General features: G+C 43.2%; 7 protein-coding genes and 2 pseudogenes across 12 annotated transcripts; 3 read left to right on the forward strand and 6 right to left on the reverse strand.

The window, feature by feature from the left end:
* Window positions 1-876: 876 nt before the first annotated feature.
* Window positions 877-11,951, reverse strand: CCKBR (cholecystokinin B receptor). The gene is made up of 5 exons (XM_080816787.1): window positions 11,745-11,951; window positions 3,072-3,323; window positions 2,675-2,927; window positions 2,217-2,389; window positions 877-2,013 (listed from the first exon to the last, which is right to left on the reverse strand). Exons 1-5 carry the CDS (start codon window positions 11,893-11,895, stop codon window positions 1,475-1,477), a joined length of 1,368 nt encoding a protein of 455 aa, XP_080672913.1. The 5' UTR covers window positions 11,896-11,951; the 3' UTR covers window positions 877-1,474.
* A 14,143-nt stretch (window positions 11,952-26,094) lies between these two features.
* Window positions 26,095-30,934, reverse strand: CNGA4 (cyclic nucleotide gated channel subunit alpha 4; the record flags this gene model as incomplete). Its single annotated transcript, XM_080817075.1, has 6 exons — window positions 26,095-26,543; window positions 28,267-28,616; window positions 29,369-30,014; window positions 30,314-30,420; window positions 30,631-30,732; window positions 30,873-30,934. 6 exons carry the CDS (start codon window positions 30,932-30,934, stop codon window positions 26,095-26,097), a joined length of 1,716 nt encoding a protein of 571 aa, XP_080673201.1.
* Window positions 30,935-35,717: 4,783 nt separating this feature from the next.
* Window positions 35,718-59,562, forward strand: FHIP1B (FHF complex subunit HOOK interacting protein 1B). 4 transcript variants are annotated; one of them, XM_080817567.1, is made up of 12 exons: window positions 35,718-35,821; window positions 46,210-46,538; window positions 46,671-47,309; window positions 47,677-47,835; window positions 48,016-48,102; window positions 48,310-48,477; window positions 51,992-52,071; window positions 52,264-52,427; window positions 52,867-53,064; window positions 56,087-56,265; window positions 56,423-56,585; window positions 59,040-59,562. In XM_080817567.1, the coding sequence occupies exons 2-12, from the start codon at window positions 46,401-46,403 to the stop codon at window positions 59,399-59,401; spliced, it is 2,337 nt and encodes a 778-aa protein (XP_080673693.1). In that variant the 5' UTR covers window positions 35,718-35,821; window positions 46,210-46,400; the 3' UTR covers window positions 59,402-59,562. The 4 variants fall into 4 exon arrangements, with proteins under 4 accessions (XP_080673693.1, XP_080673692.1, XP_080673690.1 ...); XM_080817566.1 differs by having other exon boundaries at window positions 35,723-35,849; window positions 52,867-53,646; XM_080817564.1 differs by having other exon boundaries at window positions 35,728-35,821; window positions 52,264-52,469; window positions 52,867-53,646.
* Window positions 59,563-59,880: 318 nt separating this feature from the next.
* LOC308351736 (uncharacterized protein C11orf42) lies at window positions 59,881-64,509 on the reverse strand (the record flags this gene model as incomplete). The annotated part of the gene is made up of 3 exons (XM_080817642.1): window positions 59,881-60,011; window positions 60,285-61,083; window positions 64,438-64,509. The coding sequence occupies 3 exons, from the start codon at window positions 64,507-64,509 to the stop codon at window positions 59,881-59,883; spliced, it is 1,002 nt and encodes a 333-aa protein (XP_080673768.1).
* A 4,905-nt stretch (window positions 64,510-69,414) lies between these two features.
* Window positions 69,415-70,377, reverse strand: OR52W1 (olfactory receptor family 52 subfamily W member 1; the record flags this gene model as incomplete). The annotated part of the gene is made up of 1 exon (XM_080817719.1): window positions 69,415-70,377. The coding sequence occupies one exon, from the start codon at window positions 70,375-70,377 to the stop codon at window positions 69,415-69,417; it is 963 nt and encodes a 320-aa protein (XP_080673845.1).
* Window positions 70,378-101,674: 31,297 nt separating this feature from the next.
* OR52B2 (olfactory receptor family 52 subfamily B member 2) lies at window positions 101,675-102,643 on the forward strand (the record flags this gene model as incomplete). The annotated part of the gene is made up of 1 exon (XM_080816305.1): window positions 101,675-102,643. The coding sequence occupies one exon, from the start codon at window positions 101,675-101,677 to the stop codon at window positions 102,641-102,643; it is 969 nt and encodes a 322-aa protein (XP_080672431.1).
* Window positions 102,644-109,737: 7,094 nt separating this feature from the next.
* Window positions 109,738-110,691, forward strand: LOC308350049 (olfactory receptor 52B2-like; annotated as a pseudogene). The gene has a single exon. The product of its transcript is annotated as an olfactory receptor 52B2-like (transcript).
* Window positions 110,692-116,854: 6,163 nt separating this feature from the next.
* LOC308350025 (olfactory receptor 56B34-like) lies at window positions 116,855-117,820 on the reverse strand (the record flags this gene model as incomplete). Its single annotated transcript, XM_080815025.1, has 1 exon — window positions 116,855-117,820. The coding sequence occupies one exon, from the start codon at window positions 117,818-117,820 to the stop codon at window positions 116,855-116,857; it is 966 nt and encodes a 321-aa protein (XP_080671151.1).
* Window positions 117,821-119,636: 1,816 nt separating this feature from the next.
* On the reverse strand, window positions 119,637-120,153 carry LOC308350830 (large ribosomal subunit protein uL11-like; annotated as a pseudogene). Its single transcript has one exon. The product of its transcript is annotated as a large ribosomal subunit protein uL11-like (transcript).
* Between the last annotated feature and the right edge of the window lie 11,217 nt (window positions 120,154-131,370).

Below are 131,370 nucleotides of genomic sequence, written 5' to 3' on the forward strand. Positions count from 1 at the left end.
TTTATAAGCTCCAGGCCTCACAAAACAGGTCTGCCTCCTGATGGTTTCTTTCCCATCTCCAGCTCAGTGTCTACTTCAATAGGATTTTTTCTGTCTTGTTCTAATTCATTGTATGATCTTTAACAGCTTTCTTTCCTGCTCTGAGTCTCAGTTTCCCCACCTGTTGCAAGACAAAGTGTCAAGAAAGCCTCCCAACATATTGTATTTCTGATTATCATGTATGTTCTCTGGTGAGGGCATCTGTTCTTCCCTGTCATTGTGTGTGTGTGTGGAGGGATGCTGCTGCTGTCTCTTGCCTCTTTCTGGGGCTGGATCAGTCTTACAACCAAAAGGGGGCCAGGCTCTGGGATTATCTGCCTCCCTGATTTGTTGCTGGCCAGTAAAGGTGCTTCCACAGGCAGAAGCTTAGCCAGATTCTGATGCAGAGAAGAGTGCATTAAAAAGTCCCACTCTAACCTCTGTACACCTATCATGATCTGAACCCTGGTGTTGCAAACACACATTGAATCAACTGAGGCTTATTATACAGTGTTTCCTCATACCATGTCAATTAAATTTGAGTAAGTATCTATTAATATAGTATCTTCGCAGTGGCACAGCTTAAGGAGAATATGCTAGGATATATATATATCATATATCATGGATATCCTACCGCAACCCCTACGCCCAGCTACTGTGTATGACACTGGCATTTAGGTGAGTCCAGGATGATGACCCAGAGAGAATACCCACATCCCCCTTGAGCCTCAGACCATGGGCTTCTTGGCAGGTGGTCATGCACAGGAGCGAGCAGCAGGAAGAGGGACCTGACAGGGAGGATTCTACAAAACCCTGTGCCCCTCATCTGCCCCCCAGAAAAAGTCCAGAAAGGAAGTTCAGGAGGAAGCCAAGTCATTTTTATTTCTCGAAGAGTTTGGGTGAGGGAAGAGGGGCAGGGCCATAGTGTGGAACTGGAAAGGAATGAAGGGACTTTTCAGTGCAGAACAGCCTGTTGGGTCAGGGAGGTGTGAGATTAGGCTGGGTGGTATTTTCAGTGCTGAAATGGGGAAGAGCACTGTGAGGTCAAACTGGGGGTGGCCTGGAGCATCTCAGGACTTGGTACCGTGCCCGGCTCCGGAGCCTTAAAGAATCAGTGCCATTACTGTGTGTATATGAGAGGCAGGCCAGCCTCCCTGCGTTTCCGCCAAGTACGGATAGTCCATTGCTAGGGATGCTGTGTGTGTGTATGTCTAAGGTCAGTGCCACGTTTCTGTGTGCCAGGCTCAGTCCCATATAAAGAGTGTGCCTAATTTCCTGTGTGGGAGTTTGGTTTGTGTCAGGTAAGCCAACTGTGCATGTGTGTGTGTGTGCAGGCGCACTGGGATTAGTCCATGCTTTTGGGTGTCAGTGGGTGTGTGTCTCTTGTGTGTCTGGATGGGTCCCTGCTTGTAGAAATGGGGGTGTCCCGCCTCAGCCTCCACTCCTCCTCTGCGCCTCAGCCAGGCCCTAGTGTGCTGATGGTGGTGTAGCTCAGTCTGGACAGTGAAGCAATGGAAGGGGTGGGAGGGTCCTCATCGGGAAGAGGCCTGGGGCGAGCGCGTGGAGGCCTAGGGCAGCAGCGGGCACACGTCTCAAGGCAGGCCTGGCGAAAACGACGGTGCATGAAGCAGTAGACCAAGGGGTTGACACAGGCTGAGGCGTAGCTGAGCAAGTGGATGAAAGAGATCGGCGCCCCTGAAAGTGCGCGGTGTGCGCCAGAGCTGTCGAAGGCACGCCACGTGTTGGCGCTGTACAGTGGCAACCAACACAGGAAAAAAAGCACAACAATCACCAGCAACATCCGCACCACGCGCTTCTTAGCCAACAGCTTGGCCTGGTAGGGCCGGGGGCCGTATCCTGGCCCAGGAGTGGGCGCGGTCAGCGCGGACAGCTCCAGGGTCTGCCGGGAGCGCGGAAGCTGCACGTAGCAGCCGTCACCGTCCTCGCCAGCCAGCCCATTCCCCGGCCGGCAACGCCCAGTCGGGTGGGCGGGACCTGGGCACAGAGGACGGTGGTCAGAGCCTCGGGCTGAGCGCTCTCAACCTCCAGCCCCACCCCCACCCCCACCAGACCCCTAGTTCCAGCCTCTTTGCCTAGTCCGGCTCCTTTCTGCTCCACCCTGTATAGGCCTGGCCACTGCCTCCCAAGGCCAGGGCGGGTGGGGTGGGGGTGGGGGTGGGTGGCTGGATTTCACGCACCTGGTCCCGCCCCATTCCGCAGTCCTTCTTGGCTTCGGAGTCGGCTCTGGCTCTCGTTGTCACTGTCTTCATCAAAGCGAAGCCCTAAGTAGAGTTCGCGGGAGATGAGTCCGTAGGCCACAGCCATAACCACACCCGGGACGAAGAACAGAAGCAGGAGCAGCAGTACCGACCTGGAGACAGAGCAGATCACACAGCTATCTGTCCACCTGTAATCAGCGATGGAGGAAGAGCCAGGGATTCTTTCTAGGGCTGGTGAGCAGGTCCCGGGGGGGGGGGTAAGATTTGGGGGTGCTGCTGGGAAGGGCTAGAGAACTGGGGAGAGGCGCCAAATGGGAATAGGGTGGTGGGAGCGGAAAGGTAATTGGAGTATTGGAGGAGGATTCTGGGGACCGGTAGTAAGCAGCTGATGGAGATGGAGAAGGGAATTCCCAGGAACAGGTAATGAGCACCCTCACCAGGTTTGGCGGACACGTGCATTGGGCCAGCGATGCACGCACTGCAGCACACGGGACGCTCCTGCTGGCTGCACCGCGGTGTACACTGGGTAGGGCACCATTAGCAGTCCAGAGAGCATCCATGTGGCTATAATCACACGAGCTGCGTGGGAACGCGTCTGCCACACACGTGCCTGCAGTGGTCGGCAGATGGCACTGTATCGCTCCAGGGCGATGGCCACGAGGCTCAGTGTGGACACACTCACAGACACCCCTAAACAAGGGAAGAGGAAGGGGTCACTTAGGAAACTTGTATCATACACTCAACCAGTGTGATTTTCTCAGCCCCCACAGGGAAAGACCCTTATGTATGGCAAGGACTTTAGGAAAGGGAGGGGCAGGGGGTTGTCTCACCTACCCATGAGGTAGGAAACCGCCTTACAGACGACTGTGCCAAAGATGAACGTGCCCATGAGATTGGGCAGGAGGGTGAAGGGCATGCAAGCCACAGCCAGCAGGAGGTCGCTGACTGCCAGTGAGAGCAGGAAGGCGTTGGTGACAGTCCTCAGGCGGCGGCTCAGTCCCAAGACCACGATGATGAGCACATTTCCTCCAACACTCATCAGAAAGATCACTGCATAAAGGGTGACCCTAATGGCCAGCTCCAATTCTGGGTAGGAAAAGGGAGAAGTGGCAGTAGGGAGTCTGGCTTTCACTCAGCCAGACCCTCCAAGCCCACTTATTCCCCACCTGGGCTACCCAGCTAGATCCCTCTGCCTCCCAGGAACACCTCCTCCCACGCAGTGGGTGGTGAACTTGAATCCTCCAGGCTTCTAACTAACCCCTTGAGGCTTAGTGAAATTGGCTTGACTCCTCCTTGAGAAAGTTTGTCGCTTCTCAAGCTTTGCTCCAAAATCTCCCTTCTCTTTATAGCTCAATTTCTTGGAAGGATTATCTGGATCTCCTCATTCACCCCTCAGTCCATTACAGTCCAGTGCCCCATCTGTCTCCTCCATGACCATTTGGACACTTCTTCCCAAGATCATGAAGATTTAACTGCCAAATCCAAAGGTCTCTTCTCAACTTATTTTACTTGATCTCCCTGTAGTATTTGGCACTGTTGACCACCCACCACCTTTTGAAACACAGGTCAGGTCATGTCCTTATTGTCTAAAAACAAAACAAACAAACAAAAAACACACACAAAAAATCAAACCCTTTCACCAGCTCTGTACTGTCTGCAGTCCTCTGAGAACTGTCCTCTTCCTCCGCTCGTCTCCTCTTGCAAAGCACCCACTCAAGCCACCTGATGACTCAGTTTCTTGAAGGCTTCATGCACACTCATGACTTCCTCCCTCGCTAACATGAATTTCTCAGCCTGGAATGTTCTTTCACCAGCCCCCATCACAAACTCATTTTCTGTATCTGGTAAATTCCTATTCGCTCTTGCCCTTCGAGACTCAGATGAATGGACCCCTCTTCTGTAAGGCCTTTCTAGATGCCTCATTTGGAGTTAATCTCTCCTTCCTCTAACCCATTTGTGTTCCTTATTAGAATGCTTTTTCTTTTCCGCCTTGTATTTTAATTATCTCCAAACATTCATTCCCACTCAACAAACATGTACAGAGGACTCCCTTTATGCTAGGCACTAGGGACAAAGAGATGAACATGACAAATTCCCTGCCATGTGCAAGCCCATGATCTAGAGGGAAACTTGGATATATAGACAGATTTAAGTGCCACACTGTGTGATAAGGAGTGACGCTGAAGAATATACAAAGTGCTGTGGGAGCTCACAGGGGTGACACTAGTGTTGCTGGGCTAGAAAGAGGGCTGACCCCATTCATTTGTGTCATTGTCTATTGGGGGATGGATTCATCACAGCCAAGTAGACCCAAATGAAATTTAATTGAATTAAACTGGACTCAGTCATTCAAACCCATGGCCTCAGCATGAGGGAGACTAGAGCTGGAAGGGAGAGAGGGCAGGGACAGAGCCTTTCAGGTTGTGGGGAAGGAAGGGCCCAGAGGGGTAGCCCCCGTTTCTGCAACCCCGTACATTGACTCTTGCCATAGGCTCTGAATTAAACTGTTCTCATAACAATAACCAACTTACTCAGAAATGGTTTCAGGCATCCAGTGCATGCTGTTTACAAGAGTTCCCTGAACAGAACCCAGCAGTGACATTACTTGCTCAGATCACACAGGTAAGAAAGATGCTGAATTGGAGAGGCAGCCGAGTCTCCAGATCTCTAAAATGCTCTGCCTCCTACTAATTCCTCACCCCTCTGTCATTCATAATGCTGCCTCCTCCCAATCAGATCTCAATCTCAGTGCCTCTTCCTGCCTCTCTGTACTCCAGTGTGGCATTGCTCACTGTATTATGTTTAACTCTCTACCTCCCTCACTGGACTCTGAGCTTCTTGAGGACGGGGGCAGGCCCATCTTGTTCTTCAGCCTACCCTTGACACTTAGAGTAATGTTTTCTGCATATGGGAGGTGTTCACACATGCTGGCTAATGGATTTTGAATGAAACTGTCACTTTCCACACAAATGCACCTGCTTTGTCTTTCTCCATTCATGCTTCACCTCTGTGTCTCTAAAGCTCCAGCATGCCCTCTTCTCTCTGTCTCTGTTTCTCTGGAGACGCATGTCACTCTCTCTGCAAGGAAGGCTTATGTGTAGCAAATCTGAAGGGGGTGTGTGCGTAAATAAAGAACATTTATGAGGGAGAGCTCTGTCAGAGAGATCCTTGGACCCAGAAAAAGAGCTGGTAGTCTATCCCGTACTTTTTGTGTCTCTTCTCAGTCCACTGTTCTTCCCCCAATCCACCCCTTTCCTTACTCTCTCTAGTTCTATCATCTTTCTCAGATCTTTCCCTGGATGTCTCTTTTCAAATAGTTCTTGCTTTTTTATTTTTCTTTCTTTTTCTTCTTCTTAGAATTTGTTTATTTATTTGAGAGAGAGAGAGAGAGAAAGAGAAAGAAAAGGGGGTGAGATAGAAGGAGAGGGAGAGAGAAAATCCTTAAGCAGACTCCCTGCTGAGCAGAGAGCCCAAAGCCCACGCTTCATCCCAGGACCCTGAGATCATGACCTCAGTTGACATCAAGAGCCGGGCGTTTAAATGAATGAGCCACCCAGGCACTCCTTCAGCTCCTAATTCTTGAATCAATAACCACACCTCAAGTTGGTACAGCACTCTAAAGTATAGAAAGCACCTTTCTCATTCATTCATCCAACTGATGTGTCCCATGTGTGTCCTTGAACTTGGTGGAGCAGAAAAATGAGACTATGCCCACCCTTATGAAGGTCCCAATTTGCGTGGGTCTCCAGAAAACTAGAGTCCCAGTAAAATTGCCCAGCACTTTGCGGTTTTGCTGGGCATTCCCAGCTATTACCTTCCAGCCACTGCCATCTCTCCAAGTCTTTGCTGTTGAACAATTAGGAGAAGTGAAAAAGAAATCTTAGAACTAGGAGTCTGAGGAGGGGGAAGGAGGGGTGAAAAGGTAGAGCACAGGATTTTTAGAGCAGTGAAACTATTCTGTATGGTACTATGGTAGCTAGATGTTATTACACATTTGTTAAAACCCATAGAATAGGGGCGCCTGGGTGGCTCAGTGGGTGAAAGCCTCTGCCTTTGGCTCAGATCATGGTCCCAGGGTCCCGGGATTGAGTCCTGCATCGGGCTCTTTGCTCTGCAGGGAGCCTGCTTCCCCCTCTCTCTCTGCCTGCCTCTCTGCCTACTTGTGATCTCTCTCTGTCAAATAAATAAATAAAATCTTTAAAAAAAAAACCCCCATAAAATATATAACAAAAAGAGTGAACCCTAATGTACACTGTGGAATTTAGTTGCCAATATATCAATATTAGTTTATCAAATATAACAAATGTATTGCCTTAATATAAATATTAAAAATAGGGGAAATTGTGTGTGTGTGTGTGTGAGAGAGAGAGAGAGAGAGAGAGAGAACTCCTTGTGCTTTCCATTTAGTTTTCCTGTAAACTTGAAACTACTGTAAAAATAATCTATTAGTAGGATGCCTGGATGGTTCATTCTGTTAAGCATCCAACTCTTGATTTTAGCTTAGGTCTTGATCTCAGCGTGGTGAGTTCAAGCCCTGTGTTGGGCTCCATGCTGAGCATGGAACCTACTTAAACACATACGTGCATAAATAAATAAAAGTCTAATAGTTTTCTCAAAAGTCACCAAAAAAAATTGGAAGGAAGACTTGTGTGTGTATTTCTGTCTGTATTTATGCATCCCTGTGCATTTGTGTAGCGGAATAGGAGTGATCACAGTGGCTTCAACAACTGGCAACTTAAGGTAGAGGTGTAAGAATGGGAGAGGCACCTTAGAGATATCATGCCTATTATCTAATATCAGAGATATGATCTGTGGGCATCATCCTGCTGAGCCAGAGAACTCAGAAGACCGTGACAGTTCATTTCTGCTTCTGGGGTCTAGGGAATCTGCATTTGTTCTGTCCAGATGATGGCAGAGAAGTATAAGCACAAAAATCCAGATAATGTGCCATAAAACAAAAATCAGGACTTAATAAGAAATGACACTGCAGTTACTGATGCCTCAAATCCTGCCTTCCACTGGTATGTTAGCTCTGGTCACCCATGAACACAGACATCAAGGTAATACCCTTGTGTCTGTGGGAGCACGGACAGCATCCAACTGATTGTGGATAATAGCTGGGCATATGGGGTACTCACTGAGGGAGCAGAAATAATGTGGAAGGATGTGCAGTTAATATCAGAGTGAAAATTGGGTAACAGTTTAGTTTTTGAGATAAGGCCTGGGTGGGTGAGCGTAATACCTATTTTTGTGGACAAGGTGTGAGAAGGGTAACAGCTAGGTGTCTGTAGGTAATGCCTCATTGAGAGGGGGATACCTGTAGGGTTAGGTAATATCGGAGCAAGTGTCGTAACATTGGTTCCGATGTTAGTGTCGGTGCTGCTGTGGCGAGCAAGAGCAAGGCCAGCGGTCACGTCTGAGTGAACGAGAGTAGTATCTGCAGATACGTTTGTGGGTAACATCTCGTTTTGTAGATACCAACTTCAGGAAACGTGGATTACATCCAGAGGTCTGAATGTGAATGGGGGAGTATCCAAGTGATGACGGTAGCAGCTGAGTAAGCAGAAGTAATATCCAAGTATGTGTGGGCAATAATTAAGTGCGTAGGGACGTGAGATGTTAACACGTTACGATGTTAGCTGAGATACGAATCTGACCGAGTAGAGTAACTGAGTGCCTGAGCGAACACAGGTAGCATTTGGGTCTTTGTGGATAATATCTGAATGTGTGAGAGTGACGTCTGTGATTTTTATGAGTAGTATCTGGAAAAGGCTGTTTAGGGGACCACGGGCAATATCTATGTGTGGAAGATAAAAGAAAACCAAGTGTGTTTGGTGGATGAGTGACATCTAAATAACGTGGGCAATGTTCAAGTAACTGTGGGTGACATCTCTTTTTCAGTGGGCAGCACCCGAGTGAGCATTAGCACTCAGGTCTGTGTGGGTAACAGGTAAGACTAATGTGGGCGCCTGGGTGGCTTAGTCAGCTGAACGGCTGCCTTCCACTCAGGTCATGGTCCCATGGTCCAGGGATCGAGTCCTGCACCGGGCTCCTTGCTCAGCCAGGAGTCTGCTTCTCCCTCCTCCTCTCCCTCTGTGTGCCTATGCACTCTCTCTCTCTCTAATATATCTCAAAAAAAAAAAAAAAAAGACTAATGTGGGTAAAATCTACATTTCTACTGGTAACACTGGAGTGAGCCTGGCAAACAGGCATCTGTGGGGATAATATCTGAGTGAGAGGCTAATGGTCTTTGTGGGTAACTTCTGACTGCCTGGGCAACAGCCAGCTAACTCTGGATAACAACATCCAGATGAACAAGGCCAATTCTTGCACCTGTGCTCTTAGTCATTTCACGTTGTGCTTTCTCAGGGTCCCCTGCTCTGTTGACTATCCCTGCTCTCTGCTGTACCTTCAGTCTTCCTCTCTCGGCCCATTCTGCATCAACATTTAAAAAGGACTCTCTCCTCTACTGTGCTCGAAGGGGCACACACACACACACACACCCCCAAAGACAACTCCCCCACCCCATACACCATTCCTCAACCCCATGCTATTTCCAGCACTATTCTATTTTTTCTTTGCCTTTCTCTCCCTATCAAACTTCTGGAAAGTTTTGTCTACACGCCCTGGTTCACTTCTCAGAATCCCCTCCCTCATTGTCCCAAACTTCAACCTACTGTAGCCAGACCTTAACACCCATTAAGCCTCCTTGATAGGAGGTCCTTGTTACTGGATCTGAAGGATGCTGTTTCGTCCTTATTCGACTTATATCAGCAGCATTTGACATCACTTATCCCATCTTGCTTGAAGTCTTTTCCTTGTCTTCTTGTTTCTCTGTTGGTTTCGTCATGGGCTCTCCTTCCTTCACTGGTTTTTATGTATCAATCTTCTTCAGGATCCTGCCCTAGGACCCCTTTTCTTTTCATCCTGCACAGTCTTCGTATGACTTTATTTGTTCCCATGCCTTCCATTACCTCCTATATGCAAAGATCTTTCAGGTCTATATTTCCAGCTGGTACCTCTCCCCTAAGTTCCTGACCACCAGATTTGACAGCTCACTGGCCAATTCCACCTGGGTATATCACCAGCATTTAAACTCAGTGGATTCCAAATTGAATTTATAATCTTCTCCTTCAAACCTTGTTTCTGTCCCTTTCTTCTCTTTCTCATGATATAGCACCAACATCCATCCAATTGTCCAAGCCAGAGACCGAGATGTCATCCCTTGACCTCTTCCTCCCTCTCCGTTTCTAATGAATCACCATGTTCTGTTGTTTCCACTTCCAGAAGTGCCTCTCAAATCCACCCACTTCTCTCCATCCCCACTGCGAATACCTTAGTCTAAGCCCACATCGTCTTTCACCAGAGTAATATAATAGCCTTCTAAACTGTCTCCCCAACCCCCACCTTTCATGTCTTCTACTCCAGTCCATCCTCTCTACTATAGAACGAATTCAGGCTGTACTACTGAGCCTTTCAGCAGTTGCCATTGCCCTCAGGATAAAAATCTACTCTCCTGGGGCAACTGGGTGGTTCCATCCCTTACGGGGTTAAGCATCTGTGTTTGGCTCGGGTTATGATTTCAGGGTGCTGGGATCGAGCTCCTGAGTCATGGGGCTCCCTGCCCAGTGGGGAGTCTGCTTCTCCCTCTCTGCCCCTCCACCCAGCTTGTGCTTGCTTTCTCAAATAAATAAATAAAATCTTAGAAAAAAATCCATACTCCTTAGCCAGGTCTGTAAAGCTCTTCGTAAACCCTCTAGGCTGGTCTTAATCCTGAGTGTTACTTTTTCCTCTCTTATGGTGTGTGTTTCAGGCTCTCAGAAACTGACACACTGAAGGGAAGTACCACCGATTTAAACTTTGGGAGCTTAATCATACTGTTCCTCTGCTTAGAATGCTTTTGGCCATTCTGGCCCCTTCATGTATCTGGCTCTCCCTCGTCTTTTTTATTTTTATTCAGTTATTCCTCAGGAGGCCAACTTTGATTCCCACCGCTAAGCTAGGCTAGGCTAGGGCTCCTTTTCTTTGTTCCCACAGCCTTCCTAAGGCACAGTCCCACTTTGTGCTACAATTCCCTGCTTGTCTGTCTCTCCCACTAAACTGTGAGCTCCATGAAATAGGAACTGTTCATTTTGGTACCTAGTACTAACTCTGGTTCAATAAATATTTGTTGAATGAAAGAAACTAAGTGAGACTGTGTAACAACTAGTCTGAGAAAACATACATTATTTTGTGGGGGTAAATACTCAAGTATTTACTCAAATACTCATTTTCCTTTCTTGAACATGGAATAATTTCCTTATGCTCGGCTCTGTTCCATCTCTTGGAATCCCCCTCCTTCCTTTTCTGCCTACTGAACTCCCTACTTCAAGACCCAGGTCCTGGGCTCCCTCGTCTAGGAAGTTCTTGGATTCCATCTCCTATGGGAGCCCACAATTCAGACCCTCTCCTGGGATTTCTCATGCTGCCTATTATTTTCCCAATGGTTTGTCTCGCCTTTGCACTTGACTATGGGCAGATGAGGGTCTGGACTGGGTCTCTTTCATTCCTGAGTCCCCAGCATTTAGCCCAGCTACACCAGTAGGTGTCCAGAAGACATTTAAGGAAAGAAAAGGTGCAGGAAGAGAAAACATATATAGTGAGCTGGGTTATCAAGAAAATGCGGCTGCTGGCCTGTGGGAGGAGGGAAAGTCATTTTGGGGACTGAGTAAGTGGAAGCAGTGGGGGTGGAGGGGGGAGATGGTGGCACAAGGGATAGGAGACAAAGGGCAAAGTCAGGCTCTAAGAGGAAGAAACCTCAGGAGAGGCAGGTTGGAGAAGGGGCTTAGAAGGGACTTGAAAACAGAAAGAGAGAGGGGAGAGTGCCTTGATTAGAATTCCTACCTTGGGAGGCAGGAGGATTTGAGGAGGAGTAAAACGGAGACACGCAGCTCTAGGGAGCAGCCCCCAGTGTCCAGCCTAACTCAGGTTTAGAAGATCTCTTTTGGGAAGGCTGGGGGTTGGGGTGGGGGGACACTGGAGATTATAACTCTAACTTCCCATGTAAGCCTTCCATAGTGCTCCTTCTCTCAACCAGCCCTCTTCTTTTTTCCCAGTCTTGCCTTCTTTTCTTTCTTTCCTTCCCTATTGTGGCTCTGTGAATTGGATTTAAAAGGAAGAGAGACCTGGAGGATAGGCAAGAAGAGGAGGTCCTTGCTTCCTGACCGTCTGTGTCTAGAAGGAGACTCTGTGTTATGTGTTTGGGGGTGACCAGTAGCTCTGGGTGCGGCCCGGAGACCGGGGCGTGAAGGGGCTCTTATCAGGTGGTGTGAAGCTGTGATGAAGTTTTTATGAGTCTTGGGGTGGGGGTTGGGGGGGAGAGGGCAGAAGTGTCGGGGGAGCTGTTTGGGGACTGAGAGGGAGTACTGTGAAGGGATGGTGTAGGCGTTTGAGGAGGCAATGGGGGCCACTATCAGTGTGGGGTGCAGCAAGGAGGAGCTGGTGGAGGGGGTTTAGGGGGGCACCCACCTCGTGTCCCGGCTCCGCGGATGCGAGGGGGCTCGCAGCTGAGGTTGCCCGCACCGCTGCTGTTGAGGAGGGCCCCCCCCGGGCGGCACAGGGAAGCCCCCGGCCCGGTTCCGGACCCCTGCGCGCTCCGATTCAGCTTTAGCAGCTCCATGGCCCTGGCCCAGCCACCGCCTCCCTCCGCTCGGCCGGGAGGGCTCCCGCTGCGGCTCCACCTGCTCCCGCCGCGGTTCGGGCGGAGGCTTCCGCCCCGCCTGGTCCCCGCCCCCAACCTTGGCCCCTGCCCCGCCGCTCCTCCTCCGTTCGCCCCGCCTAGGCTCGCCTCCCTCCCAGGCTAGTCTGCCTCGGTCCCGCCAGGTGACTCTCCGCCCCCCTCCCACGCTCAGGACATCCACACTCCCCCCACCCACCGGTACTGTCCTTCAGGCTCGCCCCCTCCCTACTCTCTCTCTCCGGTCTTCTCCTAGAGATCTCCTTCCCGCCCACTCCCCTTCACCACCGTCCCGGTTCGGAGGAATTCTTGGGAGTGTGTGTGCGCGCGCGCGCGCGCCTGTGTGTGTGTGTGTGTGTGTACGCGCCTGTGTGCGTGTGTTGGCGAGGGTAGCGGTGGGGGTTACGGGTGGATGGAGGGGTGGCAGGGTGGGAGGTGGCGGGGTTGGGGGGAGGAGGGTGAGAGGGTTTGGGTGGGGCGCGGCTGCCGTGGGATCTAGCATTTTTCCCTGGTGGGTCAGGGACCTGGAGGTGGCCTTTTTAACAGAGTGGCATCAGCCGCGGGTTTCTGTACCATGCCGCAGTGGCTCCAGTGACCGCGACACTATCGCTACAGAGTTCCCTGTATCTCCTCGCCAAGGGGCTGGAGCAGCCCCTCATCTGCCCCCACACCCTCCACCTCCCACCTCAGGGCCCAACACCCAGGCTTCCAGCCAAAGCTCCCAAGGAACTCTCCAGAGCGGGCAAGGACGGCGGGGTGGGGAGGCTGGTGGTGGCGGGCAGCATTTATCCTCGGGGAGTCTTGGCGCGCAAAAGGGCTGCGGGGAGGAAGAGTCTGACTTGGGTGTGACGGCAGCCTGGGTAGCAGAGAGAACTGCTTAGAATAAACGGAGGAGGGTTGGGCTGATGGTGGGGTTTGGTTCCAGCGTCTGCCCAGCACTGGCACAAGAGGAAAGGAGGGGGCTGGCTCTCCTGTCTCCAGGCAGCGCCCACCCACACCGACACACTGACGCTCACTGTTTGCTCTTTGTGCAGGTGGAGCAGCCTGTGTGGGGCGTCAGGTTCCCAAGAGAAGGGACCAGAAGGGCGCCGGATCACTGGAGTGCAGCCGGAGCAAAGCGTAAGGGGGCATGCAGTGGACTGAAGTGGTGGGTTCAGTTCCTGGGGCAGGACTTGCTTCCACTTACATTTCAGCCCTGCTGGCTATCCATTCTTCTCTATTCCAAGGAAACTCCAACATGACCTTAAAATTCCACTCTCTGGCCCCCAGCGGTATCTGCTGGAGGTGGGGGCATCAGTCAAAGAGCAGATCAGACTGTGAATGAGGTCTGAGTTTATGGGGAATTCAGAGACCCCTATCCAGTTTGTCTTTGGGAAAGGACCTGTTCCAGCAAGAACTGAGTTTATATGGGCTGGGGCACTGAAGGAGGATTTAAGCCCGAGGTGGGTGGGGATGTTGTCACCTGTCTCCCCCACACCCCCCGCCTGGCACTGCCTGCCTTCCCTGTCAGAGTGCCCTGGACCAGAAGAGCCTGATTTGCTGTTTGTTCAGCTCCAGCACAGGTGGCATCTCAGATAACCTGCTGGACTTTTCCCACATTGGATGATGGTAGGGTTGGGGGACAGGGAAGCAAAGGAAATGTCGGAGAGAGAGAGGAGTGGAAATAGGAGTAGACGGGCATTCACTTATTCAGCAAAGTATGTGCCAGCTGTAGGGCTGTGTATTAGTTGTCTGATACATCCCGTGTCTGAGTAGCTCCCACTCTCCTGGGGGAAAGTGACAGGTAAGCCAACGATTATGTGCATCTGGGATGATACACAAGTCAGAAATTTAGAAATCAGCCTGGCTGCCTTACTCCTTTAGGCACCTTCACCTGGAATAGAGGCTGTGACAAAAGCCCAGACTCCTATCCAAGTACGAGGGATTTATTCTGCAGCTGCCGAGCATCTTTGGGAAGTCAGTCCTCAGCTGCCCAGCCCCTTGGGGAGTTGGCTGAGCCGAGGAATGACTGCTCAGGCAAGATCCGGTTCCCTTCCTGAGGCATCCTGCATCCAGTGACCAGCTCAGCACAGATGCTCAGCCTCCTCACTCTGACAGAGGACAGCTCTGAAAGACCTGCACAGCTCCTCACGGGGTTGACCAAGGCCTTTGTGGGGATGGAATCACTGGCCCGCTTCTGCCTTCACCCCGTCCTTCTTTCCTCCTTGCTCTTACACAGGTGTTGACGCCAGGAGAACTCCTTAGTAAACATCCTCCCCAGTAATCTCTGTCTCAGACTCTGCTTCCTGGGGAACAGAACTGCCTCCCTCCCATAGTCAATCCATCATGAAGCCTGTTGATTTTAGCCACTGAGTGTTCCTCGAATCGGTATGCTTACATCTGCGCCGACATTTCCCACTGTTTCTTGCACTGCTCTCCTAGCTGCTTGTGGTCCACCACCTTTTACTGATGGTCCTTACATCCATCCTCCACCTTAAAGTCAGAGTGATATGTGCAGAACACAAACCTGATTGTGCCACTCTTCAGACCTTTGCTTTGGGGATAGAGAAAACCTTTTCACAGAGTCTCTGAAGCCTGTGTGGTCTGGCACCTACTGATCTCTCTAACCACCTTCTTTCAAGTCCTTGTGCTTCTTGTTCTCTTCCCTGTAGACACACTGGCCTTTCTTTAGTCCATTTTTGTTGTTGTTGTTGTATATTCTGCCAGCTACATGGCTTTTGCACATGGTCTCTGAAAACTTTCCTTCCTTATCTAATTAACTCCTGCTCATCCTTCTCATCTCAGCTCAAGGTATCAGCATTTCTCAGGGACATTTTTCCTGGTTTCCCCTCCTGAGTACCGGGTGGAATTATGAAATGGCACCAAAGGATTCTCAGTCTTGCAGTCTCCTTCCCTAGAGTGTGGGTAGAACCTGTAAATATGATGAGATGCTACCTTCACGATCCTGTTATATGACAAAAGGGATTTTGCCTATGTAATTAATGTTACTAATCAGTTGACCTCAAGATAGATTATTCAACGAGTCCTAATGGAGTCACAAGAATTTACTCTGCTTGGCTGCAGAAAGGAAATCAGAGAGATTTGAAGAAAGGTTTGACACACTGTTGCTGGCTTGAAGAGGACGGGGGCCATGTGGTAAGGAATGCAAGGGCCTGTGGCTGGTTTGAGGAAGGAGCAGGGTGCAGAATGGGTACCTGAGAGTGGGCTCTAGCTGAGAGCAGCTTCTGGCTGACAGCCAGCCAGAAAACAGCAACTTTAGTCTTTTGCCTACATGGAACTAGATTCTACTAACGACAAGAATGAGCTTGGAAGTGGGTATTTCCCTCCCCGAGAACCCAGAACAGAATTTCATCTGGCTGACACTTTGACCTCTGCCTGGTGACATCCTGAGCAGAGGACCCAGCCATACTGTACTAGACTTCTGGCCCACATGCCCACTACCTACTAAGCGGATATTGTTTTAAGCTTCCAAATTCATGGTCATTTGTTGTGGTAGCAATAGAAAATGAACACACCTCTCAGTCACAGGAAGTAGCAAATACAGACCCCTGCAAGCCACGCGAGGAAGTAGAAGTGCTGGAAATTGGTTAAGATTTAGAAAGATTTGGAGTAACCGCTATGGCAGCTGGTGTGGAGAGCAGCTGGAGCATCTTGAGGTATTGGGAGTCCATGACATAACTCAGGTGACTAACTCAGGCTTGAGTTAAAGTCCTGGAGGCAGTGGGGAAGATGGATCCTGGAGCTATTTAGGAGGTAGACAGAATTTAGAGGTTGCTTACATGTGGAGGGTGAGGGAGAAGGATGAGATTAAGTTGAATAAGGTTTCTGGTACTTGGATAGGAACTGTTTGCTGAACACCTACGCTGTTCAAAGCACATTACTTTTAATCCTCACCAAGAACTATACATTTCAGTCCAGTATGACTGGTCACTATTTTAGCTGAAAAAACTGTGGCTCAGAGAGAGAGGGTTTAAGTAACTTGCCCAAAGCCACAAAACTACTGGGTGAAAAAGTTACAATTCAATGCCAGTGATTTTGGAAATGAGAATTCAGGTGCTTATATGATGATGCTTCCAAGAATGAGCAAAAGTTTTACTAAATTTCTCTGATCACCTTTCTCTTCTTTTACACAATAGTTTTCCCAGTGTTTTTGGACTTGTAAAATCTCTCATGTCATCTCCACCACCCCCTCCCCCAGCCGACACCACTCACGCATACCATCCTTCACTCACAATAAATAACCCGGCCTCCCACTTCATAGAGAAAATAGTAACCATCAGACAGCAACTCCTACCAGCGAATCTGTTCCATTTTGGACGTGGTAAGTTTCAGATGCTTATTAGACATCCAAGTAGGAATTCCAGTAGGAGGCTGAATATACAGGTTGCATAGGAAGTAATGCAAGCCATACAATTAATGAGAGTGTGTTAAATAAAAAATGAGGAACCAGGTCAGAAATCTGGATATTTAAAGGCCGGATAGAGAAAGGCCAGCCTGGGAAAGAGACCAAGAGGAGTAGACAGAGAGCTGGGAGGAAAACAAGGGGAGCAAGCCATCATAAAAAAAGAGAGGAAAAACAAAAGAGAAAGGAGAAAGGGGCGGAGAGGGAGAAAGGGAGAGGAGGAGAGAAAGGAGAGAGGGATAGAGAGAGAGAGAAGTTAATTAATTTCTAATGCAAGATTCTTGAGAAGGCAGGGAGGTATGGAATCCAGAGCACGTGTGGAAGGTTCTAGGTTTTGATAGGAGTAGATACTCAATTGTAAGAGGAAGTTAGAAGAGAATAATTATAGATGAAAATAAGTCACGGCTGACCAGCTAGCAACTATTATTTCCTAGACGCCTTGGCAGCTAAGTGTGGCTTAATGACCGTGTTCTGGACGGTGGCTGTGGGTAGAAGTGTTATAGGAGAGGACTGGACTGTTTCTGCCTCCTTGCCCTTTCCTGCAGGTTGAATGTGAATCTGAAGGTAAGCCATCTTCAGTCATTTCACTAGGGATGGCAGGATGATAAGACGGTAGGAGTAGGGTCTTCTACACTCAAGCTGTTTTATTACCCCAGGTTCTCCTATATGAAGAAGAAACGGCTCCTCTTATCCTAGCTACTTGTTTTGTATCTTAATTAACATAGGAGGTATGTAGATTTAATGGGAGCTGCTGTCTTATATTTTCTATGTTCTCTGTGAAGTTGGAGATCTGGTTATCAGTGAGTGGTGTGTGTGTGTGTGTGTGTGTGTGTGTGTGTGTATGTGTGGACACAACCGAAATTTTAGTAGTCAGGATGGTTTAAGAAAACTGTATAAAATGGGAAAGGGGAAGTGGACGCTAGAGAAATGTAGTAAGACAACTAGGAAAGTGTTGAGGACCCACTTAGGAGTTGGTGACCATGAATTTCTAGTGATACTAATTTCTCCAGCAGAGCTCAGAGAGTTGGATGCAAGCACGGAGACTGTTGAATACTCAGCTCATCCAAAGTTGAGGTTTTGCCAGTTGGGTGGAAGTGAAAAACAAAGGGACAAGGGCAAAATAATGGGCCACGAAATCTCAACCGGACACAGAGAAGACAGCTACGAGGTAGGTGACGAAGTCTAAAGTGAGTAATAAGTAGGCTTCTGAAGTGGAGCTGTTAGCAGTGAGAAAGGGAAGAGAGTAGTGCAAAGATCATATGGAGGAGTGTCAAGGATCAGGGGTGTACTGAGAGTGAAGAAGCAGCATTGATGAGCGCAGGGAACCCCAAATCTGTGCACTGAGCTGTGAAAAGAAAAGGAGCCACTCCTTTCTGCAAAGGGTGTACCATCCTTGCAGGCCTACTGGTTTTAGTTAACATGGGAGTTGTGAGAAGGTTCAAAGAAGCTGATGTTGGGAAAGGGGTTACAGAGGGGGAAACTCCTCGGTGAAGTCTCTCCTATGTACTTCCATATCATCTTATACCATGGTGCATTCCATGTTGTTCCTCGCGCTCACACCTTGCTCATACTGTCCCCTGTAACTAAATTCACATGGGTGATGGGGAGATGAGGGCCAGGAGGTGGTGGATATAGATTGTTTCAAGAAGATGGTTTATAAGAGGAAAAAAAACCCAAGGAAGGGGTAGAGTGGAGATGAGGGAATACTATGAGCAGAGGAGGGTAAAAATGAGGTGTTAAGAGAAGGTGGAAGATTGTTTCTCAAAATCAGGAAATTCCATCGATGCCAGGGATTAACTCAGCCTTTAGGGAAAATGGGATTGCTTAGGATCAGGAAACAGGGGACCTTGGATCAAAGCAAGGAGGGAACTGCAAAGTCAGTATGGGTGACCAGAGGAAAGAGACCTTGACCCTAGTCCCGGAACAAGTCAGAAACCTAAGAGGTCAAGGAAGCAAGGGCAGGATGTCCTGGCAGAGGGCCAAGTTCAGTTCTGAGGGAAGTTGCTTTTTTGATTCTAGCCTTGACCTGCCAAGGTTGTCACGTTTTTTTGGTTTCTCTCTCTCACTCTGTGTGTGTGTGTGTGTGTGTGTGTGTGTGTGTGTGTGTGTGTTTGAAAGGGAGTGCTGGCCCACCTCGCTTGACTCTTACATCTAGAATAATTTACCTTTCCCTTGGGGGAAGTCTCAATCACCTAGCTACTGCCACAGCAGCTCAAGTGTGGGCACATGATCCTTCTTTCAATATTCTCTATCACCACTGAGATAAGAGGGGAACGTTTAAACAACACTTCAGTAAATGTTCTGGGGAAACAACTAGAGAAGGGAGAATATAGCGCCTAATGTCCATCAGATAACCCGCTTTATGAGGGACTGCTTCTTCTAGGGGTCTTGCAGCTTTGCCAAATATCAGTGCTTTACCCGGAAGACCCGGAACTCACACACACACACACACACACACACACACACACACACTGCTGGGAAGGTCGTGGATGGGCTCTGCCTCCAGCACCTCTGGCTCTGACCCACATGCACAGCTCGGATCCAGTGTTAGAAGAGGAGCTAGTCACAGTGTAGTCCTTGGGGTCCCCCCTCGCCCACTGGCTCAGCCCCTCCCTCTGGGGCTCACTGGGCTGCCTTCTCTCCACATCTTTCGAGGCCTTCTCTTGTCTGCCTTTCTGTGATGTGCAGCTCTGTTTCTGTGCTGAGCTCCTGCCCACACACTCCCTGCCCACGCTGGAGGCTCTTCTCTTGGAATAAGTAAAGAGGGCACAGGCTCTGAAGACAGACGGGCTGGAGCCAGAGCAGGCAGGGATGCTGGTCAGAGGAAAGCAGCGAGGGAAAGACCCGCTTCCAGAGCGTGGGGCTTGTGCCGGGGAGAGCCGAGCACACACATAGGGGCTGGCTCTCCCTGATGGCTGCATTTGGCTTCAGACCTGGGCTCTCAGGGGTAGGCCAAGAGGGGCCTGGATCTCCCAGGTCAGGGTCTCACTTGAAAGCTAAAAAAGCCACAGGAAGCCTCACTCAGGAAGTCACCAAAGAGAAGGCTTCGAGCTACAAGCCTGCAGGGCCCTCTGGCACCTGTTGGGAGAACAGCAAGGGTGAGGACAACCAGCCAAGATACTGAAACTGGAAAGGCAGTGCCAGACACAGAGAGGGCCCATGCGTGTTCGACCAAGAGCACAAGGAATTTTTCAAGCTGCAGGGGAGGGCAGTCCTGAATGCTCTCGGCTATGCTATCAGGTAGTGCTGCTCCCACCAGGGCTGCCTCAGGCCCTGACTTGGCACAACTTCCTCTGTAACAGCTTTCAGCGTCATCACCAATGGATTTTAGTCTTTGCTAAAAAAAAAATCAAGAGTTTTTACAAGCCAGACCACGGTTCTGTCCCTAAGATTCTATTTCTCCCTGTCCCTAAGATTCTAGTTCTCCCAGCTTTACAAGGCCTGGGCCGGAGGTAGGAGGAGGGGAGGGAATGGAGCCCTGCGCCCTCTGCTGGCCAGACCGGGCATTGCCAGGACAGGCCGGAGGCCCAGGGTTGCTGGGCAAGGCCAGACCACCTGTGCCCCACAGCTTCAAAGGCGCAACTGGGCTAGAGGGGTGGGAAAAACGGGTACAGCTACCATTCATTGCTAAGCAGTTGCTACTTGTCAGGCATTGGCAGGCAGTTTACAGTCATTATCTCATTTACATTTTAATTCTCCAAGCATTTCTTTCAACAACCCTGAAAGATTGTGTAGGAGGCTTGAGAGTCCCCCAGCTAGTAAGTGATATTTCAGAGCTAAAATCTGACTTGGACTGACTCCAAGCTCTTTTCCATCTGTTGTGCTTTTAGGCCAGCCTCATACTTCCCCTGACTTGGGTCTCGACTCTGACCCCAGCTCTAACCTGGCTTAACCATCCTTCTCTGATCTGAGCCTTAAGGCAAACACTAGCTTCAGCCTCAAGCTAGAATCCACCCACCTTGCCTCCTGCTCCTGGCACCTAGTGTTTGCCCTGGATCTTTCCTTGGGTTGGATGGCCCTTCTTCCTATGAATCTGATTTCCTCCCAAGCTTGATACTTAATTTCCATCTGTCTCTTGGGCAAGCAGCCAAACTCCCAGAAAGAAAAAGATGAAGTAGGGAGGCCGAAGAAGCCTCTGTATGTGTGTGTGTGGAGGGTGGTGGTGGTGGATGGGTGTAGCTAACTGGGAACATTGAGGAGGAGTGTATATCTCAAATCTTAGCCAGGCTGAGGTGTCCTGAGGTTAGTGATCTCAGGAGAGACATGGGTGAGGCCCTAGGTCCTGTGAGAGGGAGAAGAGCTAAGCTAGAAGCAGCTGGGCTCTCAGCAGCAGGGCCCTTGGACAGCTCTTGTAGGAGAATTACAGCTCACCCCTGTAGGAATCTAGCAGCTCCTCCAAAGCTTCTGCCCTCCTCCCACAGCTGCGTGGGTGCAGATGGGAGAGCTGCTTCTGGCCGCTCTGCTCCAGGGCACTGGGTGGTCCTTTGTCTTTGGCCGTAGCCCTGAGATCAGGATTTCAGCACATTGGGCAGGCTTGCTGGTGATTCCTGAGCTTTGCTCTGCACTATGGGCTTCTTCCCTGGCCACCTCCGATACTGCTTGCAACAGTCGTTCTTTAGAGAGGTCAGAGCTTGCCTGGCCTCAGCCACAGCTAAGGGGTCCCTTTACTTAACTCCCTGAAAGAAACAGTAAGGCAGACCTAGGTTTTATTCCTTGTGACTTGGGACCCCTGTGGTACTGGGCAAATTATCTAGTCTCCCAGAGCCTTGGTTTCCTCACTTTAAAATGGGGCGGTAGTAGCATCTTTCTCATGTACTTGTGAGGATTGGTTGAGATAATGCATATAACCCAGGACCTGGCATTAAATAGCTCCTCAAGGAGTCATATCTAATATTTTTAGTTGCTCTACAGACTTCAGTTTTTGATTTGGAAAAATCAGCATAATAACAATTGAAGCTTCCTAACGTTGTTATAGAGGATAATGAGGTAATGTATGAGATAGCAGTTATGAATGATTCTGTAACAGTATGTAAAAAAAAAAAAAAACATGGGACATTCCCTTGGTTCCCTAAATCAGACAATTGTCATAGAAGCTTTTAACTGCCCACATTACCAAAAATTTAATCTCATTTTGTGTTTGCTGGCTTTCTTTCACTCTTTTTCCCCACAATTTAGCGTCTTGCAAAAAGTCTCCGTGGGTTTTATGTTGAACAGGATATATGGAGACCAGGCTTGGTTATGGGGATATGCACCCAGCTCAAGCCTGTGCTACCCCTAGGTGGCGCTGCTCTGAGACGCCAGTGCCAGTTTGAGCCAGGGTACTCTTTTCCCTCTTTCCAAAGACTCGGTTCGTAGTAGTCCCTATCTGGGGCCTCCTATGAAAGTGGGGTCCAGGATGTTTTCCTCCTCACAAGCACTGTGATAGGTAGAATTTTGGCTCCTATTACATTGCCTCTGGTTTTATTCCTGTGATTGTGGCAAACAAACAAATCCACCCACTTTGTGGATGTAAATAAGATTAAAAATCAGCTGACCTTGGGGCGCCTGGGTGGCTCAGTTGGTTAAGCATCTGCTTTCGACTCAGGTCATGATCCCAGGGTCCTGGAATCAAGCCCCACATTGGGCTCTCTGCTCAGTGGGGAGCCTGCTTCTCCCTCTCCCTCTGCTGCTCTGCCTGCTTGTGCTCTCTTGCTCTGTCAAATAAATAAATAAAAATAAATAAACAAATAAAAATCTTAAAAAAAATCAGCTGACCTTAAAGTAGAGAGATTATCCTGGATTATATAGGTGGGCCTAATCTAACCACAGGAGCTCTAAAAGGCAGAGATCTTTCTCAGCCTTGTTATAGAAGGGGAACTGAGAGATTTGAAGAATGAGAAAGATTTCACAGCAACTTTGTTGGTTTGAAGATAGAGGGACCTCAGTTTTACGACCAAAAGGAATTGTATTCTTCTAATAACCTCAATGATCCTGGAAGCAGGTTTTTCCCCAGAGGCTCCAGAAAAGAGGACAGCTCACTCAACACCTTGATTTTGGCCTTGGAGGCCCTGAACAGAGGGCCCCGTTGGGCCCACTGGGCCAGAATTTCTGACTCATAGAATTGTGAAATTATAAATGGGTTCTATTTTAAGCTGTTAAACTCGTGTTTATATGAAACCTGTTACAGCATCAAGAGAAAACTAATACAATACTCAAGAATCCTATTCCTTTTCTTAGTCTTAGAGAATCTCCTCTCCCCAGGTTCAGAAACTCCTGCTTCCTCAACTCTAAGCCCTCACAGACAATTCACCTAGAACCCCTGGTTGTCATAAACAAAAGTTAGGGTAGAAAGTTTCTGAAAATTTCTGTTTTCAACTCTGTAATTAAAAAAGCTCTGTGGCTCGATTGACTAAGCGTCCGACTCCTGATCTGAGCTCAGGTCTTGATCTCAGGGTTGTGAGTCAAGTTCTGCATTGGGCTGTATGCTGGGCATGGGACCTACTTAAAAAAAAAAAAGCTGTAAGTCTAGGAGATACAAAGATTTAGGTACTTTCTTATGATGGGGGAAGGGATGAAATGGACAAAACCTAAATGAGGGGGTGCCTGGGTGGCTCAGTGAGTTAAAGCCTCTGCCTTCGGCTCAGGTCATGATCCCAGGGTCCTGGGATCAAGCCCCACATCGGTCTCTCTGCTCAGCAGGGAGCCCCCATCCTGCCTGCCTCTCTGTCTACTTGTGATCTCTGCCTGTCAAATAAATAAATAAAATCTTTAAAAAAAAAACCAACCCTAAATGAGTATTTCAATAAAGTAAATTCAATAAAGTTTCTTGCCACATATGTAAGTACTTAGCCTAGTATTTAATACACAGTAACCACTATTACTATTTATACTCTGCCCATTCTGCCTGACCTAACTCTATCCAGTTTGATCCCATATTGTCAAAACAATGTCTGTCATGCAGTGGTGGAAAGCACTCCAGCACTAGAGGCCCCCGGCATGGAGTTGCTGATATTCAAGATGTCTTCTGGAATGCAGGAATCCATGAGGATTTCCATGAGGAATCCTCCTCATCCTGGAACTGCAGAGGCAGAGGTAGATGCACCTCTGGTCCTAGAAAAGTTTTGTTTCTGTGTCCAGGACAGGGGAGATGGCCTTGTGTTATAGACCAGGATTCTCTGGGGGTAGCAGGAGCCACCTGTTCTGAGAGAACCTTTTCTTGGGACAGGTGTGCATATTGTAGTGTGTCAATGGAAAGCTTATTCTAACCTCCCTAAATCCATCAGGTACCACAAAAATAGCCTGTATAACACACCCTCCCATTCTAACTCAACACAATTGGAGGGCAGAGATAGTAGGGAAATCTTACGAAATCAACACACATCTTTCTCCAACATTGGGTCTTTATCTGTTTCAACTCCCATCTCTTTGGTTGCCAAATATCTACTGTAGGAGATACACTGTGTCAGGCACAGTTTTGGCCCTGAGGAGACAGAGATGAACAAGAGAGACTGAATGCCAGCCCTCATATTTTGTGAGGAAGAGATCGCAAGTAACCACATCTTTTTAAATGAATTAATGTACAGTGATCCTCGTAGTACCTCCTGATGCCTGTATCCCAGCCACAGCCTCAGTTCCTTTCCCAGTCTTTCATGTCTGGGTGCATCTATGTCCCCCGCATCCACAATATCCAAAAGGATATGTCCTCAGTTTTGAGGACACCAACAGTTCTGGGGGACTGTCTCCATGACTACACACCAGCAGATGCTCCCACACATCCTGCCTGACAGCACCGAGGGCCCGACCCTTCCTTCTCTTGCACTATCTGTAATCATCGTTCTTGATATTCGGTAATTGATGATTTGGCATCTTGAAATCACGGGCCAGCCTGATCACCAGAGTTGTCCTCTGTGGTCTTGCTTTCATGGGTTCTTGAAAATCAAATTATGAGCTGTCCAACCACAAGCTCCTATATCTTTGCTACGTGCCCAGTAGGGGATGTCCCCACCTCAAACCTTTTCAGCACTAGCGTAATAAGAGTTTTTTTGCCCATGTTTTCCCCTTGCTCCTACTCCTTTCTCACTGCCCTGGTGCTTCCCTGTGTGGCCCTGCATGGGGGTGTATCCCTTCCTATTGGGAATAATAAGTAATAAATTCTTCTTTCAATGACATTGACCTCTATGTGTCATCACTCAGTCATATTGATCAATTAAATCCAAGATATATTTAAAAATGCCACCCAGGGATGCCTGGGTGGCTCAGTTGGTTAAGCGGCTGCCTTCGGCTCAGGTCATGATCCCATCATCCTGGGATTGAGTCCCACATCAGGCTCCTTGCTCAGCGGGGAGCCTGCTTCTCCCTCTGCCTCTGCTGCCACTCTACCTGCCTGTACTCTCTCTCTCTGACAAATAAATAAATAAAATCTTTAAAAAAAATAAAAAATAAAAATGGCACCTGGAACAGCCTAGACCAAGACTGGCCAGCCCTGGAGGAGCCAAAGTTGTGACCAGGGTGAATATGATTCGAAGATGATAACAGATTCCCTCCCCAGAGACCCCCACAACACTTTCTCTGCCCAAGCCTGCAGAACTTCCTCCAAGTATGCCAAAGTTACTTAAAACTCCCCAAACACTAATCTCCCCAAACACTAATCTCCCATTGTTCCCAACCAGGATGTTCCCTTCTACCTTGTCTCTATCCACTGCCACTCTGTATTTTAAAATACCATAAAGAGGGAGGGCTGGATTTCTGGCAGCACCAAAGTCAGCTGTAACAACCAACCGGATAGAGCAGGGCCAGGTGAGTGGCCCTGTGAACTCTTCTCCCCTTGTAATTAGTCTGGAACATGGGGTAGTGCTAGCCCCAGGTTCTAGGGCTGGGCCAGAGGAAGGAGGAAGGAGCAGAAGGATCTACTCTGGTCCACTACACTAGGTCAAGTCACTCAGAGTTCACACAGTTAAGGATACACACTCTGGAATGAAATATAATGGTCAGTGTATATATGTGAATATATCTATGAAAGCATGTGCGTACTTACAGCAGAGTGATGTTAACTGATACCTCAGCCTTGCCTTGGCTCAGCACTGATCCTCATCATGCTCCCCAGTCCCTTTGAATCAAACCTACCAGCTACTACACAGTCCATGCCCCTCACCCCGTGAGTCGGCATTCAGAAAGAATTCATCCTGGCCCAGCACTGGCTTCTCCTTTTCCTGTCACTCCCATAAATGCTTAGTGAGGAGGCAAATATTTTATTGAGGTGCAACTTGCAGGCTACATTTGTGAACTTGCCATATGGGAGGCACTTAAAGGATATCTTGGAAGAAGAGGGCTCTGGGTGTGTTTCTGTGCATTCACAAGTGTGTGCACACCTGTGGAGGGCATCTGTGTGTCTATGGTGTGTGAGCCTCAGTATATGAGTCTTTATGAGGTGCATGAATGAATGTGTACATATTATGTGGGTTTAAGACATACCTATGTTTGTGAGAAAGCATGTATCCTGAAAATGGAAACTGCAGAGTATTTTATATGGAATGCAACCTTGGGTGCAGTGTGTTTATATGCAACTGTGTGTGTGTATGTGTGTGCACGTGTGCTGGGGAATGGGGGATGAGTGGGTGCTATACTCCTATACCTTTAGGTGAGCATCTACACCCCCAGTTCATTCCCTTCTCTGGGATGGCAGAGTTTCTGCGGGCAGGTTTTCCTACAACTCTGGATTGTCTTGGAGGAATCCTAGGGCTAGGAATGGGTCACTCTGGGTCTCAGGGTCCCTCCTGGGCAGTCCTGCCCTCTCCACCCTGAGAAGCTCCCTCCCCAGGCTCGCCCTCATCATCAGCTTCAGCCAGTTCCTCGGGCATTGGCCACTCTCGCGTCTGCCACTCCAGCCGTTCGATGCGGTAAGCGATCTTGAGTGCGCTGGACTCCAGCTCCGCGAGGAGGCGAGCAAACTTGGTCTGTAGATCATCAAGTTGCTGGTCAAGGCCTCGTAGCCGGGACTCTGTGGCTTCCTGGAGGGCAATCTCAGCTGCCTCAGCATTTACGTCCAACTTGTTCATTTTGAGCAGGATCTCACGGCCCTTTTCCTCCATGACGACCTGGGCCTGGGGATACTCACTCAGGACTTCCCGCAGGTCCTCCTTGCTCAGGCAGAACAGGTCTGAGTACCCTAGACTCTTGATGTTGGCTGTGCGGCGGTTCCCAGACATGTTTCCTGTGGCCCACGGGCAGACACATGGGAGGACAGTTAGTCAGGAGAGGTGTGAGGGGATTTTTCACTCCTGAAAGGACCCCCACCTCCACATCTGTGCTTTTGAGCCTCTCTTTCAGCTTCATTAATTCTTTCATTCAGTAATAATGTGACTGGGTGGGTCACAGTGATCTGCTTGCCAGAATTCACAGTCTACAGGCAATAGGCATTTAACATGATAGCTATAAAACGGTATAGCAAGTGCAGTATAGACCTGGGCATCCAGTGCTGTGGGAAGATAGGTAAAGAGGCCCTAACAAAAAAGAGCCTCCAAAGCTTGGAGGAAGTGATGCCTAACTGAGCAGGAGGTCAGAGGGGAAGGGTAGGGGTGGGGAGGGGGAAGGGGGGCATCTAGGCAGAGGGAGGAGTATGAGCAGAGGGATGTGAGTGGGAGCCAGTTAGGTGCTGCAGCAAATTGTAAGCAGTCCAGAGTGGTGGAAGTACAGGGTGGGGGGAGAGTGGAAAGAGGAGGGGAGAGCACGGCATGCTGGGTGTGGTAAGCCAGGACAGGGAGTTCAGACCTTATGCTGAGGACAGTGGGAAAGTACTAATGTATTTTAAGCAAGGGAGCTGTATGGTGTCAGTCACATTTTAGGAAGATATTGGTGAGGGATTGTGAGCAAGGTTGATTAGGCTGAATGCCACAAAGCTCAGAGCTAGAAGGACTCAGAAGGGGCATAGGAACTACCCTCTGTGAACACGTGCTATGCACTAGCCACTGCCATGATGCCTTACCCATATAACTCATCTGATCCTCACAAATAACTCTATGGGTTTTTAATATTTAATATTTAACTGAATATTTAATATGTAACTGAAGCCTAAAAAATGGAAATGATTTGTCCAAAATCATGTAGATAGTAGCTGACTGCATCCAGGACATGGAGCTTGAGGGGTCCTTGGAGGACAGATGTGAGGCTTTTGGAATAACTAGAGAGTGAGATCCCCAGGCTGAGAGCCTGTGTGACTTCAGTCAGTGACACTGTGCTCACCCCTTGCAATGTTCTCCCATACCCTGGGGCCTCAGTGCCTTTGCTTGTGATTGGGCATACCAACAACACCTAATGCACAGACAGTAAAAAAAAAGTCAATGAGCCAGCGTACAGCACCTGGCCTGGCCTGGAGTTGGTGGAGTGAATGGCAATGGCTTCCTTCTACCCTCCTTTCCATTTGGCTGTGAGAAAGTTTCTTGTACTGGCTCCAAGTGTGTGTACTTATTACCTTGACAACCTTGGACAGTTTCCCAAACATCTCTGTATCCCAATTTCCTTACTGTGAAAGTACAGATAATAGTACCTACCTGAGCTATGGTGAGGATTGAGTGAGCTGGTACATGTGAAGCATTTTGAAGGTGGCAGGTAGTGAGTGTGCAATAGATACTAGCTATTCCTATTCTTATCATCTCTGTCACTTTCCACTGGCCTGTTGGCGCCTCGGGTTGACACCAACAGAGCAGATCTACTTCCTCTTCCCAAGGATCCACTTTGTACACTAACCTTGGCTCGGCTTCTTCTCAAGGGTTGGGCCCTCCGTGTCCTGCTTCTCTTGTGAGCCCTTTAGTGACTCAGGTTAAGGCCAGGTTTCCTTAATCCGTAGGCCCTGAAGTACCATTTAGTCTCAGTAGAGGGTTCTGCTGTCCCCACTGCCTCCCCCAGCCCTGTTCCGGAACGGAAGCTGAGGGGCCCACCTTTGATGTTGATGATGCTGATCTCCCCAAAGTAGAGCCCCGCACCAAGCACAGCATATTGTGTGACGCCATCATCTGCCACCACGGCCAACTGCCCCTCACGGATGATGTACATCTCCCGGCCAATGTCCCCCTTGCGGCAGACGTATTCGCCTGGTGAATAGGTCTGGGGCTGCAGCTTCAGCACCAGCTCCTCCAGCAGGCTGGCCTCACAGTTCTGGAAGATCTGCACCCGGCTCAGAGTAGACAGGTGTACGGACACGGCCACTTCCGCCCGCAGCCGCTCAGGCAAGTGCTGTAAGATGGCTATCTCGTTGGTCATCTTCTTGTTGATCTGCAGGTGCTGGTACCTGGGGGCAAGGGCAGCAACATTCCTCCCCAGCCCCCCACACACCTGCCTCTATTCCTTCCATCAGGATTCAGCTAAGCTTCGGCCAAGGACCCAGTCACCCTGAGATCTCACAGGGGTCATGGGAATACTGGATCGTTGGCTGATGAATATTTTCACTCCAGGATCACCTCACAGATATGTTTTGACCGCTTCTGCCTCACCCAGGGCCTGAAAGCCTCCACCAGTCAACAATGAATAAGACACACTTTACCTACTGTGAAGCTTTACTCCACCCACCATTTAGCGATGCCTGGTACCATCCCACTGATACCTACTTCAGTCATCGAGCCCTGTATCTAGTGGCCTTCTGCTTTAGCACCCTGACTTGCTGACATTTCCTTTTGTTCATCCCATAGTAGGGACGACTATAACATAGTCAGCCATCTTGTTGGCCATCTCCTGGGACATGCTGCTCTTCTCCCTTCACCCCTTCCAGGGCCTTCTGAGCCCTACCAGGTAATGGCATTTTTATTCCAGGTTATCCTTCCGTGTGTATGAGTTCCTCTTCCTATCAGTCTCTTATCCAACCCAACCCCCTAAGGCCAGATGCAACTAGTAGAAGACATTCTATTCTAAGCCCCATCCAGTGGACGCCCCTTCCCATGCCCCAGGTGCCCTGCCTGGCCCACCAGGCAATAAGGACCCAAACACTTTCCTCGGGCTTTATCCAGAGCACCTCTACGTGTCCTGGTCTGGGACATCCTCACTCACCAGTCAATAACTCGCCGCTCCAGCCGGCGGTTCACATGCTGCTGCTTCATGTACTTTTTCACCAGCGCGTGGTCTGGGTAGAAAGCAGCATCTGCAGTGTTCATGTTGTAGATGACCGAGCTCATGCTCCCCATGATGGTGGCAAAACCCATGACAGCCAGCAGGAAGTCGCCCACCATGAAAAGGTACTCCTCCTCCCGAGCGGGCAGCGGCGTGTCGCCCACAGTGGTCAGGATCAGCGTGGAGAAGTAGAAGCTATAGAGGTACTGGCGCCGCAGACGCTCAAAGCCAGGCTGCGCGGGGTCCGGGTACACCCAGGCGTCACGCCCGAAGCCCAGGTACCGGGACAGGGCAAAGTATAGACAGCTGTTCCAGTGGATAACAACAAAAATGTAGAGCATCAGCTTGGTGATGCGAAAGGCGTTTGGGTAAGCTGTGCGGGTCTCTGTGCGGTCAAAGGCCTCAAAGAGGCGGGGCCCACGCAGAAAGCGGTTCAGCCTCAGCATGGGGGTGTGTGGGCCCAGCCACACGTAGGCCACATCTGTGGGCATCAGGGAAACCAGGTCCAAGAAGAAGCTCCAGGTGCGAATGTAGCGACTTGAAATCCTGCCCTTGTCCACCACCAGTATGCCCTGGTCCAGGAATCCTGGGGATGGGGAGGCGGAGGCAGGCTGGGGTCAGCCAGGAGATGGGCTCAAGTATGGGGTGGAGTCAGGGCACCTGCCTGCTCCAGTAATCGGGGTGAGGGTGGGCAGGGAGAAAGACATGGGGACAGGGTGGGGGTGGGCATAACCTTGCTCCAGGGTTTCTGGGGTGGGCACAGGGATGTTGTGAAGCCTGGAGGCATGTGAATGTGCTCTCGGGGAGGGGCTCACTTCCTTGTGACTCAGAGGTCCTCTTTAGGAAGGTAACCTGGAACAAAGGCTCACCCATGGGCTCACTGACCTGTGTGGAAGCGCACCACGATGTCCAGTAGGTATAGCAGGTCACTTGTGTAGTCCAGCACCAACCAGGCCACCAGATAACTGTGTTGCAAGTCAGGAAAGCAGGCTCTGTGTGGCGGAGACAGAAGAGATTGGCTCAAGAGCACCCTCTGTGTAAGGGAATCTCCCCAAGACACTCAGCACTCAACACTCTGCCCTGCACCCTCTCTTCTGTGCTGCTCCTCCTTCCAGCCCTGCCCGAGGCCCTGCCCCTTTCTGTTGCCTGACTCCTGAGCCCTTATCTCTGCTGAAAGCCCTTCTTTCAGCGCCCTGCCAAACCTGCACACGATGATGATGAGGTTATACATGACTGGGAAGACCATCGTGTTCAGCCACCAGTAGTAGTAATCCCCGGATGGATCTAGGACAGGCAGTGACGTCCTGTGGAAGAAGAGGAGAAGCAGTGTTCCATTTTTTTCACCAGACATTCATTGTTGAATGTGTCACTGGGGGCATCAAGAAGAATCAGGCTCCATCCAGTTAGATGGACAGATTGGACACAGGGGACCAGGATCTCTCACCTGGCCTTGGATGGGGCAGAGGGGCTGGACTCCGTTGTCTTCACTTTGCTGTCCTGGCTCATGCTTCCGTGATGCCTGGATGTGGGATTACCAGGGCCTCTGCCTATAGCGGCTTCAGGAGGTGGGGGCTAGTGTCTGCCTGTCTCCCTGTCTGGAAGAGGCTGCCCTTGGCCTCTAGCTGCAACTCCTCTGCCTCTGACTTCTGAAGCTCTTAGCAACACAACCAGGGCCAGCCCCTACTGAAGGGGCAGAGGCAGTGTGCCTCCAGCACCCCGCCCTGTCTCCCAGGGCCTGGGCTTACACCTGCCCAACTAAACATCTCTAATGAGATCCCTGGAGAAGGTGGGGGTGCATACCTCAGAGGTAAGGCTGGGCCTTGTTTCTTCCCCCACCCTGCCAAGCTGAATGACTTAGGGGTCCTTTAAGTCAGGAGATGGGGGTGCCAGTGTAGGCTCAGATAGTCATTCTGTTTTACTTTGTGCAAGTTCTCTGCTTGGGCCTCATCATTTATTCATTTCACAACTATTTACCGAATGGTTCATTTGTGTCAGGTGCTGAATTAGTCTCTAGAGACAAACAATGCTTGTCACATCAAAAGGGAGCTCTGTTTTCATTATCTGCACCCTTATCTACATTTACATCCACTTTCCCTTATTTTTTTTTAAAAAAATTTATTTGAAAGAGAGGGAGAGAGAGAGAGAGAGTGTGTGTGTGTGCGCGCGTGCGCGTGCCATCATGGGCAGGAGAGAGAATCCCAAGCATACTCTTCTCTGAGCATGAAGCTGGATGGGGGCTTGATCTCATAACCCTGAGATTATGACCTTAGCTGAAATCAAGAGTTGGACTGCTTAACTGACTGGGTCACCCAGGCACCCCAACCTTACCCATTCTTAGTGGATGAGTGTGATGGGGGCCATTCTCTGGGAGTTTTGCCCCGTTCTTTCCTGTTACCTCTAGTACCCGATCCCATCAGCTATTCCATGTGTTATCTAGATCCCCAACCTCCTTCAGTTTTCCCTTTCTATGAACATGCTTAAGTCTCTCCCATACCAAAACAAACAAACAAACCCCTGAAAATTCTCCCTCAACCTGAAGTACCTTTCACTCCTATCATCTTTTCTCAGTCAGCAGATCATAATCAGAAGACCTGCTATGAGCCAGGCCAATATTATGCTCAATATTGGGGATAAAAGATGAATGAAACACATTCCCTGCCCTCATAAAACTCATTTTGGTAGGGGAAACAGTCGGGTAGATAGGCAGTTACATATCAGTTTGATGGTACTCTGTTAGGTGGATATACATAGAGCTGTTACATTATAAGAAGGGTCCCAACTGAGCCTGGGCTCTGTAGGATGGATAGGAGTTAGCTCTAGAATGGGAGAATGAAAAGCAGTAGAGGCAAAGTGGATAGATTGTGCAAAGGCATAGAGACTAAAAAACATGGTGACTGGGAGACATCAACTGGTTTCTGTAGAGAATGTGAGGGGCTAGGGGTTTAAGATAAAGCTGAATGGAGGACAGAGGACAGCCCAGGGACAGCTTTCTCAGCCATTTTATGAAGCTGGGTTTTATTTTTTTTAAGATTTTATTTGTTTATTTGACAGAGAGGGAGAATATAAGCAGAGGGAGCAGCAGAGGGAGAAGAAGGCTCCCCACTGAGCAGGGAGCCCGATGCAGGACTCAATCCCAGGACCCTAGGATCATGACCTGAGCTGAAGGCAGTTGCTTAACCAACTGAGCCACCCAGGTGCCCACCTGGGTTTTATTTTAAAGCAGTGGAGAACCTGCAAAGTGTTTTGTATAGTTAAGTGCTATGATCAGATAAGTGTTTTTGAAAAGTTTCATGGAAGAAATGTCTGTAGTCCTCAACATCTTATTTTATTTTTTTGAAATCCTCTTTTCCCATGGCTTCTGTGACACCATAATTTCTTGGTTTTCTGTTTATTTTTTCTTAGTCTTTTCATAAACTTGTCTGTCCATCCTTTCTGTGTTGGTGTTTTTTAAGACTCTGACCTAGGCCTTCCTCTCCTTCCGTGCTCCTGGCTCTCTCTGGCTGATCTTGGTCGCTCACAGGATCTCCTTTCCCATCTACTGACTCCCAGGATCTCTGAGCTGCAGACTTATCTATACCACTAACTGCTCGCTGGATATCCTTACCTAGATATCCCAGTCACCTTTAGCCCATTGGGTCTATAATTGAGCTCATTATCTGCCTTCTTCTCTTCTCTTGTAATTCCTCTTGATGGTCTTTTAGCCCAGATATCTAGCATCAGTATTTATTATTATTATTACTGTCATTATTACTATTGTATGACATTGTGGCAGTTTTTAAAAATGGTCACAAATTCTTTGACACCCCTTCCTTGTGACTGTTTCAACCAACAGAATGTAGCAGGAGTGACTTCTGAGGCTGGATCATAAAAGGCCATGCAGTTTCCTTCTGGTTCTCTTGGGCATGCTCATTGTCTGGAAGCTCCCCATCAGGATACTCCCTCTTGGAACCTAGCTGCCACATTGTGAGAAATGCAAACCACAAAGAATAGTCATGTCCCTGTACTGTGTTTGACAGTCCCAGCTGAGCTTAGCCTTTGAGTTATACCAGCCCAGGCATCAGACATATGAAGAAGAGTGAAGAAGCCTCAGGTGATGCTAGCCACCACCCTCAAGTCACCCCCAGACATTCAGGTGTCTTATATGAGGCCCCAGGCATTGTGGACTAGAGATACACCATTCTTGCTGTGTCTTGGTTGAATTTCCAGAATCTGTGAGCATAATCTGTGGTCATTTTTTTACACTACCAAGTTTGGGATGATGTGTTATGCAGCATAGTACCCAGAACAAACAAACATATATATACATATACATATATATATATATATATATATATATATATATAAAAGTGCACATTTCCTAAGTATACAGCTTGATGAATTTCATAAAGTGAACACATCCATGTAATCAGCACTCACACGAACCACACTCTGGCCCCTTCCAGTCATTGCTTTTCCAGGTGTAATCACTAGCCTGACTTCCAATACCATAGTTGAATTTTGCCTGTGAATGAACTTATATAAACTAAGCATCAGTTTTTAATCCTTTTATTTTCCTTTTGTATGCATCTTGTCATCAAGTCCTGGTGCCCTACCTTCATGTCCACATGTCCATTTCTCTGTAACTTTACTACTTCAGTTTGGGCCTTACTAATTTGACCATGTATAAAATTATTCATAGTTGTCTGTTATCCCAAGGATAAAATCTAAACTCCTTTACATGGCATACAAATCTCCAGTTCCTGACCTCTGTTCATGTCTTCAGCCTCATCGCTCAGTGTTTCCTCTGCATGTTGCCCAGGCCCCAGACTTGCTGTACTGATTGTAGTTCCCAAGGCTCCTCCCCACCTGTTGTTCATTCTTCTTTACCTTCGTATGGGGTGATCCTTCAGGCTGAAACTTCCATTTCTTTTTCTTTTTTAAAGATTTATTTATTTATTTATTTGAGAGAGAGAGTGAGAAAGAGAGAGAGAGACAGCAAGAGAGGGAACACAAACAGGGGGAGTGGGAGAGGGAGAGTCAGGCTTCCGGCTGAGCAGGGAGCCTAAGGGGGGGCTTCATCTCAGCACTCTTGGGACCACGACTTGAGCTGAAGGCAGATGCTTAACGACTGAGCCACTCAGGTGCCCCAATTTCTTTTTCTTTTTAAATACTTTTTATTTTAAATGAATTTCAGGCTTACAGAAAGTTGCGAAAAATGTACAGAAAGCTCCCGGAAACAACTTAGCCATGTTCCCTTGTTATCATCTTAACATAACCAGAGTACGATGATTAACATCAGGAATTAACATTGGTACAATACTTTGAACTAAGCCACAGACCTGATCTGAAACTTTCATTTCTCTTAGTTTACTATACTCTTGCTTGTTTCTCTGCTCAGACATCATTGACTCCTGAAGACTTCCCTAAGCCCCTTTGCCCTTCTTTCCGTTCATCTCACAAGCCATGCTAAGTGTGCTCCTCCTCGATGGCAATGATTACACTATATTGCAATTGTCTGGCTTAAGGGCCGAGGTCTTGCAGGGCAGATATGGGTTCTAATTGATTTGGCTGGAATCCTGCCTGGTGTGGAGGTGCTTGTTCCATGTTCCTTGAGTGACTGAACAAGACGTGTCCAAGGAGGAATACGGGGAAGCAGGTGGTGGGGTAGCTAGGAAAGGGCGGTCATCGGCCGGGTACAGTCCAAGCCATGCGCGCAGATGGGGCACAATGACCTACTCTGTTTGCAGTTAGCCTTCTCTTAAGCTCAGCTTCTCCACAGGCCCTTGGTACATACTGACTCCTCCCCTCAGACCTACCCTTCGTGCTAGCTCCGCCTCGTCCAGATCACTCTCCCTCCCTAACCGGGACCATTGGCCCCGCCCCTCCACGCTAGTCTCCCAGCCCTCGGCTCTCTCTCCGAAGCCCCGCTCCTGGCCTTTCCCTGCCTCTTAAAGTCGCGTCCCACCTTAGGTCCCGCCTTCTGCCCTCTGGTTCGACCTTTCCTCCTCAGGCTCCGCCCCCGCCCTACGGTCCTCCGCCTCCCCAGAAGGCTTTCCCTATGACACGCTGGAGTCCTTCAGTGGGGCGGGGTTTACAGGGCGAAGAGGCGGGACCCGGAGAAGAGGCGGTACTCCTCACTCGAAAAGCTGTCCGCAACCCCGCCCCGGCGCTCGGCCGTTGCCAGGAAACAAGTACGACGCTCCGGCTCTGGCCGGGTCCAGCCAATGAGCTGGCACGCCACTGCCCAGTGGTGCGTCGCTGGGCGGTTACGTGGGGTGCGCGGGGGCGCGGGTTGCGTGTGGCGCGGGGCGGGGCGCGGCTGGTGCGCCTGAGGAGCGATGGCGGCGGCCTGAGCTCACCTAGCACGGCTGCGGCGATCGGGCCTGGTCAGGGTCGGGGTTCTGTGAGTGAACGGCAAGTATGAGTCGCAAGGCCCGGAGAGGCGAGTGAGGGGCTGAGGGACTGGGAAATAACGGCACCGGATTTGGTGACTCTGCTGGTTGAGAGGGGACAGCGTGAGGGGCCGGCATGTGGTGAGGGGCCGAGTGTGAGTGGCTAAGGTAGGGGAGCAGCGTAAGAGCCTAAGGGTGAACGGGCAAGTGAGGAGCTGGGCAAGAAGAAGGGCTAGGGATGTTTTTCGAGGGGCCAAAGTAAAGGGGCTTGTGAACATGGTTTAGTGAGGGGCTGAGGCACCTGTGGGCAGGGGTGAGGGCAACCCTGAGACCAGAGTGAGGGGGTACGGCCTTTGCGGGGAGGGGAGAGTAAAGGGCAAAGGCGGGATCATGCAGGCTGGTGGGAAATGGGTGAAGGAGTTGAAGCTAGGGCATGAGGGAAGGAATGAGGATTGTGAAGCTTGGATAAGGTTGAGGTTGGTTCTGGAGCCTACTTCGATGGACTGTCCTGCCCAGTGTCCTGACTAGTCTCGGACCGAGTAGGACAGCTTGGGTGAAAGTGTTGTGCACTTGGCTTTAGGAGAACAGAAAAACGAAGGCGTCATGGGCAGTAATAACTATGATAATGAAAATCATTTTTGAGGCTTAGTTTTTAACCAGAGTAATCACTGAAACTGTGGTTTCTCAAGTTCCTCTTTGGGGCTCCAAACTTGGAGATGGCCTTTCTCATGGAGGGTTTTTTGGGCATGACAGCCTATGTTTGTTTTCTCTCCACCTGCTTCTGGGCAACCTTACTCCTCTGCTGCTCCTCACTTTGTTTAGCTGTGGGGCTCTGATGGTTGTCATCTAAATTGGACTAACCATTTTCAGTTGCTAATTCTACTTTCATGAAAGTCACATGGTTTGTTACATACAACACTATATTTAGGCTCAAACAGAATGGCTTTGCTGTCAGTTTCTTTCAGTTAAAAAAAAATCCTACCTTTTTGAGGTAAGTTTATATACAATAAACTGCTCATATTTAAAATGTGCATGAGTGTTGCCATATGTTTACATCTGTGAAGCCATCACCACTTTCAAGATACTGAACATTCTACTGCCCCCTTTGCACTCCTATCCCTTTGCACTCATTCCTCTGTCCATGACACATTTTTGGGTTCACTTTATTAGTATTTTACAAATCCCTTTCTCCCTGCCAACCCATACTACATGAACATTTTAAAAGTTCTAGACAGCTGGTCTAGTGGTGGACACTTCACTTTCCCACCACTAAATTTTCCTCTCTAGTGACTGTCGATCACAGGGCCCAGATACCTTCCCCAGCCTCAGGGAGATTTAGGCCTTTCCTATCCAGACTGTTTTCTTGAGAACTAGGGGCAGTCCAAGTGCAGGTTGCCATTCTGTTCTAGAGTCAGCCTAGGGACCAACTGTTCTGACCCATGGTATGTTTTCATTGCTTCTCTCTGGAGGCCATACATTTTCATGCTGATGGAAGCCTTGACCACCTACTCTGATGGGCAGAACCCTGTATAACCGACAGGTATCATAACAGGGTTTAGAGCAGTGATTCCTAAACACTGGGCCAAGGATAGTGCCAGTCCATGATAAAGATTTCATCCGTCCAAGGAGGAGGGCGAGAAAGAGAACATATGAAACATGAATTTTTCATAAAGATAAGTTCATTCTTAGATTACTCTTTTAGTGTTAAAGTGCTGACTGATGAAATAATGACAGTAGATGGTGGGTTGTAAAGAAATGGTCTTATTTGCCAAAATAAGAAGTAAAAGCCTATTTTTAAAATTCTTTAGAAATTATTTTTACTGGTTCCTGAAATGGAGAAATTTAGAGTGATGATGGGTGGTTGTTGTTATTATGGTTGAGAAGGCCTAATTTTAGATAATTTCTGAAATTTGAACAGCATTCATTCAATCTCACTTTTCCCTGGGTTTACATACTTTGTGAAGTAGGCACGGGCGGGAATTCTTACGTTATAGAAGATGATTCAAACTTATGAACCAGGGTCACATAGTGGTAAAGTGGCAAAGCTGAACCCAATCTGGTTTCCTGAGAGCGGGTGACTTGGAGGAAGAGCTTCAGTTTGTAGCAGAGTGAAAGCCATGTTGACTAAAAGGCATGTTAGGTATGGGAAAAGTTGTGATGACTCAGAGGACATTATACTGGCAAAAGGCATTTTTTATGATTTGCAATTAGTGTGGTTCCAAAAGAGATTAAAGGGACTTTGAGGATCACATAGAGATGAGGGTTCTGTTTAATATTGTGGCAATGACATGGGAACAGGTATACATAATACCTGGATCACATTGTGTTAGTGGTAGGATGAGTCAAGTCATCAGAGTGTTCTTAGGGACTGTCCAGATTCTCGGGTGTTCTGGAGAAAGCACTGGGTTTGGTAAGCTATACTGAACTCTGTTGAAATAGTAGTACAGTGAGTAAAATGGATTTTGACTTAGACATACAGCCCAGTGGTAGATCTGAGAAGAAGTAACCTAAATGAAGGTGGTGATGTAGAGGTAGAAACATGTTTGGAGTGCTGTATGTAACTGTTTATTCTGCATCTGCTATGCACCAGGCACTCTGCTCAGTGCTGGGAGAGCAAGTTCATTCATTCATATATTAATTCATTTATTCATTCAGCTCATGCTTTTTCAGTATGTAGTTTGTCCTTGTGAAGCTTACATTTTATGAGATAACAAAGTAAACAAGACATGGTCCTCTGAGGTCTCAAGGAATTCTCAGTCAGGTTGGGAGAGGTAGATACATGAAAAAATAATTTCAGTTTAGAGAGTGTGAAATACAAAAGCATATCATGGGGATATAGTCTCTCCCTGTGTCATACATGTTCTGTGGTCTACCATATATCTGCACAGGTATTAGAGATTTATATATCCAAAACAACACTCAGTGCCTTTGCTCTGAGAGCATGCCATTGTATCACATGCCCTGTCTCAGTTCCGGCAAGGACTTCAGTGTCCTCTTCATTCTTTCTGCTTCTTCATCCCCTGCATTTAATCACTCACTACAATCTTAATATATTTCCCTCTAAAGTATTTTCCTCTCCATCTCCATGGTTACTTCTTAACTGTTAAAGTTTTAGTTTACTTCTTCTAATCTCTTATCTGGATCCCTCCACCCCCCAACAGTCTCCTGCCTTCAGACTTGATCTTTTCTAGTCTGTCCCTAGAATGATCTTTCTAAAAATACAAATGTAATCATGGAGCTCCTCTCTGCTTAAAAACTTTTGGCTCTTTGTGTTCTGTAGGACAACATCCAAATTCCTTAATATGGCATCATTTGGCCTCAACTCACCTCTCCAGCCTCATCGCCTGCCACTCCTTACTTTGTGTTCTAGCTTGAATAAATTGTTCACAGTTCCCTAACAAACATGTTACTTTTTTGAGCCTTGAGATCTTTGTAATAGCTGTTTCCCTTGCTAAGAATACTTTTTCTTCTCTGCCCAGTGAACTTCCCTTGTTCTTTAGGATAGTTCATTCTCTCCTCTTCTTTTTGACATCTTCTTTGTCATCATCACCCAAGAGGTGTGGAGAAAGAACTGTGTGTGACATGGAGATACACTGCTGTAAAGGGGAATCACCGTGATAGAGGTTACATTATGTAAAGGCTGTGCTGAAGTCAGGTGAGCTTCCCTGCAAGAAGCAGAAGTTCTTGGGGAGAGGGGAGGGAGTGAGTTGGGACCATGCATTGATAGCCCATTTGTCTTATACATGTAGGCTGAGGGATGGACAAGCAGGGAGGATATGTGTAAGCTGAGCTCTAGTTTAGTAGGCTCCTGTGATTTCCACCCCCCCCCGCCCCCACCCCACCTGCCTTTTTGTACTGCTGTGAGGTTTTAATCAGATGTTTCTACTTTCAGTATTTAGGGTAATGGCTCATTCATGCCTTCTATGTCAGTAATCAGTCATCTTGCCTAGGAAGAGCCATTGTAGGGAGAGAAACCTTAGGACTTTTCTGACCTGTTCTTGAAAGGTCATTTTGGTCTCTCCCTGTCTGCTGTGGATATTGTAGGTGTATCCCTGCCCTCAGCTCCCTCCCTGTCTTGCCTCTCCCAGGGCAAAGGTTCATAAGGGAGGCTGAGCCACTTCCTGCCCTGTGCCTGCTATTCTGAGGTTGGTGGACACCCTTGCTGAATGTGCCTATAAGGCTATATTTTGTGCTATAAGGTGAGTGACTGACCTTGGCTGTTTGTGGGTCTGAAAGATCAGCTCTTCCTTTCCTCTTTTTCCCTGTGGCTGAGCCTGAAGGTACATCTAGGAAGAGGGGTCTACTCTTTTTTCTAGACTTTGCAGTGAGAGGAAAGGGCGCAGTAATAAGGTGGTGATTCCATTCTCTTTGTCTTGTTATTCTCTTTGTCTTGTTTTGAACTTTGCTCAGTAATAGGGAATGAGAGAGTCTTAAGTAGGTGACAGGAACACCAAGCTGTGGTCTTCTTTTGTTTTTGCTGTTTGTGAAGGGGGCCCAGGTTAAGTGCTAGCTTTTGTGTTCTGAGACCCTGATTTCAGCGTGGTTCTTCTCTTTGAGGTCTTTGAGAAGAGTTGAAGATGAGGGGATGAAGAAAGGTCCTGGAGGCTATCCTCCTTGGGTCTATGAGAAGTGCCCTTTGTTGGTCAAGTAGTAAAGCAGAAGTGGGCACCCCAGTTGCAGTCAAGGTAGGAGTTGGTTGTTAATCTTTGAAATTGAGTTCCAAGAGCTGAAGGGAGTTCAGTTTTGGACATGTTAAGTAAAGTTTTACGTTGCTGAGACTGGATGCTTTGCCCTTCCTCAGCTCACTAGAGTATGAGTGTGAGGTGGTAGGAATGGATGTATCAGAGCAGGTTAGATCTCTTCTCAGAGGTAAGGATATCTTGGTCAGATAAGATCAGAAGAAGGAAGGGAGAAAGGAAAATGTCATTTACGGAGAGACTGCTTTGTACGCCTGGCATGCTATGCAGATTATTTTATTTAATTTTTAAAACAGTAACAATACTTATTTCATCAGGAATTTATAGATAAGGACACTGAGGCTCCCACGTATGAAGTGATTTATTTAAGGTCACATAGCTGGAAAACGGTGGACTGAGATTCAAACCAGAGCTCCTGTCTTACCTACTACTTTGTGTTACTCTTGACCTTAGGGCTTCTATTTATTTTCAGTACTCAAATGAGATATGATTGAGAAAGCATTCTGTAACCAATAATGCTCTTGTACCAGTTAGGGTCCTTGCAGAGGGCAGATCGCACACATTTAGTTTGGCAAGAGTCTAATAAAGGGATTATATTTACAAAAGCATGGGCAGAGTTTAAGGAAACAAACAAGGGGGATGGAGTCTCCCAGGGCTTCTAGCAGTGAGAGAGCTAGTAAAATGGGACCTTTCTTACCAGTATTCTCGACTGTTGGCTTTGCTTTCCCCAGCCCATGCTTAAGGACTTGGGCAGACAGATAAGTACCTTTTTCAGTGCGTCCCTGCTGCTGGTAGCTACTAGGGTGTAGGACTATTTGATGGTTTATAGGAAACCTTGTGTGAAAGACTGAGCATCCCTTCTGTGGCTCTACCCCATCTCACTTCTTTTCTTCACCACCCCCACTCTCTTGGGCGAGTGAGTGTGGGAGGATTAGGTGGTTGGTGGGCAGTGATGGATACTAGCTTCCCCATTTCAGATTTCAGATTTGTTTTTCTTAAGGATTTTTTTATTATTATTTATTTATTTGACAGACAGATCACAAGTAGGCAGAGAGGCAGGCAGAGAGAGAGAGAGGGAGGAGGAGGAAGCAGGCTCCCCGCTGAGCAGAGAACTGGATGTGGGGCTCAATCCCAAGACCTGGGATCATGACCTGAGCCGAAGGCAGAGGCTTTAACTCACTGAGACACCCAGGTGCCCCTCAGATTTCAGATTTACCTGAACTGGCACCCATCCTTTGTTACTGTTTTCCTCCTTTCTCAGAGAAAGTGGAATACCTCAGTTTCGCAGAGTGGTCCTATATCTGATTTGTCTGTCAGTTATCCCCATCTTATTTGTCCACAACCTGTTACTTTCTTCATACTTTTCCTCACTTGACAGACATACTTGTGGCTTTCCATCCTAAAATAAAACAGCACCAAAGGATTAAAAACTCTTTCTCTTGACTCCTCACCTCCCACCCCTCCTAGCTTCTTTAAGCTGTTGCCCTATTTTCATCCTTCCCTTTGTCACTGACTTTCCTGTATTGCATCTTACACTTCTTTGGCTCTTAGTTATTCTTTAACTACTTACTTCCCGAAGTTTATCTAAAACTTGATTGCTAAAATGACAGATCATTTTTAACATTCATTCTACTTAGTCTGTCTGTAAACTGTATATTTTGGCGATCTCCACTTTCTTGAAACTTCCTTTCCTTGATTTCTAGATTATCATTATTTCTTGTTTTTTCCTTCCATTTCTGGCTCCCTTCACAGTCCTCAAAGATACTTCTTTGCTTTCCTAAATTCTAGTTTTCCCCAGGATGTCACTCTCAGCTCCTTTCAAGATCTGCTGTTCTCTTTGGAGATTTCATCCATCTCCATAGCTTCATCTACCACCTTTAAGTTGTTGACTCCTGGATATATTATCTCTAGTCTTGGTTTCACTCTTGAGCTCAAGTATAATGTTTCTGTTTGCTTTCTGATATCCTATAGATGTCTCAAAGCTTAACATATCTCAAAGCTCAATAAAGTTTATCCATCCTCTTTTCTAAAACACCTTTGTTATGCATTTCTCACCTATTAATGGCATTATCTTTCACTGAATCTCCTATACTTCGTAGAGTCTTCTCTTATCCTCCATCCATTTGTCAGGTCTTGTTACTTCAAGTTAAGTGGATGCAGATTATCTGCATTTGCATCCCAGTCTTGCTACTTAACCAGCTGGTTAACTTTGACAGTATATTTAGCCTTTGTAGGTTTTGATTTTCTCATGTGTAAAATGGAGATACTAGTACATCTAGAGTTTGTATGAGGTTTGAATGAGCTACTGCATATAGTGCTTAGAGTAGAGCCTGGCGTGTAGTAAGTGCTTAATATATGTTAGCTATAATTATTTTAAATTTAGCATTCAGTTCCACAAGCATTTTTGAATGCCAGGCACTGTGTTGGCACTGTAATTGCAAAGAAGAATGAATGATATGGTCCCTTTTGAAATAGCTTGCTATTATTGGCAGAGATATTACAGGTGTAAATAATTTCATTATCACCTGGGACATACTAAGATGAAGGTGAATCTCAGATTTATCTTTTCTAATTTTGCTCTTACCACCTTACTTCGTCTATTGTCTGCCTCTCTCTGCTCCACCTTACACTGCTATCTGACATCTCTTTTTTTTAAAAATTAACATATAATGTATTATTTGCCCCAGGGATACAGGTCTGTGAATCATCAGGCTTACACATTTCACAGCACTCACCATAGCACATACCCTCCCCAATGTCCATAACCCAACCATCCTATCCCAACCCCCCCAACCCCCAGCAACAACCCTCAACCCTCAGTTTGTTTTGTGAGATTAAGAGTCTCTTATGGTTTGTCTCCCTCCTGATCCCATCTTGTTTCATTTTTTTCCTTCCTAACCCCTCCAAATTCCTCATATCAGAGACATCATATGATAATTTATCTGACATCTTTTTTAAAAGCAAATTTGATCTTGTCATTTTCTTGTCTAAAAACCTCCTTTTTTCCAGGGTGTCAATAGACAAAACCTAAACTTGTTAGCATGATACTCAGTGATAATTATACTCCTCACCCATATTTACCCTCCAACTCAATAATGTTTCTTTCTTCTCTAAGTAGTCTGTGATTAGGCCACCCCCAACTTCGAACTGATTTTCAAACTTGTCATGTTTTTCCACAGTGCCATATTTTTGTACATACTGTTTTTAATGCGAAGGCCTTTCCCTCTACTCTCTTTGTGGCCGGTATCTCATTGCTAAAGACTTAAGTCAGACATCACCTCTTTTCTGGAATCCTGTTATAATCTCTCAGGCAGAATTAGTTGCTTTCTTTCATGTCTCTGTAACTCTTTTGTAAGTACCTCTGTTTATAATATTCATTGGAGTTTTTATTTATGCTCCCCACCCAAATGTTTTTTTCTGTCTTCATATTTCCATTGATTGCTTAGCAGAGTACTTAGTACTTTATCAGTATGGATGTACTTGAGTTAATCAGTGAGTGAGCCCAGCCTGATGTTCAGTATTGGCCATGCCCTTTATTATAAGACTGTCTCTTCTGTTCTATAGGTTTCCTTAAGCCTAGTTGTTACCTTCCTTTAGTTGTAAGTTGGTAGTGGTGAGAGAGAGTATCTGGGTAGAAGGGAAAGATTTTAATGTAACCCGAGGGCAAAGTGTGGGGCTGGTGCCAGGTCTCTGGGTTCCTTCAGCCTTTGTTGAACTTAAAGAGGAAGGACAACTGAACCACACCTTTCCTCTGAAATTTTTTTACTTGTCAGAGATAATACTGCTGAGGGGTGAGGGGTACGATAGAGAAGGAGCTGTGAGCTATGGTCTAGGCCAACAGCTCTTTTAGTACTTTTCCCCTTTCTTTAGTGAGGGTGTCATGTCATGTCCCCAGGAGTGAGTGTTGTATATATCTGGCAGGATTGGGGTATATGTGTGTATATAGGAATGTGTCCTTGTGTTCTTTGCTGGAATGAAAATTGTTCTGCTCTTTTGGTTTGCTCTGAATTTCCACCTCTTATGTGTGTATTCAGGTAGTTAAGGGTCTGTTGGATTATTTCCTATTGGGTGGGCTTCTAGGGAGGGCCAGTGATTGGTAGAAAAAAAAATTTCTTCTTCGGTAGTCCCAGGTGTTTGGAGTCAGATCGAGACCTGCTTTCTTTTCTTTCTTTCTTTTATTTTTTTAAACTAATTTTATTTTATTTTTTAAAGTAATTTTATTTTTATAAAGATTTTATTTTTTTAAAGTAATCTCTACACCCAGTGTGAACCTCCCAATGTGGACCTCCCTGTGTGGACGGAAGAGTTCCATGCTCTACTGACTGAGCCAGTCAGGCACCCCAAGACTGGGTTTCTTTTCTTTTCTTTCTTTCTTTAAAGATTTTATTTATTTATTTGAGTGAGAGAGAGCACAGACTGAGAGAAAGGTGCAGAGGAGAGGAAGAGAAGTGAAAGGAGAGGGAGAAGTAGACTCCCCGATGATTAGGGAACCCAATGTGGGGCTCAGTCTTAGGACCCCAATCATGATCTGAGCCAAAGGCAGATGCTTCACTGACTGAGCCACCCAAGCACCTCAAGACTGGGTTTCTTGACCATTCATTTGTTTGTTTGTTTATTCATTCATTCATTTGTTCATTCATTCGTTCAGTTAAGCATTCAGACATTCAGCAGATACTTACTGAATTCCTAGGTAATGTTCTGGTACTAGGGATACAGCAGTAAATAAAATAGATAAACCTAGCCCTCAGTGAGGTTGCATTCTGGTGCTAAAGCTAGACAAATAAATAAGCAAATAAATATCTTTAGGTACTGAAACCTGCTAAGAAGAAAGTAAGATTAGGAAGCTAGAGAGTGAAGGTGGGAAGATGTGCTTTTAAGATATAATTAAGTAAGGTTTCTCTGAGGAGATGGCATTCAAAAAGAATGGAGTGATGGGAAGAAAGTGAAGATCAGGGGAAGAACACTCCAGGCAGAGGGAATAGAGATTATTCAGGAAGACCTGTAATGAGTAAATCAAACGTGAGGATGAGGATGGTAGGATGTTAATGCAGATTAGATCATATAGTGCCCTAGAGGCCAAGGTAGGGGATTTGGATTATTGCTAGTGTGATGGGAAATCTTTGAAAGGTATTCAGCAGAGGAGAGATGTAACATAATTAGGGTTTTACAAATACTCTGCGACTCAGCTCAGTCAGTTAAGCATTCACTCTTGATCTTACCTCAGGTCTTGATCTCAGGATTGTGAGTTCAAGCCCCACATTGGGCTCCACACTGGGCATGGAGCCTACTAACTAACTAAACTAAACTAAACTAAACTAAAATAAAATGAAATACCTGTCAGGTGGGGGGCAAGACTGGAAGCATAGAGACCAGATTGGAAGTTATTACAATAGTAAGACATGTTTGAGGGTAGAGGTGATAGGGTTTGCTGATGAATTGGATATTGGAATTAATGAAAATAAATAAGGATGATGCCCAAGTTTTTGGTCTGAGCATGTAGGTGAATGTTGTTATCATTTCTTGAGATGGAGAAGGCTGGAGGAGGAACAGGTTTGATGGTAGAAATGAGTTCTCTTTTAAACACATTACATTTAAGATGCTATGGTGTGTGTGTGTGCGTGGAATTTTCAGTGGATTGGTGGCTCTGGGTTCTTTTGGGGAATGGAGAGAGGCAAACTCTTGTTGATCTCTTCCTTCTCTATCTTTGAATTAGATTTGCCAGTCGGGACTAGGCAGTGATCTCTGAACTCACTACTCCAGCCTGGTTTATATTTTGGCTCCATGGCCAGCTACTGGCTCCTGCAGACCGGATGAAGCAGACTAGAGATACAAGTGGAGAAAGCCTCCAGCTGGCAGATTCTTGGAGAGTGGCCCTCTGGCCGCTGGCCCTGCCCAGCCTGCCTCATGGAGAGGATGAACTGGCTGAGCAGACTGGCCTCCCGGGGCCCTGGGCACCGTGTACCTCAGGGGGCCAGTCTGCAGACCCCTGTCATGGCTGACCCTGAGACATGCCTCATGGTCTTCAAGAATCACTGGTCCCAGGTAGGATATTCTATGCCAAGTGGCCTGATTTACTGGCTGCCTGAGTTCTTCCAACCTACTGTGTACTCTCACCATCTCATTTAGTCATTATTTCATCTAAGATTCCTGCAGTCTTCTTTCCTATTTCTTCAGGTGGTGCGTATCCTGGAGCGGCAAGGCCCTCGGGCAGCTCCTGGGGGTGCAGATGATCTCAGTGCTGTGCGCAACCACACTTACCAGATGTTGACACTGCTGGTAGAAGATCGTGCCGTCCCCTCAGCCCCTACTGCCCCTGGGCCCTTGCTGGAGTTTGCTCTGCGTGAGGACCTGCTAACCCGTGTATTGGCATGGCAGCTTCAGTGGGATGAGCTTGGGGATGGGGTTGAGGAACGGCGAGCTGAACAACTGAAGCTGTTTGAGATGCTAGTGAGTGAAGCTCGCCAGCCACTGTTGCGACATGGTCCAGTTCGTGAGGCTCTGCTGACCTTGCTGGATGCCTGTGGCCGTCCTGTGCCCAGTAGCCCAGCACTGGATGAAGGCCTGGTGCTACTTCTCAGCCAGCTGTGTGTGTGTCTGGCCCGGGAGCCTTCATTGCTCGAGTTCTTCCTACAGCCACCTCCTGAGCCTGGAGCTGCCCCCCGTCTTCTCCTCTTTTCTCGCCTCGTTCCTTTCGTCCATCGAGAGGGCACGCTGGGCCAGCAGGCTCGTGACGCCCTACTCCTGCTGATGGCTCTCTCGGCTGGGAGTCCCACTGTGGGCCGCTACATTGCAGATCACTCTTATTTCTGCCCGGTCAGCACCTCCTGGAATGGGGGGTGGGGTATGGTTTGTAGACATTGGATAGCATCTTGCTATCCAGAAGATGTGGAGGGGCTATGTATGGGGTCTTTCTCCTTTAGGTAGTAGCCCCTAGGTTTGAAAGAAGTACCTGGAGTTGGGGTGGGAATGAAACATGGGTTTAGGTGGATAGCACCAGTACTAAGGCTCTTCGTGGGCCGTGTTCCCAGGTGATGTCCTGGCACATTTGGTAACTAAATATCTGATTTGGGAATAGCTCTTTCCACTATTCCTGTCAAAACTCTGGGTTACTTACTCCCCTGATCCCCTTTTTTTATATTGTCTGAGCTTTTGGTAACCTGTCCTTGGGGATGGCCCCCAGGTGCTGGCCACAGGGCTGAGTGCCCTGTACTCCTCACTGCCCCGAAAGATTGAGGTTCCGGGGGATGATTGGCACTGCCTGCGACGGGAAGACTGGCTGGGCGTGCCAGCCCTTGCGCTGTTCATGAGTTCCCTAGAATTCTGCAATGCAGTCATTCAGGTGGGACTGGGGTTCCCAGGAGGTCTGGTCTTTGGTCATTCTGGGGAGATAGGGGGAAGGGGGCATATTCCCTAGAATTCTGCCATCTTGGGGGTGGGATGCCTGTTTGTACCATTCTATTCCCTTCCATACAGTGGCCACCTCACATTCCTCCTCCCTCTCTCTTTTGTACCCCTACAGGTGGCTCACCCTTTGGTGCAGAAGCAGCTAGTTGATTATATCCATAATGGGTTTCTGGTGCCTGTCATGGGCCCTGCCTTGCACAAGGTGAGAGTTATGGGTGGCAAGGCAAATTAGGGTATTAGGCTGAGGGGTGGTGACCTAAATGCCAGAACTAATAGGGGAGGCAGTGGGCAGGGTACTCCTCCCTTTTTCCATGTCTGTTCCTGCTTCCTCCTTAGAACTCAGGGAAAGTAACTCAGTATATGTACAGGGAAGCACTAAATTTCCAAATTTTCCCTTCCCTTCGCCCAGACCTCTGTGGAGGAGATGATCGCCAGTACCGCCTACCTGGAACTTTTCCTGCGGAGTATCTCAGAGCCTGCTTTGCTCCGTACCTTCCTGCGATTCCTGCTGTTACACCGGCATGACACCCACACCATCCTTGACACCCTCGTTGCCCGTATTGGCAGCAACTCCCGGGTATGGCCCCTACCTCTGTCCTGGCTTACCTGGGTGAGCCATCTTCTCTCTCTGACCTTTGTTCTGGGAGGGTGTGCCTGCCCTTCTTTGGCCTTTGTCTCCAGCAATCACTTCAAAGTTAGGTGGCATTTACTTTCCAGTATTAAACTTTTTACCGTATTGGGTATAGATTTTAATCTACTGCCTTGCTTTTGTAATATATGAATCTAGAACACGGTTACTTTTTCTGGATAACTGGCTGCTCATCATGACTAGAGGTTTTGCCATTGTGTTATACTTGTAGCTTTGGCGTGAGGTTCTCTTTAGCTGTGTGTTGTTCTGTGGCCTGCTGTGGGTAACTCGAGATCACTTCTCCATGTTTTGTGTCTGCTTTGATAGGTGATCCTGTTGCTACTGGTATGCTTAGCTTTTCTCCCCTTTGGATTTGCTGCATTTGAACTGCTATAACTCAGGGCACCCATTCTGTCCACGTACCGACTTAAACATTCCTTTTTCCTGAACATTTATATTGAATGTTTGCTACATGCCTTACTGTTTTCTCGTACTAAGGATAAATGGTAAACAGAATAGACATGGTTGCTGACTTCATGGAGCTTCCTTTATGGACACACAAACCCATTAATAGAATAATTGAAAATTGTGGTCATTGTTATGAAAAAACTAAATAGCGTGCTTGGGAAATAATAGGGTGGTCCAAAACCTCACTGAGGAGGTGACATTGAGTTGAGACCTAAACGTCATGAGGGAGTTTGCCTATTGAAGAACAAGTGGAAGAAGAGTCTGGGCAGAGGGAGCAACATGCAAAAGATATGAGAGCTGAATGTATTTGAGGAAATGAAAGACCAGTATGAATGGAGGTGATGTGAGCAAGAGGGAGAAGGAAATGAGATGAAAGTTGAGAGGTAGGTAAGATTCAGATCATGCATGGCCTTGTAGACCATGGTAAGAAGTTTGGATTTTAACCAATATATGAAATAGGAGTAAGTAGTTTCTATGTAATAAAGACCCAAAGTCTTCCTAGGGGAATAAAGCTATTTGTTTAGTCATGGATTTTATGGCATTTATTTGGCTCCGCAACCATTTTTGTTTCCTTATTATAAATAATTAAAGTTCTCTAGGTCCATATTTTTAAAAAAGAAGTTCTTGGATTACTAAAGGTTATGGAAAACTGTTCAAGATAATTGAGATACCTTGAGATATCTGTAGTCAGCCTCGTGGTAGGTGAGGTTTCGGAAGAGCTATGAATAACTGAAGGGTATAGAATAACTAAGGGTGTCTGGAGGGTATCTAAACAATTAAGGGTATGGATGAGATATTTCACACTGACTCTGATGAGACCAGTGTTTCTGAACCAGGTGAACACTTCAGAATTTGAAAATGGCAACAACGACAACATATTCTAGGCTCTGCCTTAGCTCTCTTGAATTATAATACATAGGGCATATAAATCAAGTAATTATGATACATGCATGGATTAAGTATTACTGGTAAAAATCAATAAGGGATAGGAGTCAAAACTTTAATTTTATAAAGATACCAAAAAAGGTTTATTTCTCGTTATGCTAAAGTTAAACCATGGTCTTATATCTTTAACCTAATGGGATGTCCTGTTCATGTTTTGGGACCATTGATTTCCTTCTTGAGGTTGATTTTTTTTTTTTTTTCCTATGCTGGGCTCTATCTGTCTTCCTTTCATCTTAGTATTATCCTCACTTCTTTGATTCTCTCTCATTTTCTTTAGACTTTAGCATTTGTTTCTATTAGTCTTGCATTTGGTCCTCTGGTCTCAAGGGCCTTCAGGTTCTTGGGCTATTTCTTCCTGGTTCCTGCTTCTTGGAGGAACCAGAATGCTTCTGATTTCAGGATGCCTATGTTAAATGTGTAATTGCTTTCCTTTCCGTTGCTTGGCCTTTTTAGGCGTGAATCAGTTGCCCTGACTTTGAACTTCTTTAAGCTTGTCTTTTGTGGCTTAAAGTGATTCATGCTAGCTTATCAGTCTGTGTACCTGGCTATCTGTTTTGATTTCCTATTACTGTCATAATAAATTACCACAAACGTAGTGGCTTAAAACAACATAAATTTATTATCTTGCAGTTCAGTACATCATACTATGACACGGATCTCATCAGGCTAAAATCAAAATGTCTGGTGGACTTGTGTTCCTTTCTGGAGGCTCTAGGAGTAGATCTGTTTACTTGCTCGGTAGGGTTGTTAGTAAAATTTGTTTCCTTGGAGTTGTAGGACTGAGATTCCTGTTTTCTTGTCAGCTGTCAGCAGAGTACCATTCCCAGATTCTGAGGCCAACCAAATTCCTTGTTTCATGGCCCCCTTCCATCCTCAAAGCCATCAGTGGTGAATCAGGTTTCTCTCATGCTTCAGATTTCTTTTCCTTCTTCTTCCTGACCCAGCTGGAAAAGGTTCTCTGTTTTTAAGGACTCATGTGATTTGATTGGGCCCACCTGCATAATCCAGGCTACTCTTCCCATCTCAGATTCCATAACCATAATCATATCTACAAAGTACCTTTTGTCATATAAGGTAAAAATATAGATTCTGGAGATTAGGACCTGGGCATCTTCGGGGGGCCATTTTTCTACCTACCATGAGTGTGAATGTTTCCTTTGCTAGTTAGTCAGGGTAAATCTGAACGTTTTGCTGTCCAAAATGTGAACTGCTCTCTCATCTCTTTCCTGCTACAGTTGACTTTTAATGCTCCCACAGTCATTTAGTAATTGATGAGCACCTAGACTGTGCAGCGGTGTCCTGGCCTAAGACCCAGTAGTTGGTCTTCAGGGAGCTCCAGGTATACTTGCCATGAGGGAAGTAGAGAGAAAGTGCTGTGGGGATTTGGAGGAGTGAGGGAGTGCTTATACACATCTATACTCTTCCCCTCTCTTCAGCTAGCCAGAGAAGAACCACCTTCTTATTTTCTAAAACAAATGGTTCCCTCTATTCTGGACCCACCTATTTTTTCCTTTTCCTGTCAGCTGTGCTTGAGCTTCTCTTTCTTCTACCTTCTGAGAGATACACTAGTATTGGAGAGGTGACTCAGATTCCTTGTTCACAGCCCCACCTATTTCGCAGCTGGTATTCTTCCAGGTTCCCTCTGGCTTCTGCTTGGCCTCCGCTGTGGTCTCTACTGACAGGCATTTACTCAGTTAACATGTTGCTGTTGGCTCCTGGTAGTCATTCACTCAGTCCCAGTATTTCTTGGGGTCTCTCTTCATGGGTACTCATTCCATAGCCAGAGAGTCTGCTGACATGTGTGTGGTCTGTAGAAATACAGACTCTGACATATGGTTCATTCCTATCTGTGAACAGTGAAGTCTTGCCTATAAAGATCATATGAGCATTTATTTAATAACTGAATGATTATTATATGCCAGGCCCTGTGCACATTGTTACTCTAGGAGTGGTTGGTTGGGCCTGGGGCTGGGGGGTTCCCATTTGGTAAACATCTTGGAGGGTAGAGAGCTCTTATGGTGACTCCCTCCCTCCTCCCCCACCTCCCCAGCTCTGCATGGTCTCTCTGAGTCTCTTCAGGACCCTACTGAACCTCAGTTGTGAGGATGTCCTGCTGCAGCTGGTTCTCAGGTACCTGTGGGGACAGGGCTGAGGGATGGCTGATCCTGAACCCTCCAGGCCTTGTGCACTGCTGGGCAATGGGTTGTATTGGGGTTGCTCATGTGTTTCCTGGCTTAGTCATATAGTTTCATTGGCTTGATGTTCTCCCAGGTCCTGTCCTTCCTGATCTATCCTGTGTCCTTTTTCTGCTGTCTTTCCCAGGTATCTTGTCCCATGTAACCATGTGATGCTGAGCCAGAAGCCAGCTGTACGTGATGTGGACCTATATGGACGAGCGGCAGACAAGTTTCTCTCCCTAATCCCCCGCTGTTGTCGGCATCATGCCCCTAGCCCACCCCATCCAGAGCATGCCTCATGGGCACGAGGTGGGCCTAGCAGAGAGGCAGGGAGAAGGGAGGACACCACGGGTATGGCCTGGGTTCTGGAAAGCCTAGCAAGAAGGTGGGGCTAGGGTGTGCGGAGGAGGGTGGCCATGAGTGGCATTCCATCTTTGCGGTGGTCGATGAGGGGTCTTGCAGGGTGGATCCTTAACTCCACCAAAGAAATGTAGCTTCTGAGCCAAGTTGCTCTTCTTCATCCCAGTCCTGTATTGTTTCTATTTTCCTTTGTTTCTTTGGTGTTATGGGTGGTGAGAGGAGGTGGTGGATGCTGAAAATCTTAATTAGGAGGGTGGAGAATCAGCTGCCTGAATAGATCACATGTCTTTGTTGCTTCATTGTCTTCTCTATCAGTCTCCGTAGGTGTCTTATCCTTCCTCTTAGCCCTCTGTCTCTTTGATCCCTCTTATGTTTTTTCCCTCTGTAGGCCCTGGAAGCCCAAGTGTTGACTCCTCTTCTGTGGTGACAGTGCCCCGGCCCTCCACACCATCTCGTTTGGCCCTGTTCCTGCGACAGCAGAGTCTGGGTGGCTCGGAATCCCCAGTTCCAGCCCCTCGCTCACCAGGGCTTGCTGCATCCCCAGCCTCCAGCCCTGGCCGAAGGCCCAGCCCTGTGGAGGAGCCTGGTGAGCTGGAAGACAATTACCTGGAGTATCTGCGTGAGGCACGCCGTGGTGTGGACCGGTGTGTCCGAGCCTGCCGTACCTGGTCTGCCCCGTATGATGGCGAGCGGCCCCCTCCTGAGCCCAGTCCTGTTGGCTCCCGGACTAAGAAGCGCAGCCTACTGCCTGAGGAGGACAGGGACACTGTGGGGGAAGGGGAGGAAGAAGAGCTGGGGAGTGGGGGGCTTGCTGGGGGTTCAGGGGAGGGCCCTGGCCTCCTGCCCCCTCCCCAGCTCAATGGGGTGCCAGGACCATGGCCTGAGGGGGCCAAGAAGGTTCGTCGGGTACCTGAGGAGGGAGCTGGGGAACTGTCAGAGGGCACCTCTGAGGGCATGGCAGGACTAGAGGGCTTTGGGCAGGAGCTCCGGGAACTGGAGGTGGCATTGAGCAATGGGGGGGCTGGCTCAGAACCCCTGCTAGAGCCTCCACTACCTCTTGAGGAGGAGGAGGCCTATGAGAGCTTCACCTGTCCCCCTGAGCCCCCTGGCCCCTTCCTCAGCAGCCCTTTGCGGACTCTCAACCAGCTGCCAAGCCAGCCCTTCACTGGTAAGCTACTTAGCCTAGGCCTTCTCCTTTTTGTACTCTTTGCATGTACTTGACATGTTTGTGCTAATATCTGAGATTTCCTGGCCATGTCATTTCTGTGTACTTGCCCAGCTCCTCATCCATTTTGCTTGGGTCCCTTCCAGATACATATCATGTTGTACTTAATGTCTCTGTGTCTGTCTATACATCTTCCATGCTTGTGCTGGTTTGAGTATTGATTTATGTCTGAGCCTTGTATGTCTGTCCTATGTGCATGTTCCTCCTTTTCCCTAGTCTGGCCTTTTCCTGGGATTATGATCAGGGTGTTCTGTGTTTGGTGTTTCCTGGTGAATCACAGCAATATATCTGAACAATATATATGGAGGACATACCTGCTATCCTCTATGTGAGGCACCTGTAAGCCATGCTGTTCCATGCTGTTCCCACCGGTATATTTGTCTGGGTGTTGGGTCTCCTGTCAACTTTTCTCTAGCCCAGGATCAGCCCTTCTGGTGTTCTTCCCTTGCTGTATCCTGGCCTTCTTTCTTCTCTCAGTCTCCTCAGAGAAGGACTCAATTTCAGGATTTTCTTGTTCTCTCTCCTTGGGCCTTGTTGGTTGCCATGACTACCCAGTAAGACTTTCTTCAAGTCTTACGGTTAGTAGTAAGGACTAAAACAGATAGTGTGAAATATGTCTTGGAGGGCAAATGACAAAAGTGTGGCCCTGAGTGCTCCAGTTGAGTTCTTTGGTCTTTCCAAAGACCCTGGAGCTAGACCTGACCTGACTGGCTAAGTCCTCTTCGGTTTTTGTTTGAGAGCCAGCTCTACCAATCCTGGTTTTTATCCTTACTCCCCTTCCTCTAGGGAGCAAAAAACCACTTCTGAGAAGCAGTGTAGTGCTTTGGACTGGACACACCTTGAAATAGTGTCTGTTCATGTCACTGATGCATTTAAACCACTTACTGTGCTGCTGCATTGGGAGAACTCAGCACATTGTAGCTTTTTACTAGGATCATCATCTCTTGGGTGCATGGCAGATAAAAGTTGACCAAGGTATCTACCCATCTTTTGGTTGTTCACAGTCAAGTTATCATGCCTTGATCAGTCCATGTCCTTACTGGCCTGGGATATGCTGCTTGCACAGCACCAAGGCTTCTGCTCTAGAGTCCTGACAGCTCCCACTTGCAGACTATAGAAAATGGCTTTCCATTTGTTTAGGCTTTTCTCCTTTCTGCTCAGTACCACTAGAAGGTGGTATGCAGGTTTTACCACATTCTTGAAGCATTAATTGAAGCTGTATCCCTTTTCTTCTTTGTAAACTCATCTGAGATTTTTGAATTTTCTCTTGCAAGAGAGTCTCAGGAAATAAGAGAAACAGTAGGACAAAGTTATGTGTTATCTTAGGGACCCTGTTAAACTAGGGTTTATGGAGCTAAGGCTACTCATGTGCATCTGGAGTGGAGAATGTTTTCCAGAATTCACTGCCTCTTTGCTTTCGTTGTTCTCCTTAGTTCATAGTGCAGTTCTTAGGTATAATCCCTTTCCCTCACAGACCCCTGGTTAGATAGACTGTGATGGTTCTAGAGTCCTCATGCTTGGTGATCTGGCTCAGTTGAGACCAGTTCTCCTGGTAGATCATTTTCATCCTTTCTGTTATCCTCTCACCCAGCAAAGAGTCTGCCCTCAATCAGTTTTCTCTGGCTCTGAACTAATCTCTTTTTTTCTGTAAATTCTCTTCTACCTTCTTGGTTCCTGGTTCCTGAACAGGGCTGATTTCTTCTTTGGCTTCCAGAGATTTCTCTCCCATCTTGAAGTTGGCCTGTGTAGGCACCTTTGTCTTTGCTACAGTTCATTTTTGGTTTCTTCTGACCCAGGTGTAGTGTTATCCTCTGTCTTGTGTGTAACCTATTCTTCTTTTGGTCCCAATCACCTTCTTGCTTGTTCTTCTTTTGTGTCTCCTGGGTGAAGCTTTTTAAAAAACCGAGAGGTGTTATGTAGCTTATAGTTATTACTGAATACTTATAATTTGTTTGATCTTTGGCTGACTGCTTTATAATAGTGTCTTTTTGATCCTTTTAATAATCCTATGAGGTGGGTATATTTTATTTTGCCAAGTAGGAAACTATGCTTGGAGAATTTTGGTTCATCCAATAACTTAACTAGTAAAAGATAAAGCTGGAATTTAAAACCAGGTCTGTCTGACTCCAGAACCTATGATCTGGCTCTTCATCTTAAGTGTGTGTAAAGCTGGCATCTGGGCTCCTGTGGGTCCATCTGGTGCCTGCCATTTCATCTCCTCCAGAGTAGGTGATCACAGGATGCTTAAACATATATCCGGAGACTGACATACAAATAATTTTCACCTAGTGACATGGTGGGGGGTGTGTCTCTTGGTTTTGGGAGGAATGAGTGCGATGTGCATTGTGTTCAGGCCTTGTATCCTTGTACCCACCCCTCCCAGGCCCCTTCATGGCTGTGCTCTTTGCCAAACTCGAGAACATGCTGCAGAACTCCGTCTATGTCAACTTCCTGCTGACGGGGCTGGTGGCCCAGCTGGCCTGTCACCCCCAGCCCCTGCTCCGCTCTTTCCTGCTCAACACCAACATGGTCTTCCAGCCCAGTGTCAAGTCCCTGCTGCAGGTGTGCGATGCATGCATGCATGGGTGCGTCCAGGCTCCGTGGTGGGCCAGGCCCGCAGCTGGAGTGGCCCTGGGGGGGCTGGGAACAGGCCCAGTGGGACTAGGAAGGACTCTCAGTCTAGAGCCACACAGAAATGTCATGAAGTTGTGCTTCATAGGTGCTGGGTTCTGTGAAGAATAAAATTGAGAGCTTTGCGGCCTCCCAGGAGGACTTCCCAGCACTGCTATCCAAAGCCAAGAAGTACCTCATTGCCCGTGGCAAGTTGGACTGGGCTGAAGGCCCTGCAGCAGGACCTGCCCCCCGCCGCTCTGATCCCTTAGGTGAGGCCTACCCCACCACTCCACCACTCCACCCCTTTCCCTATCTTCCCTAGATAGCTAATTAGTCCAGGTTAATTGAGCTCTTATTAAGGGTGGAGTCTTGTGCCATGAAGTTGCAGAAAATTGAGTCTTGATGTTTGTTGTCTGGCTCTAGTCAGAGGATAAAATACAGTTACGTCCACTCAGAGCCAAATCAGCAGCACCAGCAAAAACTGTTCTAGGAGTTGAGGATAGGCAAGGGGACAGAGTAGTCTCTAGGTTGAGGTATTGGGAAAGGACATGGTATTTGACATGGTCCTTGAGAGATATTTGATGTGGTCCTTGCATAGGCCAAGGAGTGGGATGGCTTTACTCTTTTGTCTAGGGGACCACACGCACTATTAAGTTGGAGCAGGGGATTTAGAAGGTGGTGAAATTGTTTGTTAATAAGGCTGGAAAGATTTGGCCAGAGCCGTAGGTGCTCAGATGAGAAGTTGGGCTGGGTAGAAGTTGTGATCTTTCAGGCAGTGAGAACCCATTGGGTGTTCTTAGATATGAGAGCGGGGAGATAAGCATGTTAGTTCATGTGCCAGGTAAGTTGGAGCCAGGAGAAAATAGAGTGTAGCTATGACTAGCAAGGCTTGAATTAGAATAGTGGAAAAAGAAAGGAGGAATTGGATAAGGTAGAAATGGGAAGGAAGTATTGGCAGAGTTTGGTGAATGGTTGTGGGGTGCAGGGAAGAAGGTACAGTTAAATATGACCATGCAGCTGTAAATTAGAGCTTCCATTAGTAAGTGTCTGAGTACTTGCTCTATGTGTTGGCCATTGTCTTTGGTACAGGAGACTCAGGGAGTTACAAGATGAGACCACTGCTTTCTAAGAGCTGACAGTCAGTCTAGAGAGTGAATAAAGAAGTGTCATTACTGAAAAAACAAAGTCCCAAAGGTGGTGAATGTAGTGCACCAGGACAGAATTAACTTTGGATGGGAAAAGGTTCCCCCCACACCGCCCCGAAGGCAAATGATACATATCCTGGAGTTATGATAGGAGGAAGTGATATGTATCCATGGAGTTGTGAGGTGTAGAGGGGAAGGTCAGGAATTGAAGTCCTTTATTTGCTAATCAAAGTAGGAGGCAAAATAATGTGCTAAAAGCAAGAGAGCAGGGTGAGATGGAAGATCTTGAGAGATATGAGTTGGGAAGACAGTACCATAATGGTTATTTTACAGCTGATGTTCCTTAGCATGATTTCCTCATGGTACAGCACTGTGACTGTGTCTTATTTCCATAGTTGTGGTCCTGTGTTCACTGTGGAAGTAAATAAGGGATTGAGCCCTTGAGCTCATAGATTTCTCTATGAGATGGAAGACATGTGCACAAGTTATTCTAATACAGTGTGATAAAGGCAGTGAAATAGGAAGTCAGTGGGGGGCAAATCAGAGGAGGTTTCTCAGGGGGTGGGGATAATGAGATTAGGCCAAGGGGCTAATGAAAACAGTGGGGAGAGTAAAATTAAGGCATAGAGGGCTACAGAAGCATGAAAAGAGGGTTGAAGTTTTCAGGAAGAACAGATAGGTGTGGATACAAAAGCAGGGGAGGGTGTAAAGAGTTTGGAGAAAGGGTTGGAGGGGGCATGTGAGCCTGGTTGTGAAGGGTTCTGAATGCCATATTTAGTAAATCTGTGTAGCATATTTCTGTAGCCAGTGTTTGAGATAGAGAATGAGAACCATAGCATGATATAGAATCTAGACCCTAGAGTCTAGGCCCTATATATTGTGCAAAGATCCAGAACCAGTAATCTAGGAAGAAAATTAGAGGAGAGAGGGCAATATTTTAAATGGTTCCTTTGAGTCTAAGCTGAGGTAAAGTTGTCTGGCCATGTGAAGTTGTCTAAGCTGATGTGAGGTAAGAGGATGGCTTTGGTGGATATGAGAGGGACTGGTGGTGGTGGAGTGGTGGCACAGGAGAACAGATTTTGGAAGGGTAGTAGGGTATGGGACACATGGTAAAGCCCCTGAATTGTTGTTGCATATATGGCCCTGTGGGTGTGGAAGGAGCAAGGGATGTGGGTCATGTGTTAATAGACAGGCAGAGGGAAGGTAGAAGTGGTTGGCTCCAGTGTAGGAGCATAATGTAAGGGTGTGTTATGGACTGAGGAGACAGCTTAGTGGTAGTAGAATAACAGGTGGAAAGGGAGGAGTAGTAAAGAGTCCCTTAGGGTGAGAGGGCATGGAGAAGCGGTCTTGGATGGGAATGAAGTAGCTGAAGTGTTGACTGACTGAGAAGACTGAGGGTGATGGTTGACTGGGTGGGGAGGCTGGATAGAGGGAAGAAGGCTGGGCAGGCAGCATTTTGGTTTTAGAGTCATAGTTGAGATGTCCGTAAACCCAGGGAGGGGGGCATCTCTCTCAGACCGAGAGAGAGTGTGCCTGACCCCAGCACCTTCACAATCCCCAATACCCATTTATTCCCAGTGAAGAGCCGGAGGCCGTCCTTGGGGGAGTTGCTCCTGCGGCACGCACACAGTCCAACCAGGGCCCGGCAGGCGGCACAGTTGGTTCTTCAGCCTGGGAGAGACGGCGCAGGACTTGGCCTAGGTGGGGGCTCCCCTGGGGCTTCAACTCCGGTTCTGCCCCCTCGGGGTGGGGCCCCTGAGCGCCAAGGTGAGGCTCTGCGAGTCAAGAATGCTGTCTACTGTGCAGTCATTTTCCCTGAGTTTCTCAAGGAATTGGCTGCCATCTCCCAAGCCCATGCTGTCACCTCGCCTTTCTTATTGGATACTTCAGAGGAGGGATCTGGCCCTCCTGTCTCAGGCTTTGGGCCCCTCAATCCTTAAATTTCTTCCATGGACAATCAGGGCCTCACGTGGCCTGGGCTGGGGCCGGGTTGTAGGCTCCTTTTTATGTTTGGAGGCAGTGGCAAGAGAACTTTTTAATTTATTTCCAATGAATGTTTTATGGAGAACTTGTTGCAATATGTATAAAAGGGAAATCTCTATTCTGTGCTCATTCTTCTTTCCCACCCTTTTTTCTGGCCCGTGGCCCCAGGAAGGTTGTACATAAATGGGGAGGTCAGGGGTACTTTGTCTCTCGTGAGGACATTGGTGCCAAGGTTTCAAGTTGTTTCTTATGTCCTTAATGGGTGAGGGGGTCATGGAGCCTAGGGGAAAAAGTAGGGACTCTCCTCCGGCCCCCAGAAGGAAGAAGCAGCGTGGGTCCAGGATGGTTTTGGGCAGCAGCAGCTGATGTTTATTGGGGACTGGTATCCCTATGCCAGATCTTGGGGGCCTCGCCCCCTGCATTTCTCGCTTCAGCTTCATTCGTCGCTGTCGAACTCTGAGGACAGACCCTGCAGCAGGGGCAGGGACATGGAGTGCCGGTCGGGGTCCCCGGGGCCCCCACCCTGGACTCCTGGTGGGGGGCTGCGGGGGCTGAAGAGCCAGTTCTCTGCCAGGGTTGGGGATAGTCACAGCTTGACTCATGCCCTGGTTTTTCTGCCTCCCTGATCCCTCCCTGGCCCTCTATTCTGTGCCCACCCATTCACCAGGACCATGCTTCCACCTTATTGCCCCTGGCTCCCTCACTCCATCCCCTGTCACTGGGATCCAGTGTGGAGTTAGGGGTGCCCCACACATTGCTGGGCACACACTCCTATATTCCCCATGCCCTCCCCTCTTTACCCAATCCCATCCCTTTCAGCTTCATAACACCTAGCAGTACCTGACAACATCTGGGGCCCCCTGCGGAAGAGGTTTCGGCCCTTGTAGGAGAATCTGATGGGTCTGCCCTCCGGCCCTTCCTGAGGAGGTGGTGTAGGTGGGCCTGGGACAGGTGGGAGCACATCAGCAGCTTCAGGGGTATTGGCAGTGGCTGATGTGAGGGCCAGAGGTGGCATGATGCCGAGGTTGGGTCTGACCCAGTTGGCACCATGGGGCAGTGGATCTTTGGTCAGAGGCTTCTGTGGTCCCAGCACTCCTTTGGGCTGCAGTGAAAACTTGAGGCAGGAGAAGGCAACAGGCAGTGACCGTTGTAACCGGAGCAGCTGGGGCTCACGGGCTGTAGGTAATAGCCCCAGCTGCAGCCAGGAACAGGAGAAGACCTGGTAGATGACATAGATGCTGTGGGTGCTTCGGAGCCAGGGAAGATTTTGCTGTAGGCTCACCTGCCCTGGTGGCAGCAGCAGGAAGGCCACCTTCTTGCGCAGGCCACCCATGTGCAGGCGGATCCGGCAGGGCTGCCCTTCCAACAGTCGCATTTCTTCATAGGCTATCTCTGCTCGGCCATTTGGTGAGTATTCCCGAGTGCAGTGGGCAAAGGCACCCTCGGACCCTGCCTGCTCCAGGAGGTTTGGTAGTGGCCCCACCGGTTGTAGTGCCCGCCGACCCTGCCGACCCGGTAAAGCCAGGCGGGTGTGGGCTGGGCGGGACTGCTTCACTAGCACACCCAGTAGGTCATAGCAGGCTGCATCCGACAGGAAAGGTACTGCCACTACATTGGGCCCAAAGCGCTCCTCGATAACCTGCAGATGGCCAGTTTACAGGTCAGTGACTGAGTTAGGGTCAGGAGTTACCTGGTAGCCTACTCTAGATTGACCCTCCCATTGTTCACTGTGCAATTACATTTCCACAACGTGCTTCCTGCTTATTTCCTAGTTCTGTCTAGTTCTGTCTACTATTTGCCAGACCCTGCTGGATACTGGGAATACATAAAAGCATAAAACTTTGACCTCGTCTTATCATAGCTCAGTCTAATGGAGGAGACGAAGATGTAGACAGTAGTCAGCTAAGTAAAATAATAGAGAGCCAGGTGTGGAGGAGACCAGAAGTGACTTAACAGCTTTTGTCTTTGATAGAAGGGGATCAGAGGATTTCTAGTTTCTAGGTGGTAATACTTGAATTTTGAAGGAATTAGGTAGGAGGATGGTCAATTCAGGGAAAGGATACAGCCATTTAAAAAACTGGAACTTAGAAACTAAGAAGGGCACTTTCAGGAACACACTATTTCATACTACTTAAATATAGGGTCTGAAGAGGGACAGACACACAGGAACTAGACTATGAAAGATCTTGAGTGTGCTAAGTAACAGAAATTTGATCCTGAGGGCAATGGAAAGCCATTTGAAGGGCTCTGGGTGAGAGGGACAGGATCAGAGAGGTGCTTTAGAAAGTTAATTTTGAACAGCAAGACAAAATAAGGAGAGAGAAATATCAGTTAAGAGTATCGTATTACTGCAGGCAAAACATGGTGAGGCTTTCTAAACTAAATGAATGGGGGAACTAAAATAATGGGGGAAGATCTTTGGGTTATAGAATTAGTAGAACTTAGTTAAGGAGTGTGGGAAAAGGAGTCGTGAAGGATTAGTCTTAGATGATTGGTTAGGTGGTTGATGTCATTCACTACAATGGGCACACAGAAATAGGTTTGGAATGACCATTCTTCAACATCTTCTGCCCTGGCTACAAGGAGTACTTTTTTTAGGGATTTGAGGCCTCATCTTTGTAATGCAGGTCCCAATACGCTTTTAGGGATTCTAATTCCTCTTGGTTTTGTTCTTCTTGTCTTGGCTTTTTGGTTTGGCAATCCAGTTCTGGGAAGTTTAACTTCATGACTACCTGGGAAACCTTGTAAAATCCTCTCTAATAATTGTATGTAGGAATGGTATCGACTCATCAAAGATATTGCTGGCTGAGACTTCTGGCTCTGTGTTCTGCTAGGGAGTATGTAAAATTCCCTTTTTGGGTCCCTTTCCTGTTTGTTCTACTCCTCTTCCTCAGCCCTCAATTCCCACACATCTGTCTCCCTGCTGCTGGCATTGCCCACCTTGCTGGTCTTCTGGTAGAATTCATCAGTGATCCCTTAAGGCCAGTCTGGTTTTTTTGCTACATAGAGCTGTTTTAGAAGTGTGGCTGCATAGCATAAGAGGAGGGTAGTTAACTGATGGAGTTGTGTCTGCACTTAAAACAAGCTGAAGAAGCTTGAAGACTACTGTCTCTTGTCACCTAGCCAAGGAAATAAATGGCGCTCTTTCTCAATGTGCATGGAAGAATTTCCCATCATTCCTCTCCTGTGCTTCATTGACACACGGAATACTTTCCTTCTGGTGGGGGCATCAGGCTGAAGAACAGGGCTCTAAGAAAGTCCCTTTGGATTTCCCAGGGGTGACAGCAGAGCACTGGTGGGTTGGCATTTTGTATAGAATGCTCTGTCCCATGACCAAGAAAGCATAGTCACCAAGTATAACTTCAGAATCCTACCCTTGTTGCTCCTTTGGTCCCTAGGTTCCTATACAAATAAGGCAAATAGGAGTGTTCCTAGGAGGTAACTCTCTAATGGGATTTTGACAAATACCTGGTTCTTATGGTCCACGTGTCTGCTAAGAGGTGACTCACTAATTTACCTGGAGGCTTTTTCCCAGAATATAGACATGAATTTGCCTTGGGGTGGGTGGGTTATCAGACCTTCTTTCTTACCCTTCAGGCCCCCAGTGGTTATCCTAAGGTAGGGAAAATAAAATTTCTATGCTAGGGTGACTATTCTAGGTAGAGTCACCATTTGAGACCAGTACCTGTTGTTCCCATTGTAGTTTTGTTTCTGGGTAAAAGTTCTGTGGAATACAGAGCCCTGCAAATTTAGATCTCCCAGGGGCAGCTTGGGAAAGTGAGGGTGGAAGACTCTTTTCCTGGATGTACCTTGGCTGGTTTGAGCTGAATGAGGAGATTTTTGAGCCATGTTTTGGTTAGCTCTGTGTATTACAAAGTACTCAATAAACTCTCAGCAGTTCTGGAGAGAGGAAACCGGATCACTCAGGTGTCCTGCTCCTTGAATTTGCCACATACCACCAGTGATTTATCCTGAATCATTACCTTGCCTTTTCTGACAGTTTTCCATTTGAATAGGGAAATTTTCTAATGCTGAGAGATAGTGTAGCTTTCCACTAGTTGATGATCATATTTACTTTCATTCTAATGAAATGCTTGATCTTGTCCAGACCAACCTTTTACATTGCTGAAGCCAGGTACTTTGGGAGGCCTTGACTCTCCTATTTCTACGTCCCTGGGAAGCTGACCTTCGTGGTGAGCTGCTGCTCCATTTCAGATGGGAGCCCCATGCTATTAAGGCTGCTTTGAGTCTGGCAGGTGCTACTTTAAGATGGTTGTTTTAAAATTGGTGGGCTGCCTTCTACGAGCGCTTGAAATTCACTGTCCTTCAGATCACATAACTGGAACCTGATCCCCAAATTCTCCAAATACAGCAATTGTAGCCATCTGGATTTGATGAGATTTGTTGGGTACCTGCAGCTAGATACAACTGATCTCTGCCAGCTCCTGAAAATCCACATATTTTGCTCAAAACCCAAATTTCCCATTCTGTAGAAGCTAAAGGTGAAGGAGGTATCTGTGAAGAGATTGAAGTTCCTTTAGAAAGTTTAAAGGGCCCTTTGTGATTGGCCCCTGGACGTCTTTGACCTCATTTTCACTACTGCTCATTTGAATTCTGCTCTAAAGGACTATTTGCAGTTCACAAATATGCATTCTTCGTTTTCCTCTTGGCTTTTGCATATGCTGTACCTTTAATTAGGACACTGTTCACTTACCCACCCACCCACCTGCTCATTAACTCATTTAGGTGTTTATTAAGCACCATTTATGAGTCAGGCATTCCTTTTCCCTCTACATGACAATAATATCTACTTGCCTAGCTAGAATGTCACTCTCTCCAGGAGGCCTTCCTGACCTCCTAAGTCCTACCCTGACTTAGCACTTGTTACTGTTCTCATCGATTCCTATTGCCTTTCAAGGAATTGTCTTCCTACTCATAAATTGCTCAGACCCATCTAGGTCACACTTTCTTACTTTCTTTTTAGCCCTCTTACTTTATCCTTGATGAGGGTCCAGGTGGCATCAGCTTCATCCAGTGTCAGCAGGTGGGGGGTACCAACCAACATGGTGGGGTGTGAGAGGGGTTAGGCAGGGCAGTGGCAGTGGCTGCTGCAGGAACCCCAAGCTGCCCAGGGAGGTGAGGCCCCAGGCCTTAGGCTTTGACCTACTACAACATGAGGTCATAGAGGTCCTGTAGATAATGGGGCCTTGGGTGGGGAGAGGACAGTCAATCTACTAGCCTCCCTATGCCCACAGCCCGAGTCCAGGCTCTGGAGTGACTTACCCATTCTCCTCCTTAGGGGAGAAGGATGCAGGTGTGTTTGGGTGGATTTGTATATGTGTGTGCTTGTGTGAGTGCATGTGTGTGTGTATGCTTGTATATCTTGGTCTGAGTTCTTTAAGGAGGTAGAATCAGGCTTCCCCCTTCAGCAGCCTCCTGAAGCAATTTGCTGTGCTGTGTTGTCAGCTGTGGATGACTTCTTTGTGAGGTTAGGTAAGGGTCCTGAAGGACATGGGAGAAGTATAAAACAGGACTGAGACTGAGAAGCAGTAATTCTCAACATCGGTCATACTTTGGAATTACCTGGGAGCTTTTAAAACTATAGATACCTGGATCCTACCCCGAGGGATTCTGATTTAATTGGTCTGGAGTATGCCTAGGCATCAGGATTTCTAAAAGCTCCTCAGGCAGTTCTGATGTGCAGCCTAACTTGAAACACATTATTAATGAGTGGGTTACAATTGCAACGAAAACCAGGTGTGTGTGTAGGAGGGTGCCATATGAGTGGTGGCAGTGTGGAGGATAAGAATCTAATTGGGTAATGTTGCCTTAGTAACTGGAGAGGACTTTTAGGAAGCCAGAATTACCCAGGTTAATTTGAGGAAATTTTTTTTTCATGTACCACTCCCTGACCTAGGCTGATCTGTGTGTAGCTGGCTCTCTCCTACTGCAGCCCTAATCTATGTGTGATTTCCCTTTGTGTCTCTGTTCAGAGATCTCAACCTGGTATTTGCTGGAGAACAGTGTTTTTTCCTTGGGGAAGAGCCACTCTGTGGAGTCTTTCTAGTAGCTTCCACTCTTCCTCTTCTCTGTCTAATGAGTCTTCTCTTGAGTCCCTCTGGAGAGTCTCCTGTATTTTAGGAAGACCACTTCTGTATGGGGAGCATCCTTTCCTATCCTGGCCTAGCATGTAGGGCTGTCCCATGAAGTTGGCCATCGTTTGAGCTGGCTGAGGTGGTATGAGTATGAGGCACAAGGAATGGTCCTACATGATGTAACTGGCCTCAGGGGAGGGTAAGTCTCTCTAGACAGAGCTAATGGTGTGGGTGCTAGGTGTTAAAGCAAAGATTTGACAGTGGGCATGGCATTGCTCCAGGAGAGGAACTGAAATCAGATATTTGTTGAAGTCCTGTGTGCTAGGGGCTGTGCCAAACACTTTGAATCCATTATCCTAGTTGATCCTTTTAGTAACTTCTTGAAGTAGGTACTATTATTTCCTCATTTTACAAGTGAATTAACAGGCTCAGAGAGGTTAAGTAGATTAGTGCAAGGGATACAGTGAGTTAATGGCAGTCTGGGATTCAAATCCAAGTCGGCCTGATTCCAGCTTTTTTAAACTAAAATTTGAATGGTAGTTCGTTTTGGTGAAGGAAGAAATTGCTATATCCCTTCTGTTCTCCTGAGTGTATGGTGGGAGGGTGCCTGCTCAGTGGATGTGCAAAGTCATTTAGTGAAAAGGAAGCAGGAAGGATAAGAGAACTGCAATAGCCAAACCAGAAACCCCAAGCTTCTTGTCAGGGCAGGCAAAACCAAATTTCTTCCTCTAGTGCCCTCCTAGCCCTACACCAGGAGAGGTCATCTGGTGCAGTATGGTTGGCACTTCTGTTCCCTCCAGAAAGGAATCCTAAATGAGGTAGATAGCAGAGAGACATACACCAGGACAAGGGACACAGACATGGGGCAAAACAGACAGTGCAAGAAGGCAGAAATGCAGAGGTACAGATATGAAAGTTACTGATAAACATGGGCAGGGGATGATGTACATCCATATCCTAAGGGGATTCCAGAATGAAAAGGGGGTGGATAGGGTAGGGACAGGGATGATGGGCTGTTTGTGAAATGTGAAGAGGATCTCTTTTTCAGATTTTCATAGAGGGGATTAAGAGAGGGAAATTGGGTATAGATGAACTCCTCAGGTAGAAGCCCATATCGTCATCTCTTTTGCTGATGATCATGATTCTTTAAGCTCCCTGCATTCCACATTGCCCTACCCTGACATTAAGTGAGACTGTCTTTCCCTTTGGCTCATAGAGTCCGAGGATTGAAAGTTGCTGAAGGAAAACAGATGACAACTGAGTTCTGGATGGAGTTGATGAGCCTAAGGGCTGGGCTGTTTGGGCCATAGCCTGCTCATTGGGTTGCCTCCAGTGTGGTACATTCTGGGGTTTCTGTGGACAGATCATCTGCAACATATCCGAGTGGTGACGGGACTGAAGAACATGAGAGGAGCAAAACAGGCAGGGGCCGTTATTTAGGGAACATGGGATTCTCTGCAAGAACCTCCAGGGTACTATAGAATAGTGTTGATAGAACTTTTGGAGGGATAAAGAGCCCTAACAAGTCTCTTCACTTCTCTTAGGCTACAGGGATAACTGTACAAGGCCCTAATCCCTTATTTGAAGCCTTTAGGGATAGATGTGTTTTGGATGTCAGAATTTTAGAAAGGGAAAATAGTGCCTTTATCCTATATAAAGGAGTACCCCAGAGAGGTTTAGGGCAGTGCCCTATAATCGAACACATCAATATTTCTGAACCTAAATGTATGAATATTCACACCAAGTGAGATAAATAAATACTGTAAATATCATTGTGATGTTTCAGGTTAGGTTTTGGACCAAAGTTATAACAAAAAAATATTGTTTCTTCAGAGATTTTTTTATTTTGGAACTGTGGATAAGGGATTATAGGATTACTCTCAGGTTGTTGTGAGGAGTAAGGGAGTGCTGGTAGTCTTCTAAACACATAACATGGTAGGTGTGTGATCTCAATCCAAAACAAAATAACTAATGTCCAAGAGGGTGGAATTTGGCTTGAAGAAAGAAGGTTCTTGCAGTGGGCAATGCACAACTTTGGAATCAGCTGCCTTGGGGAGCTGTGCACAACCAGGGAATGAAGGTGCCTTAGACTAGAGGTTTCCTGTGGTGGGAAGGTGACAGAATTCATTGCTTATGAGCATTGACTGCATAGGATTTCCCTTTTCATGTACCAGAGGGGAAAGGCAAAAAATGTGCGTGTGTGTATGTGTGACCCAGGACGTCACATACACATTTCTTTATAATAATGTTGTAATAAATATCTTACTGCATACATCTTTGTTTATATCTCTAATTATTTTGTTAGGATAGATTTATTAAAGAGGAATCCCTAAGAGAATATGGACATCTTAAAGACTCATGACCAATTAGGACTGGGATTTTGTCACAATTATCCACAAAATCGTTGCCTGAGGAGTTTTTTTTAACTCAGCCTCATGAAAAAGATTAGTCTTGAGAATGAGTGAGCCCATACTCAAGAACAACTGTAGATCTCCTCAGTGTGACAACTCCTTTGAAAATCATGCAGAACTTCTGCACTATCTCTTCAGCTCCTTGTTAATGAGGACCTGGTAAAACATCACGTGGCCCTGGAGAGAATATCACCTGCGTTTTCAGATCTGCAGCGTCCTCTGCTGTGTGGTGTCCCATGGCGTTTGGTAAAGCTATCTGCTGAGTGGTCAGCCCTGCAGTTGCCTTTAGGTCTTCATGGCTGACCAGTACCTGCGGTTATCATAGTTTTCCCGGAGAGCTTGGGTCTGCCTGTGCAGCCTGTAGCTTTCTCCAACCTTATAATGGTGAATCCCTGCCTTTTGCCTGAAATTATATTCATTCTTGGCTGGTGTGAAAGATCTTTTGCACAGTGTCCCTTCCAGTGTAGAGTCTTAACTGAAAGTCAGTCACCTGTTGGGCAATACCATGACACTTCCTTTGTAATACCTCTATTCTCTGCTAGCCACAGCGGTACAAAATACTCCTATTCATGTTGCACCAACATCATGTACATCTAGTGATGTTGACCAGGAAAATGGGGGTGCTGATGTGGATTTTATTTGGGAATTCAATGTTCTTGACTGAGGATGCAGAAAGAGCAAACTGGTAAGAAACCACAGTGACTGGACTTCAGACAAGCAGGTGAAGTGGTTATTTCCCAGGATATCAAAATTTCTTTCAGTTGGACCTCTGATCCCTATGGCTGTAGGCCCAGGGAGAGAAGTTCTAGCAATTAATTCTTGAGATACTGACAGGAGAGTGGGGATAGTAATTACACAAGACCAAGAGGATTTTCTGGACTGGGAATGGTAAAGATCAATATGCTGGCCAAATTTGGGACCCCCATCTGGGCACATTATCCAGATTCTCAATGTGGGGAATAAGCCTGTAACTTTCCCTAAGGAGAGGCTGAAAATAGAATCTGGCTCCAGAAGTGGAGAGGGTTGTGATCTCAGGCAAGGACCCAAACACTTGCCTCCTGAGGCAGCGTCACTCTTCCCAGACCCCTAGGTCTAGCATCTGTAGAGGAGCTTTTGTGTGGAAACATGGGGAGACTTAGGTAAAAATGATGGTGGCAGGAAGAGGAGAGTCTTCATTAAGTTAAATCTTGTATACTATGAACCATGGTAATTCCTGATCTTATTTTCCTACATAGTAACATGTAGCCCCCTGCCTCCTGCCTCCCGAGCAAGATACATGGATAGGCCAAAGCCTGCGTATGCTAGTGATTATGCAGAGTAGAGACTTCATAGCAAATGTTTGTTCAGTGGTTATCATAGTCTTTTGTAGACAGTGGGACAAAGCTGACATAATTCACACCTCCAGGCCCTAGACTCTCTTCTGTATGTCCCCTCTCCTCCACCAGCAGACTCCACTGTTTTCTCTTACAACTGGCTTTTCCTGATGGTGAAGATTTCCAGGAGCTGGTCCCTGATTTGCTTGGTGCGGACCCCGTAAATTAGTGGGTTGAGGGCAGGTGGCAGCAGCAAATAGATATTAGAGAGAAGAATGTGCACAGGCTTTGGGACTGTGTGACGACCAAAGCGATGTGTGAGGTAAGAGAAGAGTCCAGGTACATAGAAGGCCAGAATGACACAGATGTGGGAACTACATGTGCCAAAGGCCTTGGTCCGGGCCTCCCTGGTAGGCAGCCGCAGTATAGCATGGGCAATGAGCCCGTAAGAGGCAGTGATGCCCAGGATATCTATACCTGACACGGCCAGTGAAAGTGCCAGCCCGTACAAATTGTTGGCCCGCGTGTTGCCCACCACCAACTCTACCACTGCCATGTGCGCACAGTATGCATGGCCAATGGTCTTAGCTCGGAAGTGCTCAAATCGTGCCACAAGCAGAGGGAAAGGCACAACAATAGCCACAGCTTTCAGTGCCAGTGCCAGTGCTGCATAGCCTACACGGGTTTTGGTGACTAGGAGAGGGTAATGCAGTGGACGCCCTACTGCCACAGCACGATCATAGGCCATGGCCAACAGCACACCAGATTCCACAGCAGTCAGTGCATGGACAAAGAACATCTGGGCCAGGCAGGCACCGTATGGCACAGGCCGGGGCCCAAGCCACAGCACAGCAAGCAACCCCGGGGCTATAGATGTAGCTAAGCCCAGGTCTGTAGCTGCCAGTGTGGCCAGGAGTAGAAACATGGGCTGCTGCAGTGTGGAATCTATCTGCACCAATGCCAGCAGTGTTCCATTGCCCAGCAAGGCCAGCAAATACATGGGCCCAAAGACCAGTGTCAACCAGGCCTGGGCACCCCCTAGCCCTGGAATGCCAGTCAGTATGAAGAAGGTCGGGCGTGGGAAGGTGGAGTTGGGATGTGGACCTTCTGCCATCCTGTGGGGGGTAAGGCTTTAGGGTTCATGGGGGCATGACTCCTGATAGGGAAGAGACAGAGGGAGAGATTTTGGAGGGAGTCACAGTGGCACAGACCCATCCATGGGGTACGTGTAGAGGTAGTGCGGGGTTGGCGGATCACAGGCTTATAACCTTTGGTTAAGGTTTTTGGATGGATAATCAAGGTCACTACCCCAGCTTGAGTGGGAGAATCCTTTATGCCTGAAAGCCCATGAGTGTTGTAGGGGGAGAAATGGGGAGACACTGGTATTGAGAAAGGAGAGCCTCCCTGTTGCAGGGGCCGCTATAGCTGGAGGTCACCTGAGAGCTGGGGCTGAGATGCATGTTTTCTCCCTCAGGATCCAAAGTAGAGTCCGTCTCAGTCTCTGTAAGGTGGGGGAAAGCCAGAGCTGGTTGGGGATCAGGCCCCAGGCTGTACTGTCCTCGAATGTATATCCTTAGGCAGAGCTCCTGGGCCTCAGCTTCCTCAGCTCCACACTGGGGGTGGACGCATGATTGTAGTGTTGTCCAGCTTTAACATTCCGGGCATCAACCCTCAGAGAAGACGAGCAGAGAGAAAAGGAGAAACAGGAGGAGGAAGACTGGACCTGCAGTGAAGCTGGAAGCCTGATGGGACAGGAGAAAACTTGCTGGGTTTTGAACACCAGGTAGAGAGTTGAAGTTGGGCCTGGGAAGGAACAGAGAAAGAGAGACGGTAGCAAAAAAGGAAACTTCTCTGTCTCCCTTCCTTCTTCACGATCCAGAAAGGAGTCCCACCAAAGTCTTAATACTGGGGTGCCAGAAGGATTGGAAGTGCCAGAGGGGGAGGAAAGGGTATGCAACCCAGAGTAGCAGACATACATGGAAGAAACATCTCTGATGTTGGAGGAGGCAGGGTGAGTAGAACCGATTCTACCCAGAATCTCACTCACAGCAGAAGATCAGTAAACATTAAATGGATAAATGAATGAGGAAAGCACCAGCAGAAGACTTGACTGGAGAAAGATCCTGAGTGCTGTGTGTTGGCAGCTTTTCTTCACTTTGATGAATGCCTATGGGGCCCTTTATGAGGCTGTTCTACCTGCTTCCCTCCGGGCCCATACCCCTCCCACCTGTGCCACATTAACTCTTCCCTGTGCTGCCTCCTTGCCCAGTGTGATAGCATGGTAACTCAGGAAGTAGAGTAAGGAGACAGAGAGGGGGACAAGGAGAGTAGGATGGGACTGAAGAGATCTGGGAAAGAGGAACACTTCCTCTGGGGGGTCTTGGCTGACTCCCTGAGGTCTGGAGAGAAGACCTTGCTATACTCTTGAATAGCATCGGTTCCCCTCTATTGTAATTACTTCTCTCTCTTCTCTTTCTCTGTCTCTCTCCCTCCCCACCTCTAGCAGTGCTTCTTATTAGCCAGTATCTCCACTGCTCATCACAGTGCCGGGCATGCGTTTGTTTATGAGTAACTACTTATTGCTTATAATTGTGTGACAGTACTGCTGGCCAGACAGCATTTGCTGACTAACAGAGGCTCCAACAGTTTTAGGAGCCTTAGGTATCTATGCAGATGAGAAAGAAAGTTACTCACCATCACCAAAGTCCACTGGGTACGATTCTGCTCTAATGACACATACCCTAAAAATCACCACAGCATGCAAGATAGTGTAATAAAAATGGGGCTTGTGGGAAAGGTGGCAGTAGGGGATATTCAAAAACTTCGTCAGTGACACACTTAAAAAAAAGGATAGCACCTCAATAAAAATGGTGGCACTGTTTTATACGTTAACTGGTCAGAGTGCATAAATACACCAATAAATATGACACGTTACCTTGAAAAAGACTTGGAGTTTTCCTTGTGGAAGCGTTAAAGGCAGCTGGTGAATAATTGAGAAACGGTAGAAGGGGAGACCACGGCTGTCCTCTCTTATCTGCAGTATCCCTTCTGCAGTTCCAATCACCCGCTGCCCTCAACTACTGTGGGGAAGCAGATGATCCTCTTTCTGACGAATTGTCAGAAGGTCAATCATAGCCTAAACGCTACATCACAATGCTGCGTCATTCCCCTCTGCATCCTCACGTAGGCATTTTACCCTCTCACATCGTCCCAGGAAGCAGGGTGAGTACAATGCGGTAAGGTATTTTGAGAGAGAGACCGTGTTCACATAACTTTTATTACAGCATATTGTTACAATTATTCTTATTACCAGTTACGGTTAGGCTCTTGCTATGCCCAATTAATATATTATACTTTATCATAGGCATGTATGTATAGGAAGACACAGTATGGGCATACCTCTTTTGATTGCGTTTCACAGATCATGCATTTTTTATAATTTTTTTACAAAACCCTGCTTCTAGCAAGCCCGTTGCTGCCATTTTCCCAACAGCACTTGTTCACTTCGTGTCTGTGTCCCATTTTGGTAAATCTCGCCGTAATTAAAACTTTCTCATTATTATTATATTTGTTATGTTGCTCTGTGATCAGTGATTACAACTCACTGAAAGCTTAAGTGATAGTTAGCATTAGCAATCAGATTTTCAAATATTTATTTATTTATTTATTTTAGAGAGAGACTGCTCTTGCTGGGGGAGGGGCGGTGGGGGGCTGGGGAGAGGGAGAGAATCTCAAGCAGACTCCCTCCTGGGCTCAGAGCTGGACATGGGGGCTTGATCTTGTGACCCCGAGATCATGACCTGAGCCCAAATCAAGAGTCAGATGCATAACTGACTGAGGCACCCAGGCGTGCCTAGCAATAGTTTTTATTTATTTATTTTATTATCTTAATTAAATTGAATTTATTTATGTATTTTATATTCATAACGTATTTATTGAGATGTAATTCACACACCACAAAATTCACCTGGGCAAGGTATACAAATCAGTGTTTTTAGCATATGCATAGAGTTGAACAACCACCACCCTGTCCTAATTTTAGAACATTTCCATTACTTCAGCCCTTTCTCCCTCTGTCCAAAATAAAGCCCTGTATTTATCAGCAGTCACTCCCTTTCTCCCATCCCCTGGAAGACAATAAGCTACTTTCTCTCTATATAAATTTACCTCTATGTATAAATTTACATTTATACACTTCGTGTAAATGGAATAATACAATATATGACCTTTTGTGTCTCTTTCACTTAGCATAGTGTTTTCAGGTTCATTCATGATGTGGCATGTCTCAATACTTCATTACTTTTTACTGTGGGATACTCTTCCACTTTATGGGTATACCACCTTTGATTTATCCATTCATCATTTGATAGACATTTGGATGGTTTTCATTCTTTTGACCATTATAAATAATATTGCTAAACATTCATGTAGAAGTTTTTATGTGGACATTCATTTTCAGTTCTTGTGAGTACGTACTTAGGAGTAGAACTGCTGGGTCGTATGTTAAACTTTATGTTCCTTTGAGGAGACGCTGAGTTACTTTTCTTTCTTTTTTTTAAATTTAATTTTATTTTTTCAGTGTTCCAAGATTCATTGTTTATGTATTTTTTAAAGATTTTATTTATTTATTTGACAGATAGCACAAGTAGGCAGAACAGTAGGCAGAGGGAGAGGGAGAAGCAGGTTCTCTGCAGAGCAGGGAGCCTGACGTAGGGCTCTATCCCAGGACCCTGGGATCATGACCTGAGCCAAAGGCAGCCGCTTAACTGACTGAGCCACCCAGGCACCCCACTAGCAATAGTTTTTAAATTACACTACTCACATGTCTTTTTTAGACAAAATGGAATTGCACACTTAATAGGCTACAGTATTGTGTAAACATAACCTTGACATGCACCGGGAAACAAAAATTCATTTGACTTGCTTTATTGCTCTATTTGCATTATTGCAGTGGTCCGGAACTGAATCGGCAGTATCTCTGAGATGTGGCTGTGTACTTAGGGTTTGGTACTATCCGAGGTTTAAGTCATCCACTGGGGCCTTGGAATGTATAACTTGGAGACAGCAGGGGACTACCGTAATCTGAAGTTGGGAGGAATGTTGTAAACCAGATATGGATGATGTGGTTTATAACCTAAGTGGTGACAGATGTTGCAGGTGTGTATGCATGTTGGGTTATCCTTTGCTGCTGTGTTCAGCAGTTTTGAATGCAGTTTTGTGCATTCACCTAGTTCCTGGCAGAGGGAATCGTACATAAGAGAACATGAAATTCTCATTATACTCAGTACTCCAGTATGTCAATTCGTTGGAACAAATTTGGTCTTTCAAAACCAACTTTATAGCGATCTAATTGAATCTTGGTTGTACCTGGCCCTGTACCATATGGGCGGATACAACGGCTACAACAAGACCCTGCTGCCCTCAAGGAGCTCACTGTCTAGTGGACATAGTGATGCAAACAGTTATTGGAAAGTTACTTAGTAATTGCATTAATTCAGGTTAGTACCTATATGGAGGGAGCACAAAGAAAGGAGGCTTCCCTCTTCCTGGGGTGTCAAGGAATTCTCTGAATTGTAGTAATGGCTACATATGCAGGTACTGCCCTAAGTCCTGTTCTAACCACATGCATTTCAGTAGGTACAATGATTTCCCCCAAGGCACAAACTTGTCCAAGGTCAGTTAGTAAATAGCAGTTAGATACTAACTGGATCTGGCCCTAGCATTCTTGCTCTTAGCCACTGCTTTAAACATTTCTGCTGAGATTTAGCACATGAATAGGAGTTTTCTAGGGTATTTAGGCCAGAAAGATCTGTACCTGGTAAGAGAAGTTCAGGTTGTCCTAGGATTGCTGAAGAAGGAAAGGAACACTTGGGAGCTGAGGGCAGAGTGGAGAACCGTGAGGGGGATAACGCCCTTGAGTGACATTACATTCAAACAGCCTCAAGAGAACACTAATGGGACTTTTGGCTGACATATGCCTGTCCTGGGCACTAACTGTACAAAAGATTGTTCATAAGATAAATCACAGATCCTTGAAGCCCAACACAATTGAAGTTGTTAAGTTCCCACAAATTTTCTATATTCTGTGTTGCTCACTAGCTATTAATCCAGGATGTATTGGGGGATATTGTTGATTTTGTCTCTAGAAAAGTTCCTTTGTTGATCCCTTAGGCCCCAGTCCAACATTAGAGAAGCTTTCTGATTACATTTGGGGTCACCTGGCTGGTCTTTCCCTGAGACATTGGCCATTGGAGGAGTGGATCTGACATTACACCTGTGACCTTATGGGGCTGTATGCCCAGAGTCTGCTCCCCAGAGGTGGATGCCAGCCCTGTAGGGGGATAATGATAGAGTGGGAGGAGGAGGAGGGGCTCATTGGACCTCTCATTTGACTGGTATAAGAGGATAAAGGGGCTCTGGGAATTGACCCTGAATTTCTTACTTCTTTGACTAATGCAGCTACCACTAACATTTACTATAGAATAGGGTTTTCAGATATCAGCTTGTGTCCATGTAGGCCTGTTCTGATTTTCTGCCTATGACTGACCAGTGAGCAACATCATGTAGCAGTAAGTTACCCAGTTATACAATAGATTACAGATCAGAAAATCTTGGGGCCTAATGATGCCACTCAACACCAGATCCTCTTCTAGAAACCTCTTAAGGCAAACTCTCAGTTGGTCAAGTCTCAATTCCCTGGTGCATATGAGACCCCTCTCTGACCACTGGTACCACAATAGTGCAGGCTTCACTTTCCCCCAGTTTCTGGAGGGATAGAGAGACTCTATAAGCCCAAGGTAAGATGGTGGCACTCCATATCTGTGGAGATGTGGATGACATGAAACAACCACACCACTCTGTTTTCTAGGTCTTCTAGCTTCACTTCCTTCCTCCATCCAGTCCTTCCATGAGAATATCTTTAATAATCCATGAAGCTCTGGGGGTACTTGGGGACCCCAATACCTAGGATAGTGGATATTCTGGCACTAAGGTTGTAAACTTGTGAAGGGAACTGTTCTCCCTATTATAATAGGATCTGGTAGAAATCAGGTTCTGGTAGGGGTATGTAATAGCTCAGATCTAGTTTTTATCAATTGTCCTGTAATATTGTCTGCTGTCCTTATCCATTTTCCCTTCCTCTGCAGTGGGGTCAGTCCTTTGGATTAACTCTACCTTTGACCATAGTTAGTGGTGACTCTAGTGTTCTCTTGCATGCTGAGGTCACAGTTCCTGTCCTTGTCTTCCAGGTGACACTGTAAGACAGGAAAATTGGGTTATGATGCTGAACACCCCCTACCCCATGCTTTAATTTGTCCAATCATTCTTTTCCTTCAATATGAGGCATGGAAGAGGCATTTTTAAAGTCTCTCTGACCAGTATTGGCTAAGGAGACCAGTGCTGGGTATTCTTCCAAAGACTTTCCTCGCAGAAGATGAGTAGTTCCCTCTAAAGGTTCTCTAGCATTTATAAGGGGACTTTGGAACTGACTGTGTTTGTTGGGGCCATCGTTCAAGAAATTAATTCCCTAAAGTTATGTTCTGAGGTAATAGGTAGCTCCTTCATCTTTTCCACCATTACCTCCTTTCCTCTAAGCTCATATTGCATGGCTGAAACTCTTACAACCGAGAAAGTACTAATGTCATCCATGCAATCCAGCAAACATTATTAAGAACTCATTACATGCCAAACACAGTACTATGAATGGGGAAACAGACTCTCTTATTACGTTCACACAGCCATGGAGGCCCACTTCCTTGAGAGCTTGTGTATCTGTTTCCTTTCATCCTAACTGGCTTATGTCCCACTGTATACCCCACAAACTTATCCTAGAACATTGCAGCAGTCTCACAACAGATGCGCTTGTTTCTAAGAAACTTCATTGTGTTTTCTTTTTTCATTACACTTTTATTTGAAAAGTGGGTAATATATATAAAAGTACAAAGAGTAACAAATGCACATGTTATCAAGACATCTAGAACTGATCATTATTACCATTTTGTCCCACTTGCTTTCAGTTCTTTTTTTTTTTTTTTAAAGATTTTATTTATTTATTTGACAAAGATCACAGGTAGGCAGAGAGAGAGGAAGAAGGGAAGCAGGCTCCCTGATGAGCAGAGAGCCCGATTCGGGGCTTGATTCCAGGATCCTGGGATCACGACCCGAGCCGAAGGCAGAGGCTTTAACCCACTGAGCCACCCAGGCGCCACTCAGTTCCTTTTTAATCAAGGCAATAAAAGTTAAAGATAAAATTAAAGTCTCTTTTACCTCCTATAGTGTTTCATTCTACCTTAGAGGCAGTAATTATCATGAATTTTGTGTATCTTTCTAATTCAGTTTTTACTGCTTTTGCTAGTTGGTGCTTTTAGAACTTTATATAAATTATTTCCTACTGTATACAGGAAATTATGTTTTGAGTTCTCTTTATGCAGATATATAGATCTTTATCATTCCTGTACATTTCTATATAGTTTTACAGCTTGTGATTATGCCAAATATTTATTTACTGGTGGACTTATTGTTTCTGGCTATTTTGCTATGCATACTGCTATTTAATATTTTTGTCCATGCCTCCTCTTTCACATGTATAAAAATTTCTCTAGACTGTATGTCTAGAAGTGGAATTTCTGGGTCATGAGATATGCATATTTTCCTCTTTAGCAGATTTTATCAAATTGTTCTTCAAAATAGATGTTCCAACTCGTATTCCCACTAGCAGTTTATGAAAGATCCTGTTTTTTAACATCCTAGACATTTTATATTATCAGACTCTTACCTTTTTGTGAATCTGGCTACTTAGAAATCTTAGCTCATCATTTTAATTTATATTTTTAATATATTTACTGGCCATTTGTATTTCTCCTTCTATAAATTGTCTGATTATTTCTTTTGCCCATTTTTCTGTTCAGTTGTCTCTCCCCCCATATTATTTTGTACACTTTCTCTGTATATTCTAGATATTAATCCTTTGTTTTACATTGGAAATATAGCCTTCTAGTCTGTTAATTAATTTCTAATTTTGTTTATGGTGTCACTTGTCTATACAGAAAATTTGAATTATTTTATTTTATTTTATTTTTTTAAAAGATTTTATTTATTCATTGGACAGAGAGAGAGAGAGATCACAAGTAGGCAGAGCAGCAGGCGGCGGGGTGAGGGGGCAGCAGGCTCCCTGCTGAGCAGAGAGCTTGATGTGGGGCTCAATTCCAGGACCCTGAGATCATGACCTGAGCCGAAGGCAGAGGCTTAACCCACTGAGCCACTCAGGTGCCCCTGTTTTTTTTTTTTTTTTTTAAGATTTTTTCTTTTTAAATTTTTTGACACAGAAAGATCACAAGTAGGCAGAGAGGCAGGCGGTTGGGGGGGGGCAGGCTCCCTGCCGAGCAGCGATCACCAGGCAGGGCTTGCTCCCAGGACCCCGAGATCATGACCTGAGCTGAAGGCAGAGGCCCAACCCACTGAGCCATCCAGGCACCCCAAATTTGAATTTTAATAAAAAGCACATATAGGCCATGTACTTTTGTGTATTATTTAGTAAGTTCTTTCCTACCCTGAGATTGTAAAGTTATAAATTTTATGGTGTTTAGATTTTTTAATGTTTAGTTCTTTTAATCCATCTGAAATTTATTTTTGTGTGTATGACATGAGACCAGGATCTAGTTTTATTTCTTTGTTTTTCTTAAAAGGAAACTTGGTTCTTCCAGTACTTTTCTGCAATGATATACAATTATTACATACTAAATTCCTATATATAATAGATTTGACCTAGGCTATATCTTTATTCCTTTAATGTTATTTGCTAATTCCTCACCAATATTAACTACTGTAATTATCTTTATATCTGTCAGGCAAGTCACTCTTTCTTATTTTTCTCTGTGTGTGTGTTTCCAGAAACATCTTGGCTTTTTTTGTGCCTTTATTCTTTTTTTTTTTTTTTGTGCCTTTATTCTTTTACATGATTATTAGAATAACTTTCCTGAGTTCCATGAAAAATCCTATGGGATCTTAATTGGGAATGAATTTAGTTTATAGATTAATTTAGGAGCATTAATATCCTTCTAATATGGAATATTTTCATTCATAATATATTGTATCTTATCATTTATTCAAATATCCTTGTATCTTATTCAATAAAATTTAAAGATTTCTCCATGATAATGATGCATATCTTTGAAAATTTATTCTGTTTCTTATAGTTTTAAAAACCAATTTATTGGGGTAAATGCACCTGTATTAAGTGTTTAATTTGATGAGTTTAGACAAATGTATACACTCATATAAGCACCATCCCAATCAAGAAATATAACAGTTTTATCATCCCAAAATGTTCCCTTGCTACTCTTTGCAGTTGATTCCCTATACCCCTGGTCTCAGCCCCAGCCTCAGGCAGCTAACTTTCTGTTCTTATAATTTAATTTTACTTTTAATAGAATTTTATATAAATGGAATTATATAGTATATACTACTTTTTGTATGGTTCCTGTCACTTAACATGTTTTTGGGAGTCATCCATTTTGTTGAAGTTATCATTAGCTTATTCCATTTTATAGGTGAATAGGTGAATAGGTGAATTCCTTTTATAGGTGAATAGTTGTATGAATATTCCACAATTATTTATCCATTATTCCTTTGACAGACATTTCAATTTTCTTCATTTTTAACTGTTATTCATATAATGACAAAATGATAATAACAATATAATATAGTGAACCTTTTCCTACAAATCTTTGTGTAGAAATATTTTCATTTCTCTTGGGTAAACACTTAGGAATGGTATTGATTCATCATGTGATAAGTGTATGTTTAACTTTATAAGAAACTAAGAAATGATTTTCCAAAGTAGTTGTACTATTTTGCACTCCCAAAAACATTGTATGAGATTTCTAGTTATTCTACACCCCTGCCAAGTTTTGGTATTGTCTCCCAAGTTGTGACTTATTGAACACTTAGCGTGAGTCAGGCACTGGACTGAGCACTCTGCATGTATCATCTCATTCAATATAATGTCCCTTTGAGGTAGGTACTATCATTATTTCCATTTAACAAATAAACTAACTGAGATGTGGATAGTTGACTTCTGATCACAAAACACCAAATGAGTCTGGATTTGGATCCAGCTCAGTGTGAGTCCAAAATGGATTCCTTTAGTGAGTATATAGTATCAGGGTTATGTTGGCTTCAAACAACTACACCAGGCTGGCTTCCATCTTTTTACAATAGGTAATTTCATTTCTCCTTAGCCTGCATTTCTCCTTCCTTGCCTAGACCAATGCACCAATTCAAGTTGAAAGACGTGCCACCTTGCTTTGCCTAAAATCTGTAGGTAAAGAAGAGAGCTTTTCTCCTAACCTCTAAGTTTACTTGAATCTTCTTGCATCCACCCAAATCAGTGCCCTCTTTTTTCATTACAGCTTCTGTGCATGCTCTTTCTGCCCCTCCTCTGTAGTTGCCATTGTGCATTTTATGTCACACAGTTCTTTCCCCAAAGTTCTGTGGCTGGACCCTCCAGCTTCCCTAAAGGCGCACTCAATGTTCCGTAACTCCCTGGCCAGCATCCCTTCTTGTCTTCCTTCCCTTGTGCACTGAAAGCATGTAAAACACCCCGTAGAAGTTGCTACTCTGTAAGTGTGTCACTGGCCTGGGCTCGGGATTCATTGCAAATGTCAGTTTTGTCTCAGTTTTCACATCACTCAAATCTGCCTCCTCTGTGTGAACAGTACTAGTGCCACTTTCTGTATTTGACAGTCACTTTGTGTTTGTGTTCCTAGCCCATCTTTCTCCCTTTCTGTGTGGAGGGAGAAATGCCATAGACTTGTCTTGTACTCTAGGGAGTCTGCGTATGGACTGTCTCTTGAGTCTGATGAATATGTTGTCACAGAGTTCTCTTCCTCATTCTCATTGCTTCTTGTGCTTAGTCTGTCATCACTGAACCCTCGGCTTTCTTCTCACCTTTGGATCTTGCCACCACTTCCTTGCACATAAGAGGTGCATTTGTCTCATTTTGCAAACTTACCATTTGAATATCAATGGGCTAAAAGCATCCTACAGTCATATTCATACATTCATATCTTTGACTTTCATTGTATTGGGTTTGCCTTTTTCCGAAAATCTAAAAATATTTTAAAAATATCTTTTCTTAATTGTCTCTTAAATCCTCAAATTTCACAGGTGCTTACTGTAACCAGAATTATAAAGATGTATAAAGAAAAAATTAAATAATCTCTCTTCATCTTGTCCTCTTTCCAACCCCTGATCTACTCCTAAGTAATTTTTGTTAACATCCTGCATTCTTTTATAGTTTTCTCCATGCTCATAGGTACTTAAATAAACTCTTAGATTTTTAGTTTTTAATTTTTATAATTTTCAGATCAAATAGTATATTTTATGTATGTTTTGTTTATTGTATATTTTTATAATACATAAATATGTATATTTTGTATAATTTTCTTTTGTTCATTTGACAGATGTTTGTTGGAACATTTACTTCTGTCAAGTACTACCTTTAGGTACTATTAATAGTAATATTATTATTACTATGTTATTATTAGTAGTAAAATATTATATGTTTTTCAGGTCAATATGTATAGCACTAATGTATCCTTTTAAACAGCTGTATATGCACATAGACAAACACAGAACACATTTTTTATTTTGAGATAATTATGCATTCATATGCAGGTGTAAGAAACTATACTGAGAAATCCTGTGTAACATTTATTCAGTTTCCCTCAGTAGCAACAAATTGCAAAACTATAACGCAATATCACAATAAGGAAGTTGACAATAATACAGTCAAGATACATAACAATTTCATTACCACTAAGATCCCTTTTTTTGCCCTTTTACAATCACACCTACTTCCTTCCCGCCTTCCTACATCCCCTTCTATAACTCATAGCAACTGATTACCTCATCTCCATTTCTATGCTTTGTCATCTAAACAATGTTATATAAATGGTATCCTACAATATATAACCTTTTGGGATTGATTTTTGACTTAGCATAATTCCCTCGATATTGTTGTATGAATCAGTAGTCCATTTCTGTTTTTTGCTGAATGATATTTCATGGTGTGGATGTACCAATGTTTATTGAACCAATCATTGTTGAAGGACATCTGGGATGTTTCCAGTTTTTGGCCATTACTGATAAGGTTTCTATGAACAATCATGTATGAGTTTTTGTGTAAACATAAATTTTTATTTGTCTGGGATAATGCCCAAGAGTTCAATTGCTGGGTCATATGGTAACTGGATAATTCTATAAGAAACTGCCAGACTGTTTTCCAGAGAGGATGTTCCATTTATATTCCTACCAACAATACATGAGTGATTCAGTTTTTCTCATTTTTGTCAGCATTTGGTGTTGTCACTATTTTGTATTTTTAGCTGTTCTAAGAGGTGGGTATTGAATATCTCATCACGGTCTTAATTTGTATGTCCTTCATGGCTACTGATGTTAGACACGTTTTTTTGTGCTTGTGCGCCATCTGTATATCCTTTTCAGTGAAATGTCTCTTCCTGTCTTTTGCCAATTTTGAATTGGATTGTTATTTTTACTGTTAAGTTTTGAGAGTTCTTCGTAAATTCTAGATACCACTCTTTTGTTAAACATGTGGTTGCAGATATTTTTCTCCCAGTCTGTAGTTTGTCTTTTCATCTCTTTTCATATGGTCTTTTGAAGAGCAAATTTTAAATTTTTGACAAAGGCCAACTTGCTTTTTCCCCCTTATGGACTGAGCTTTTGATGTCAACTCTAAGAACTCTGCCGAGATCTAGATTCCTAAGATTTTCCCCCATAGTTCTCCCTAGGAGTTGTTATATTTTTTATGTTTTTTAACTTGCCTATGATTCATTTTGAGTTAAATTTTGTATAAGATATGAAATTTAGGTGGAGTTACTTTTTTTTTTTTGCATAAGGATATATATTTGCTCCAGCATCATTTGGTGAAAAGGCTATTCTACGGAATTGCTTTTTCACTTTTGTGAAAACTCAGTTGGGCGTATTTGTGTGGGTCTTTTCCTTCTGGGTTCATTCTTCTGGTCTTTTGATCTATGTGTCTATTCCTCTGCCAGTTACCACCCTGTTTGATTACTACTATATTATAGTAGACCTTAATAATGGCTAGAGTAATTTTTCCTACTTTATTTCTCCTTTTTGTCAAGACTGTTTTAACTATTCTAGATTCTGTATCTTTCTGTGTAAATTTAGAATAATTTTTTATGTCTACAAGGAGATCCTGGATAAGATTTTGATAGGAATTTCATCAAAATTTATAGACCAATTTGGGGAGAATTGTCAGCTTTAATGTATCTTCCAATCCATGAACACAGTATGTATCTCCATTTATTTACATATTCTTCTTTTTTTTTTAAAAAGTATTTTGTAATATTCTGCATATAGATCTTATACATACTTTAAGTTTACCTATTTCATTTTCTTTGGAGTGATTATAAATTGAATTTTTTTATTTTTATTTTTTATTTTATTATTTATTTATTTATTTATTTAAAATATTTTATTTAGTTGACAGAGATCACAAGTAGGCAGAGAGGCAGGCAGAGAGAGGAGGAAGCAGGCTCCCTGCTGAGCAGAGAGCCCGACGTGGGGCTCGATCCCAGGACCCTGGGATCACAAACTGAGCCGAAGGCAGAGGCTTAACCCACTGAGCCACCTAGGCACCCCTGTATTTTTTTAAACCGGTTTTCTGAGGTATGGTTGACATATAAAAAGTGGTACATATTTAATGTATACAACCTGATGAGTTTGGGTATAAGTATACACCCGTGAAGCTGTCACCACCATCAAGATTATAGACATATCATTTTCCTTCCATAGTGTTCTCTTGTCCCTTTTATTATTATTATTTGTGTGTGTGTGTGTGTGTGTGTTAATAATACTTAATATAGGATTTACACTTTTAGCAAATTTGAGGTACATAGGACAGGATGATTAGCTATAGGCACTATGCTGAATGGTAGATATATAGAAATTATTTATCTGCATGACTGAAACTTTGTAATCTTTGACCATTACCTCCGCATTTCCCCCACCCCAGCCTTTGCAACCACCATTTTATACACTTAATCTATGAGTTTGACTACTCTAGATTCCACATATGAGTGACAGTGTACAGTGTTTGTCTTTCTGTATCTGGCTTATTTCACATAGTATAATGTCCATTCATGTTGTTGCAAAAGCAGGATTTCCTTTCTTTTTAAGGCTGAATAGTATTCTACTGTATATTTATACTACATTTTCTTTATCTATTCAACCATGGATGAACATTTAGGTTATATCCACATCTTGGCTATTGTGAATAATATTGTAACAAATATGGGAGTGTAGCCATCTCTTCAAGACTCTGGTTTGGATAAGTATCTAGAAGTGGGATTGCTGGATCACATGGTAGTTCTATTTTTTATTTTATTTGGAGCCTTCATATAGTTTTCATAATGGTTACACCAACTTATATTCTGACCAACAGTGTACCATGATTCTCTTCACATTATTGCCATACTAGTTATCTATTGTTTTTTAAATGCTGTCTGTCTTAACAGGTGTGAAGTGATATCTCATTGTGATTTTGATTTGCATTTCTCTGATGATTAGTGATGTTGAAAACCTTTTTTCACACACCTGTTGGCTATTTATGTGTCTTCTTTTGTGCTTTGTATGTATGTGTGTGTCTGTCTTTTTAAAAGATTTTATTATTTATTTATCTGAGAGAGAGAGAGAGAGAGAGAGAAATCAGGAGTGCAGGGGAGGGGCAGGGAGGACGGAGAAGCAGATGCCCTGCTGAGCAAGGAGTCTGATGCGGGGCTCTATTCCAAAATCCAGAGATTATGACCTGAGCTAAAGGCAGATGCTCAACTGACTGAGCCACCCAGGTTCCTCTGTGTGTGTCTTTTTTAGAGACATGTCTATTCAGGTCCATTGCCCATTTGTTATTTAAGCTGATTCTTTTCTTGCTGTCAACTGTATGCATTCCTTATATATTTTGAGTACCAACCTTTCATCAGTTATATGGTTTGCAAATATTTTCTCCCATTCCATAGATCGCTTTTTCATTGTTTTGATTGTTTCCTTTGCTGTACAGAAGCTTTTAAGTTTGATGTAATCCAATTTCTTATTTTTTGCATTTATTGACTGTGTTTTTGGTGTCATATCCAAAAAATCATTGCTAAAACCAATATCAAGGAGATTTCCCCCTATGTTTTCTTCTAGAAGCTTGTAGTTTCAAGTCTTACATTTAAATCTTTAATCTGCATTGACTTGATTTTGTGTATTATGTAAGATAAAAGTCCAAGTTCATTCTTTGCATCTGGCTATCCAGTTTTCCCAATACCAGTCACTGAAGTTCTTTTCTCAGTTTGGATTCTTGGCATCCTTGTGGTAGATTAGTTGACTGTATAAGTATGGGTTTATTTCTAGGGTCTCTATTCTGTTCCATTGGTATATGGGTCTGTTTTTATGTCAGTACCATACTGTTTGATTATTATAGAGTTGTAATATAATTTGAAACAATTGGAATACCTCCAGCATTGGTCTTGCTCAGGATTGCTTTGGCTCTTTATGGTAGTATGGATATTTTAAAATATTAATTCTTCCAATCAATGAAGATGGTATATCTTTCCATTTATTTATCTTCTTCATTTTTTAAAATCAGTATTTAATGGTTTTTAGTGCATAGATTTTTTTTTACCTCCTTAGTTAAATTTACTATTAAGTAGTTAATTCTTTTTGATGCAACTACAAAATAGTATTTTTTTCTTAGTTTCTTTTCTGGGTAGTTCACTATTAGTACATACAAATGCAACTGATTTTTGTATGTCGATTTTGTATCCTGAAACTTTACTGAGTCCCTTTATTATTTTTATCATTTTTATCACATCATATCATTTTATCATATTTTTTGGTGGAGTCTTTAAAATTTTTATCTGTAATATCATGTCTTCTGCAAACAGATCATTTTACTTCTTCCTTTCTGATTTGGATGCCTTTTAATCTTTCCTGCCTGATTGCTCCCATGAGGATTTCCAGTACTATATGTTGGTTAGAAGTGATCACAGTGTTCACCTTGTCTTTTTCCTGTTTCAGCTTTTCACTGTTGAGCATGATGTTACCTGTGCCCAACATATATGGCTTTTATTATGTTAGGATGCATTCTATCTATATGTGTAATTTATTGAGACGTTTTAAGAAATCATGAATGGAAGTTGAATTTTGTCAAATGGTTTTTCTGCATCTATTGAGATGATCATGATTTTTATCCTTCATTCTGTTCATGTGGTATGTCACATTTATTGATTTGCATATGTTGAAACATCCTTGCATCCCAGGAATAGATCCCACTTCATCATAGTGTATCATTCTTTTAATGTGCTGTTGAATTCAGTTTGCTAGTATTTTGTTGAGGAGTTTTGGTATCTATCTTCATCAGGGGTATTGGCCTGTACTTTTTTCTTATAATGTCCTTATGTGGTTTTGGTGTAAGGATAATGCTAGGCTTATAAATGAGTTTGGAAGTATTCCATTCTCTTCAGTTTTTTGGAAGAGTTTGAGAAGATTGGTATTCTTCTACAAATGTTTGGTAGAATTCACCAGTGAAGCTATCCAATCCTGGGCTTTTCTTTGTTAGGAAGTTTTTGATTACTGTTTTAACCTCCTTACTCATCATTGGTCTGTTCAGATTTTCTATTTCTTCATGATTCAGTCTTGGTAGGTTGAGTGTTTGCAGGAATTTATCCATTTCTTGTAGGTTATCTACTTTGTTGTAATATTCATATAATATTCATTACCCTTTGTATTTCTGTGGTATCAGTTGTAATAGATCCTCTTCTTTTCTCTATTTTGTAGGTTCCTCTTTCATTTATGATTTTATTATCAAGTTTTCTCTCTTTTTTTTCCTTAATGTATCTAAGGGTTTGTCAGTTTTGTTCATCTTTTCAAAAAATAAACTTTTAGTTTTGTTCATCTTTTTAAATAGGTTTTCTGGTTTTTATTTCATTAATTTTTGCTCTAATCTTTATTATTTCTGCTAACTTTGGACTTAGTTCTTTTTCTAGTTCTTTGAGGTATAAATTTAGGATGAGATTTTTTTTTCTTGATGTAGGGGTTTATTGCTATAAAATTCCCTCTTAGAACTATTCTTGCTGCATCCCATAAAGATTGCTATGTTGTGTTTTCATCTAATTTGTCCTAAGCTTTGAGTTTCTATCTTCATATTTGAAGAAGAAGTCACCTCCTTCAGTCTTTGCTGCCTGGCTTCTGACTGGCTTCCAGGAGAGAAAATCTTCACTAGTAGGCCTGGCTGGAAATTTTAAAGGTCTCTAAGAACTTTTCTAAGGACATGTCTGCTCCATTTTTCTTGTTTTCTCTTGAGGAAAAATCCTTAGGGTTGTGTGTCTTCTTTTGATCCTGCCAAGCCAGGCTGGCTGCCGAGAGTCTCCCATTTACTTTTCTTAGGGTGGTACCCTGAAGTATTGTGTACCTTCTTCCATGCCAGGAGAATCTTGTTGACTGCTTATATCTCTGTGCTGTCTGTGGAGGCTCATACATACCATCTGCAGAAGAGTGCAGGGTGTTGGCAATGGGGGGACTCATGAAATGCTGGGGCATACACTGGCTACCGTAGGGGTGTCCACAGGTGACATGTCCTTCAGTGTTCATGGATGGGCTATCGGTAGAGACTGCAAGCTGGTTAGTAGGAATTTTGGCTGAGATTTTTGCATTGGTGATTAAAAGAGTCCCTTTCCCTTTCCCCTGCTCATAGCTGTCCCCAGACTATTCATCAAAGCTGATCTCCTTATGTTCTGGGTGGAGCAAGGCAGAAGTGGACCTCTTGGGCAGTGTCCTACCAGGCTAGGGAAACTGGGTGCTGACCTCAACTCTCTCTTTTCTTGTGGGAGAGATTGTGAACTGAGGGGGTCTCTCTTGGCACTGAGCTGTACTGTCTGGGGGAAGGAGTGATGTAGTTAAAGTGAAACTATTCTTCTTACCCTCTTTTTTTTTTTTTTTAAAGATTTTATTTATTTATTTGACAGACAGAGATCACAAGTAGGCAGGGAGGCAGGCAGAGAGAGAGGAGGAAGCAGGCTCTCCGCAGAGCAGAGAGCCCGATGTAGGGCTCGATCCCAGGACCCTGGGATCACGACCTGAGGTGAAGGCAGAGGCTTTAACCCACTGAGCCACCCAGGCGCCCCTCTTCTTACCCTCTTTAATGGCTTTATTCTTTCTCTTTTTGTTTTGCTCCAGCAGGGTACTGGAACCTTTCAGCTGGATTCCCGGACTCCCACAAAGGTATTTTTATCTATGGGTGGATGTTAAAATTGGTGTTTCTATGGGAGTTTGAGGGTTGAAATCTGCTATTCTAGCATCTCAGTGGTATTGTATCTTTAATTTTGGTTTTCACATGTTTTTTGTTAGGATAATGTGATTGATTTTTGTATGTTGATACTGTATTTTAAAATTTGTTGAATTCACTTATTCTTCTAGGAGTTTACATATTTTTGCAGATTCCTTGGGATTTTGTATGTGTACAATAAATGCCATCTGCAAGTAGGGATGGTTTTATTTCTTCCTTTCTCATCTGGGTTATTATTATTTTTTTTGTTGTTATTGTTATTATTATTATTATTATTATTTTGGTCTTATTACAGTGGCTGGAACTTCAAGTATAGGGTAAATAAAATCGGTGAGTGTGGATATCTTTGCCATATTCCTGACCTACAGGACAATCGTTCAGTCTTTTATCACTGATATGATGTTAGTTGTCAGTTTTTGTAGATATCCTTAATTTTTTTTAATTTTTCATTTTTTAAAGATTTTATTTATCTATCTGTTGGAGAAGGTGAGAGAGAGCACAAGCAAGGGGAGTAGCAGACAAAGGGAGAAGCAGGCTCCTTGCTGAGCAAGGAGTCTGATGCAAGATTCTATCCCAGGACCCGGGGATCATGACCTGGGCCAAAGGCAGACACTTAAACAACTGAGCCACTCAGGCATCCCTGGATATCCTTTATTTAGTTGAGGCTGTTCCCCTCTATTTACTCCTAAGTTGCTGAAAGTTTTTAATCATGAATGGATATTGACTTTGCCAAGTGCTTTTTCCTACGTCAGTTAATATGATTATTTGATTTTTCTTCTTTAGCCTGTTGATTTGATGAATTAGACTGAATGATCATTGCATGTTGAACTAACCTTGTATAGCTGGAAAAAAATGTTACTTGGTTGTGGTGTGTGATTTTTAAAATAGATTATTGGATTTGATTTGTTAGTATTTTGTTGAGGAGTTTTAAGAGATACCGATCTGTAATCTTCTTTTCTCCACTATCTTCACCTGTCTTTGATTCAGGGTAAAACTGGCCTTACAATGGGTTGGGAAGTGTCCTCTCCTTCTTTATTTTCTGGGAAGGATTGTGTAAACATTAGTGTTAATTCTTCTTAAAAGTTGGTAGAACGTTGCAGTGAAACCATCGGGGCCTGAAGATTTCTTTTTCAAAAGATTTTTAATTAAAAAATAAATTTTTTCTATGGTTAGGGGTCTCTTACAGTTTGCTTCCCTCTTTCTCTTTTTTTTCCCCCCTCTCCTGGGCTAGATGGGTGATGGACATTAAGGAAAGCACTTGTCTTGTTGAGCACCAGGTGTTGTATGTAAGTGATGAATCACTGAATTCTACTCCTGAAACCAATATAGCACTGTGTGTTTGCCAACTAAAATTTAAATAAAAATTTAAAAATTCAATTTTAAAAAGATTTATAGAGGAATCAGTTTCTTGTACATTATTAAATTTATGAGCATAAGGTTGTTCATATAGTATTTCCTTATCTGTAGTAATAATAGAATTTATAATGACATATTCTTCATTTCATTCCTGATACTGTTGATTTGTATATTGTCAGTTTTTATCTTTGTCTATTTTGCTAGAAATAATAATTCTATTGATTGTTTTTGAAGAACCAGCTTCTAATTTCCTTGGTTTTCCCCTGTTTTTCTCATTTTCCATTTAAATAATTTCTGCTCTAAATTTAGTTATTTTCTTCATTCCGTTTTCCTTGGGTTAATTTTCCTTTTCCTCCTCTAGTTTCTTGAGATAGAAACTTAGATTCTTGATTTGAGATTTTTTTTTTTAAGGTAGGCATTTGATGCTATAGAAGTCCCTCTCGTTGGTGGACGAATGGATTGAAAATGTGATAAACACATGCTGGAATAATATTCAGTGCAAAAAGAAGGAAATCCTGCCATTTGTGACAGCATGGATAAACCTTGAGGGCATTAAGATAAGTGAAATAAGTCAAACAGAGAAAGACAAATACCTTGTGATCTTACTGATATGTGGAATCTGAAACAAAACAAAACGATAACACTGAACTCACAGATACAGAGAACAGATTCATGGTTGTCAGAGGTGGGGAATAGGGGATGGGTGAAATGGATGAAGCTGGTTAAAAGTGACAAACTTCCAGTTCTAAAATAAATAAGTCTTGGAGATGTAATGTACAGCAGGGTGACTATAGTTTACACTCCTGTATTGTATATTTGAATGTTGCTAATAGAGTAAACATATGTCAATTATATCTGAATAAAAATACAAAAATAGCCCCTCTTAGCCCTGCTTTAGTAATATTCCACAAATTTTGATATTTTATATTTTAATTTCCATTCAATTCTATGTTTTTAAAAAATTTCTTTGATGACGTCCTCTCTGACCCATGGTTTACTTAGAAGTGTGTTGTTTAATTTCAACAGCTTAGAGATTTTTCTGTTCTCTCTGTTATTGCTTTCCAGTTTGATCCCATTATGGTTAGAGAACATGATCTATATGATTTCAATTCTTTATATTTGACAGAGGTGTGGCCCTAATTTATCTAATTTAATCTGGCTTTATTTTCTGCCTCTATTCAAGCTTACAGTATTCCTTGGTCTTGGTGAGTATAACCTTATTCATGGAGTATGTCATATTCTTTAATGCCTCTTTTGCACATTTTTCTTCCTTTGTCTGATATTTATCTTCAGTGTCTTCCAAGTTTACCCTCATAGACATGCCAGAAATAATTTTTTTTAAGGTTTTACTTATTTATTTGGGAGAGGGAGAGAGCGTGCAAGCAGGGAGAGGAGCAGAGGGAGAGGTTCAAGCTGACTTTGTACTGAGCTTGGAGCCCTACTTGGGACTCTTTTTCTCACCACCCTAAAGCTGAAATCATGAAGTGGTGTTTAACCAACTGAGCCACCCAGGAGCTCTCAGAAATGTTATATTAACTATCTGGGCATCTCTTAGCCCAGTCACATTGACATATAAAATTGAAGGTCATACTTTTTTTTTTTTTTAAGATTTATTTATGTATTTGAGAGAGAGAGAGAGAGAGCATGAGTGGGAGGGGCAGAGGGAAAGGAAACAGAATCCCAGGCAGACTCCCCACTGAGTGTGGAGCCAAACATGGGGCTCTATCTCAGGACCCCAAGATCATGACCTGAGCCAAAACAAAGAATCAGGTGCTTAACTGACTGAATCACCCGGTGCTTCTAAACATTACACTTTTTTTTAAAAAAAGATTTTATTTATTTATTTGACAGAGAGAGAGATCACAGGTAGGCAGAGAAGCAAGCAGAGAGAGATGGGGAGAAGCAGGCTTCCTGCAGAGCAGAGAGCTCGATGTGGGGCTCAATCCCAGGACTCTGAGATCATGACCTGAGCTGAAGGCAGAGACTTAAACCACTGAGCAACCCAGGTGTCCTAAACACCACACTTCTTAATAATTTTTCCACATTATTTTAGAAATGTGTATTTTAAGGTTTTTGGGAATGCTTAGAAGTATACAAAATTTTAATAAGGTGAAAATAGAGCTGCCATAATTTCCAACAAAAGGAAGCACAATCATTACTAATTTATTGTGCTTTATCTTCCCTACTTTTTCTTATGTAAGCCAATAAATTCCAATGATTTAAGAACTGGTATTTGAATTTGGTAGTATTGCTGTTATGTGGTAGTTAATTAAAAAAATTAATGGCACTGCAATAAGTTCTGTTTTCCTTAAATAACAAAGTCCTCCAAAATGTATTATGTGTGTGTGTGTGTATATGTGTGTGTGTGTGTGTGTGTGTGTATATAATTTTTTAAAAAAGATTTTATTTATTTATTTGTCAGAGAGAGAGCACAAGCAGGCAGAGTGGCAGGCAGAGGCAGAGAGAGAGAAGCAGGCTCCCTGCTGAACAAGGAGCCCGGTGTGGGACTCGATCCCAGGACTCTGGGATCATGACCTGAGCCGAAGGCAGTGGCTTAACTGAATGAGCCACCCAGGTGTCCCCAAAATGTAGTATGTTTTATAACTTTTACCCTTAATATTTTTCATGTTTGTAACCCAGGGAACATTTTATAGTTTCCACAATAAATTACAATATTAGGTGGATAAAGTACCGATTTCAGTAGCATTGTTTTGTTTTATTTTATGTTATTTTATTTTAAAGATTGATTTTATTTGAGAGAGAGAGAGAGAGAGAGTGAAAGAGAGACTGTGTGCACAAACAGGGGGAGGGGCAGAAGGAGAGGGAGAAGCAGGCTCCCTGCTCAGGGAGCCTGATGGAATGTAGAACTCCAACTCAGGACTCCAGGATCATGGCCTGAGCAGAAAAGGCAGATACTGAACCAACTGAGTGATGGAAACAACTCAAATAATGTGAACAAGTCAGTAGTCAATACTACAGTGCTGTCACACATTCTTTGACTTAACAAATGGCTTATCACACACTAAAGAGAACTTTTAAAAAATTGCCAGGATTAACACTAAAATTAACACTAAAATACTAAAATATGTATAGAAACTATACATATGTTTCTAAAATAATAAACTTCAAAATTTTTATAATGCAACTCAGATACTCTTGTAGAAAAATTAGAATGTAGGAATAAGCAAAAAAGAAAAGAGTGGTGCCTGGGTGGCTCAGTGGATTAAGCCTCTGCCTTCGGCTCAGATCATGATCTCAGAGTCCTGGGATTGAGCCCCACATCGGGCTCTCTGCTTGGCAGGAAACCTGCTTCTCCCCCTTTCTCTCTGCTTGCCTCTGCCTACTTGTGATCTCTGTCTGTCATATAAATAAATAAAATCTTAAAAAAAAAAGAAAAATAAACAGCACTCCTAATATTACCTTTTAAAGCACTTACTCACTGTTAATATTTGGTATACATATGTAATACACACACACACACACACACACACACACACACTCCAAACTATACGCTTTGGATTTTTTTTTCCAAAAATTTGTCCTAACCTTTTATGTATAATTATATACATATCTGAAATGATAAATGTATGATGAATGATAATGATAAATATTAGACATCTGACCCAATATATTAGATATATTACATATCTGACTCAAAAAAATTTGCTGAGGTTAGTTTTATGGCTCAGGATAAGGTCTATCTTAATAAAAGTCCAGGAGTACTTAAAAAAATGCATGTTCAATTACTGTGGAGTGTTCTATATATTTATCAGATCCTGTTGGTGGATTGTGTTGGTCAGTTTCCTTTCTCCTTGTTGATATTCTGTCTAGTAGTTCCGTCAGTTGCTGAGATAGAACCTTAACCCTGAGAAGGCTGTTGAAGTTCTAAATTATAATGGTGACTTATTTATTTTTCTGTTCAGTTATTTCTGGTTTTGCTTCATGTATTTTGAGGGTCTATTGTTTGGTGTGTAAATATTTAGGATCAACTTATCTTCCTGGTGAATTGATCCTCTTATCACTATGTAATGTGTCTCTTTGGTACTATTAATTTTTTTTGCTTTGAAGTCCATTTTATCTGATATTAATATAGCTACTCCTACTTTTTTTGATGTTTACATGATATCTATTTTTCTATCCTTTTATTTTTGGCATGTAGTTGATTTAGTTGATTTGTGTTTTTTTTTTTAATTCAGTCTCTGTTTTTTAATTGGTATACTGAAACCATTTACAGTTAAGATGATGTTAATATGTTAAGGGCTTATGTCTGCCATCTCACCGTTTTCTGTTTCTGCTATGTCTCTTTCTTCTGTTTCTGTTTCCTTGTCTTCTGTGGGTTATTTGAACATTTTTAGGATTCCTTCTTTATTTAGAGGGTTTTGAGTGTGTGGTTTTGTACGGTTTTCTCTGGGGTTGTTTCATTAAAATGTATATATGTGACTCATAGTCCACTGGTATCAACTTTTTACCACTTTTAGTAAAATGTGAAAAACAATGCCATTTAGCTGTCCCTTTGCTCTTCCCACTTTTATATGTCATTATCTTGAGTATCAGCTGGTATTATAATTTTTGTTTTAATCGTTGTATGTGAAATGAAAAACTCATGAGAAGAATTTATCCACATTTCTGCTCCTTTCACTGTTTGTTGTTTCTGATGCTTCAAAAAATCCTTCTTTTGACAAATACAGACACACATGAAACTCACACGTTTCCATATGTAGCATATTTTCATCAAAGAAACTCCCTCTACTTCCTCCCACCCCAGAGGCAATCATTCTGATAGGTCACCACAGATTAGTTGTTGTCTGTTGTGGAACCTCTGGCTTCTTTCACTCAACGTAATGATCTTGAGTTTAATTTGTGTTGATGCATGTTTTAGTAGTTTGTTCATTTAATTGCTGAACAGATTCTGTTATATAAATATATCACAATTTGTTTATCCATTCTTCTGTTGATGGACATTTGAGTTGTTTCTAATTTTTGGCTGTTATGAATAAAACTGCTATGAACATTTATGTACAAGGCTTTTGTGGGCTTATGATTTATTTCTCTTGGGTAAATACCTGAAAGTGGGATTGCTGGGTTGATGTCATTTTCTTTTTTCCTCACTGGTTCCTAGCAACTTTTTGCTCCAAAAGTTATAAGATGAGTTGGGAAGAATTACTCTCCGCTAAACTTTAATTAAGTACTCACACAAAATAAATTTTACTTTTAGTGGTATAAACATTTTAATCAATCTTTAATTTATTGTTTCTTTTTTCTTGAATTTACTTTAAGTGATTGATCTTGTAGGGTTGCTTCAAAATTATCTTTCTTAGCTCTCTCTCTCTCTCTCTTTTTAGTTTTATCTATTTATTTATTTTTAAAAATTTTTTTATAAACATGTGTTATTAGCCCCAGGGGTACAGGTCTGTGAATTGCCAGGTTTATACTTCACAGCACTCACCATAGCACATACCCTCCCCAATGTCCATAACTCCACCACCCTCTCTCTCTCTTTTTTTAAAGATTTTATTTATTTATTTAACAGACAGATAGAGATCACAAGTAGGCAGAGCAGCAGGCAGAGACAGAGAGGGGAAAGCAGGCTCCCCACCAAGCAGAGAGCCCAATGCAGGGCTTGATCCCAGGACCCTGAGATCATGACCTGAGCTGAAGGCAGAAGCTTAACCCACTGAGCCACCCAGGCACCCCTCTCTTAGCTTTTTTCTTTTTCTTTTTTTAAAGATTTTATTTATTTATTGACAGGCAGAGATCACAAGTAGGCAGAGAGGCACAGAGAAAGGGGAAGCAGGCTCCCCGCTGAGCAGAGAGCCCGATGTGCGTGGCTCCATCCCAGGACCCTGGGATCATGTCCTGAGCCGAAGGCAGAGGCTTTAACCCACTGAGCCACCCAGGCACCCCTCTCTTAGCTCTCTTAATCAGAGTTTCTGGATTGAGTCTGAACACTTGGACATGCTCACCTGGGGCTTTTGTTTTCTCTTCTTATCAGCTACTTGGTCTCTCTAAACCTCTATCTTTTTATCTGCCAAATGGATATAATAATAGCCCTTATCTTATTGGATTGCTTTGAGAATTAAGTGAGATTATTTGTGTTTAGCCCTAACACAGTGACAAGGAAGTAGTAAGGGCTCATCAGATGTTAACTGTTATTATGTTATTATTTTATTGCTGGGATTTCTGTCACTGCTCTTATGCTGCGTCTTCAAGTATTTTCTGTGCATTCTGTCTTGAGTGAGTAATTATCCCTAGAGTTAGTGTTCCCTGTTGGCATTAGGGCCAGAGTTTTGTTCTCTCCTTTAGTTCATTGGCCCCATGCTTATGATCCCAGGGGTGACTCTGACACCTGCCTCCAGAAGGAAGCATGTGTCTTTTTACTCTAAATATAAGCACCCCGAACAGAGTAGGGGTAGTGACAACCCCTCAGGCCAACATGATCAGTCTCCAGCTTTCTCTTTTCTTCTCATTCCTCTTGTCTCAAAACAAGCAATGTTTTGAGCTCTGCTCTCCCACTTTCTCAGTCCTTCAGCTGATACTGTGATACAGTAGGTGAGTTTAAGAGCATCGAGGGTGGCAGGGGGAGGGGTTGGCAGGAGTGTCAGTGTTTGTGTACTTAGGAGTATCTGTAAAGGAGAGACTAGAGCTGGGAGAGAGAAAGTAGAGATGTGGGAATGAGACAAAGGATGGGAGAGGGATTGCACAGGGTGCTGGCAGAGCACAGGGTGGGTGGGTGGGCACAGGGGGACATGTCCATTTGATGAGGAGGTGCCACTGGTTAGGAATGGGAATGCAGAATGGGGCCAGGAAAAGAACTAGAGTATGTGGGGAAAGAGACTTTTCTTGATTAAAATTTTTTTTAATTAAAAAAATTGTTTTTTTCTAACTGCACATATTTTTAATTAAATTAAAAATAGATAGATGATGGATAGTTAGAGTCACATGCCATTGTAAGAAATAATGCAGAGATTCATTTACCCTTTATCCAGTTCCTCAAGTGGTAACATCTTACATTATAATATAATATTAACTTTAACATTATAATATAATATTAACCAGGATACTGATTTGATGAAATCAGGATACAAAACAACTCCATCACCACAGGAAGCCTCCTTTTATCCTTTACTAGCCACACAATCCTCTCTTCCCACGTCCTTCACCTCTGGCAACTGCTAATCAAACTGATCCATCCCCCATTCCTATTTTTCTTTAATTTCAAGAATACTATGTAAGTGAAATCATATCGTATGTATCACTTTGATACTACCTTTTTCTTCACTCAGCATAATTCTACGGAGATTCATCTAAATTGTTGTATACACAATAGTTTCTTCATTTTTATTCCTGACTGGTAGTCCATGGTATGAATGTATTTACCACTGTTTAACCATTCACTCATTGGAGGATATGTGAGTTGTTACCAGGTTTTTGCTATGACGAGCACAGTGAACATTAACATCTGTCTCAAAGTTTTCTTTGTGAACCCAAGTTTTCATTATCACTGGGATAAAGGCACAGGGAGCATTATTTTCAGCAGATTTTTAAAAGTTTTTAATTTTTAAAAACTCACGACTCTGGGGTCAGGTCACATGCTTTACCCACCGAGCCAGTCAGGTGCCCCTGATAAGCGTTCAGGGGCAGTTCACAGAGCAGTCAGAACCAGGCTGTGCCAAGACAGGGTTTATCAGTGGGGGATACTCATGAAAATGGCTCAGATTTTGATCAATACATTGGTGAGACAGGGAAAGCTACAGGTGAAAGATTAATCACTAATTCCATGCTTCATTTCTTCACATATTTCCTAAGTACCGATGACGTGCCAGACTCTGTGCATAGTGCTGTGAACTCCCAGTCCCAAACTGAGGAGGACTCTTGAGGAAACTTTTCTTGGTAATCTGGGTGTCAGGTGTGTATAAACCAGGAAAGTCTTGTCCTTTGAAGAACAGGTACAGAGATTGGGACCAGAGATTGTGCCTTGGAGCTGGGTTCTCTATGTTTATGCCATCCCAACATAAGAATATGGTGGATGATATTTATACATGATACACCACCATATGCTTACTTGGAGTTTTACAAAATCTTCAAAATCCTTATTAGGAGTGAAACAAATGGGTAGGTGGAAATTTTTCTTAAGATGTTTTTTTATTTAAAAGCGTGAGTTACTATGTCAGTGAGTTGAGGACATATCAGTCCCTCTGCAGTATAGATAACACTGGCTTTAGATTATGAAAATATTTTACATGCTGGCTTTAAGTGCATGTGAGCAAGAGTGAGGTTATTAGAGATATAAAGCTGCATTTGCTCCAATTCCTTAAGAAGATAAACATTCACAAGTTTTTATACCTTCTGTATTGAAAAGAATTCCTTGTGACATATCTCATAATTAGTCTTTCCAATATATTGTGCTGCAAACAGAGGCAACCCTTACAACCTCAGGTGAGGTTTTATCCATTAGGGATATGGCTTCAGTGTGGAGAGCCTGTACTTTTTATAAAGAACCTAAGAGTGGTGAAAAACATCTCAGTTCTGAAGCCTGTGTACAAAGAAATGGCAATATAAAATTACTATTTGTTTAAATAAATAAATATCTACATAATACAATGAGACAAAAAAGGAATGGGCTCCACTGCTATATAGTTGTCTAACAATTGTACTTAATGCAGTTTGTGAGTATGCATTTTAATATGTTGTTCTGATGTCAGGAGAGTCTTCCAATGTTAAGACTACATGAAGACAAAAAAGGCTTTTACATAACCCTCTAAACAGAGAAGGGGCATAACCAAGAAATAGAGCTGGTCGGGACTCACAGGAAGAAAAGAAGACACTGGGAGGGAAAGGAGACAGCAAAGTCTGCTCAGGGGCTGCAGGGAAGAAATGGCTCCGTTTCTCCTTAGCCTGGACTGGATCTTCCTCCGATGCTCACTCCTGGCTCTCCTTGGTTCTAGAGCTAGAGCTCTGACTCCATCACTCTGCCCTGCCCCCAGCATTCTATAAATGATGGAGACAGTCTGTTTCTGCTGGGACAGATGGGTGTTTTTCAAAGCACTCAAGGGAAGCCTGCCAGGTAGCTGTGACCCCAGCTAAGTCTGTCAGTGGTGGGCCTTCTCGGTGCACCACCCAGCCTTTCAGCCTTGGTTCTGACACACCAGGTCCTTCTGACAGATCTGTTCTCAGGCTGTTTTTTTCTCCTGGGGCACTTTTCTCATCCATTTCACTCTTCTTTTTTCCTGGGAAAGGAATTTCCTCTGGTCCTATTTGGATGAAGAATAAGTCTTTAATGTTGCTGAGTATTCATTAAGGTGTTTTGCCTGTTGAGAAAAGACAATGGGATGATAGCCAAAGAGACTTATAAATAATAATAACGAGAATAATAACCTAATTTTTGGAGCACTTTGTCTGAACTAACTCATTTAATCCTCCCAATTGTCTCTTGAAGTTCATCGTTACCCACATGTTATAAATGAGAAAATGGAGATGTACAGGAGTAAAGTAACTTGCCCAGGATTATGTAGCTAGTCAGGGGAGAACTGGGAAATTAACTGGGAAATTAAGGGGGAAGTCTGGCTCTAGATCTTGTTGTTCTCACCTACTATACCTGTTCCTTCCCACTCAGTGTGGCTCCCTGCCCCTTCCTCACCATTCTGAATCCTTTTTTCTCGCTCAACTAGATATTCTCTTAGGGTTCTGGGAGGTAATTTCTGTGAAACTTTGGATGTGCCTCCTTGTGCCTGTGACTTTCCTCTCTTCTCATACCACTTCCTAAATGAACCTAGAACCTTCCTACTGAGAACCTTCAGCAGGGCTGAGATGGGGCACTCAGAAGCCATTGAATGAAATGAAAATCCTTCTTCACACACAGTAACCTCCTTTCTGGAACCTCATTAATAGCCATCCAGGTCTCGCTGTCCTTCTCCCTGCCCTGCCTTTGCTGCCTTGCCCTTGAGGTTTAAAACATCATTAGAATTATAACAGAGAGCCAGAGTTATTTTTCTGAGGACTTATATCAGGTACCTTTTATTGAGAAGGGATGCATTAATAACTAATTAATAACTAATGGGATTGGGAGAAGTGATGAGGAAGACTTTCAGTACATTTTCTTCTAAGGAAAAAGAATTTGTTTTCTCGTGGGGCTTTTGTTTATATACATTTGGGGCCTGTGCTTTCAAATAGAGGCAGAGCAGTGCTATCAGTGGTCTTTCTCTGTGCTTATCCCAGCAGAGCTCAGCCTCTCCTCTAAATAGAAGTTGAAGGGATATTTAAAATATACTGCCTTGAAAGATGTCATATTATTAGCCTCCCTGGGGACCATGCTTCTTTGAATCTGGCCCTGTTCCCTTTTCGGTACCCACCTGTAGTCCCATTGCTCCCTCCACACAGCCCCTCACGCTCTGAACAAGTGCATCTGCATAGGGGCTGGGGGGATAGGCTCATACATGGGGGCTTTCATTCCTTTGGATGCCTTCCTCCCTGGGGCCCTCTGTTTATCAGTAGATCCATCTAGTATTTATTTGGTAATTTTATACTCCTGATTCTCTCCTTAGTCTTTCTATGATCCCCTTTGTCCATGTTCCCTTTCAGAGATTTAATCATACTTTCTCCAGTCCTGATAGCTAACAGGTGGTCCAGAGCTTCAGTAAGAAACCAGTCATACCTGAGTGTTGAGAAAAGGTGAAGAGAGAGGACTTTATGCTTAGCCCTTCTTAGCAGAAGGGAGATCTGAATCTTTCTGAGGGTAGGAAACAAGTGGGGCCGGAGGAGGGCTATATTGATGGAGCCACAGGGAAGTGTATTGATTCCTTGTGTTCAGAATAGTTTTCCTATTCTGGGGGCGGGAGGAGGCTCTTAAGGTTAAGGAGATCTAGGCTAGACACACATTTATGGGTGTTTGGGGAGGAGCATGAGAAGTCAAAAGGAGCAGGCAATGAATATGGTCCCTCTCAGTTTCATTGGTTGCTCCATTCCTTCCTGCCTTTAGGGAAGATTTGAATTTGGGCCAGAGTGGAGAAATACATACTTCAGGCTCCTTCTGGATATCTGCTTGATGCTCTGTTTTCATGCACAGGAAGGCACAAGTGCCAAGGTATTAGGCTAATATCATGTGAAATGTTCAAAGTAATAGCCAGATAAATTTAATGTGATTAAATATAATCAGGTTAGAATATAGTTTAGCTAATAGGTCTTCAGGAAGGAGATACATTGCTATGAATATAGACCACTACAAATTGGTATATTTTAAGGACGTATTTTAAGGTTAAAATTTGTGTAAGTAGAAGTGGAAGGGAAGGGAAATTTAAATAAACAGAGAAGGAGCAAAATCTTGGGGGGAGGGATAAGTATAAAACAGGTAAGGGTGCAAACGCCACTTGTGTAGAAATGGTAGAAAGAGGTCAGAAAAGTATAGTGGGGTCAAACTTTGGGAGTAGGGTGACTGGAGGCAGGGGAAACCTCTGTTAGTTCTTGAAGCGTGATTGGCATTGAAGCTGTTCATGCTAATGAGGCACCATGGGTCAGAAGTCATTCCTACACCCAAATGAGCATTCTCTGGGAGAACTTGTCTAGAGAGTCCCACAGTTTAGAACCCAGTGCTATCTTTTATGGTCTCCGCGCACACTCAGGGGTCCTTTCTGTTCCTGTCACTTTCAGCAGACTCTTCGGCTTCTGAGTTGTTACAGAAAGGACCCTAAAGTGCATCATGACTCACACCAACTTTACCATCTTCCATCCTGCAGTTTTTGTCCTACTGGGCATCCCTGGGTGGGAGGCTTACCACATTTGGCTATCAGTACCCCTCTGCCTCATGTATATCACTGCTGTCCTGGGGAACACCATCCTGATAGTGGTCATCATCACAGAACGTAATCTTCATGAGCCCATGTACTTCTTCCTTTCTATGTTGGCCATCACAGACATCCTGCTATCCACCACTACTGTACCCAAAGCTCTAGCCATCTTTTGGCTCCATGCCCATGACATTGCCTTTGATGCCTGTGTCACCCAAGTTTTTTTTGTCCATGTGATGTTTGTGGGGGAGTCAGCCATTCTATTAGCCATGGCCTTTGATCGCTTTGTGGCCATCTGTGCCCCCTTGCATTATACAACAGTGCTAACATGGCGTGTTGTGGGAAGGATTGCTCTGGCCATTGTTACCCGAAGCTTCTGCATCATCTTTCCAGTGATCTTCTTATTGAAGCGGCTGCCCTTCTGCCGGACCAACATCGTCCCCCATTCCTACTGTGAGCATATTGGAGTGGCTCGCTTGGCTTGTGCTGACATCACCATTAACATCTGGTATGGCTTCTCAGTGCCCATTGTCATGGTCATCTTGGATGTGATCCTCATTGCTGTGTCTTACTCACTGATCCTCCGAGCGGTGTTTCGTTTGCCCTCCCAGGACGCCCGGCACAAGGCCCTCAGCACTTGTGGCTCTCACCTCTGTGTCATCCTCATGTTTTATGTTCCATCCTTCTTTACATTATTGACCCACCGCTTTGGACGTAACATTCCTCGACATGTCCATATCCTGCTGGCCAATCTTTATGTGGTGGTGCCACCAATGTTCAACCCCATCGTCTATGGTGTGAAGACTAAGCAGATCCGGGAGGGTGTAGCCCACCGGTTCTTTGACATCAAGACTTGGTGCTGTGCTTCACCTCTGGACTAATGGCTCCCCATGAATCTGCACTCCAAGCTTTATCAAGGAAACTAAGCATAAAATACAGAGATTTTTTTTGGACTGAGAGGGCTTTTACTTCTCTTCCTCTTTCTCTTCCTTCTTTGTTGTCATCATTCCCTTCCAGCTTTTCTTTTTTTTCTCTTCTGGCTCTTCATCTTTGCCTCCTCTTCTGTTTCTTTGTTTGCTTTATCTTCTCTTCTCATATCCCTTCTCCACATCCCAGAGATAATAACTAAATGTACATGCCTCTGATGTGAACATTTGGTATCTTCAATAGACCAGACATACTCCAGAAACACAGAGAATTGAACACAACATGAAGTGGGTTATAAGCACATGGATGAAAATAATTTTATATTTAACATCTGAAGGGGTTCCAGTTTTTTTTTTTTAAATCTCCAAATGTGTACTGATTATTTGTACAGACTCAAGAAGCTTTGTCTCCTAACTTTTACAGTGGCAGGTATTATTTATTTATCTATCCTAAAATTTATTTATTTTTATTTTTTTAAGATTTTTATTTATGTATTTGACAGAGAGGTAGAGAGACAGTGAGAGAGGGAACACAAACAGGGGGAGTGGGAGAGGGAGAAGCAAGCTCATCACTAAGCAGGGAGCCTGATGTGGGGCTCCATCCCAGGATCCTGGGATCATGACCTGAGCCAAAGGCAGCCGCCTAATGACTGAGTCACCCAGGTGCTCATGGAAGGTGTTTATGAAAAACAGTCATGCATGTCCTTCAGCTGTCTAGAAATCATTCTTCAAATTTCAGATAAAGAACTACCTTCCGTGAAAACTCTTGCCTCACTTTTCCAAGCAATCCAAGACTGCTATCTTTGTATATTGATTGTATCTTGTACAAATCTCAAAATGTATTGCGAACTGTAATGGGTTGTTTCTTTATTTGTACCCGAATTAACTGTAAACCCCTTGAAATCAGAAGAATGTGTCATTCATATTTGTACTCCAGTGCATTATAAAATGCTAGGCACTTAACAAATGTTTGAAAAATGAATGAGAGCACAATCACCTCCTGATGTTAGAGCATGCATTTCTATTATGCACTCAAATGATCAGCAAAATTAGTCCACAAACCAGTGATGAGTAAACCAGTTCCTCACAAAGGCAGTTTGGTGTCAGGGAGGCAAAGAAGCTGTAGAATGCAGAGCTTCTTACTTCCTACACCTTTGCTGTAACACAGAGACCAGGGAATAGACTAGAGTAGGAAGAAACAGGGCTCTCTTGATTTTCTCTTCTAACCTGGCCCCTGACCCTTCTCAGTGTTAGGAATTATAGCACGTTGTTCCTGGCCAGGTTAGCAGTTTGGGGTAGTCTTTTGGAGTTTAAAGACTTGCCCCTCATTCTTTCATGCTTTTTCAGAAGAGATCATATACACTCATTTCTTCAACCACCATTGACACAAATGAGTCCAACATCTCTCTCTCCACCCTAGAAACCTTTTTGAGTTTTAGATGCATAAATATACCTATCAACTAGATTTCTCCTCCAGGATGTAGAGCTCCCATTAAGGCTAGCTTTTCTTCCTATTCCATCCCTTTTCTTAGGAACTAGATTATGATGATTCCATCAGCTTCACTGAGCTGGAAACCCTGGGGAGTTTCTCACCTTCTTCCTCTCTGTCCTGTTCCTCAAGAAGTTAATGATTATTACCAATACCAATTGTACCACTAAATAATTATGTGGCTAATATTTGCAGTGCTGTCAGGATTAAAGCCCTATCACTATTATTTTCTAGCTGTGTGAATGTGTGAAATATTTTTAGTCCTCATTTTTTTTTCATCTATGAAATGAGGATAGCAATAATACCTCATAGGGTTATTGAGAAGATTACATGAAGTAAATCATATATATAATAATTGAGAAGGTGAAGTGAAATAAACCATATGTATAGTACTTAATACAATCGTTGGTTCATAGTAGATATCTGAGAAATATTTCATTAATGCTATGTTCTTTGTATTGTTAATTTTCCCTTAAATGTTGCCTCTACCAATTACTTATGTCTGTTATCATCTTTCACCTCAGATAACGCATTAGCTTCCTAATTGATTTCATTGTTTTCAGTCTTTTATACTGTAACCTAAATTATAAATTGACTTGAAATTAAACATTCTAAAAGGCAGAGCTGTCAAATACTTTCAGGTAATCTTCATTACTTATAGAAGTGTTTTCCATAGACTATTCTGCAGAAATAGCAGATATCACAATAGATGTTTTATAAAAAATTTCCATGGTCAAATAAGTGAAAAATGCTGACACTGTGGGTCATGCATGTAGTTGTCAAAGGGAAGCCTAGAGTTTGAAGCATATCCCACAGTAATGTGACCATAGATATTTGTGTCCATGTCCATATCGTTTTTCTTTCTTTTTTTTTTAAGATTTTATTTATTTATTGGACAGAGATCACAAGTAGGCAGAGAGGCAGGCAGAGACAGAGGAGGAAGCAGGCTCCCCGCTGAGCAGAGAGCCCAACGTGGGGCTCGATCCCAGGACCCTGGGATCATGACCCTAGCCGAAGGCAGAGGCTTTAACCCACTGAGCCACCCAGGCGCCCCCCATATCGTTTTTCTGATTGCACATCAATTTACATCTCTAAAATAACCTAGCATTCCATTAGCCACAGTTTGGAAATCATAGGACTACAGGGTAATTTCTAAGCCATGCATTAACTTAATAATGTAGCACTAACTTTTCCATTTCTACCTCAAAACACACGACCAGATAGCAACCTATTAGTATATAATAGTATTAATAATTATAACTTAAAACAATAGCTAATGTTTGTTAAGGGATTAATGTACGCTGGGAACCATGTTAAGTGCTCTGCTGCATTAACTTATTTAATCCTTACACAGCCTTATGAGATAGTACCTTTGCTATCTGTTTTATACACAGGGGCACCCAAGTTTCAGAGGATGAATAATGAAGGCCACTCACCTGGCAAATGGTAGAGTATTGATGTCAATTCCATTTTGAAGTCTTCACCAGTCCCCCCAAGTTAGAGGTGATTATTTTGCCCTCTGGCTTTCCACAGCAATGACATTTATATTTCAGTCGAAGGTTAATTACTCCATGAAACCATCAGCGCTTGGGTTCTGTGAGAGTACAGAATATGTCTCACTCATCATTACAGTTCCAACATCTAGCACAGGATTCACGATGTATATTTATGGACTGATTAACTTGAAATGTTGGTGAAGTGTTGACCTCTGGACCCTTCACTGTTAAATATTATTTAATTTTATGACTGAAAATCATTTGGACACACACATACACACCACTTAGTTCCTTCTGATCTATTTCTTCTACATCTCCACAGGTTTCTATGTACATTGAGGTCTAACAGGTATAAGCAGGGTTTCAGTGTTCTATGTATTGACTCAAATCCGCTCTGTGCATTATCTTAACTGGAGATATGGAGTCTTTAATAGATGGGTATGTACAGACTGCTGTAGGTAGGGCATAGTGAGATTGCCCACCCTCTCTGGTTCCTGAGTGATCTGTGGAGATTGGTCCCGCTGGGGTCTGCCTCTTTCTAATTAAACCAGACGCTCCCTAAAGACCTAGTGGAGTAGAAGCTCTCTCCATGCCCAAAGAGATTCCTGTGGATGAGGTCCAAATACTGCCCTATTTCACTCAGCTTCTCTCACACGTTGAGGAAGAACTTTCTCTTTAACTGGGGTAAGTTTCTGGGAAGGGGATAAATATTTTGTTCCTAGAAATTTTAGGTTTGCTTGGAATAAACTTAATAAACTATTGATTCAGATGAGATCTTCTTGATTCCTCTGGATAGTGTAGTATAAGTATATACTATCCAGTGTGTACATCTTGACATCTTGGACAGCTGCAGACATTTTTTACTATGTAGGGCTGGGAGTATGACTAATATTTTTCCAGAATTAAAGTGGTTTAAAAAAATATTGAACACTGGGGGCACCTGGATGTTTCAGTTGGTTAAGTGTCTGTCTCTTGGTTTTTGGCCCAGGTCATGATCTCATGGGTTTTAAGTTCAAGCCCTGTGTTGGGCTCCTCAGTCATCAGAGAGTCTGCTCCAAGATTCTTGTCCTCTACCCTTCCCCAACTCATGATGTGGCAAACACACTCTCTCTCAAATAAATAAATAAATCTTAAAAGTAAAAAAAAAAAAAAAAAGAACACTGAAAAGTAAGTATATTAAAACTCACAACATTAAGTTTAAATATACTATTTATGTAAAATTAAAATTTATTATAATTCTAGTGGTTTTAATGGGAGAAACTCATAAATAATGCTTTCAAAATAAAATTAGGGAAAAAGTTAACCATTAAAAGCACATGAAAACATATATATAGGTGCTCCCATTTTCTCTTTTGCCTTGGGCTCTGATATGGCTCAGTACAGCATGGTCAATCCTATCTTTATTTAAAATTTTGGTGACTTGTTCATCATGGATATTTTGCATTAATTTTGATTTGAAAATTGTATTAAAATATTATGTTTATTGAGCTTTTGGTGCACGCTTACATTTTGTACTGAGCTAAGTTCTCATTCATTTCACCTTAGTGCTTGCCTTAGGAGACTCAGCACCTGGAGGACAGACCAGAGTCACAAAGAAATGTGGCCCCTGCTTGAATCTTTCCATAAACCTGATGGTTAGAAACATACCTTTCTGTTGCAGGAGCAAAAACATTTCCCTGTGTGTTCAAGCCAAAGTGAGGTGGGATTTTCTGTCACTTATAATGTAAAGTGTTGTAATTGATACAAGAAAGAAGAAGAGAATTAATTTACTCATTTTTAATTTTCAGTTTGGTTTTACACCTAACTATATGCCCTGACTGATACTTTTTTTCTTAAAAATGGAAATAAAACATTCTATTTTTTTAATGTTTAATTAGTTAGCATATAGTACATCATTAGTTTTTTTAGTTTATTTTTATTAACATATTTTGTATTATTTGTCCCAGGGATACAGGACTGTGAATCATCAGGCTTACACATTTCATGCACTCATCATAGCACATACCCTCCCCAATGTCCATAACCCAGCCACCCTATCCCTACCCCCCCACCTCCCAGCAACCTTCAGTTTGTTTTGTGAGATTAACCATCATTAGTTTTTGATGTAGTACAGAACAGTCTATTATACTGTATATGCCATAATTTATTTATTTTTTTTGCCTTATTGATGGATTTGGAAGTTGCCATAATTTCTTTTATTATAACAACAGTACAGCTATGAGTATCCTTATAGAAATATCTATATGTTCTCTTGCTGTGTAACCAGCACTGGAGGCTAATTTTTTTCTTATGTTTTTCAATTTGATAGGAAAACTATGATATTTCAATTTGACAGATTTTCAGTTCTATAAGTTTTGAGCATCTATTCATGTGTATATTGGCCATTTATTTTTCTTGTGGTACGAATTGCCCATTTTGATTCCTTTTTTTTTTTTTAAAGATTTTATTTATTTATTGGACAGACAGAGATCACAAGTAGGCAGAGAGACAGGCCGAGAGAGAGAGGAGGAAACAGGCTCCCTGCTGAGCAGAGAGCCCTATGCGGGGCTCGATCCCAGGACCCTGGGATCATGACCTGAGCCGAAGGCAGAGGCTTTAACCCACTGAGCCACCCAGGCACCCCAACCCATTTTGATTCTTTGCATATTTTTTTTCCTCATTCATTTTTACTAACTTTTACTATTTAAGGATATTCACCTTTTGTCTATGTTTTATAATCTATTCTCCTGGAATTTTTACTTATTCTCCTAGAACTATCTACATTTTTGCACAATTACATCATTCAATTATTACTGTCCATGAAATAGCATTTTCTTAGCTTAATCAGAAAGATCTTTCCTAACTTAAAAAAATATATTTTCTGGTTTTCTCCTAAGACCTTCACTTTAATTTTTAATATTTTTTGGTTTTATTTTTAAAATATACATCTTTTAATTTATCTAGGATTTCTATTTGTTTAGTGAGTGAGGTGGGAACTAATTTTATTCTTTTATAAAAATATCATTGCTCAATATCCCAATGCCATTAGTTGACTAGGCCTTCCTTTCCCCCACTAAATTGAAATGGTATTTTATTACACTTAAAATTCCAAATATATTAGTTTCTGCGCTCTCTGTGTAGTTTTATTGATCTGCTGACTAATAATAGCTGGCATTTATTTAGTATTTTTATGCTAGGCATTATACTAGGCAGTTTAAAGAAAGCATTTGATTTAATCCTTGCAGGATAAATAGGAATAGCTCATTTTCATGGATTAGGCTAAATTTCTGCAATGTGAAAAACTTGCCTTTTGTCAATAATCAGGAGGTTAGAAGCCCAAAATTTGAACCTGGAGAAGGCTTCTCAAATGATAAATATTTAGCCTGTGAATTGGAAGTTCAGTAGATTTAACAGACATTAAAGGTAGAAAAGTATGTTCCAGATTAGGAGGAAAGCTTAAGAAAAGTCACGAAGATTGGAAAACTGAGTCTTTGTGTGGAGAATAGATCATGGTCTATTTAATGTCCATGTAGTTTAATGTCAGAGTGCCCAAAGGGGACTAAAGCTAGAAAAGAGAGTAACAGTGGGATTGTGGAAGGCTTTTCATGCTTGAGAAGTTTGAGCTTTATCTTGTAATGAAAAATCATTATATAAAAGTTTTAAGTGAAAATCCAATAAGATTTTTGTTTTTGTGCATTCCAGCCAGGCTGCAACATAGCTGATGGGTATGGCGGGGGGGGGTGGGGTTTGAGGATAGGAAGCTGGGAGATGGGGAGCCCAGTTGGTTAGGATGCCATTACACCAGAACAAATGAAGAATGCTTAAAGCCAGAATAGGAACATGTAAGTGAGAATGGGGAGGCATATATGGCTACCGGACATTGCTGAGGCATGACCAGGAACCTTTATTTATATTTGTGTTTGTAAAGATAATGTAGGAAATAAAAGCACAATAATCTCTACTTTAAGTCAAGGCATTAGTGATTGATTTAATTATCTAATGTTCAACTTTTAGTGAAACTTATTTTTGGTTTTGCCCATTGACTCTCTTTATGTAGTTTTCATAGAGAGACTCTCAAAGCGGGCATGTTTGGTGCTAACTTCATCACCTTCCGCCTCACTGTGTTCATCCTACTTTGCATTCTGGAACTGGAGAACTATCACACCTGGCTTTCTCTCCTCTTCTGCCTTATGTACATCACTGCAGTATTGGGAAATGGAGCCCTTGACCTTGTTGTCTTCAGTGAACACACCCTCCATGAACTCATGTATGTCTTCCTCTCCATGTTGACTGGCACTGACATCCTGCTGTCTACCACCACCATTCCCAAGGCTCTGGCTGTATTTTGGTTTCATGCTGGGGAGATTAAGTTTGATGCCCGCATTACTCAGATGTTTTTCATCCACGTTGCCTTTGTGGCTGAGTTAGGTATCCTGTTGGCCATGGCATTTGGCTGCTGTGTGGCCGTTTGCACTCCCTTGAGATACACAGCCATCTTAACTCCTATGGCAAATTGGAAAAATGACTGACAATCTGGGGATGAAGCATTGGGACTATTTTCCCTATCATATTCCAGCTAAAGAGGCTGCCATACTTTCAAACTAATATCATCCCCCACTCATATTGTGAGCACGTTGGAGTGGCCAGATTGGCCTGTGCTAACATCGTTGTCAGTATCTGGTATGGCTTCTCATTGCCAATGGCATCAGTTTTGGAAGATGTTGCACTCATTGGTATTTCCTACACTTTGATTCTCCAAGCTGTGTTTAGACTTCCTTCCCAGGATGCCTGGCACAAGGCTCTCAATATATGTGGTTCCCACATTGGAGTCATTCTCCTCTTTTTATCCCATCCTGTTTTAATTTCTTGACCCATTAGTGTGGCAAGAATATCCCCCACCATGTCTACATCCTTCTGGCAAATCTCTGTGTGTTAATTCCCCACCCCCAACCATGCTTAATCCCATCATCTATGGAGCAAAAACCAAGCAAATCAGGGACAGTATGGCTCACATGTTATCTGTCGTGGGGAAGTCCTGAGAAAGGTCATGTTTCTTTCACAATTTTCTCTTATCAGCAGGAGAAGAAAGAACTTAGCAACCAAGTTCTCAAGTGTAGGCACCTTAGTTTGCTGAAGCAGAAAGTACATAGTTTTGGAATAAAATTGTCTGGTTTCAAATCCTAGCTCCCTTACCTCCTGATTTTTCACCATAGTTAGGTTCCCACCTTTTGGAAATTTAGTCCTAACCTATAAAATAGAACCAACTGTACCTATGCTGTAATGGTTTTGTAAGGACTAAAATTTATAAACTATGGTACATTGCTCAGCACTTAGTGGGCTCTCGATGTTAGCCATAATTCTAACTTGGAAGTTCATTACCAGAGGAAGATGTTTTAGATTTGATGTATGTGAGATATCCAATATTTCTGGAGGCTGGATGTGGAATTTAAAAATCCAAACTCATAGAAATAGTACAGTAGTGTTTAACCAGGCATGGGGGATGGTTAGTGGGGAGATGCTGGTCAAAGGGTACAAACTTCTAGTTATAAGAAGATAAGTTCTGGGGATCTAATGCACAACATGGCCAATTACAGCTCATTATACTGTATTATACACTTGAAAGTTGCTAATAGAGTAGATCTTGATGTTCTCACCACTGAAAAGAAATGATAATTATGTGAATTATGTGATGTGATAGAGGTGTTAGCTAACACTGTGGTGGCAATCATTCTGTATTATATAAGTATATAAATCAACACATTGTACATCTCAAACTTACACAGTGTTATATGTCAACTATATCTGAATAAAGCTGGGGAGAATAACACTTGAGGGAGAGCCATTAGTGGTTTTCTCTATAGCCTGGAAATACAGTTTCTGAGTGTTACATTTAAAAATTTTGTCCACTGGAGAGTGACTGCCTAAAAATTTTGGAGAAGTATCTCTTTGGCTCAGTTGAAGTCATATGTTTACTCATAGTCCAAAGTGTTGTGAGGAAGGAATGGTGGTGCCTCCTTGTCAACCATATGAGTAGGGAGGACATTTTTCAGAAAAGCAGTTACTGAAAGCTGTTATGTGGCAGATGAGAGGCAAAAAGGCAAAGGATCCAAATCTTTTGATTTTTAGAGACTTCTGTATTTAAGTGTATTTATGTGTTTACTGTCTATATTCCCTTTCAGACTGTAAACAGTATGGGGGCGAGGTCATGTCTTCATTGTTTACTATTTCTTCTCCAGCATCTCACACTTAATCCAAGAGGCTCTACCATTCTTTCTTATTTTTAATCCTTTTTTTAAAGTAAACTCTGCATGCAACATGGGGCTCTAACTCACAACCTCAAGATCAAGAGTCACATGCTCTACAAACAGAGCCAGCCAGGCACCCCAGAAGGTCTCATTCTTTCACCAAAGCATATTAAAATAGTAAATAGGAGAGAAAGAAAGAGAAGAGAAGAGAGAGAAATATCTTATTGAAGATAGTTTATAGTTTTCTTTTTAAATGAATATTATTTCATGAGAATTTCCCCTTGTAATTATAAAGTCTTTTTAAAAAGATATGTATTTATTTATTTATGAGAGAGAGAGAGACATAGAAAACAAAAAGCAAAATGGCATATGTAAATCCAAACATATAAACAGTAACATCAAATGTGCAGGTACTGAACACTGCAATTGAAAGTACTCTAAAAGTACAGTTTGAAATTTATAAAGTAAAAATATATGCTATACAAATAAAAGTCATAAGTGTTCGAGTGACTATATTAACATCAGATAAAACAGACTTTAAAACAAGTATTTCTAGAGTCATTTAATAATGCTGGAAGGACCAATACCTCAGAAAGTACATTATCTATAGATGTGTGTCACCTATCCATACAGCCCCAAATGTATGAAGCAAAATCTTACATAATTGATTCTTAAACCAGGTTTTAGTTATTTTCTTAGATATTACTTTATATACTTTATATCTTTATACTCTTTTTTTATCACAATTTATATGAATAAAAACTTGAGTCTGATAAAATGTAAGAACTTCGTTTTAATATATCTACATTACTTCCTCCTTTGTTATCACTATTGTATAAATATTATATCTTTATGTGTTACAAACCCACCAACAGAGTGTTGTTGTTATTGCTCTTATAGTCTTATCTTTTAAAGAACTTTTGAGAGAAAAAAAATATATTTTATACAGTCATTATAATTACCTGCATATTTAACATTCTTATTTTCTCCATTTCTTCCTATGGATTCAACATACTGTCTGGTGTTACTTCCTTTCTTCTGTGATTTTCTTTAGTATTTCCTATAAGCCAAGTCTGCTGGCAATGAATTTTCTCAGCCTTTTTTTTCTGTCTATGATAATGTTTATTTGCCTTTATGTTTTGAGGGCTAATTTTGCTGGATATAGAATTCTTGGTTCACACCAAGAACAGTCAGAACTTGGGATATGTCATGTTATTCTCTTCTGACCTCTAGGAGTCATCAATTGTAATGTGTGTTTGCTTGTGATGAGTTATTTTTCTCTTGCTGGTTTCAAGATTTTCCCTTTGTCTTTAGTAGGCTGACTCATGTGTGTAGATTAAAGAGATGTAGGTCTCTTTGTTTTTATCATAATTGGGACTCTGATGTTCTTTGATATGTAGATTATTGTTTTTTCATAAATTGTTTTTACCAATATTTCTTTAATATGTTTTTCTGCCCCATTCTTGCTTTCTCTTCTCCTTCTGAGAATTACATTATGCATATGTTGGTATATTTGTTGTATCACAGGTCTTTGAGTCTCTGTTCATTTTTTTAAATCATTTTTTTTCTCTTTGTACTTCAGATTGTATACTTTCCTTTGATTTATTTTCAAGCTCACTGGGTTTGTTTGTTTTGTTTTTTTGTTTTTTTTTGTTTTTTTTCCTGCCCTCTCAGATCTGCTGTTGAGCCTGTCTATGAGTTGTTCCTCCCATCCCAGTTATCATACTTTTCAACTCCAGAAATTCCATTTGATTAATATGTATAGTTTCTATCTCTTTATCGAGATTCTCTGTACAGTCACAGTCTTCATATTTTTCTCTAATTCTTTAAGTGTGGTTCCCTTTTATTCTTTGAACATGTTTATAATGGTTGCGCTGAAGCCTGTTTTTGAGAAACACAGTGTCTAATTCTGCTGAGAGTCAGTTTTGATGACTGCTGCCTCCCCCCGCCCCCATAGGTCATACTTTCTTCTTTCTCTACATGTCTCCTACTTAAAAAACAACTCTTTAAAACTAGGCATTTTAAATAACTTTTCTGATTCTCCCCCAACTCCTCATAAGTGTTGTTGCTATTTTGTTTGTTTTGAGTGGCTTTTCCTGGCATCTCTCTCACAGCTTTCACCTGACTTCTCTGCTCAGATATTTTTAAACTTAAATTTTTACTGTTAAGCCTGGAATTTAATGGGTTTCCCTGTGTTTGCATAGCTTAGTGGGCTACCAGTGATTTATCAGATTTTGTGTCTAAATACCTTGAGCCAGTAAGAGTTGTCTCTTCTGCTGTGGGTCTGTGTTCAGCTTGGGAAGCACATCCAAAGTTCAGGCAGTTTTCAGGTCTGCCCCTGCTTTAATTTTCCATTGGTTTTCTTAAGTGTCTTCTGCATGTGTACTCAGCTTCTGGACAGGTTAGGATGTGTGGAGAGTTTGGGTTCTCCTTGTTTTCCCTTGAATGTCTGTGCAACCTTCCAGTCAGCTGGACATGTGTGAAGAGCTTATTAAACCCTCTAAAAGTCTCTCACCTCTGGCCAGTCTCCCATTCTGGGGCTAACTCCAACCAGAACATTATCCTCTGGCTAGGATGACTGCAGGGTTTTCCCATTCAACACTGGATATGAGTTTTCCACTCTTCATTCCAAATCAAGTCAGCCCCTTCCAGTAGTGAAGCTATTGATTTTATACCCAGTCTTCCTCTGGTGAAACCATCATACTGACCAAGCTGGTTTTGGAGGAAGTTAGATGGGAGCCACCCCAGGCAAGAGCAACAGAGTCATGTCCCTTCTAGCTGACATTCAGCAACTGTTCAATAAATTTTGTCTCTCAGTTTGTGGTTGGTGTCCAGAACTATATATGAGTATTTCTGATAATTATTTCTAATTTTATAGAAGAAGATTTATGACCTCTCCAAACCATTTTGTACTGCCTAAAAGTTCCTTTGTGGTAAGATGAACACATTTCCTCAGTATTATGTTTGGCCAAGCATTCTCCATACTCAGACTTCCAAATTGACAGCCCTTTAGCTAGCACTTACATGCTTAGTCTTATTACTAATACTCTTCCCACAGAGTTGGAAAGACTAAGTCAGAAAGAGTCCCACCTTCAGCCATGTGGGGACCTGTGAGCATTCTACTACCTGTAGGGATTCCAGATAAAATATAGGTCACCAAGTTAAGTTTGAATTTCAGATAAACAATGACTAATTTTTTAAAGTATGAATAGATACCAAATATTGCATGGCACATACTTTTACTAAAAAATTATTTGCTATTTATCTGAAAATAAAACTTAACTGACATTCTGTATCTTTATTTGTTAAATCTGGCAACTATCCCTTGTCCATCTGGATTTTGACACTGGTCCTAGGACATTGGTTTTACTTCCTCCCAATACTCTCTTTCTCTCTTTCTCTCTCACTCTCTTCCCTTATGGTGAGATTTCTCTTTATGGTATTTACTATGATCTTTGATGCAAAGAAGATCCAGAGTCTGTTGGGATCATCATCCACTCTTTGGGAAAAATCATATTATATTAAAATCCAAAATGAAAGTTTATGGAGGCAGGTAATCTCATTACTTTTCTTCCAGAAAGCTTTCTTGGCTCCTCCATATATAGTGAGAGAGATCAAGCTTTGTCAAATCACAAAATAGTTTATGTTACATTCTTCCATATACAATTAATTTTTATTGTGCTGATTTCTAGAAGAAGGAAAATCTGCTGCCTTTAGTCTTAGACAAGCATCTGGCAACATTAAAAAAATAGAAACTTATTGTACATACTACTGTTTTACTCTTTTGAGTATACAAAAGAGTATACTCTTACTCTTTTGAAGTATACAATTCAGTGGTTTTTAGTATATTCATAGAAATGTGCAACTATCACCATTACATAATTCCAGAACACTTTCATCCCCACAAAAGAAATGTTACCCATTAGTAGTCACAGCCATTCTCCCACACTCAGCATCCCCAGACTCTGACAAACACTAATCTACTTTCTGTCTCTATGGATTTGCCTATTACACACAATTCCTATAAATAAAATTATACAATATGTGACCTGTTATGTCTGGCTTCTTTCAATTAACATAATGTTTTAAGGTTCATTCATATTGTAGCAGGTGTCAGTACTTCATTCCTTTTTTGTTTTGTTTTGTTTTTAACTTCATTCCTTTTTTAAAATTTTTATTTATTTATTTATTTCTTTTCAGTGTAACAGAATTCATTGTTTATGCACCACACCCAGTGCTCCATGCAATCTGTGCCCTCCCCAATACCCACCACCTGGTTCCCCTGACCCTCCACCCCCCGCCCCTTCAAAACCATCAGATTGTTTTTCAGAGTCCATAGTCTCTCATGGTTCACCTCCCCTTCCAATTTCCCTCAACTCCCTTCTCCTCTCCATCTTCCCATGTCCTCCGTGTTATTTCTTATGCTCCACAAATAAGTGAAACCATATGATAATTGATTCTCTCTGCTTGACTTATTTCACTCAGCATAATCTCTTCCAGTCCCGTCCATGTTGCTACAAAAGTTCGTATTCATCCTTTCTGATCAGGCATAATACTCCATAGTGTATATGGACCACATCTTCCTTATCCATTCATCCATTGAAGGGCATCTTGGTTCTTTCCACAGTTTGGTATTCCAAAGTATGGATATACTTCATTGTATTTATTCATTCATTGGCTGATGCATGTTTGAGTTATTTCCATGATTGTAACTTTTAAATGTAAATTGCTTCCATTAAAAACAATGTGTATAGTTCCACTTAGTCAGGAACTACCTCTCATATTTATTTTGTTTACAACATTTTTATTTCTAGACAGTTTGAATTTTTGTTCATGTGTTAGCTAAAAAACTGATATTTCCTAATGAAAGAGGGAAATTGGACTGCAACTTGGGTCTGTTGGTTTTCAAAACCTGTGCTCTTTTGTAATATGACATATCACATTCTTCAAGTTTGTGTCACTTTTGGGACACATTCTTATCTAACCCAAACACCCTTTGGAAGCCTACTCTGAGTTCCTGGGCCCTAAGAGCATATACCATGGGGTTGAGAGCTGGAGGGATGACAATGTTGAGCACATTTAGAAGAACAGGGAAGATGGGAACTGCTTTTCCTGCCAGATGGGCTATAGACACTACCACAATGGTTGTGTAGAAGAAGAAGATGAGGATGAGATGAGAACTGCAGGTGCTCAGAGCCTTGACTATTGCCTCAGTGGAGTTCAGCCTCAGCACGGAGCCAAAGATCAGAACATAGGAAATAAAGACTAGAACCATGTCACTTCCACCAAGGACCCATGCCAAAGCCAACTGATAAAACCTATTAATGGTAATATCATCACAGGCCAAGCCAGTGACCCCTGGGTTGGAGCACATGCAGTGCTCAATTTCATTCCTGGAGCAATAGTGTCTCTGGGCAGCCAGTACAGGCACTGGGATGGTCAACAGTACATTCCTAAGCACCATGAACACTGTGGCTTTTACCACAAAAGCTTCAGTAACTATGGAGGAGTACTGAAGTGGGTGGCAGATGGCTACATATCTATCCACAGCCATGCAGAGGAAGATGCCTGACTCCATGCTAATAAAATAGTGAACAGCATGAATTTGAGTAAAGCATTCGGGGAGGCTAATGGCATTGACATCAAACCAGAAGATGGCCAGAATCTTGGGCATGATGGTAGTAGCCAAGCCAATGTCGACTATAGCCAGGATACTAAGGAACTGATACATGGGCTGATGCAGGTTATGCTCATGGTGAACAGTGATCACAATGAGAGTGTTGGCACCAAGAGCTAAGAAGTATATCAGAGCCAGTGGCAGGGAGAGCCAGTGCTGCCATTCGTGAATGCCTGGGAGCCCCATCAAAATGAACTTAGACACTTGAAATCTTGAGCTGTTGGGTGCGTTCTGGGAGATATCCATATCTTGTGGAATCTGAATTGGTAGTGTCTGCCTGTAGATCCAGAGAAACAAGAAGGAAGCTTGGTTAAGTGTCCAGCTGAGATTCAGATTTAATTTAAAGATATAAGATTCACTCAAAGTCCCTTTCATCAAGATACTACACCCACCATGTCCCTTGTCTGTGGAAAATGTTCAGAAGAGAGTAACTGAGATGGCCAACATAAGCCCTAAGAGGAAGATACAGAAGAAACAAAGTCAGAGGGGAATAATTTACAGGCTTCATGTCACTCTGGCATTTTTCTACCTGGAGCAAGAGGGTATAGACAAAGCGGGAGACACAGTCATGAATATTCTGATTTCTCAGGAGTTAAACACTAAGGACAGAATAGATACAGACCTTCTTGGAGGTATTCCAAGGAAGAACAACAAATCAAAACAGGAATTATCATAACGGTTTTGTTTTGAATACGGTTTAGAATGTTTTCGCAAAAACTCCTTTGAAAGAGGACTTTTTCATATTTGGGGAAATAGAAGTTCACAGAAGTTAAGTGATTTATTTGAGGTTATAGTTTTAAATGATAAATGCACTGGAGCTAAAAATCTTAGTATTCTGTATTTACCTGCTATGCAAATTTTGTTAAACTATTCCTGATGGCTTAGTAAAAATGGTTCTTTTAAGGTATAACCCCTTTTCCCTTTTTGATTATAAAAGTTAAGTTGAAAACACATTAAAACCTATATTTTTCAATTTATTGATTTTTAAATACAAGATATATAAGATCATTAGATTAGTAACAACTTTCCTACCACTTCCAGATTTTAGTAGGACTTTTCCAAGAGCATTATTTTAAAAAATGGATAATACCATGTATTTCCTTAAATGAATTTTAACACATACTAGATTTAATTTTCATAATTTCTGTATATATTTTGACATTTAAATATTTAGATATTTATACTTAAGTGAAATCAGTGTTTACCATAATAACTTTTCGTAACAGTACCTCCCCATTTGTGAGGTCTTTATTTTTATTCAAATCTTGCTTGGCTGTAGAACATTTTCAAGTTATTTTAACAGCAAGGGAAAATAGGCAGTAAATCTTGAGTGAATAAGAAAATCATCTTCAGAATTTTGATTATTATTCTCATTACTCTTTTTTCCTGTTTTTAATGGTTCATTACAAAAATGTAACTCATTTATCTTGAATAGATTTTGATCTATAATGGGAAGAATATATTTTATTTTTCTTCAAATAACACAACAATGCTTTTAGTTTCTTTTCCCATCAACTACTAACTCCTCCTTTTGTTTGTAGTAAGTTTTTATATTTATTCTGTTTCATTTTTCTTTTCTTTTTTTTTTTTCTGTTTCATTTTTCTATGTGCATTGTGGTATTACCATAGTGAGCAAAACTTCTCTAGATTTATAAGAGATTTTGAGGTGGAAATGCTGGGGTTTGGAGCGAATTGTCAAGAAAGGATTTCTGAGACGTCTTTGGTGCAAAAGTGTTGTTTTATTAAAGCACAGGGACAGGACCTGTGGTCAGGAAGAGCTGCATTGGAGTTGTGAGGGGTGGCAGATTATATACTTTCAAGTTGGGAGGGGGATGAGTGAGAGTGTAAGTCTCTGAATTTTAGACATGAGGTTTCTAGGACCTTGAGGGGCTAGCTATTGTTAGGAAAAGGTGACTTATTACTGTCTAATAAAACCTTAGTTATGGAACCCTTCAGATGTATATCAGTGGGCCATATGCTTGGAGGATGATTGCCAACATATATCTTGAAGGACAGGAGAAGTTTCCAAAGGAACTTTTTTTTCTGGTTGTCAAATGATCCTTTATTGAAATATTTTCCTTTGTAGTTCTTCACTAGCCAGGCATTCCACTGCACCACTCTGATGCCATCTAGGATGTCATGAGGGTCATGGCCATCAACATGGCAGCCCATAGACTGGGCAGTCCCCAGGATCTCTTTAATAGTTCCAGAGAATTCTCTGGCTAAAAATCAATGCTGTATCTGCCAGGCAATACTGACAATCTCATCAAAAGTGGTATTTCCACTGTGCTTACTGTTTTTCTGCTTCATTCTATCTCTTGATGATTCCTTGAGGGCTTTGATAATTAGGACAGAGGCAGAAGGTACTGCTTCAATCTGGGCTTGTTTATTCTGAATGGTCAGTTTTACTGTCATCTTCAGACCCTTCCAGTCACTAGGGGGGATGTTATCACCAACGCTTTTTGGAGACAGACCCAGGAGGTCGATCTTCAGGGCCAGAGAGATGTGACATCAACTTTGCTACCGGTGCACATCAGGAATATGACTTTGATTTCATTGGGGTTGAATGTGGGTGGCATGGTTGAGGCAGCTGGTGTCTGATGAACCTGGATTCAGGATGACTGAAGTCAGTTGTACCTCTGCCTACTCTGAGCCCAAAGACCAAAGTCCAGAGGAATTTTTATATGTAATAGCAGACTTACAGGATCCTGGAGGTTGGGATGATGTTAAGCTAAGATTGCCTTTTGCCCTTGGCAATGTGTTAACGTCAAGGCAGTTGAGTTCCTAGACAAAGGTCACTCTGCCTGTCTTAAGGACTTGTCAATGGGCTATAAGTTGTAGGGAATTCAATTTTTTTCTTTTGCCTTTGTTCCCTACATGAATTTGACGTATAAAAGATCTTTTTTCCACTCAATATTTTACATTTAAAATTTTAAAACTCTTACATTTAGACTGCTAGCAATACTGTAAATTCTTTTGTTGATTTAAAAAAAAGCCCAATTTAATTTGGATCCTATGAAATATGAAAACTAATTTATGAACATTAACACATTCCATATCTTGTCTAGTAAATAATGCTGAAATAAACATGGGGTATATATGTATATATTTTTTGAATTAGTGTTTTTATTTTCCTGGATAAATACCTAAAGTGGAATTGATAGATTATATAGTAGTTCTATTTTTAATTAAAGTTTTTTTGTTTATTCAGCAATTTGATTTGTCTCTTTTTTTTAAAAGCTTTTATTTTTTTATTTATTTGTCAGAGATAGAGAGAAGGAGAACACAAGTAGGCAGAGTGGCAGGCAGAGGCAGAGAGAGAAGCAGGCTCCCTCGTGAACAAGGAGCCTGATGAGGGACTTGATCCCAGAACCCTGGGATCATGACCTGAGCCAAAGGCAGATGCTTAACTGACTGAGCCACCCAGGCGTCCCTGATTTGTCTTTACTTAAATTTCATATACATCTGTCACTAAAAGCCATTATTTATGTCTCAACATTTCAAACTTTATTTACTTAATTATTTGTTAAAGATTTTATTTATTTGTCAGAGAGAGAGAAAGAGCACAAGCGGAGGGAGAAGCAGACTTCCTGCTGAGCAAGGAGCCTAATGTAGGACTTGATTTCAGGACCCTAAGATCAGGACCTGAGCTGAAGGCAGATGCAGATGCTTAATCAACTGAGCCAGCCAGGCATCCCAACATTTCAAAATTAAAAAACAAAACAAAAAACCCCAAACCGTCCCCCCTCCATCTTTGAAGTTTTATTAGTGGATTTTTTCCCTAGAGTTTCTTTTCTTTCTTTTTTTAAAAGATTTTATTTATTGAGATCATGACCTTATCTGAAATCAAAAGTTGGACATGCAACTGATTGAGCCACCCAGGTGCCCCTCTAGAGTTTATTTTCTAATTAATTGTTGCTAGTACATAGGAAACTTGCTATTTCTATTTTTCTTTGGATTAACTTCACTATTTTATTGTTCACTATAAATACTTTTTCATTTTTTCCTCTTTGATTTTCTAGTAAGACCTCATTAGTGTTATAAATATGATAATTTGGAACTCTCTTTTCCAAATATAGCTCTCATTTATGTTTTTCTGCTTTGTTTTAATCAGAACAACATAAAACAGTGCTACCAGCCAATCTCATTTTTCCCCCATTGGTTGATTTAATAAAATATTCTACATTGAGAATGGTGCTGGCTTTTGTGTTTTACAAATAAAACCAATTAAGAATGTGTTTTATATACTGCAATAGTTCCAAATCATCGAAGAATTGAGACTTATGATTCATAATATCCTTTTATTTTGGGGAACTTTGCCTTATAATTTATCATTCAAGAATCACTTAGCTTGGTCGTTTACTCACCAAAGCTTTACTGAGCAGCTCCTGTGTGCCTGACACTGTGGCAACCAAGGGGTTTTCTTTGCACATTCCCTTGGCTGGAGAGCCCCACTGTCTGCAATATGGCCATGTCAGAACTCAGCCACAAATTCCCAGATTAGAGCTCTTAACCTCTGCCCAGGTGAAGAGATTGATGGGAGGTAAAGAAAGGCAAGGTGAGAAATCCAAGGACAGGGAGCCAGATTCATAGACAGGGACAGAATCCTGAGAGGGGGACTGTCTCCACTGATTCCCCTCCCAGGGTCCATGATAGTGGCTGATTTACTTACTACTGCAGGAGGGGCCATGAAGATGCCTCCAGACTGGTTCTTCCTTCTGGGCTACTTCCCCTCTCCTGGCTGTTGCTGCCTATGCTGGGCCTTTTGTTGCTCATAGCAGATGTGTCCCTTTCCTACCACTCCTGGGGTTTTGGATGTGAATCACAGGTCTGAAATCACCTGGTTTTGGTCTGACCCCCCACCCCAACCCGGGCTCACCCCATGGCACTTGTCATTGCCATCCAGCTGCCCCCAGAGCAGATGTCTCACTCCAACAGGAGGTTCCCCAGTGACTCTGGAGGCCTGTCTTGGCTGCTCTGGGAACAAACCTAGTCCCAGGACACGGGCCCAGGAGGTGGACAGCTCTGCTAGTTTGAATTGTCAGAAGAAAGTGTGTTTGCTCTTTTTGTCTAAACTTGGTTTCCTCCCCACTCACTCTAGCAAGTGGTCAGTTCTGTTGTAATGGAATGCAGGAGTTCTTCAAAATCACTGTGCTATGCAAAACTCCACATGAGAAACCACAGGATTTATGGGGGAAAATGGAAGTAGGAGTGTAGTACTCAGAAATGTTACCAGTGACACATGAAAAAGATAGAGAACTAGGATAAACCTAGCAGAGTTTGACACATGTTAAATGGTTAAGGAAATACAAATACTGTATTTGTATTTTACTTTAGAAAGTACTTTACAAAGTAAAGATAACACTTTACTTTGAGAAGAACATGAAATTTGGTTTTGAAAGTGGGTGGAAGGGCTGTAGCTTGTGAGCTATGGTGAAGTGGTAAAAAGAGCTTTGTCTGATCTCAGAAAGTTGTGATTGAGGGTAGGAATCTGGTGGGTGTTAGGAGAGAGAGTGTGTGTGTGTGTGTGTGTGTGTTATATCCTAGGACGCTCACTCCCAGCTTGATGCAGTTTTCTGTGTTTGGATTGCACAAAGGCAAAAGTGAAATCTGGTTATCCTCTAATTGTTTTGTAATGTATCAAACAAGTGATATAGCAGAAGGGACTGTATCCTCGTACCCTGTGTCCACAGTCTTCCACTCTCCTGAATCTTCTGCCTCAATGTTTGAGGATTCCAAGGACTGAACACTTCACAGAATATCTCTTCCGCACACACTTCTGCCTGGGTCTTTCCATGGCACTTCTCAGTCGCACCCCATATCTCCAGCATCTATCTTTCCCTGACTCAGTCTCTTGTAAGAGTCATCTTTGTATATTGCTCTCCATTCCTCACCTTTATACTTATAACTAAAAATCTGTCCTACTGCTATATTGAAACTGGTTTTGCTAATGACTTCCAGATTGCCTAATTGAATGAGCGTTGCAGTAGATAGAGCACTAATAGGGAACAGATGGCCCACTCAAATTAGAGTAATTTGAAAAACTTCTTAATTGAAGTATAATTGACATATAATATTATATTAGTTTCAGGTGTACAACATAATGATTTAACATTTGTATATATTGGGAAATGATCACCAAAATAAATCCAGTTACCATCCACCACTATGTATAGTAACAATTTTTTTTCTTGTGATGACTTTCAAGAGTTACTCTCTCTTAGGAACTTTCAAATATGCAGTCTAGTATTATTAACTATAGTCACCATGCTATCCATCACATCCCCAGGACTTATTTATTTTATAACTAGAAGTTTGTAACTTTTGACTCCTTTCCTGTACATTTTGCCACCTCATTCCTGCATCTGGCAACCACCATCTCTGCCTATTCTCTGTATCAATGAGCTTTCTTTTTTTTTTTAATCCTACATATAAGTGAGATTATATAGTGTTTGTCTTTCTCTGTCTGACCTAATTTCACTCAGCATAATGCTCTCAAAGTCCATCATGTTGTAAACTGCAAGATTTCTGTTTTTATGACTGAATAGTATTTCTGTGTGTGTGTGTGTATTTCATCTTTTTTATCCATTCATCCATTGATGGACATTTAAGTTGTTTCCATATGTTTGCTATTGAAAATAATGCTGAAATGAATATGGCAGTTGCATATATGTTTTTGAGTTAGTGTTTTCATTTTCTTTGGGTAAATACCAAGAAATGGAATTGATGCATTATATAGTATTCTATTTTTAATTTTTTGAGGAATCTCTGTACTGTTTTTGATAGTGGCTGTAACAATTTACATTCCCACCAACAGTGTACAAGTGTTCCGTTTTCTCCACATTCTTGCCAGCACTAATTATTTCTCAAATTAAAGTAATTTGAATAGAATAATTCAAATTAGTTGAATTAAAATATTTAAGAAGACTTTATTTACAAAGGGATTGGTATAAGGACATCAGTAGTAAAATCCTAAGTAATAGTGTAGTTACCTAGGGCTAGTAACAGCACTTGTCACCACTGAGGATGTGAAAGCTTGGGTCCTTGGAATCCTGAAGTAGAGGAGTTGGTATAGAGAAATTTACCTTGAAAGGAGCTTTTTTGATGATGATGTTAAATTTATCCTATCTCTTTAGGTGTGAGTTTTACTTATTGACTTTAATGCCACTCTTTTGTGTTGATTTTGCTCAAGTATCTGGTTGTATTTAGTGTTAAATAAAGTTGCACTGGACAGGATGAGCAAGTGAAAGTTGTACTATTCTTATATGATTGCCAGCAAAGGGGAAGAGAGCACAGATCAAGTCTGGATACCTAGTTCCACTAACACCAAAGGCAGGCTTGAGCTGGGGTAAGGTGTCAGGTGGAAGGAGTTTAAGCCGTGTAGTGCACAAGTGGAAATGTACTGGAGGACTTCAGGGAAGTTGATCAATGGGATGTGTCAAGTACATTGAATTATTCCTGAGATTGCCAATGTTTTTGTCTGTGATTAGGCCATCTGTGTTTGCCAAATGGCACTCTTAGAAGTTAGGCTGGTACCCTCTACGGGGACTGGGAAATGGGGTGCTATCTCTTTCAGTGTTTATACTTCAGGAGATAGTTCCCAGATTCTTAAGAAAGACATTTTCTAGGCTGCAAAAACTTTCTAGAGGTTGGAAGGCATGTACACTGCAAAGGAGCAAAGAAAAAATTTACAGTTACAAGTTTTCTGAAGCAAATGCCCAAAGAAAAGGGAGACTGGGGGCTTATTGTCAGGAAGAAACCTGTGTAGTTTAGACCAATCCTTTTTTGTCTCTGGTTGGTTGGTTTTCTTTGTAGTAGGCAATCTTGGGATTTCTGTATTTGTTTCATGAAACCTGTTTCATGAGAGATATGAGGTATGCTAATATCTTGATTTATGCTTGAGCTTATTCCCCATGCTTCACGGGTATGGTCATTTGTAGCCATGTAGGTCACTGTTATGTTTAATGACCCAGCCTCCAATGTTCTGGAACACCTACCACTATTTCTTGACTTTTGGCCTATTTCTTGGTTCAGGAGTATATGTGTAGCAGGAGGGACCTCCCTGGATACTTCTACTTTGCTACTCATTCATCACTGAGTTGGTTTTCTCATGGGCCTCTGCTTCTCTTAGTCAGGCATTTCTCAGTCTGAATCTACAATGCACCATTTGGGCTTTCATTTTTCCACAATTCCAGCACAATTGCTTTTCATCTTTGGAATTTCCCCATTTTGTATGTGTCTGTCTGTGTGTGATCAGTGGTTCTCCATTTGTTCAGCATTATTAGTTGATGCTATTAATTGATATATTATTGCATATGTTCTTAGTGATTGCTAGGTTTTGGAGTGGGAATAAGAAGCTGTAGTAAGTGTTGAGTTTGTCATATTGATTTAGATATTTTTGGAACTTATTCACTCTTTGGAATTTTTGAGATTTTCTTCATGGCCCAAAACTTTATCAGTTTTTGAAAATATTGCATAAAAAGAATGTTATGTGTATTATGTTTTTACTGGGAGTTAGTTTATTCAGAACCTACTCAAACCTGGCTATCTGGGTTTGCCACTATCATAGAGCCTGGGAATCTAAAAGACTTGACTTTTGAGTCTTTCTTGCAACTAGAGATGAACATCAGACTCATTTCTGACCAGTCAGATGTAAGCAAAAGCCTATTGAGAGTTCCTTTTAAATTTCTTCCTTCTTCTCTGGAATATGGAGTTGAATTTGGAGTATAGTAGCATAGTTTAGAATAGCTGAGCAGAAAGTAGAAAGAGGCTGGTCACCTGATGACACAGTAGAGCTCTCTTAATATCTCTGAACTGCCTGATTCCTTGTGTGTGTGTATGTGAATGCATGTGCACATGTATGTCATGAGATAAACTCCCAATTTGGCTAACCACTATACTCTGTTGTCCTTTATATACAGCAAACACAACCCTAATTGACAGCTTTTTTACTAACAGTAAGGAAGCATGTTTTCCCTTTTTTTTTTAAGTTTTTTTTTTTTTAAGGTTTTATTTATTTATTTGATAGAGAGTGAGAGAGAGAATGACAGGGGAGAAGGCCAGAGGGAGAAGCAGACTCCTCATGGAGCTGGGAGTCCGACACGGGACTCCATTCTGGGATTCCGGGATCATGACCTGAGCCGAAGGCAGTCGCTTAACCAACTGAGCCACCCAGGCACCCCATGTTTTCCCTTTTTGATATTTTGTGCCATTGTGCTGGCCAGTCCATGGTCATGAGTCCTGGTTTCTGTTCACTTTTTGCTCGCTCTCCAGAATATGGACTGTCTTAATCTGAGCAGTTAATGTGAAAAAATAATAATAAATAAAAGTCTAGTGAGAAATTGTTAACATTTAGTTAATTGACAGAACATACTGAGGAAGAGGGTATAAAAACCTACAACTTGGGCATCCAAAATACGTCTTAATTTAAATTAAAAAAAATCTCCCCCCTTTCCTATGTAGAGCCAATGCAGGCTTTTGTAAAGAAGTCAATATGCATTTAAGAAGTCAGGAATTATGCTCCACCTACTTGAGGGTGGTGTAGCTACATAAATTATTTGGAAATTTTCTGCATGAGAGGTTTATTTATTCTCCTCTATGTACTTATTTACTAGATCACTTATTTATATGAGTATGTACTCATGGATACTTACTTTGTATTTTAATTGTAATCTAATATGAGAACTTCTGACATGTAAAGAGCTTTGAATCATCACTCCTGTCCTTAAAATTTAAAAAAAGCCTGAAAAAAGAAGGAAATTCAATGACTTTTCATAGACCCATCAAAGAAGTGACATTACAAGGTAACTGCCACCCCCTAATTTGGAGACACAGGTGAATACAGAGAATCTGACTAGTTGGAGCAGGAGGTGCTAAAGGCATAGACTGGTAGGTACTTCAAAGATAATTTTGACAAATCCTGAGTATGAGTGTGGTCTAGTATGAGAATAAGAAATATTTGGGGGTTGCAGTCTTAGGCAGATCCCACACTTTAAATCCAGCAACCCCAGCAGATTCTCACAATAAAGATCCCAAAAGGGTCCTCTGGCTCTGGCAGAGGGAGGGGAAAAGTTACCATGGTGAAATAATCCCAGAGCATTCTCCATGATAATGCTTCTCTCTTTCAGGAGAAGAGATGTTATTAGAGTCATATGCCACCTAGAGGAAGGGTATTCCTCTAAGTCCAGGAAGTCAGTTAGTCTTGTGACCTCAGTTCTCTGATGGGTCCAAGAAAAGTGTTTGGTTCTCCAGCTTTTTCTTGTAAGGATGGGAGTGACTCTTCTAAACTTTCTTTATAAGTTGGAGCTGAAAGAAAGTCTCGTGTAATTTTTACTAATTTGTTAGTTTTCTAATCTCTCTATACCCATTTAAAAATGTTTTGTCTATCATTTCTACTTGTTCTCACAAGGAGTCTTCGTCTGTTTATTGGAAGTGGAAATCTAATCTCTTGGATGGCCAGAATAGAAGAAATTCTAGTATCTTTCTCCTGGGGCTTACTTTTTCCCCCCTGAAATGTCAAAGGATCCAAACACTGTGTGGAAAGAGTAACAGGCATTTTGACCCATCCCAATACATGACCCATGCATTACTGTTTATCAGCAGTCAATGCTTCTGTTCTTCGTATATGGGATTGGTGTGGGTAGTAGAGCGTGAGGGTCAACAAAGAATTCTTGAGACTCTGGTGCAAATAAGTAAGTTTATTTGAGTAGCGCAGGGACAAGACCTGTGGGCAGAAAGAGCTGCCCTTTTTGCTGGATGAAGCTGGTGGTTATATGCTTGTGCTCAAGAGGGAGGGGACATGCAGGGTATATTAGATCACAAATGTTTCTTTGAATTTCTACTTGTAAAACTACTTTCATGAGATTTCTCTGGTGCTTATCATTCAGGTCAATATTAACTATAGGTGAATATATATATTATTATATATTAACTACAGATGAATATATACTATTATATATAATATATAGCCTATATTATATATAATACATATATTAACTATAGGTGAATATATTTGCAATCATAAGACCCTTTAAGAATATAGCAACTAGTGCATATTTAATCCCTATCAGGACTATGCAGGCCTAGGTCAGCCTTCTAGTCTAAAGGTGAACATTTTTCTGCTTCTATCCCTCATCAAGATTGTGGTATCTAAATGGGGTTTCTGTTGTGCCTATCAGATCGGTGTCCCCAAGTGTTGGGTGATGATTGGGAGGAAGCCAGTGGCAAGGTGGTTAAAGAATTCAGCTGAAGCAGAACAAAGGAGATAGAAGTTTATTGACTACACAGCAAAGGAGCTGTGGACAGGACAGCAGAGGAGGACTGTCTGCAAGGAGGTGGTGGATGGGGGCTTTTTAAAAAGGGGTTAAAATGAGCTGGTATGGCAATGTGTGGAATTCTCCCCTTTTTGGTAACTGTGCTTGATTGTAAATAGCCCATTGTTCAGTTAGGGTCTATGGATATTTTGAGGTTGGTGGCTTGATGGGCCTGTCTGTATTTAGCCAAGTAGTTGCTGTGGGGCCTTTCTCCTTTGCTCAACCCTGTTTGCCTAAAAGCAGCCTCTACGAAGATCACTGTTAAAAACAGGTGAAAAGCACATGGTCCAATTCTGCTATCTAACTCACTCTGTTAAAAGAAAGATAATTTCTTGAATTTTAATGGCCTCAGTTTCTCAGTCCTGGGCTCTGATTCTGTGATTTCTAAGAAATATATATTTTGGTCACTCAGGTGACCAATGGGGTTTTTCCTGTGTATTTGGTCTTCATCCATTTTTCCCCAGTTCAAGGCCCCTAAAACTCTTAGAATTTCCTGCGGTAAGGGACGGAAAGGTTGCTTTTGTTATGTTAATGAGGTGACTTTTGGAATGTCCTTCTGTAATCTGAGGATGGGCCCACCTCTGGGGAAGGGTGGGGGGGTGGGAACTGGAGGCTGAGTCAGCAAATGGCCAATGACTTAGTCAGTTATGACTATGTAATGGAATCCCCATAAAAAAAGGCCTGGGTTCAGATCTCTTCCCAGCTGGTGAACACATGTTGATGTGCGGATAGTGTTGTGCCTGGAGAGGACATGGAAGTTCTGTGCCCTAATGATATGAAATGTTGAGGTTCCGGAGTGAATGGTCAAGAAAAAATTCTTGAGATATGTTTGGTGCAAAAACAGTGGTTTTATTAAAGCACTGGGACAGGACCTGTGTGCAAAAAGAGGTGCACTGGGGTTGTAAGAAGTGGCTGATTATATGCTTTCAAGTTGGGAAGGGGTTGGGGATAGCATAAGTCTAAGGAATTTGGAAGCAAGGTTTCCAGGACCCTGAGGAGCTAGCTGTTGTTAGGAAAAGGTCATTTACTACTGTCTAGTAAAACTTTAGTCATGAGACCCTTCAGATGTGTATCAGTGGGTTATATGCTTGGAAGAAGATTGCTAACATACATCCTGGGGGGGTAGAAAGAAAGGAAGTTTCCAAAGAGATTTTCTTATGTTAAAGAAGACTTAAAGGATCCTAGAAATCTAGGCTAATGTCAAGCCAAAGTTGCCTTTGCCTCTAACAAAGTATTAACATCAAGGCAGCTAAATTCCTGAAGGAAGGTCACTGTCCCCCCCACCCCCACCCCAACATGTCTCAAGTACTTGTCAATGGGCTGTAAGTTATAAGGAAGTTTAATTTTTTCTTTTGCCTTTGTTGTCCACATCACTTAACACATACGTTGCACAGCATCTCCTCCATCTGGCTATTCCTGACAACTTTTTATAATAAACTGGAGATCTAGCTAATAAAATGTTTCTCTGAGTTCTGTGAGCTGCCATAGCAAATTAATGGAACTTGAGAAAGAGGTCCTGGAAATCTCTGATTATAGCAAGTCTGTCAGAAGTACAGGTAACAACCTGGACTTGTGACTGCTGTCTGAAACCCAAGGAAGGGTCACTGTGATGTGGTTTTGTAATTATAGGTGATGTTCTGTGGGTTGGAGTCTGGAGCCAATGTCCAAGAAAGAATTCTTGAGCCATCTTTGGTGTAAAATGGTGGTTTATTAAAGCACGGGGACAGGACCTGTGGGCAGAAAGAGCTGTTGCCTGGGGTTGGGTGCTTGATTATATACTATGGGGTTGGGGGAGGTAAGGAAAAAGGGAGATTTCCGAAAGAAATTTCATATACTAAAGATGACTCACAGGATACTGGAGGCTTTTCCCCTCTAGCAAGGCATTAACATTAAGATAGTTGGGAGATTCCTGGAAGAATGTCACACAGGTCTCACCCAAGAGTGAGGGTTGGGGGAGAGGTTGCAGGGCATCCCCTTGTGCTTTGTTTTCAGCCAGCATTCTGCTCTCCCATCATTTGGAATCTCCAGTCTATATCTGGTTGGTCAGGAGCACAGGTTGGACAGTCTAGGCCTTACAACTAGGCATCTGAAGCAGAGGGTAGGGTAAAGGCAGTCTTGTAGGACTGAGCCCTTAACCTGTGAAATCTGATGCTGTTTCCCAGTAGTGTTAGAATTGGGTCCAATTCTCAGACACGCAGCTGGGTGTGTGTGTGTGTGTGTGTGTGTGTGTGTGATGAAGGATAACTAACAGGGTTATCTAGAGTGACTCTGAATTTAAAATATACTGTATTTTCCATTAGACAGGAAAATTGCTGCCAACTTTTAAATGGAATTTTCTTTTATTAACGGAGAAGTGATATACAATTTCATTTAGTTAGATCTCATTCCTTTTTTTTTTTTATCATCTTAATTTTTGTTTTTAAAAGTTAGCAAGGTTGAATAGAGAGAAGTGTGTTCTACCCTCACTCTGCAACTTCCCATCTG

The sequence above is a fragment of the Martes martes genome (genome assembly GCF_963455335.1).
Source record: "Martes martes genome assembly, chromosome: 10".
In the NCBI taxonomy this organism is placed as follows: Eukaryota; Metazoa; Chordata; class Mammalia; order Carnivora; family Mustelidae; genus Martes; species Martes martes.

Excerpts from the sequence above, each read along its gene's own strand:
- CCKBR (XM_080816787.1), bottom strand. The coding sequence starts at position 11,895 with ATGGAGCTGCTAAAGCTGAATCGGAGCGCGCAGGGGTCCGGAACCGGG. Across the intron at positions 2,928-3,071 it reads GGCGGTTTCCTACCTCATGG|GGGTGTCTGTGAGTGTGTCC; the intron begins GTAGGTGAGACA and ends TCCCTTGTTTAG. Across the intron at positions 2,014-2,216 it reads GCGGAATGGGGCGGGACCAG|GTCCCGCCCACCCGACTGGG; the intron begins GTGCGTGAAATC and ends CTCTGTGCCCAG.
- FHIP1B (XM_080817564.1), top strand. The coding sequence starts at position 46,401 with ATGGAGAGGATGAACTGGCTGAGCAGACTGGCCTCCCGGGGCCCTGGG. Across the intron at positions 47,836-48,015 it reads TCTGCAATGCAGTCATTCAG|GTGGCTCACCCTTTGGTGCA; the intron begins GTGGGACTGGGG and ends GTACCCCTACAG. Across the intron at positions 56,266-56,422 it reads GTGTCAAGTCCCTGCTGCAG|GTGCTGGGTTCTGTGAAGAA; the intron begins GTGTGCGATGCA and ends TGTGCTTCATAG.